The sequence below is a fragment of the Ranitomeya variabilis genome, chromosome 2 (genome assembly GCF_051348905.1).
Source record: "Ranitomeya variabilis isolate aRanVar5 chromosome 2, aRanVar5.hap1, whole genome shotgun sequence".
NCBI lineage: Eukaryota > Metazoa > Chordata > Amphibia > Anura > Dendrobatidae > Ranitomeya > Ranitomeya variabilis.
In genome coordinates, this window is record NC_135233.1 from 338,062,546 (window position 1) to 338,172,239 (window position 109,694).

Below are 109,694 nucleotides of genomic sequence, written 5' to 3' on the forward strand. Positions count from 1 at the left end.
TGGAGTACAGTTCACTTCAAGATTCTGGAAGGGGTTTTGCTCTGCACTCAATATTAATGTCTGTCTCTCTTTCGCTTACCATCCCCAGACAAATGGTCAGACTGAGCGTACCGACCAGACGCTGGAACAATATCTAAGATGCTATGTCAGCCATCTCCAAGATGATTGGTTGGAGTTACTGCCGTTAGCCGAATTTTCATACAACAATTCTCAGAGCGCCTCCACTAAGTTCACTCCTTTCTTTGCCAATCTGGGTTATCATCCATGTATCTTACCTAAGTCTCCAATTAATTCTCCGGTTCCAGCAGTTGAGGATAGACTGACTGAGTTGAGGCAAAATCTGGAGGTTCTGAAGGAATCCCTGACCACGGCTCAAGAACGTTATAACAGATCGGCTGATAGATTCCGTAAACCTGCACCCATGTTCAAGGTAGGAGATTCTGTGTGGTTATCAACTAAGAATCTGAAGTTAAACGTTCCTTCACAAAAACTTGGACAGAAATTCATTGGCCCTTTCAAGATCAACGGTATTGTGAGCTCTGTGGCCTGCCGTCTGAAGCTGCCTAGGACTATGAAAGTAAACCTAGTTTTTCATGTATCTTTACTAAAGCCTTAATCTCCTAATACCTTCCAGGGATGTGTTGTGCCACCTCCGCAGCCTGTGGTGATTGATGGGCAAGAACAATTTGTGATGGAGGAAATTATTGATTCCAGGATTCGCATGAATCGGCTCCAATATCTTATAATATGGCAGGGATATCCCCCTGAGAAAGACTCTTGGGAACCTGTGGAAAACATCAATGCCCAACAGAAGATCTCTCATTTTCATCAAAGATTCCCTGAGAAACCAGGTCCAGGATCGTCGTAAGGCCGCTTCTAAGGAGGGAGTAATGTCAGGACTTTGAACATTTTGATTACCTTTTGTGCGTTTTTGGTCTCGTGCACTTCCTGCTATATAACTCCACCCCAGCCTTTAGTCTGTGCTAGAGTATTCTGCCTTGCATCCAGCTTCTTACCCTGGCGACTCCCTGGCTTCTGGCTTTGCACCTGCACCTGCACCTGCTCCTGTGAACCTATGTGGTGATCCTGCTACTCAGCTCTGAGTTTCTGTTGCATACATCGGTTTCCAGTAATCCTCCTTCATCTGCTGCTTGTGTTTTCTTCTATCTGCATTTGCTGGACATGTAAGCTGTTGCTGCTCTGCTTAAACCTGAGATTATCACCCAGGCCTTCCTGGTTGAGCTAAGACATTGCTTGAACTGCCTTATAAGCATATCTATCTGTGTTTGGACTAACAAGGACTTATTCGTGTCAAGTTTCCTCAACTACAACTGTGCTTCATAGACTTTCTGCTTGATTGCGTTTTTCCTCTAAAATTCCTATAGACTGTTAAGCTGCATTTTATATTTACACCAAGTGTTGTGGACTTGAGCTTTGCTCTGCACCTGTTTGAATCACCGTGTGATAATATAGACTTTACCACTTATAAAACTGTGTCCTGTAGTAGTCTTGTTCCACGCAAATGCAGCGCCCCAGAGTCCTGGTCGTTGCAGTACGGATGCTCTGCCGCTAAGGGGGGCTATGGTACGCCTGATGGCACTGAAGGAGTTCACCTGACCAGGTATCACAGACACCAATGCACTTCACAGTCTGGCCTCCAGGGGGAGCTAAGGGTGCTATGTATTAGGCCACTCCTCACAATCTGGTAAAACTGGGGGTTAGATAGGAAGTTAGACAGAAGCTGACTGGGTTGGAACCAGGCAACATCCTGTGGCAGAGGGTGCTGCAGGGGAAGATTCAGGGGGGTCCCTGTCAGGGGTGGGATCCTGACAGAGGCCTAGCGAATAGAATGAACGTTACGGGACCGCGCCTGCACTTCATCGCGGCGGTACCCCAAGAAAGGACAAGAAGCGAGGTTTATTGTGCTGAGTGAGAAACGAGATCAACGCAACAAGGAGAAACACCAGTAGGAGTCGTGCTGTAAGTCGAGGCAACATCCTACTGAGGCGCGTAGCCGGTGGCCGGAAACGCCGAGGAAGTATTGAGCTCCAGGCCTTACTTCAAACCTACGGCAGGACAGTCAGTTATAGGCAGGCTGTCTCCCTCAAATCAACTAAGAAGACATAGGGGGCAACATTTGGAGACGGGCGACACTAGGGTCCCGGAAGAGCTCCGAGCCTACCCGTCATACGGCTGCGTCCTAGCCATATCATCTGGGGGGACGAAGAAGAACATCATAATCGAGTTGTGAGGGAACTTCAGAAACAGACACAACAGTTGTGGGGACTATCCCGTAAGCACAGCAGGGGAGGACCACAACACACAAGCGCTAGAAGGTAGGCACAGATTTCCACCTGCAAAGGGAACTCTGGAGGTGCCATCGGACCAGCCAGACTCAGGTAGCCTGGTTAACCGTATTCCGGACTGAGGATCCTGAAGCCTTCAGTAAAGAGGTAAAGAGACTGCAACCTGGTGTCCTCGTTATTCACCTCGACTTGCACCGCACCACAACATCGTCGCACCCTCCACCTTCATTGGATGCCCCTCAGCAGGGTCACGGGCCGGGTCTAGCCACCGTGACAACCCCAGAACTGATACGTAGAGGCCCGGTACCGGGTACCCCTCAGCCCTGCGGCAGTGGGGGCGCTCCAACTTGGCGTCACGAACAGGATCTACTTAAGCCTGAAGAATCAGGTCATGTGTGCCTTGGAACTGTGATTTGTTGTACTTGGACTGTGACTTATTTCAAAGACTGTGTATTGCCACTTGCCGCCAAAAGTTCCCGCCAGAAACCGCCGCCATTATAGCGCCACAGGAAGCGCAGAGGAAGAAGAAGGGAGTGCCATGGGAGGAGACTACCAAAGCGGTGCCAAAAGCAGCGACCACCCCCTCTGACTTCTGCTGCGAGATGACGACTTGCCCAGCAGTGGAGGAGAACCGCCCACTGAGTTTCAACGGCAGGAACGAGGTGAAGAGGGAGCTCGACCTCGGAGAAATGGTGGAGTCAGGTGCATGCACGGCTGCCGATCTCAAGACAGCGAAGATGACCAACAGGTGCCCGAGCGACGGCGAAGTGATTCTGGCTTGCCCTCACCCACCAGAGGCGGGCCCGCATCCACTGCAGCTGGAGGATCTGAACTCCTTGGAGCCGCCGGCGAAGGAGTCGAGCCTACCTATCCTGACCACGGAGCCAGCAGGTGCGGAGCCATGGAGAGCGGAGCCACATCGAGAGGCCACCTTGGAGGAGCTGCGGTTCTGGCTGCAGCCGATTCCAGTGTCCTTGTCAGCGGAACGGATCGACATCGGTGGAATCACATCAGGCACAGGTATGGAAGGCGCCCCTACTCCCCCGGCCGATTCTGCTCCCCCGACCGATCCTGCTCCCCTGACCGATCCCGCCCCCGCGACCGCTCCTCACCCCAACAATAACCGTTTCCTCTCGGTGGAGCGGGTGATCCTCACCCCTGACACGATGGGGAAGCTGGTACCTCCACTACCGACCAAGATGGGAGAACCCATAGATGTGAGCTCAGAAGTGGTGATCCTCCAGTGGGACACCCCCTGGATCGGGCCAGATGGGACTCGGGAGGAAGGCCTCACCCTTGCTGTGCTCACTTGGGAACAATATAAACAATGCCTGATCTTACACTGGGAAAACCGAAAAAAGACAGAACAAACTGACGCGCCGAAAGTGAAACACCCAAAGCCTGCGCACGGCAGGAAAGACGTAGTAAAGTGGGGAACTGTGCTGGCCTTTCACCCAAAGCGGGGTTGGGGCTCCATACAGGAACCGGGACTACCGACTGATGTGTTCGTTACCAGTTGCAACGTGAAGACTCCTTTCCGCAACCGATATGGTGACCCACTATTGCAAAGGGGGATCAGGTGACCTACACCCGCCACCCGAGTGCACAAGGATGGTGCGCTCGGAACGTCCAACGATGTTGGCCTGAGGGGGTGTCACCTGTTGCCTCGACCATGATTGAACCAGACTTGACAGATCTTGCTACTATCGCCACCGTATGCCTTGTTGCGGCTACTGAGCTTGCAGCTAGGGTTAGCCTTCGAATCCAGACACCGGGTGACCTGACTGCACCCGAGAGACCAACCACCGATACTGACATCGCATCAGCTGGAGACCAGGGACCAAAGCCGCCACGGTCAGGAGATGTCCACTACCGGCTGATGTCTTGTAATTTACTGTGAAGCTTTAAAGTGCTTTGCAAACTGTATATAGTTAACTGTCTGTCTTTCTATGTGTCTTCTTGCTGCTACAACCCGACTAGGGTTAACTCTTAAAGGGATCCCTTAGTTTACCCGGGATCCCTATTTTGCCTTTTTGCTTTTGTTTTTGTTTCTTGTTCATCATTGTTGAAAAGAACTGCTGGATCATGAACACTGCATGATTACAAACTTATTGTAAATAGTTTGCACCTTCTTTAAAGGTGCCCTCTACTGGTTTTACAAAGAAAAGGACTCTTTGCGAAGAAACTGTTCTTGGAAACAGCACCGGAGTCCTTGCTGTATACGAACTTGCAGCTTGAGAAGTTGCACTACCTCCGAGAGACTTGGTCCCTTCTTAAAGGGGACGTTCACCAATAGCACTTAAAGTCGAATAATGCTTACATGTCAAAGTTATGTGTAGACAGCTAGTTAATTGTAAGAAATGTTTAATAATGTGTTAGAGAATGAGGACAGGAAGTGAACCCATACGGGGTTAGTCGGTGAGCCCTCCTAGGAGCCATACAGAGATGGCTCAGTGATCTTGAACTGAGAGAAGGTTGATAAGTTCTATACTGTGTATAGTAGCAGAAAGGCAGTAGGCCCGGGCGAGGAGGGGTGGTCCTGCAACAGAACGAGAGGTAGTAGGCCTGGGGCAGATAGACAGGCGGTCCTGCAGATGTAAAGGTGCAAAATGAAGAAAAGTTGATTAGTCTTATAGTGTTTTATAAGAAGGTCTTTAGTGGATTCAGCGTATACGTCCTTAAAGGCAACGTTAAATTATTGTTCAGAAATTGCACTAAGTAGAATACCCGGTTGGGTAAGAGAAGTTATTTATAGTATGTTATTTAAAATATTTAACCATGTTTGTAATGTTCAAGTGTCCTCACCTCCCATAAAGGGAAGCTCTGTTCACGTTTACTTGTTATTGCATTTCAAAATTGTATGTCTTTTTGCTGACATGTATTGTTGTTTTCTTCCCAGTCCAGGAGTACTGGGTTTAACCGGGGGGGAGTGCAGCGCCCCAGAGTTCTGGTCGTTGCAGTACTGATGCTCCGCCGCTAAGGGGGGCTATGGTACGTCTGATGGCACTGAAGGAGTTCACCTGACCAGGTATCACAGACACCAATACACTTCACAGTCTGGCCTCCAGGGGGAGCTAAGGGTGCTATGTATTAGGCCACTCCTCACAATCTGGTAAAACTGGGGGTTAGATAGGAAGTTAGACAGAAGCTGACTGGGTTGGAACCAGGCAACATCCTGTGGCAGAGGGTGCTGCAGGGGAAGATTCAGGGGGGTCCCTGTCAGGGGTGGGATCCTGACAGAGGCCTAGCGAATAGAATGAACGTTACGGGACCGCGCCTGCACTTCATCGCGGCGGTACCCCAAGAAAGGACAAGAAGCGAGGTTTATTGTGCTGAGTGAGAAACGAGATCAACGCAACAAGGAGAAACACCAGTAGGAGTCGTGCTGTAAGTCGAGGCAACATCCTACTGAGGCGCGTAGCCGGTGGCCGGAAACGCCGAGGAAGTATTGAGCTCCAGGCCTTACTTCAAACCTACGGCAGGACAGTCAGTTATAGGCGGGCTGTCTCCCTCAAATCAACTAAGAAGACATAGGGGGCAACATTTGAAGACGGGCGACACTAGGGTCCCGGAAGAGCTCCGAGCCTACCCGTCATACGGCTGCGTCCTAGCCATATCATCTGGGGGGACGAAGAAGAACATCATAATCGAGTTGTGAGGGAACTTCAGAAACAGACACAACAGTTGTGGGGACGATCCCGTAAGCACAGCAGGGGAGGACCACAACACACAAGCGCTAGAAGGTAGGCACAGATTTCCACCTGCAAAGGGAACTCTGGAGGTGCCATCGGACCGGCCGGACTTAGGTAGCCTGGTTAACCATATTCCGGACTGAGGATCCTGAAGCCTTCAGTAAAGAGGTAAAGAGACTGCATCCTGGTGTCCTCGTTATTCACCGCGACTTGCACCGCACCACAACATCGTCGCACCCTCCACCTTCATTGGATGCCCCTCAGCAGGGTCACGGGCCGGGTCTAGCCACCGTGACAACCCCAGAACTGAGACGTAGAGGCCGGTACCCCTCGGCCCTGCGGCAGTGGGGGCGCACCACAAAGAGTCTCCTGAGTTATCCCCTATAATGATTACACCGACATCAGATGTGAATGCGCAGAAAAATCTGGCCTTTTTCTTGGTACTATATTATTTTTTGGATTGTCTTACAACATTTTTGGACACCATTTTGCTGCCCCAAAAATCTGTAGCTGGCCCCAAAATATTTAGCTACATTTCTTATATTTATCACTGTGATTTATACGCCACACACATCACATATCATTTCGCTAAATATTTAACAATTTTAGTACTCAAATTTTTTTTTAGTGTCATAGCCTACTTATTGACACAATTTTTTTTGGGCCCAGAAAAATCAAGACCACATTTTGATCAGTCTGTTATCTCCATCTGATGCATGATGTATCTGTATTTTGTTGTTTAAAAAATTTTAAAACAAAAAAAGGCCACATAGTGAAACAATCTGTTATCTCCGTCTGACGCCTGGTGTATCTGTGGTGTCAAAATCCTCACTTTGCAGGCATACATTGCATTTTTTGGTCTGCTTGCCTTGGTCTACTTAGTATTTTGTGGTTTAAAAAAAAGGCCACATATTGAAACAGTCTGTTATCTCCGTCTGACGCCTTGTTTATCTGTGGTCTCCAAATTCTTGCTTTTCAGGCATACATTCCACTTTTTTGTCTGTCTGCTACCCTTGTTCTATACAGTATTTTGTGGCTAAAAAAAACCCCGCCACATATTGAAACAGTCTGTTATGTCCATTAGACGCACGGTGTACCTGTGGTGTCAAAATCCTTGCTTTGCAGGCATACATTGCATTTTTTTAGTCTGCTAGCCTTGGTCTATACAGTATTTTGTGGTTCAAATAATTTAAAAAAAAAAAATTCAGGCCATATATTGAAACAGTCTGTTATCTCCGTCAGATGCCTGGTGTATCTGTGGTGTCCAAATCCTCGCTTTGCAGGCATACATTCCACTTTTTGATCTGCTAGCCTTGTTCTATACAGTATTTGGTGGATAAAACAATTTAGCAAACTCCAGGCCACAGATAGAAACAGTCTGTTATCTCAGTCAGACGCCCGGTCTATCTGTGGTATCCAAATACTTGCTTTTCAGGCATACCGTGCCTTGCGAGTATTCGGCCCCCTGGAACTTTTCAACCTTTTCCCACATATCATGCTTCAAACATAAAGATACCAAATGTAAATTTCTGGTGAAGAATCATCAACAAGTAGAACACAATTGTGAAGTTGAACAAAATTTATTGGTTATTTAAAATTTTTGTGGAAAATCAAAAACTGAAAAGTGGGGCGTGCAATATTATTCAGCACCTTTTCTTTCAGTGCAGCAAACTCACTCCAGAAGTTCATTGTGGATCTCTGAATGATCATCTCTGAATGATCCAATGTTGTCCTAAATGCCTAATGATGATAAATAAAATCCACCTGTGTGTAATTAAGTCTTCGTATAAAAGCACCTGCTCTGTGATAGTGTCACGGTTCTGTTTGAAGCACAGAGAGCATCATGAAGACCAAGGAACACAACAGGCAGGTCAGTGATACTGTTTTAGAGAAGTTTAAAGCCACATTTGGATACAAAATGATTTCCAAAACTTTAATCATCCCAAGGAGCACTGTGCAAGCGATCATATTGAAATGGAAGGAGTATCATACCACTGCAAATCTACCAAGACCCAGCCGTCCCTCTAAACTTTCATCTCAAACAAGGAGATGCAGCCAAGAGGCCCATGATCACTCCGGATGAACTGCAGAGATCTACAGCTGAGGTGGGACAGTCTGTCCATAGGACAACAAACAGTCGTACACTGCACAAATCTGGCCTTTATGGAAGAGTGGCAAGAAGAAAGCCATTTCTCAAAGATACCCATAAAAAGTGTTGTTTAACCCCTTAACGACCGCCGATACGCCTTTTAACGGCGGCCGCTAAGGGTACTTAAACCACAGCGCCGTTAATTAACGGCGCTGTGGAAAAAGTGAATAGCGCCCCCCAGAGTCGGATTTTCTCTGGGGTCTCGGTTACCGGGGGTAGCCGAGACCCCAGAGAACATGATTCGGGGTTTTTTTACCGACCCCCGAGTTGCGATCGCCGGTAATTAACCGTTTACCGGCGATCGCAAAAAAAACCCAAAAAACGCGATTTCCCATTTAATTTCTCTGTCCTCCGATGTGATCGCACATCGGAGGACAGAGAAATGGGGTCCCCGGTCTCCCCCGATGCCCCACCGATACTCACCTGTCTCCCCCGGTGCTCCTCGTGGCTCCCCATGGGCGCCGCCATCTTAAAAATGGTGGGCGCACGCGCAGTGCGCCCGCCGGCCGGCACCTGGGAGTTCTTTGGGGTCTCGGCTGCTGGGGGTAGCCGAGACCCCAAAGAACATGATCGGGGTCGGTTTTTACCGACCCCTGTTTTGCGATCGCCGGTAATTAACTGTTTACCGGCGACCGCAAAAAAAAAAAAAGTGATGTGTAATTCTCTGTCCTCTGATGTGATCGCACATCAGAGGACAGAGAAATAGGGGGATTTGAGGACCCTATCATACTTACCGGTGTCCCTGGGTCCTCCTGTGTCTTCCCCTGGCCGCTGGCTTCTTCCTATGAAAAGAAAATGGAGGGCGCATGCGCAGTGCGCCCGCTCTCTGCTGCCATCTGCCGGCCGGCAGGAGAGAAGAGTTGGGGCTAAAATTAGGGTTAGGGTTAGGGTTAGGGCTAGGGCTAGGGCTAGGGTTAGGGTTAGGGCTAGGGTTAGGGCTAGGGCTAGGGTTAGGGTTAGGGTTAGGGTTAGGGCTAGGGTTAGGGCTAGGGTTGGGGCTAAATTTAGGGTTAGGGTTGGGGCTAAATTTAGGGTTAGGGTTGGGGCTAAATTTAGGGTTAGGGCTGGGGCTAAATTTAGGGTTAGGGTTAGGGTTGGGGCTAAAGTTAGGGCTATAGTTAGAGTTGGGGCTAAAGTTAGGACTAGGGTTGCGGCTTAAGTTAGGGTTAGGGTTGGGATTAGGGTTTGGATTAGGGTTGGCATTAGGGTTACGTTTGGCATTATGGTTAGGTTTGGGATTAGGGTTAAGGGTAGGGTTGGGATTAGGGGTGTATTGGGATTAGGGTTAGGTTTGAGGTTAGGGTTGAGATTAGGATTAGGGGTGTGTTGGATTTAGGGTTCTGATTAGGGTTATGGTTGTTTTGAGGTTAGGGTTGCGATTATCCTTAGGGTTGTGATTAGGATTATGGATCGGGTTGGCATTAGGGTTAGGCCTCTTTCACACTTCAGTCTTTTGGCGTCAGTCTGAAACCGCCATTTTCATCAAATAGCGGATCCGCCATTTTTTTGGCGGTTCCGCTATTTTCCCATAGACATGCATTAGCGACAGATTGTGGTGGATGGTCGTCCGTTCCATCCGCCATTTAACGGATCCGTCGAGATTTGGCGGACGTCATCTATACATTGACGGCCATTGTAACGTTTTTTGTCTGCGCCGAAATGGCGGTTCGCGACGGATCCGTCGCGTTCGTCATTCCATAGAATGGCCGCCTATGGGCGACGGATCCGTCGTTACCGTCATTTCGGCAGATCCGTCGCCCCAATCCGCTTTTTCAATTGCGCATGCTCCAAAAAGTAGATACTTTTCCCAGACAACCCCCAAGTAACGGATCCGTCAAAAAAACGGATCCGTTAGAACCGTTTTCTCAACAATTGTGACGGATCCGTCACTATGTTGGAGCTGACTGACGCCAAACAACTGAAGTGTGAAAGAAGCCTTAGGGGTGTGTTGGGGTTAGGGTTGGAGTTAGATTTGGGGGGTTTCCACTGTTTAGGTACATCAGGGGGTCTCTAAACGCCACAGCCAATTTTGCGCTCAAAAAGTCAAATGGTGCTCCCTCCCTTCCGAGCTCTGCCGTGCACCCAACCAGTGGTTTACCCCCACATATGGGGCATCAGCGTACTCGGGATAAATTGAACAACAACTTTTGGGGTCCAATTTCTCCTGTTACCCTTGTGAAAATAAAAACTTGGGGGCTAAAAAATCTTTTTTGTGGAAAAAAAAAAAAAATTTTATTTTCACAACTCTGCATTATAAACGTCTGTGAAGCACTTGGGCATTCAAAGTTCTCACCACACATCTAGATAAGTTCCTTGGGGGCTCTAGTTTCCAAAATGGGGTCACTTGTGGGGGGTTTCTACTGTTTAGGTACATCAGGGTCTCTGCAAACGCAACATAATGCCCGCAGACCATTCTATCAAAGTCTGCATTCCAAAATGGGGTTCCTTCCCTTCCAAGCTCTGCCATGCGCTCAAACAGTGGTCCCCACCACACATGGGGTATCAGTGTACTCAGCACAAATTGGACAACAACTTTTGGGGTCCAATTTCTCTTGTTACCCTTGTCAAAATAAAAATTTGGGGGCTCAAAATCTTTTTTGTGGAAAAAAAAATTTATTTTTATTTTCACAACTCTGCATTATAAACTTCTGTGAAGCACTTGGGCATTCAAAGTTCTCACCACACATCTAGATAAGTTCCCTGGGGGGTCTAGTTTCCAAAATGGGGTCACTTGTGGGGGGTTTCTACTGTTTAGGCACATCAGGGGCTCTGCAAATGCAACATAACGCCCGCAGACCATTCTATCAAAGTCTGCATTCCAAAACGGCGCTCCTTCCATTCCGAGCTCTGCCGTGCACCCAAACAGTAGTGCCCCCCCACACATGGGGTATCAGTGTACTCAGGACAAATTGGACAACAACTCTTGGGGTCTAATTTCTCTTGTTCCCTTGTGAAAATAAAAACTTGGGGGCTAAAAAATCTTTTTTGTGGAAAAAAAAAATATTTTTTATTTTCACGACTCTGCATTATAAACTTCTGTGAAGCAGTTGGGCATTCAAAGTTCTCACCACACATCTAGTTAAGTTCCTTGGGGGGTCTAGTTTCCAAAATGGGGTCACTTGTGGGGGGTTTCTACTGTTTAGGTACATCAAGGGCTCTGCAAACGCAACATAACGCCCGCAGACCATTCTATCAAAGTCTGCATTCCAAAACGGCGCTCCTTCCCTTCCGAGCTCTGCCATGCACCCAAACAGTGGTTTACCCCAACATATGGGGTATCAGCCTACTCAGCATAAATTGCACAATAAATTTTGGGGTCCAATTTATCCTGTTACCCTTGAGAAAATAAAAAATTGCAGGCTAAAAAATCATTTTTGAGGAAAAAAAAAAGGATTTTTTATTTTCACGGCTCTACTTTATAAATTTCTGTGAAGAACTTGGGGGTTGAAAGTGCTCACCACACATCTAGATAAGTTTCTTAAGTGGTCTAGTTTCCAAAATGGGGTCATTTGTGGGGGGTTTCTACTGTTTAGGCACATCAGGGGCTCTCCAAACGCGACATGGTGTCCGATCTCAATTCCAGCCAATTCTACATTGAAAAAGTAAAATGGCACTCCTTCTCTTCCAAGCTCTGCGGTGCGCCCAAACAGTGGTTTACCCCCACATATGGGGTATCGCCATACTCAGGAGAAATTGCACAACAACTTTTGTGGTCTAATTTCTCCTGTTACCCTTGTGAAAATAAAAATTTTGGGGCAAAAAATCATTTTTGTAGAAAAAATGTGATTTTTTATTTTCACGGCTCTACGTTATAAACTTCTGAGAAGCACCTGGGGGTTTAAAGTGATCAACACTCATCTAGATAAGTTCCTTAAGGGGTCTAGTTTCCAAAATGGGGTCACTTGTGGGGGGTTTCCACTGTTTAGGCACATCATGGGCTCTCTAAACGTGACATAGCATCCGATCTCAATTCCAGCCAATTCTGCATTGAAAAAGTCAAACGGCGCTCCTTCTATTCCAAGTACCAAATTGGCTCTGTCACTAAGGGGTTAAAGTTTGCAACAAGCCATCTGGGAGACACACTAAACATGTGGAAGAAGGTGCTCTGGTCAGATGAAACCAAAATCGAACTTTTTGGCAACAATGCCAAACGATATGTTTGGCGTAAAGGCAATGCATCTCATCACCCTGAGTACACCATCCCCACTGTCAAACATGGCAGTGGCAGCATCATGGTTTGGGCCTGCTTTTCTTCAGCAGGGACAGGGAAGATGGTTAACATTGATGGGAAAATGGATGGAGCCAAATACAGGACCATTCTTGAAGAAAACCTGTTGGAGTCTGCGAAACACCTGAGACTGGGACGGAGATTTGTCTGCCAACAAGACAATGATCCCAAACATAAAGGAAAATCTACAATGGAATGGTTCACAAATAAACGTATCCAAGAATGGCCAAGTCAAAGTCCAGACCTCAATCCAATCGAGAATCTGTGGATAGAGCTGAAAACTGCTGTTCACAAAAGATCTAAATCAAACCTCATTGAGCTCGAGCTGTTTGCCAAGGAAGAATGGGCAAGAGTTTCAGTCTCTCAATGTACAAAACTGATAGAGACATACCCCAAGCGACTTGCAGCTGTAATCGCAACAAAAGGTGGCGCACCAAAGTATTAAGTTAAAGGGGCTGAATAAAATTGCACGCCCCACTTTTCAGTTTTTGAATTTCCACAAAAATTTAAAATAACCAATAAATTTCGTTCAACTTCACAATTGTGTTCCACTAGTTTATGATTCTTCACCAAAAATTTACATTTGGTATCTTTATGTTTGAAGCATGATATGTGGGAAAAGGTTGAAGTTCCATTTGGCCGAATACTTTCGCAAGGCACTGTATTGATCACATATACGTTTTCTCAAAATGAATCCATTTGTATTGAACTTTTTAAATATTTCAGTAGTCCATTTAAAGTGCGCATGGCAAGGGGCAAGGGACGGGGAAGTGGACATGATGCTGATGGTGCATGCAGAGGACGAGGACGTGGGCAAGCTGAAAGTGTTCCACAACAAAGACCCATATCTTCTCGCTCAACCTTCCTGTCTCAGTTTTTAGGGGACCGCAGCACACCACTATTGAAGCCAGATCAGTGTGAAACGTTTGTTGGTTGGATAGCGGATAATGCTTCCAGTCACTTAGCCATCACCACCACCACGTCTTCCACATGGTCAAGTCTGAGTAGCTGTAAGTTTGTACCGCATATTACTCACTCTGATTCTCCTTCCTCCTACCATGCCGAGTGCCCTGAGACAACTGATCCCACATCTGGACACTCCGAAGAGCTGTTCAGTTTTCCCTTTAAAGATTCCGGACTCTCGGACGGTCAACTTGAAGTGGGGCCAGATGAGATCGTATGTAGCAATGCCCAAAGATTTGAACAGCCACGGTCACATGAAGGCGATGGTGGGAAAGTGTCACAAGAGGTGGACGATGATGAGACACAATTGCCAGAAAGTCAGGAGGAGGAGCAGGGTGTGGATGTGGAAGACGAGGTGGTGGATGACAAATTAACTGACCCAACCTGGCAGGAGGACATGCAGAGCGAGGACAGCAGCACAAATGGGGAAGGAGGCATAGCACCCCAACAGACAGAAAGAAGCAGTGTGGTGGTCGCATACAGAAGGCGTGCATCCATTCCCCATAACTCCAACATGATGGAAGTTGCCATTCCAACTGTTAGATCTTCCCATGTCTGGTTATTTTTTAAAGACTCTGACAATATCTCCAAACAGGCCATTTGCAGCACCTGCCATGCCCGCATCAGCAGGGGTAGCAAAACTACCAGCCTGACCACCACCAGCATGATCAGGCACATGGCAGCAAAGCACCAAACTTTGTGGGCCAAACCCCATGCTTCAGGAACACTGTCTACAGCTCACACAACTGTTTCTTCCACTGCTTTGCATAGAAGCCAATCCCCAGTCCATGGTGCATGTGAAGATGCCTCTTGCACTGCACCTGTTGTTGCCCACAGTCAACCAGCACCATCATCAAGCCCGTCCACAGCGCAGCACAGCCTTTAGTTGTCTATGCCCCAGTCATTGGAACGTAAGCGGAAATACCCAGCCAACGCCCCACAGGCCACAGTACTAAATTCTAACATTTCTCATCTGCTTTTGCTCGAAATGTTGCCTTTTAGGCTCATTGAGATGGAAGCTTTCCGCAACCTGATGGCGGCGGCCGTCCCAAGGGTCACCATTCAACACTATTTCTCTCGGTGTGCCGTAACGGCATTACACCAGCACGTGTCCCACAACATTACCCGTGCCCTCAACAATGTTGTTACTGGGAAAGTCCACCTAACCATGGACACATGGACAATTGCTTGTGGGCAGGGATGGTACATCTCACTGGCGGCACACTGGGTTAACATAGTGGATGCCGGGACCAAGTCAGATGTTGGGATGGAACACATCCTTCCCACGCCAAGGATTGCGGGCCCTACGTCAATCAGGGTTGCCCCCACAGTCTACAGATTCTGCACCTCCTCCTCTTCAGCCTTCATCTCTGAAATGAGCACGTCAGTCAGAAGCTGGAAGCACTGCAGCACTGCCTCAGCCAAGCGGCAACAGGCTGTGCTGAAGCTAATCTGCTTAGGTGACAAACTGCACAATGCTGAAGAGTTGTAGACAGCACTGAAAGAGTAGTCAGATATTTGGATGACACTGCTGAACCTACAGCCAGGCATGGTCATCTGTGACAATGGCCGGAACCTGGTAGTGGCTCCGAGGCAAGGTGAGCTCACACACGTACCTTGCCTGGCCAATGTGCTTAACCTCATTGTTCAACGTTTTTTGAAAAGCTACCTGGAGCTGCCGGATCTGCTAATGAAAGTACGCCACCTGTCTGCCCATTTTAGAATATCAGCTACAGCTTCAGTCTCCCTTGCCGTGCTTCAGCAGCATTTGCAGCTTCTGGCTCACCGACTGGTGTGTGATGTCCCCACGTGTTGTAACTCTACACTGCATATGTTGGAAAGGATTTGTGAGCAGAAGAGGGCAGTTGTTGACTACCAGCATCAACAAGGCCATCGTTATTCAGTTCAGACTCAACACGTAAGACCTCAGGAGTGGACATGGATGTCAGACATATATAGCATCCTCCAAAACTTTGAGGACTGCACCAAGATGGTGAGCGGCGATGACACCATAATTAGCGTCACCATCCAGCTTCACTGCATTCTGAAAACCTCTCTGCTCACAATTAAAGATGATGCATTGCAGGCGGAGCACGAGGACATGGAGCAAGGAATCATACAGTGTGATTACACTCAGCCCAGCCTCATGTCGTCCCAATATGGATTGGTAGACAATGAGGAAGAGGAGAAGGAGGAAGAACAGAAGCTACTTTCATGCGCTATATATACAAGCACAGCTGTCATACTGTCTGTTCAACGTGGATGGCCTGAGGACAGGAGGAGGATGAGGAGGAGGAGGATAGCATGGTCAGTCGTCCTGTTGGTGAGGACACTGAAGTCTTGCCTGTTAGCAGTCTGGCACGCATGGCTGACTTTATGTTGTGCTGCGTTTCACGTGACCCTCGCATTATAAAAATTTTCTGTGACAATACTGGTTGGTGACACTTCTAGACCCACGCTACAAGGGGTGTACTAAAATGCTGCAGTATCAGAGGGCCCTTGTAGCTGAATTACTAAAAATAATTCCCATCTGAGAACGCTGGCAGCAGACGTCAGAGTTTGTTGACAACCAAGGAGTCCAAGCGAGAGAGACAGAAGTACAATCCAACTCAGGCAGGGGAACATGCGAGGGGTGCTGACACAAGAAGTGCAATGTTTGGGAAGATGCTGAGGGAGTACCTTGCAGATTGTACAAACATCCTCCGTGATTCCTCTGTGCCTTTTAATTATTGGGTATCCAAGCTGGACACGTGGCATGAACTGGCTCTCTACGCCTTGGAGGTCCTGGCCTGCCCTGCTGCTAGCGTTCTGTCAGAGTGGGTCTTTAGTGCCGCTGGTGGAATTATAACAGATAAGCGCATCCGCCTGTTAACTGAAAATGCTGACAGGCTGACTCTTTTCAAATGAACAAGGGCTGGATTGGACAAGACTTCTGTACACCACCGAAAGAAAACAGCGAAACATAACCTCAAATACATTGTCTTTTTTTGTGGATGTGTATTCTCATGCACCTCTTCACAACCACACATGGGTATATGCTTCCTGATTTGGTCTGTTTGGTGATATCCTCCTCCTTATCCTTATCCTCATCATCCACAACCACTAAAACACCAGGGTGAATGTATTCCGTGATGCAAAGGTCACTCATTTTTTGTGCATGGATATTTTTATGATGCCTGTTAATAATTTTAAACCAAAAAAATGTTTGTCAGCCCATACACTTAGTGTATGGGCATTACAAGTCTAGGAGACCCGCTCCTTTACATTGGGCCTAGTTTTTAATGAGGCCTTCATCAACGTCTCAGCATTCTCCGCCACTAGATCACCAGGGTTAATGTGTTCCATGCTGCTACAGCCAATCCAATCTTTGGCAAGGGTCTCTATGATGCCCACAAAATATTTTTAAAAATGTATCCCCATGGGAAAATGTTTGTCAGCCCATACACTTAGTGTATGGGCATTACAAATCTAGTAGACCCGCTCCTTTACATTGGGCCTAGTTTTTAATGAGGCCTTCATCAACGTCTCAGCATTCACCGCCACTAGATCAACAGGGTTAATGTGTTCCTTTCTGCTACAGCCAGTCAATTTATGTGCAAGGGTGTCTATGATCCCCATAAAATATTTTTTTTTAAATTACCCCCATGGGGAAATGTTTGTCAGCCTATGCATTTAGTGTATGGGCATTACAAGTCTAGGAGACCCGCTCCTTTACATTGGGCCTAGTTTTTAATGAGGCCTTCATCAACGTCTCAGCATTCTCCACCACTAGATCATCAGGGTTAACGTGTTCCTTTCTGCTACAGCCAGTCAATTTTTGGGCAAGGGTGTCTATGATCCCCATAAAATATTTTAAAAAAATGTACCCCCATGGGGAAATGTTTGTCAGCCCATGCACTTAGTGTATATGCATTACGAGTCTAGGAGACCCGCTCCTTTGTAATGGGACAGTTTTTTTATGAGGCCCTCCTCCATGTTTCTTCCAAGAGGGATTGTGTTGCGTGCAAATTTGGGTCAAGGCGGCCCTTGCATTCAATGCATAAGGAAACAGTATGGCAGGACCAACTGAAGAATGTGAAGTGGGTTTTCCTGTGGCCATCCAGTACCTGGGTTCAAAAGCCTATTGGAGTACATATGACTTGGTAGCAGGGCAGGCCTTGCTGTTAATACATACGAAAACAGTATGGCAGGACCAACTGAATAATGTGAAGTGGGTTTTCCTGTGGCCATCCAGTACCTGGGTTCAAAGGCTTATTGGGGTCCATATGACTTGGTAGCAGGGCAGGCCTTGCTGTTTATACATAAGAAAAGAGTATGGCAAGACCAACTGAATAATGTGAAGTGGGTTTTCCTGTGGCCATCCAGTAGCTGGGTTCAAAGGCTTATTGGGGTGCATATGAGTTGGTAGCAGGGCAGGCCTTGCTGTTAATACATAAGAAAACAGTTTGGCAGGACCAACTGAATAATGTGAAGTGGGTTTTCCGGTGGCCATCCAGTACCTGGGTTCAAAGGCTTATTGGGGTGCATATCACTTGGTAGCAGGGCAGGCCTTGCATTTAATGAAACATTTTTTCAGGAAGCCCTCCTGTACCTCTCGTGATAGGTGTATTGGGGTGAGTAATAATTCTTGGCAGCCCTGCCACTCACTGCCTAGGCAATAACAGCATAGGAGACCCACTGTTTAATAATGGCCCTTTAAGAATATTAATGCTGCCTGATGCCTCTCTAAAAATAGGATTTGTGACTTTACGAGTCCCTCCTTCATGAATGAAACAAGATGTGTCTCCTTATGTGTCACACACCACATGGCCTGCTTGTTTTGTTAAATGTTACAATGACATTTACCAGTAAATGCATTTGTATTGGTTGATAGCAATGTTAAAGTTGAGAAACGCATCAAAAACACTGCGTGTGAACATAGCCCAAGTGGTGGAGGAACATTTTGGTCTGTGGTTAATTATTTTGCCTTATATACAAGTCATTACCCTAGAAAGTATGTACCTTAACATGTTTCCCAGCAAAATCCATTTTAGCTTTGTTTTTGTATGTTTTTTTTGGTGCACCTGTAAAAATGGCATGAAACTCTGACAACATTGCTTACCGCTGTGACCTATTGATGTCCCTGTGTCATTTGAGCACTGTTTCCATCATATTCAGATGTTTTTAGACCTTAAAAGGACCCTCGGGGGGGATCGCGGTAAAAATACTCGAGTTTCCCATAGACTTACATTGGGCTCGTTGCTCGGATCGAGTACCCGAGTATTCCAATCTGTTCGACTCGAGCAACGAGCACCCAAGCATTTTAGTGCTCGGCACTCGCCCATCTCTAATGCCGTAATGACAAAACCCAAAAAACTATGTCAGACTTGAGGGTTTTTTTCACAGTTTTGCTGCACTTGGATTTTTTTCAACATTTTTAGTACAATATATTGTAAAATGAATAGTGTTATTCAAGACTACAATTTCCTTCCCCCATAAAGCAAGCTCTCCTATGGCTATGTTGAAGGGAACAATTTAAAAAAAAATGTCTCTTGGAACACATGTGAAAAGTTTCTGAGTCATTAAAGGGGTAAAGAATGCTTAGAATGTAGCATTATTTCAATGAACCTTTATGAGGGCATTTTTTTAGGACTGGCGTTCAACAACATGGAAGACCTCCCTAGGGTAGTTGCAAAGGAAATAGAGTCAGCTTGGTACATTCAGGCGTCTGTGGGAATTTGAACAATTTGCACTTTGCTTTGCACAAATCTGCAAATATGGCCACAGCCATTTTACACTTTACACGTCATTGAATCAGCCAGAAAAAAGGCTTATATGGCCTTGGGAACACCTGGATGGGCCCTGCAGCTATTACATCACATGATATAGCACAGCCAATCAGGAAGGACTATCATAGCCTAAAGAAAAGCAGAAGCAGGGACTGAAGCAGCCCTTTTCAGAAAGGCTATGTATAGCGCAGAGGACATCAAAGTCCACAACTTAGCCACAGAGATAGGGAGAAGAAATACATGAACAAATTCTTCAGACAGTGTGTGTGACATCGCAGCAGTAAAAAAAAAACATTCCATCTGTTCATAGTCAAATATGTTGAGGTTACCTTGAGATTGCAAAAGCTGTGTTAGCATTAAAAAGCTTGAAAGGGGTTGGATACAGCAGGGTATTCCACACATCTTTCACAGCATTGGGAGAAACTGTGATTTTCTGGGGATCGAACATTTTGGATAAACTTTAATATTTAAAGGATTTTCTGATCTGTTTACAATACCATACACGGACTATACAGAATAGTGATGCTGCTTTATAAAAAGAAAACACTTGATATTTGTTACGAAAAATGGAGAACCACTTCTAACCCACAATGACACAACCTGGCACTTAACTATACTGTAATATCCTAATTGCACCAATACCTATTTTCAGAGGAGGACAAAGACTAAAAAGGGCACCTGAGCAAGAAAAGTATATGGGCCCCTTACAGTTCTTTAGATGTTGTCCTTGGTGGGATTTGAACCCAGGACTAGAGTTGAGTGAATTTGATCGGGTCAGGACTTATTCAGCAAGCTATAGCGCTTACCAAAAAATCTTCAGAGCAAACCCGGCTTCCTGGAATGCTCCTGATAATCAGCTGTTCGGCTCTGCAGCTGCATGTGTCATGACAGGGTGACAGGCATGACACATGCATGGACAGCCTGTTTGTTGAGGTCTCCATGCAAATGTCGTGACTGTAACACATGCAGCTGCGCCGCTGATCAGCTGATCAGCCGGAGCGATCCAGGAAGCCGGATTCCCTCTGCAGCTATAGCCCTTGCCAAATAAGCCCTGACCCAATCAAAAATCAAATTAGCTCATCTCTACCCAGGACCCCAGTGCTGCAAGTCTGTAGTGCTAACCACTGAGCCAGATTGAACCAATGGGATGTCTGCCACTGCCTTTATTAAGCTCATGGATGCCAAGAACGCTCAATGGCACCTAGAAAACTTTTCACACTGATGTGGTGATAGAGGGAGCTCTCTCCCTCTGTTTAACCATTTATTCACTGCAGGTAGCATCTCAGAGACAGGAGCATGTATCTTTAATACATTCGGCACTTGCAAGTGACCTATCACAGTTTGCAAGAACTATATAATATAGGCAGTAAGGGGACAAAGGTTAACCAAGACCTTCTGTCCAAGACAGTTGTGTTTTCATAAAAAGTCGCGTACCTACGAGGTCGTTTTGCTCAATCCTGAGCAGAATTCTTGGAAGCGCTGCAGGGAAATACAGCTAAGGATTCTAGGATGTCTTCAAAGGCTAACGAGAATTCAAAATTTACTAAAGTTTTTTGGTTAAAAAAAAATTTCTCAGAGTGTTTCTCCAGCCTTATTGTCTTTGTAATCTTTGGCCAGTCAAGCTCTCTACCGTCTTATACATCTGCATGACAATGAGAACCAGAGAGGTAATACCAGACCACAGACTGGGGAAGGTCTTGTAACTAACGCCAAAACTTCAATACCATAAAAAATCTTTAAAATTCTCACCAGATGACACAAGACCCCAGTTTGGTTGCATTCTGTTTTCCCAAACCGGGCAAATTGATTTTGGAAGGGCAATGATCCAATGGCGCCTATGATCAAACCCCTTTGTTGTAAAGTCTTTACTGCCCTTACTATCAATCATACCTAACCCCTTGCAAGTGACGAAACATTCAATTTTTATGTTATTTCCTTTCTGCCACCCTAATAATTTTTTCCAGAGCATATAAATTGGAACTTTCCCATTAAGAGCCCAGTGGTCCGCAGAACTGAACTCCATGAGAAGGTAAGACATAAAGAAGGCTAAGACAACTTTATCTTCCCACTCGTGCTTTATGACTTACTTATCTGTGCTACAAGATTATAAAATAATGTATGCAAAAATGCTTATCTATAATCGCCTCCTCTGTCTCCCCATATGTTTTCGAGTATTTCTTTATCTTGTGCCTTTTGACTTAGACCCGGTAAAGTTATGGAAAATTTATTTCCTCGAGGGTTTTTTTAAGCGACAATATACAACAGAGATAAGAAATTGTTAGGTAATTTATTAAACTACATCATTTCGCATGTCATATTTTTGGCTATCAGACCAGTATTTTTATTGCCAATAAAAGTTAATTTATTATTAAAAAAAAAGGATGATTATACAACACATTGGTATACATGAAACGGTTCCAGATTCCACAATTTCTTATATACTCTTAATATGATGGCACTATATAAGCATAATAATAATAATAATATTTTTAAATTGTTTTGTAGCAACATTTGTCAATATTTTATCACCGAGTTTACATGATTAGTTAATACAGAGCAAGACTGGGAATCACCTTTGGCATTTTAAATTTTTATTTTTACATCCACAAATATCATTATTTGTCTCTCTTGATATCTGCTAGTTGCCATGTAGGAAACGAGGCACAAAAATGAGCGTGGGTCAGATTGCATCAGATAGTCAAGTGGTTTATCCAAAGTAAATGATGCAGATTTTTTTATGTACAACTGTGTTTTATGGGAAAATTGTTTTTGTCTTAAAGGGGAGTTTCTACCTAAAAATGACATGTTATATTCAAATGAATGGGGTTGTGTTGGTTGTAGTTTTCTTCACAGTGATGGGAACATTGCCTGTAAAATCAGTAGGAATACCCATTTTTTTCGCACTCGAAAACCATAGAATTTCATCCTCCAACCTTTATACATATAGTAGGTGAAGTATTTTATCTTTAGTTAAAAGTATTTTTTATCATCCTGGTTTGACATATGACTATCAGGAAGTTGCTGATTGTCTATTTCAAAAACAAAGCTTAAAGGGGTGGGCCAAAACTAACACTAAATGTCTATCTATTTAAAGTAATAATCCAATTGCTTTTCTAGTAATGTACCTTAATTAAAAATCCCCTACAGTTAACTCACTATTCTATCTTAGTGCTTTATTTAAAAAAAAAAATCATCAGGGGGCCAGGAGCTGCGATCACTGTGGTCGCAGCTTTTGTCCACACCCTGAAACAAAGTGTCAGTAGAAACTAAGCATCAGAAGGGGCTTAGCTGGTCGCTGCTGTACTGAGCATGCATTGGTTGTCAATTCCGACATATGCTCAGTAGGGTCTTGTATTCTTTTTAATGCATAGTGACAGTGCGCTCCCTTGCCAGCTCTTATTGAGCAGTGATGAGCTGTTAAGTGAGCGCACTGTCAGTGTGGATTGTAAGGTGATAATCCAATGAGCAGGAGAAGCAAAGACCAGCCCTGACCCCGAAACTGACGTCACGTTAGCTATATTTTTATTTAGAACCTTTATATAAAACCTCTTTCATTCAGTCTCTTAAAGTTACCCACCGAATAGAAATGTGGCATAAACAATGGGCTAATAAAACAAATAGGACAGCATTAATTCCATAAATTATTCTTCTTTTATGTACCTACAGTGTAGTTCAATAGCTCAGATAAGGAGATGTTTATCTGTTCAGACCAGGACCTAATGCCAGGTCAAAATAGCAATTTTTTTTCATTGTATTGCTACTGCTCCCACTTTATTTCTTTTATATCCACCACACGGTTCCAGAGATATGAACCTTTTTATTTAGTGCTTATTTTTATGGTCTTTGCCAAAAGGGCGTGGCTTACAGGATTCTCTGGGCCGTGTCTTTAGGCTGCTCTGCATTATCATCCCATGAGACATGCCCCTTTCATAAGGACCATAATAAATAGCACTAAATAAAAAGACTCATATTTCTGGAACCCTATGGTGGATTTAAAAAAAACTGAATATTCAGTGGAGCAGCTAGAATAAGAAAAGAGCAAAAAGTGGACCCTTTTGACCAGGTAATCTTTAATGTGCAACACACCTGTAGGTTGAATGAACACTCAGCTATGACTCAACCTCTGCTCACATACGTGTTCTCAATGGGGAGAGGGGAGTAAACCGCTGCCAGACACCTCTGGGGGAAGCTGATTTCATGTGAGGGCAAAGGATTGGTGACGTCCGGAGACCCCCATACACATGTGATCAGTGTATTGGGAGATGACCACCAAATGTAGACACTGCTGATCGAATGTTCTCCTCTTTCCATTTGGAATACATCTGCACTTTCAGGTAAATTTTCTAATAAGCTGTCTTGTGTGTCGAGTACCTGAGATATAATGCAATTTTTAGTGGCTAAAAGCTGCAGCAGTCTGTAAATGGTTAAAACATTGTGGGGTATTTCAGGGTCTTAATTAAACTCACAACTATTCTATAAAATAGATAAATAAATAGATAAATAAATAAATACAAATAATGAAAAAAAGCTCACTCTCTTTACTCCACAGTTTCCAGCTCTGGGGTCTGTGCACACATTTTTGATGTTTGGTATTTGGTGCAGAAATTTCTGCATCTCTTGGCTGGAAAAACACAGTGTTATTAGGCTATGTGCACACGTTCCGGATTTTTCGCGTTTTTTGTGCTTTTTTGGCGGTTTTCCGCTGCAAAAACGCGTAAAAAATGCATACATTAAGCATCCCATTATTTTTAATGCATTCCGCAATTTTTGTGCACATGTTGCTTTTTTTTCCGCGATAAAAACGCATCGCGGAAAAATATGCAGCATGTTCATTAATTTTGCAGATTTTTTGCATTTTAAAGCTCCGGAAAAAAACGCAAAAAATCAGCACAAAAACCGCGAGAAAAATGCACGAAAAACGCATGCAGATTTCCTGTTCCTCCGGTTTTGTTCAGGAAATTTCTGCATAAAATCCTGAAGTGTGCACATAGCCTAAAATAGGCGCATTTTTTTTTGGTGGGTTTTTTTTGCATGCGTTTTTGGTGCAGATTTTTCCCCACTCATTAGTATTAGTGATATCTGCAGCAGAAATACTGAATACATTGACATACTGCAGATTTATATCTGCGCCAAATCTGTAAGTCAAAAATAAGCAACGTGTGCATGAGACTTGAGGAATATCATGCACTTTGCCAGCATCAAGAAACCCTTCAGATTTTGTTGCAAATCTGTGCAGAAAAAAACACGATAAAAACGTGACACATTTGCACAGGTCCTAAGACCACCCATCTGGAATTGCACTATTTAGAGGATCAATAACCAATACTCTGCCTCGACGCCATTACTGCCTCTTACCGCGTTTCTGCTCTTTCTCCGTCTCTGACACACTTTCATGTTGTTCTCTCTGTCTCACAGCAGGCGCAGCAGTTCTCCTTGAGCACCACACAGTTCCTTCTCTCTGTAAAAATCTTTTCTTGGAAATTTGTATCTTTCCAGTGCTGCCCCCTAGGGCAGATCACACACATAAGTCAGACCGTCCTACTAAAATCTACAGGTCCTAACAACTTTGCTTTCCTTCTCCCAATGAAAGCATGACTGCGATCTTCCACCTGCTCATGGTGTGTGACGGGTACTGCAATTCCGTTCCATTAAGTCACATTCACACTGTCAGAATTTGGTCAGTATTTTCCATCAGTATGTGTAAGCCAAAACCAGGAGTGGAACAATCAGAGGAAAAGTATCAAACAAAATCACTTCCGGATTTTTCACCCACTCCTGATTTTTGCTTACAAATACTAATGGAAAATACTGACCAAATACTAATAAGTATGAACGTAAGAATTGCAAAACCACATAAAATTTTGGATGACCCCTTTAAACTGGTCATATTGGATACGTTCGTAGTTTTTTTTTTCTCATTTTTTCAGAAATTGACGTATGTGAATTGCAGTTCCTTAATATTTCACATTACCATTCATTCCAATCTCAAAAAGTTTTTGTTCTCATTATCTTCTTCAGAAATTGTCCAAAACATCAATGAGGCGCCCCTCCGGCGATCGTGTGTACAAGTACAAAAAAAAACTAATTTTCACTTAAAAGTAGAAGTTTAAAAAAGTCTCACCCCCACCTACATTATACATACGGTCATCGTTGGGTTCTCCTGAATAAAAGAAATAAACGATCAACAACATCAATTATCTAAGTGGATAGAACATGGTGTGTTGTTTTGGGAGGTCTGTATTTAAACTCACATCTGTTCTTTAAAATATATAGATAACTAAATGAATATAAATATTGGGAAAAAAAAGCTCAGGCTCGTTACTCTCTGTTACACTATCAATGGGTAAGTTTTATCGTTTGAGATTGTGTAAAGTCTTCTTTATGAACAAGTGAAAGATATTGTATCTCTTTTGTTTTATCTACAGATTCATTCTCGGTTTATGCCTTCTTGCATCCGTTTAGCACTTGCTGTAATAAGTGATAACCAGGGGAGGTGCCGGTTACCAGTTACACACCTTAGAAAAGAAAAAAAAAACACTGGCGGCTATTTAAGACGTGAAAGCTTCGCATAGCTACACTTTGCACAGGTACAGCAGAAGAAACAAAAGAAGCATCCCAAACTTCCACAGGTGTCCTCACGACTCCTCAGTGCCAGACAAGGAAGCCTTGAATTCGGATCATCATGGGTATGAAAAAAGCTCTAAAACAAGTGAAAGGAAAATGCTGCAGTGAAAATAAGGTGAGTGCTCACAAAACTACTTAAGCTCCTAAAGTGTTTGCAAATTGGATGAAATCGGTAAATGAATAACTCACGATGGGGAATTCTACACTGGGTAAACAATGGAAACATCTACCGCATATATAACGTCGTTATTAGGATTAAATTGCATTTACGTCGGTCAAGATACATTTTATGGCTGAGATTGTGAGATTTGCCTTTTTGGATTGTTAATCATAGAGAAAGTATTATTTTTTTTTTTTTAATATTCAATATCTTTAAAAAGTTTATCTCCTTAAGAACACATTCTTACTTTTTACAATACATATTACACATTAAATTATCAAATTGGTTCTGGCACGCAAATATAGTTTAGGGGTACATGTCCACGATCAGGATGGCCGGCGGTATCGTCGGAGCGACAAAGCCGCTCGTCGCTAAGCCCCGCCCCCTTCTGGGACGCGATGATGCCGGATGTGTTCATTGTACACATCCGGGATCATCACACCCCTCGCATAGGGCCCTGTGATATACCTTGCGGCGCCGCAGCATCGCCGCAAGGAACACGGACATGCTGCGATCTGAAAAGATGCGCAGCATGTCCGGAGTCGCAGGGCCGCCGCGTGCGTGTTTCCACGCATAGTGGACACGGGATTTAAAAAAATCCCCTCCACTATGCTGGAACATCTGGACGCTGCGTGTTTGACGCTGCGGCCCCACGCAGCGTCAAACACGCAGCGTTTCCTGACCGTGGACACGTACCCTTAGAAGTAGGATCACTGTGATCCAAATTGCAACATAAATGTGAACACAAACATAAGATTGCTCAATAGCTTTTATTAATATGGTTTTGGATTGAATTGTAGAGATGTATATACTAACAGGATAAACTGACGATCCTTGAAAAAAAATCCTTTTGTTTATTATTGCATATACAATCAAGCTGTTATTTTTTAGGCGGAACCTCTCAAAGGTAGAATTATACATATACTATTAGTGACTCTGGTGAGTGTGCTGGGTATTTGTCATTTGCATAATTCCAGAAGAACATCTTTAGATTATAGATCTGTACTAAGAAATTCTTAATATTCAACTAAAATTACACCATCATAAGCATAGCTTCCAACTTTAAAAGACAGGAAAGAGGGACGCATACTACTTAGTGCTCAATGGCAATTTCTAATTTATACTAAGCTACTTCCCTTACCTTGGCCAGTCCATTATATGCACCCACATAGAATTATTTCTCCTATTAAATCCCACTATTGTTTCCCCACTGTACAGAACCACTTTCATGACCTCCTTCAGTACACAGTATACCCAGCACATAGTATGTTGTCCCAACAGTCCACCTTACACACAGTATGATGTCCCTCACAAGTTCCCCTATACGCTGTGATACCCCAGAGTTCCTCCACACATTGTATGTTGCTCCCATAGTCCCCCTTACATACAGTATGATGTCTCTCGCAGCTTTTCTACATAGTATGATACCCCCAGAATCCCTCCACACCCATTATAATGCCCCTACAGTCCCCCTTACACACAGTATGATGTCCCTCACAGTTCCCCTACACACTGTGATACCCCAGAGTCTCTCCACACATGATGCCCCCACAGTCACCCTAAGGCCGGGATCACACACAACGAGATACGGCCGAGTCTCGCAGGTTAAAAACAAGCTCTGGCACCGGCACTCCAGAGCGAAGCGTGCAGCTGCATAGCAATACATGGAGCCGCACGCTCTGCTCTGGAGTACAGGTGCCAGAGCTTGTTTTTAACCTGCGAGACGCGGCCGTATCTCGCGGTAGTGTGACTCCGGCCTTACACACAGTATGATGTCCCCACAGTCACCTTTACACACAGTATGATGTCCCTCACAGTTGCACAACACTGTGTGATACCCCCAGGGTCCCTCCACAAACAGTATGATGTCCCCTCAGTATCTTCTCTTGCACAATATTATGCCCCCACAGTCCCTACATACAGTATGATGTTCCCACCGTTCTCCCTCACACAAACAGTATGATGTCGCTCACAGGTTGCCCACACAGTATTATATTATATTATTGCCCCCAGAGTCCCTCCACACCCAGTATGATCCCCATCAGTACATTTCCTTACATGATATTATAACCCCACAGTCTCGCACACAGTATGCTGTTCCCAAGGCCATCCATACAAAGCATGTTGTGCTCAAATCTGTCTGACACACAGTATGATGACTCACAGCTCCCCCCACACAGAATGATGCCCCATAGTTCCCCCTCATTGTATGATATATACCACAGTGCGAACACTAATTGTATAATACCCCGAAAGACCCCCTCACACACAATTCAATGTCCCACACAGTTTTCACACAAATTATGATGCCCCATAGTACATTCTCCCACATACAGCATGGTGTCCTCACAGTACATTCCCCCACAGACAGTATGATACTTCCTGCAGTTCCACCACACTATTCAATGGCCCCTACAGTCTCTCTCACACAGTGTGATATCATCACGCAAGCATCAAACTCGCCTGTCACATTCCTGCTCGTGCGTTACTAATCTAATCTCTGCTGCTAGTCTAGGAAGTGTCTGAAAACCCACCGAGGTCCCAGTTATCTGTCATTCTCAGCTCATGTGATCGGATGGTCTTAGCCAGACCATCATACTCTACCCGGATAGATTGGTGAAGGAAGACTCCTTGCTCCACCATTATATTCACCTGTATCGGTGTTCTGAGGACACAGATGCAGTTGAAGTCTGGACACAAACCTGACCTCCTAGGATAGCAGAACAGCTATCAAACTAGGACTTTCCTGCCCGATTCAAGGCAGTTGTGAGGTATGGCAACTCACTTCACAGATATAGTAGTAATCTGCAGTTATATAGTGTTTAAATCCAGTCTGCCAGGCTTACTGGAGAAACAACCGCAGGGAGAATGTGAAGTTATTTTCTTCCTGCAGCCAGTTTCTTCCAGTCAGTGGGTGTCATGATCTCCATGGCCAGAGAACTAGCATAAGCCTCAATAGGAACAAGCTCTTGGAAGATGTAACTGTACTGACCATGAACTAAACCTACCGCATCATCTAGAAGTAGCCAGGTAGCATGTCCTACTTTTTATCCCTATATGCCCAGCGCCGGCCGGAGAACTAAATAATGCTAGCAGAGGGAAATATAAGACCTGACTCACCTCTAGAGAAATGCCCAAAAAGGAGACAGAAGCCCCCCACATATATTGGCGGTGATATGAGATGAAACAACAAGCGCAGCAGGAAAATAGTTTTAGCAAATTTGAGGTCCGCTTTCTAGATAGCAGAAGACAGAAAGCATACTTTCATGGTCAGTAGAAAACCCTAACAAAACACATCCAGAAATTACTTTAGGACTCTGGCATTAACTCATAATACCAGAGTGGCAATTCCTGATCAACAAGAGCTTTCCAGACACAGTAACGAAACTGCAGCTGTGAACTGGAACCAAAATACAAAAACAAAACATGGACGAATGTCCAACTTATCTAGTAGATGTCTGGGAGCAGGAACAAGCACAGAGAGGCTTCTGATAACATTGTTGACCGGCAAGCATCTAACAGAGAAGCCAGGTTATATAGCGACACCCAGATCTAATCAGAACAGGTGAACAGGGAAGATGATGTCACAAGTTCAATTCCACCAGTAGCCACCGGGGGAGCCCAGAATCCAAATTCACAACAGTACCCCCCCCTCAAGGAGGGGGCACCGAACCCTCACCAGAACCACCAGGGCGATCAGGATGGGCCCTATGAAAGGCACGAACCAGATCAGAGGCATGAACATCAGATGCAGTGACCCAAGAATTATCCTCCTGGCCGTATCCCTTCCACTTGACCAGATACTGGAGTCTCCGTCTGGAAACACGGGAGTCTAGGATTTTTTCCACAACGTACTCCAACTCACCCTCAACCAACACCGGAGCAGGAGGCTCAACGGAAGGCACAACCGGTGCCTCATACCTGCGCAATAACGACCGATGAAAAACGTTATGAATAGAAAAGGATGCAGGGAGGTCCAAACGGAAGGAAACAGGGTTAAGAATCTCCAATATTTTATACGGACCGATGAACCGAGGCTTAAACTTAGGAGATGAGACCCTCATAGGGACAAAACGAGAAGACAACCACACCAAATCTCCAACACAAAGCCGAGGACCAACACGACGGTGACGGTTGGCAAAAAGCTGAGTCTTCTCCTGGGACAACTTTAAATTGTCCATCACCTGCCCCCAGATATGATGCAATCTCTCCACCACCGCATCCACTCCAGGACAATCCGAGGATTCCATCTGACCGGAGGAAAATCGAGGGTGGAACCCCGAATTACAGAAAAACGGGGACACCAAAGAGGCAGAGCTGGCCCGATTATTGAGGGCGAACTCCGCCAATGGCAAAAAAGCAACCCAATCATCCTGGTCAGCAGACACAAAACACCTCAGATATGTCTCCAGGGTCTGATTAGTCCGCTCGGTCTGGCCATTAGTCTGAGGGTGAAAAGCAGACGAAAAAGACAAATCTATGCCCATCCTAGCACAGAATGCCCGCCAAAATCTAGACACAAATTGGGTTCCTCTGTCAGAAACGATATTCTCAGGAATACCATGCAAACGAACAACATTTTGAAAAAACAGGGGCACCAACTCGGAAGAAGAAGGCAATTTGGGCAGGGGAACCAAATGGACCATCTTAGAAAAACGGTCACACACCACCCAGATGACAGACATCTTCTGAGAAACAGGCAGATCTGAAATAAAATCCATCGAGATGTGTGTCCAAGGCCTCTTAGGAATAGGCAAGGGCAACAATAATCCACTAGCCCGAGAACAACAAGGCTTGGCCCGAGCACAAACGTCACAAGACTGCACAAAGCCTCGCACATCTCGTGACAGGGAAGGCCACCAGAAGGATCTTGCCACCAAATCCCTGGTACCAAAAATTCCAGGATGACCTGCCAATGCAGAAGAATGTACCTCAGAGATGACTCTACTGGTCCAATCATCAGGAACAAACAACCTATCAGGCGGACAACGATCCGGTCTATCCGCCTGAAACTCCTGCAAGGCCCGCCGCAGGTCTGGAGAAACGGCTGACAAGATAACTCCCTCCTTAAGAATACCTGTGGGGTCAGAGTTGCCGGGTGAATCAGGCTCAAAACTCCTAGAAAGGGCATCCGCCTTAACATTCTTAGAACCCGGTAGGTACGATACCACAAAATTAAACCGAGAGAAAAATAATGACCAGCGCGCCTGTCTAGGATTCAGGCGCCTGGCGGTCTCAAGATAGATCAAATTTTTGTGGTCAGTCAATACCACCACCTGATGTCTGGCCCCCTCGAGCCAATGGCGCCACTCCTCAAACGCCCACTTCATGGCCAAAAGCTCCCGATTCCCAACATCATAATTCCGCTCAGCGGGCGAAAATTTACGGGAAAAGAAGGCACAAGGCCTCATCACGGCGCAGTCAGAACTTTTCTGCGACAACACTGCCCCAGCCCCGATCTCAGAAGCGTCGACCTCAACCTGAAAAGGAAGAGTCACATCAGGCTGACGCAACACAGGGGCAGAAGAAAAACGGCGCTTAAGCTCCTGAAAGGCCTCCACAGCATCAGGGGACCAATTAGCAACATCAGCACTCTGTCTAGTCAAATCGGTCAATGGCTTAACGACATCCGAAAAACCAGAAATAAATCGACGATAAAAGTTGGCAAAGCCCAAAAATTTCTGAAGACTTTTAAGAGAAGAGGGCTGCGTCCAATCACAAATAGCTTGAACCTTGACAGGATCCATCTCAATGGAAGAGGGAGAAAAAATATATCCCAAAAAGGAAATTCTCTGAACCCCAAAAACGCACTTAGAACCCTTGACACACAGAGAATTAGACCGCAAAACCTGAAAAACCCTCTTAACTTGCCGGACATGAGAGTCCCAATCATCCGAAAAAATCAGAATATCATCCAGATACACTATCATAAATTTATCCAAAAAATCGCGGAAAATATCATGCATAAAGGACTGGAAGACTGAAGGGGCATTAGAAAGACCAAAAGGCATCACCAAATACTCAAAGTGGCCCTCGGGCGTATTAAATGCGGTTTTCCACTCATCCCCCTGCCTGATCCGCACCAAATTATACGCCCCACGGAGATCAATCTTAGAGAACCACTTGGCCCCCTTTATGCGAGCAAACAAATCAGTCAGCAACGGCAATGGGTATTGATATTTAACCGTGATTTTATTCAAAAGCCGATAATCAATACATGGTCTCAAAGAGCCGTCTTTTTTTGACACAAAGAAAAAACCGGCTCCTAAGGGAGATGACGATGGACGAATATGTCCCTTTTCCAAGGACTCCTTTATATATTCTCGCATAGCAGTATGTTCAGGCACAGACAGATTAAATAAACGACCCTTTGGGTATTTACTACCCGGAATTAAATCTATAGCACAATCGCACTCACGGTGCGGAGGTAGCGAACCCAGCTTGGGTTCTTCAAAGACGTCACGATAATCAGACAGGAACTCAGGGATTTCAGAGGGAATAGATGATGAAATGGACACCAAAGGTACGTCCCCATGAGTCCCCTTACATCCCCAGCTCAACACAGACATAGCTCTCCAGTCAAGGACTGGGTTGTGAGACTGCAGCCATGGCAATCCTAGCACCAAATCATCATGTAGATTATACAGCACCAGAAAACGAATAGTCTCCTGGTGATCCGGATTAATACACATAGTCACTTGTGTCCAGTATTGTGGTTTATTATTAGCCAATGGGGTGGAGTCAATCCCCTTCAGAGGAATAAGAGTCTCCAAAGGCTCTAAATCATACCCACAACGATTGGCAAAGGACCAATCCATAAGACTCAAAGCGGCGCCAGAGTCGATATAGGCGTCCGTAGTAATAGATGACAAAGAGCAAATCAGGGTCACAGACAAAATAAATTTAGACTGTAAAGTGCCAATGGGAACGGATTTATCAAGCTTTTTAGTACGCTTAGAGCATGCTGATATAACATGAGTAGAATCCCCACAATAGAAACACAACCCATTTTTCCGTCTAAAATTCTGCCGCTCGCTTCTGGACAGAATTCTATCACACTGCATGTTTTCTGGCGTCTTCTCAGTGGACACCGCCAGATGGTGCACTGGTTTGCGCTCCCGCAGACGCCTATCGATCTGAATGGCCATTGTCATGGACTCATTCAGACTTGCAGGCACAGGGAACCCCACCATAACATCCTTAATGGCATCAGAAAGACCCTCTCTGAAAGTAGCCGCCAAGGCACACTCATTCCACTGAGTAAGCACAGACCATTTACGGAATCTTTGGCAGTAAATTTCAGCTTCATCTTGCCCCTGCGATAGGGACATCAAAGTTTTTTCTGCCTGAAGTTCCAAATGAGGTTCCTCATAAAGCAAGCCCAAGGCCAGAAAAAACGCATCCACATTGCGCAACGCAGGATCCCCTGGTGCCAATGCAAAAGCCCAATCTTGAGGGTCGCCGCGGAGCAAGGAAATCACAATCCCAACCTGCTGTGCAGGGTCTCCAGCAGAACGAGATTTCAGGGACAAAAATAACTTACAATTATTTCTAAAATTCTGAAAGCTAGATCTATTCCCTGAGAAGAATTCCGGCAAAGGAATTCTCGGCTCTGATACCGGAGCATGAACAACAAAATCTTGCAAACTTTGTACTTTCGTGGCGAGATTATTCAAACCTGCAGTTACACTCTGTAGATCCATTATAGACAGGTGAACATAGAGCCATTCAAAGATTAGAAGGAGAGAGAAAAAAAAGAAAGACTGCAGCATAGACAGACTGGCAAGTGATCCAATTAAGAGCACACTAACTACTAGAGAAAAAAAAAAAAAAAAAAAAAATTTTCAGCAGACTTCTTATTTCTCTCCTTTCTCAGCCAAGGATTTTAACCCTTTAGTGGGCCGGTCAAACTGTCATGATCTCCATGGCCAGAGAACTAGCATAAGCCTCAATAGGAACAAGCTCTTGGAAGATGTAACTGTACTGACCATGAACTAAACCTACCGCATCATCTAGAAGTAGCCAGGTAGCATGTCCTACTTTTTATCCCTATATGCCCAGCGCCGGCCGGAGAACTAAATAATGCTAGCAGAGGGAAATATAAGACCTGACTCACCTCTAGAGAAATGCCCAAAAAGGAGACAGAAGCCCCCCACATATATTGGCGGTGATATGAGATGAAACAACAAGCGCAGCAGGAAAATAGTTTTAGCAAATTTGAGGTCCGCTTTCTAGATAGCAGAAGACAGAAAGCATACTTTCATGGTCAGTAGAAAACCCTAACAAAACACATCCAGAAATTACTTTAGGACTCTGGCATTAACTCATAATACCAGAGTGGCAATTCCTGATCAACAAGAGCTTTCCAGACACAGTAACGAAACTGCAGCTGTGAACTGGAACCAAAATACAAAAACAAAACATGGACGAATGTCCAACTTATCTAGTAGATGTCTGGGAGCAGGAACAAGCACAGAGAGGCTTCTGATAACATTGTTGACCGGCAAGCATCTAACAGAGAAGCCAGGTTATATAGCGACACCCAGATCTAATCAGAACAGGTGAACAGGGAAGATGATGTCACAAGTTCAATTCCACCAGTAGCCACCGGGGGAGCCCAGAATCCAAATTCACAACAGTGGGGCAGTGCAGGAAGGGGTTACAGTCACCACTCGCTAATTGCTGAAATCATTACCTGGTACATCGCATGACAGCCTGCTCTGCAGTGTGTGCAGCGCGTGTGTGGAGGGTAACTGTCAGTCAATGTGCTGGGGCGTGATTATAGCGGTTAATGAGTGGTGACTGCATAGGGAATATAACTTCATTCTTTACCTGTAGCCTCAGCTCTGTAAAGAAGGCAAGCAAGATGAAAAATGCTATTTATCTGCAGATTATCTCAATTGTATCGGGACACCTCCACGGGTGATTTTATGAAATCCCATTCTACATAAATAGACATTAAAGCAAACCTGTCACAAGGTTTTCCCAATATAAATAACAACATATACAGTACAGACTAAAAGTTTGGACACACCTTCTCATTTAAAGATTTTTCTGTATTTTCATGACTATGAAAATTGTACATTCACACTGAAGGCATCAAAACTATGAATTAACACGTCGAATTATATACTTAACAAAAAAGTGTGAAACAACTGAAATTATGTCTTATATTCTAGGTTCTTCAAAGTAGCCACCTTTTGCTTTGATGACTGCTTTGCACACTTTTGGCATTCTCTTGATGAGCTTCTAGATGTAGTAACCGGAAATGCTCTTCCAACAATCTTGAAGGAGTTCCCAGAGATACTTAGCACTTGTTGGCCCTTTTGCCTTCACTCTGCGGTCCAGCTCACCCCAAACCATCTCGATTGGGTTCAGGTCTGGTGTAGCACCCCATCACTCTCCTTTTTGGTCAAATAGCCCTTACACAGCCTGGAGGTGTGTTTGGGGTCATTGTCCTGTTGAAAAATAAATGATGGTCCAACTAAACGCAAACCGGATGGAATGGCATGCCGCTGCAAGATGCTGTGGTAGCCATGCTGGTTCAGTATGCCTTCAATTTTGAATAAATCCCCAACAGTTTCACCAGCAAAGCACCCCCACACCATCACACCTCCTCCTCCGTGCTTCATGGTGGGAACCAGGCATGTAGAGTCCATCCGTTCACTTTTCCTGCGTCGCACAAAGACACGGTGGTTGGAACCAAAGATCTCAAATATGGACTTATCAGACCAAAGCACAGATTTCCACTGGTCTAATGTCCATTCCTTGTGTTCTTTAGCCCAAACAAGTCTCTTCTGCTTGTTGCCTGTCCTTAGCAGTGGTTTCCTAGCAGCTATTTTACCATGAAGGCCTGCTGCACAAAGTCTCCTCTTAACAGTTGTTGTAGAGATGTGTCTGCTGCAAGAACTCTGTGTGGCATTGACCTGGTCTCTAATCTGAGCTGCTGTTAACCTGCGATTTCTGAGGCTGGTGACTCGGATAAACTTATCCTCAGAAGCAGAGGTGACTCTTGGTCTTCCTTTCCTGGGGCGGTCCTCATGTGAGCCAGTTTCTTTGTAGCGCTTGATGGTTTTTGCAACTGCACTTGGGGACACTCAAAGTTTTCCCAATTTTTCAGACTGACTGACCTTCATTTCTTAAAGTAATGATGGCCACTCGTTTTTCTTTACTTAGCTGCTTTTTTCTTGCCATAATACAAAAAACAAATTCTAACAGTCTATTCAGTAGGACTATCAGCTGTGTATCCACCAGACTTCTGCACAACACAACTGATGGTCCCAACCCCATTAATGAGGCAAGAAATCCCACTTATTAAACCTGACAGGGCACACCTGTGAAGTGAAAACCATTCCCGGTGACTACCTCTTGGAGCTCATCAAGAGAATGGCAAGAGTGTGCAAAGCAGTCATCAAAGCAAAAGGTGGCTACTTTGAAGAACCTAGAATATAAGTCTTATTTTCAGTTGTTTCTCACTTTTTTGTTAAGTATATAATTCCACATGTGTTAAATCATAGTTTTGATGCCTTCAGTGTGAATTTACAATTTTCATAGTCATGAAAATACAGAAAAATCTTTAAATGAGAAGGTGTGTCCAAACTTTTGGTCTGTACTGTAATATATATATACAGTATATATGTGTGTGTGTTCCAAACCCCCTTTGCACATCCAAGTGTACTTCTCTCGGCGCTGCTGAATGCAGAGCAAAGTCCTATAATGGGCAGTTATGAGCGAGTGTACTCATTGCTCTGGTTTTCCCGCACACGCTCGGGTGGTCTCCGAGTATTTGTAAGTGCTCGGAGATTTCGTTTTCATCGTCGCAGCTGAATGATTTACAGCTACTAGCCAGCTTGAATGCATGTGGGGATTCCCTAGCAACCAGGCAACTCCCACATGTACTCAGGCTGGCTAGTAGCTGTAAATCATTCAGCTGCGGCAATGAAAACTAAATCTACAAACACTAACAAATACTCGGAGACCACCTGAGCGTGCTCGGGAAAACCCGAGCAACGAGTATACTCGCTCATCACTAGTAATGGGCATACACCGGGAGAGAACAAAAAGTGCCAATGACCCATAGGTAAAACAGCTGCATGCACATTACAGTCATGACAGAAAAGTACGCCTGTGCAGAAGCAAGATTGGGGGCGCTGAGTGGATGATGTAGGTTGACTCATCCACATCTAACAGAGCATGAGGAAGGCAATTCCAGGGATATAGGAGGCAACAAGCAACACCAGTAACACCCACCGGGCCAGACTGTACCTTATGGGGAGATTATAAAAGTATTTTTTGGGGAATGCAGAGGGCTGTTGGGTGACCTATGTATAGGTGGCTAGACTCCTGTAAAAGAAGTGATAAAGGTGAGAGGACTGTATTTTCTATTAGGAAAACCTGGTGACAGGTTTCCTTTAATATTAATATGGAGTTCCCCCTTTTCACTAACACAACTTCCACTCTTCTGGGAAGGCTTTCTGCAGTCTTTGGAGAGAGTCTGGAAATGCTTGCCCATTCATCCAGAAGAGCATTTCTGAGGCAAGACACTGATGTTGGAGAAGAGACTGGAATCACAATTTCTCTTCCAGTTTATCTCAAGGGTGTTGGATGAGGTTGAAGTCAGGGTTCTGTGCGGCGGTAATGTTCCACACCAAACTCCCCCAACAATGTCTTGATGGACCTTGCTTTGTGAAATGGTCATAGTTATGCTGCATGAAGCTCCCAGTGCAGTTTTTATGCTGATGTTAATACCATAGGATAATAAGTTATGTATTTATGGGTTCATAGCATTGGTGACTTTTTTGCCCTCTGCTCCTCAGCACTCGGTAACCTCCTTTGTAGCTTTACGTGGTCTCCATTTCATGGCTGAGTGGTTGCGGTTCCTTCCACTTCTCAGTAATATCACTCACAGGTGATTGGGGAACATTTAGGAGACCGATGACCTCCCATTGTGGAACCACACTGGTATCAGTGAGCTAGTTAGAACAACCTTTATTTCACAAATATTAGCAAAGTGAGACTGCAGGGCACAAGGCTGGATTTTATGCATTGGGGGCCATGAAATTAAATGAAAAGTTGAGTTTTGCCCCAATACTTTTCTCCAGATAGGGCATATATAATGTAGGTATATTATCTACTAACAATTCAAATGACCTTAATGCCTTTCAAATTCCATGGTCCATTTACAAGGAATTTTTGCTTTCTGTTCTGTGTGTAAGATGTATGTTAATAGTTAACTTCTCGTATATTAAAGGGAACCTGTCACCCCCTCCAGGCGTTTGAAACTAAAAGAGCCACCTTGTGCAGCTGTAATGCTGCATTCTGACAAGGTGGCTCTTTTAGTTCTGAGTGCTGTAACTGCAGAAATAATCTGTTTTGTAATTTGTCAGAAAATACCTTTCTTCAGTCCTGGAGGCAGGCCTTTCCCCCCCTGCTGCAGATGCCACACAGCCGTCACTCAAATCTTCTTGGCGCCAGGCGCCGCCTCCTCTGCGCTGTTTTGAAATGAGCCGGCGCCTGCGCCTGCGCTCTTTTCTCCTGCCTTGGGCAGGCGCAGTGAGCGCTGCCCGTCCTCTGAACTCATATGCAGTCTAGATGACTGCGCCTGTGTGGCCGCCCTGCCTGTGAATCCCAGCCCCGCAATGTGAATAAATCAGAAGACACTGCGGGGCTGGGATTCACAGGCAGGGCGGCCGCACAGGTGCAGTCAGCTAGACTGCATATGAGGACAGACGGGCAGCGCTCACTGCGCCTGCCCAAGGCAGGAGAAAAGAGCGCAGGTGCCGGCTCATTTAAAAACAGCGCTGAAGAGGCGGCGCCCGGCGCCAAGAAGACTTGAGTGACGGCTGTGTGGCGTCTGCAGCGGGGGGGAAAGGCCTGCCTCCTTGACTGAAGAAAGGTATTTTCTGACAAATTACAAAACAGATTATTTCTGCAGTTGCAGCACACAGAACTAAAAGAGCCACCTTGTCAGAATGCAGCATTTCTGCTGCACAAGGTGGCTCTTTTAGTTTCACCTGGAGGGGGTGACAGGTTCCCTTTAAATGCTTCTGGAGCGCCCCCACACCGCCGCAGGGCCTAGGGGTACCCGGAGCCGGGCCTCTGGGTCTCAGTCCTGGGGTTGTCACGGTGGCTAGACCCGGTCCGTGGCCCTGTCTGTCAGTGGGGGACGTCCGGTAGAATAAGTGATGATGATGGTGCAGTAACGGTGGTGTAGCGGTGCAGTTGTGGGGTGCAGGTCGCGGTAAATAACGAGGACACCAGGTTGCAGTCTCTTTACCTCTTTACTGGAGATCTCTCAGTCCGCAGTCCAGAATACGGTTCACCAGGCTGCGCAAGTCCGGTCGGTCCGATGGCACTTCCAGAGTTCTCCTCACAGGTGGAAATCAGTGCCCTCCTTCTTAGCGCTATGTGTTGTAGTCCTTCCCTGCTGTGCTCACGGAAAGTACCCCACAACTGTCGTGTCTGTTTCTTAAGTTCCCTCACAACTCGATTCACTGATGTTCTTCTCGTATTCCATCCCTCCCTGTTATTCAGGTTGGAACGGCACCCGTTTGTCAGGTAGGCCTGGAGTTCTTCCGGGACCCTAGAGACGCCCCTCTCCCGCAATTGCCCCCCAAGACTTCATAGGTGATATGTGGTAGACAGCCCGCCTTAAACTGACTGCCCTGCCGCTGTTTGGAGTATGGCTTGAAGCTGTATGCTATTCCACTCCCTCGGCGTTCCGGCCACCGGTAATGCGCCTCAGTAGGATGTTGCTCCGGTCCTACAGCATGACCCCTACTGGTATTCTCCTTTTTGCTTGCTCTCGTTTCTCACTCAGCACAATCTATCTCGCTTCTAGTCCTTTCTTGGGCACCGCCGCTATGCTGAGCAGGCACGGTCCCGTTACGTTCTTTCTAATGCCAAGCCTCTGTCAGGATCCCACCCCTGACAGAGACCCTACTGTCTCTTCCTCCACAACACCCTCTGCCACCAGGTGTTGCTTCGTTCAATCCAGTCAGCTTTCTCCTCTAACTTCCTGCCTGACCCCCAGTTCACCCACTATGGTGGGGAGTGGCCTAATGAATAGAACCCTTAGCTCCCCCCGGAGGCCCTGCTGTGAAACATATTGGTGTCTGTGATACCTGGTCAGATGAACTCCTTCAGTGCCATCGAACGCACCATGGCTCCCCATAGTGGCGGATCCACAGTACTGCAACGACCAGGACTCTGGGGCGCTGCACTCCCCCCTGGTTAAACACAGTACTCCGGGACTGGGAAGAAAACAACAATACAGGTTAGCAAAAAGACATACAATTTTCGTTGAGTGCAAAACAATAAGTATACTTGAACAGGCTTCCCTTTATGGGAGGTGAGGACACTTTAACGTTACAAACATAATTAAATATCATAGCAACAGGCTACAATTAGCTCTCATTACCCAACCGGGTATTCTACTAGATGCAAACATTATTGACCAATAATTTAACTTTGCCTTTAAGGATATACACTCTTAATCCGCTAAAGACCTTCCTATAATCACATTATAAGGTATTTTAACTTTGCATTCGCCTTCTTTGGAATCTGCAGGACCGCCTGTCCTAACGGCACCAGACCTACTGCCTCTCCTTTCTATTACAGGACCGCCCCGTTCAGCCAGGGCCTTCTGCCTTTTCAACTACTATACACAGTATAGAACATAACTTTTCTTTCAGTTTGAGAACACTGAGCCGGCTCTACTTGGCTCCTAGAAGGACTCATTCACTAACCCCTACGGGTTCACTTTCTGTCCTTAGTAACACATTATTAACTTTCGATGGGGAACGCAGGGTCTACCTTCTATCCCCCCCTTCTTTTTCTTACCAACATTATTAACTATCTTCTTTTCATAACGTTAAACTTGCTCTCTACTATGCATGCTGGACACCACGTCTACCTCTACGGGTCCACTGCATCCTTCCATTACCTTTCACTTTCTTCTTTCCAAAAACATTATCAGCATTTCTTTACATTTAACTAATTGCATACACATAACTTTTACATGTAAACGTTATCATCACTTTTCTTTATCAGCATTATAGCTATTGGCCTTAAAGCATTATCAACAAATGAACATCCCCTTTAAGAGAGGATCAAGTCTTTCTGAGGTAGTTCGTCTTCTCAGACTACCAGTCCATGCTCAACAAAGGTTCCGGTACGGTATCTTCACAAAGAGTCTTTGTTTAAGTAAAACCAGTAGGAAGCTCCTTTAAGAAGGTGCAAACTATTTACAAGCAGTTTGTATCATGCACTGTTCATGATTCAGCAGTTTTTATAACATTGTGGAACAAAAAAAACAAAAATGAAAATGAAAGCAAAAATAAAAAGCAATAGGGATCCCGGGTAAACAAAGGGATCCCTTTAAGAGTTAACCCAGGACGGGTTTTAGCAGCAAAACAGCAAGGAAATAAACAGTTAACTATTTACAGTTTCAGGTTTCCGAGGCTTAGTTGGACGGCTTCCAGGGCTGCACCTGGCACTTAACCCTTCTCGGCCTGGGAAAAGTGAGGTCCAGGGTTACACCCAGTGCTGGACAAACGCCGTTAATCCGTCTTTCATGTATGGTTAAATCATGCGCAGCGATGGAGATCTGCGCAGCTTGAGTAGGGGCATTTGTTGCAGCAGAGGTAGAGGCTGCTGCAAGATCAGTCACTGGAACGGGGTCAGCAGCTGTGGCACCAGCAGTCACGGGAGTGGTGTCAGTTGTCAGGGCAGGGTCGTCCTTCATACCTGCTTCAGATGCGGTCCCTCCGGTGCCGGTCTGCTCCGTCTCCACTGGGGTCTGGAACGCTGGTTGCGGGACCTTGTGCTGCGGCGTTGTCATCTCTGCTCGCAGCATACCCCTTCCCGGCAGCGCCTTGCTTTCCAGCTTCGGAGCGCTGGGACTTCTTTCCTGCTCCGGACCAGATGAGGCTGCCGACAGATGTCCGGTGAGGCTCCTGATGATGGCCTTCTTCCACCCGGCCTCGGTGCTCAGCTGCGTCCGCCGGGGTCGGTCGCCGAGCTCGTCCACTCCGGCCTGCAGGAATTCAGCGTCAGCGGTGGAGGCCTGGTTGCGGTGCCCCTCCGGGTAGCTGGGGGAGTCCTCGGCTCCGACCCCACGCTCCGGCTCCGGGTGGCTCGCCATGGCGTCCTCCATGTCTCTGACTTCTTCTTCCTGGTCCTTTTCCCGCTCTCTCCTTCGTGGGCGGTTTCGTTTTCTCTGTCTCTGCCCACCGTTGAGGATCAGGAGGCAGATCTCGGCTGCTGACGGACACGTCCTCAAGGGGCCGAGATATTTAGACTGGGCGGCCATTGTCTTTTGCGCTCTTCAGCTTGTTCACGCCCACTTCCACGCCCTTCTTCTTCTCCTGCGCTCTCCTTAGCGCTGTAATGGCGGCGGTTTTGGCGGGAACTCCTGGCGGCAAGTGGCAACACACAGTCCTTGTAATAAAGCACAGTCCAAGCACGATAAATCACAGTTCCAAGGCACACATGACCTGATTCTTCAGGCTTAAGTAGATCCTGTTCGTGACGCCAAGTTGGAGCGCCCCCACACCGCCGCAGGGCCTAGGGGTACCCGGAGCCGGGCCTCTGGGTCTCAGTCCTGGGGTTGTCACGGTGGCTAGACCCGGTCCGTGGCCCTGTCTGTCAGTGGGGGACGTCCGGTAGAATAAGTGATGATGATGGTGCAGTAACGGTGATGTAGCGGTGCAGTTGTGGGGTGCAGGTCGCGGTAAATAACGAGGACACCAGGTTGCAGTCTCTTTACCTCTTTACTGGAGATCTCTCAGTCCGCAGTCCAGAATACGGTTCACCAGGCTGCGCAAGTCCGGTCAGTCCGATGGCACTTCCAGAGTTCTCCTCACAGGTGGAAATCAGTGCCCTCCTTCTTAGCGCTATGTGTTGTAGTCCTTCCCTGCTGTGCTCACGGAAAGTACCCCACAACTGTCGTGTCTGTTTCTTAAGTTCCCTCACAACTCGATTCACTGATGTTCTTCTCGTATTCCATCCCTCCCTGTTATTCAGGTTGGAACGGCACCCATTTGTCAGGTAGGCCTGGAGTTCTTCCGGGACCCTAGAGACGCCCCTCTCCCGCAATTGCCCCCCAAGACTTCATAGGTGATATGTGGTAGACAGCCCGCCTTAAACTGACTGCCCTGCCGCTGTTTGGAGTATGGCTTGAAGCTGTATGCTATTCCACTCCCTCGGCGTTCCGGCCACCGGTAATGCGCCTCAGTAGGATGTTGCTCCGGTCCTACAGCATGACCCCTACTGGTATTCTCCTTTTTGCTTGCTCTCGTTTCTCACTCAGCACAATCTATCTCGCTTCTAGTCCTTTCTTGGGCACCGCCGCTATGCTGAGCAGGCACGGTCCCGTTACGTTCTTTCTAATGCCAAGCCTCTGTCAGGATCCCACCCCTGACAGAGACCCTACTGTCTCTTCCTCCACAACACCCTCTGCCACCAGGTGTTGCTTCGTTCAATCCAGTCAGCTTTCTCCTCTAACTTCCTGCCTGACCCCCAGTTCACCCACTATGGTGGGGAGTGGCCTAATGAATAGAACCCTTAGCTCCCCCCGGAGGCCCTGCTGTGAAACATATTGGTGTCTGTGATACCTGGTCAGATGAACTCCTTCAGTGCCATCGAACGCACCATGGCTCCCCATAGTGGCGGATCCACAGTACTGCAACGACCAGGACTCTGGGGCGCTGCACTTCCATAAAAAAGGACATGGAATACTTGCATTTCCCATGAAATAACAACTTTTGAGCATCTCTTCTCATGCCTCTGTATTAGGCTTTTCCTCAGTTACTGTTTTGGTATTGATTAGTGATGAGCGAGTATATTCGTTGCTCGGGTTTTCCCAAGTACGCTCGGGTGATCTCCGAGTATTTGTGACTGCTCGGAGATTTCGTTTTTTTCACCGCAGCTGCATGATTTACAGCTGTTAGACCGCTTGAATACATGTGGGGATTCCCTAGCAACCAGGCAACCCCCACATTTACTCAGGCTGGCTAGCAGCTGTAAATCATGCAGCTGTGTCAACAAAAACTAAGACTTTCTCCTTAAATAACATAATGAATGTAGCAAACAGAACACAACCCTTGGACCTTATGTCTTAGTTGGCAAAGGGAATCTCCAGGCTTTTTTATTGTTATTTAAGAAGATAATGATGGCATTTTAATTACTTGTTTTAAAGTACATTCCCTATGAAAGAGAACCTGCCATACTGACCAAACCATGGGCAGCATGAATCAAAGCTTAGTTCCATAATTGCAGCCAGGTATAATTATCCCCGAAACGCTACGACATTTCAGAGAAAATATGACTGGGAGATTTGGCTGGGTTCCGCTCTAGATGCTTGACAGGTCTCTCACTTTGATAGATCAGATATCAATAAAAGCATAGCACTTGGGGTTGATAGGTACACAAGTAGGACCTTGTACGGAAGTGTGAAGGATATGAAACTTGGCACTCAAATACAATGAAAAAAAAGGATTTTTTTTAACTTAAAGTTAGTAGCGCTGTGGGCCCCACAGATATCCCACAGCCCTACTAACTTTAGGTTAAGCAGTTTCTCTTGGGCAATCTGTGAACTGATGAAGGTCTGATAGTTGGACCAAAATGTTTTTCTCATTCTAGTTTGTATTCATGAAATTAAAAAAAAAAATTCATCATATTTGAGTCCAATGTTTCATATCCTCATCTCGCTGTTGGAGAGATCTGTCAATCACGTGGTTCAGAACAGGTTGTAGGTGGCCGGGGTGGAGTCGGACTATTCTTGTCTCTGCCTATGGTCCCAGGCACGATCTTCTAACTTTATTTTCTCTGAAATGACAGAGCTATGCTCAAGTCTGTGCTTGGCTTTCCCGCCTGTACATTGTCTCTGCTGTGGCCATGTAATATGCTGACAGTGTGTGACATGGCCACAGTGCAATTTATGATTGTACTGAACATTGCACAGTAGTAAGGCAGGGAGCCATGAAGACACTGAACTTCCTAGGTCAATGGGTGCTGTACTGAGAGAGGACTTCTATTGATAGGATGAAAACCGGTTATTTGGCACCAACAACTTTAGAAATATTACCACAACATCAAAAATGTCAGATTAGATTTTCATAAAACATTTTTGTGTCTAGAAAAGTGTTACTTCTTGTGGCTCAGTCAGTTTTGTGTTGACTAGACTGTTGTGCAGCATGTAAGGGATTTCACACTTTTCACCGCCAATAAAGAGGAGAGGACTCATTACTACAAGGTCACAGTTATCAGAATGGGCACTAGTAGTAAAATGAACATAAAGGTGAAGACAGTACGGGAATATGGCCACATGACCAGATAGAAATGTGATGGTTATACAGAGCTGAATCAGAACCAGAAGGTCAGGACCAGAAGGACCCAGATCAGTATAAGGAGGTCAGATCTGAGCATAGTCAAATGGTGTCCTTATCAACAGGCCGGTCAATAAGGAACCAGGGAATCTTGGGAGCGAGACATAAGCAGAATATATATATATATATATATATATATATATATATATATATATATATACCAAATAACCATGAACAGGACCAGATGGAACTGGAACAGAAATTGATCTGTGCAGGAGGACAATCAGGCCTCAGGATTGAATGACAATCGGTAGATGTGATGACATATTGCCATCAACATAATCAGCATCTGTGATTTACCTAGTGAAAATTAGTGAGAGGGCAGGTCCACCTACGGCCAGGCAAATTTACTATAATTTATTTCAGAAATTGGCATAAATTATAGTGCATATCTGTCAACCTATTAAATATTTGCACCAACATATAGAAAAAAAATCTTGAGACCCAATAGGCAAGGCCAAAGATTACATTTTCCTAAAGAACATGTGGCATCACTGTAAATGATGCACCACATAGGAATAAAGAAAAATGACAAAGGGGCCCTGGTAAAATAAATTAATGATATAAAGTTTATTAACAATAAATTACCATACAATAATTAGTTGTACAAAAATAGATAGGGAGGGGTCAGGCTAAAAGACATATTTAGGCCTGTTTCACACGTCAGTGGCTCCGGTACGTGTTGACAGTTTTCTCACGTACCGGAGACACTGACTCACATAGACACATTAAAATCAATATGTCTCTGCACATGTCAGCGTGTTTTCACGGACCGTGTGTCCGTTTGAAAAACACGGAGACATGTCAGTGTTCGTGGGAGCGAACGGATCACACGGACCAATTAAAGTCAATGGGTGCGTGTCAACACGTACCGCACACGGATGCCATCCGTGTGCTGTCTGTGTGCCGACTGAGGACCACACGGACCGTGCAGGAGACTGCGCTAGAGTTAAGCGCTGTCCCCCCTGCGTGTGGTGCTGAAGCCGGCATTCTTTTTTATTTTTTTTGTGTTTAAAATAAAGTTCCTGGTCACCCACCCCCTGTGCGCCCACCCGCTTGCATTAAAATACTCACCCAGCTCCCGCTTAACTCTAGCGCTGTCTCCTGCACGGTCCGTGTGGTCCTCAGTCGGCACACAGGCGGCACATGGCTGCCGCACGTGTGCCACACTGATGTGCCACGTGAGCACACGGACACACGGACATGGATAACTCCGGTACCGGAATTATCTGGACGTGTGAGACTGGCCTTAGGGAAAGAGAGTGCAGATCTGATCTGAACTGATTTTCTGGAGCACATATGGCCAGAGAGTTGCTTCATTTATTTTTGTGATGATAGAACTATAGTAACTTCTCTATTACTACAGTAAATATCTATTGCATTGAGTTTGTCTACCCTAATTTAGAGCATCTGCTTCCAGTGACCCTTGGAAACGCACTTACTGTATACCATGACTGATTGTTATGACTTTTTTGTTAATGATATTGGACGTTGTGTGTGGAAAATTGTGGTGACAATTTTGGTAAAATTTTTTGCCCTTTTCGCTAAGCCGAGTGTATAACAGGTTTGTGTCTGACTGGTGTGAGGTCTCACTGTCAGACCTGAGATAATAATGTTAAATCTATAGTTTGCAGGAAAGATACCGCTAGGTCAAGAAATGCTTTTCAGGGTGTCACTGCATGGCTCATCAAGAGTCTGAGTTATTCACAGTAGAGGATGAATATTTTGCAATAAAAATTGCACTGAAATTCAGATGAGTACTACAGCCAGGTTATGAATATGTATGAGGCCAGCAAAAACTCCCTGCAGCATCTCAGAAAGCATAAAATGATGGGATCTTTCCATCAGTAGGGGTTAGATTCACAGATGGTGTAGACATGCATAAGAGTAAGTTGTAGTGAGAGAACACCATGTTTCACTAGCACTTGGAGAGTAACTACTTGGTGCATGACCATAGAATTTAGAAAGGGCAACAAAGAAGCCACGAAGCTCCATCTTGAGTTGCAGTTGTATGCAGTTTATCCCAGGTGGAGGAGAGAAGCCCTCCTGAGCTAGAGAATCAGCCATTAGATTCAAGGAGGCTAACTGCTGTGTATGGCAATGTTAATTATGCATAGACTGATATCAATATCTACATTTATCATCTACAAGTTATGAAAGAAAAAGTTGTGTTCATGATACTCTCTATTATGTGTTTAATTTTGATATTACTTTCTCAGGACTCTCATGCGAACTCCAATGATGAAAACCCAGAGCGTGGAAATTGGACCCGGAAATCAGACTACTTGCTGTCTATGATTGGCTATGCTGTAGGTTTGGGGAATGTCTGGAGATTTCCCTATCTTGCATACAAGAATGGAGGAGGTAAAGACAATGAACCAAACAGTTGTCATAGAAAAAACTGAAGCAATATATTTAATTAAGGCTAAGGTGAAATTGGCCATACACGTTAGATGGCTGTCGGCCAAATGAAGCTTTGGCCGATCGGTGGCCTACAGCCATCATAGCCAACTCTCCCATGTTGGCTGGCACCTTTCTCCTGGAGAGCAATGTGATCAGTTGTCTGAAATGGGAAATGCACGATTGACATCTCTCCTGGCCATCAGTCGGCTGCTCTCCCTTACACAATAGTCCATCAGCTGAACCCAATCATATAGTTGGGTTCGGCTGACATTACTCTAATGTTCATGAGGGGCCTTAAGTCCTTAATTATTTATCATTAACAAAAGGACCAAATGTTTGTACTAAGGGTGTACTGTCCACAACCTAGACAAGTCAATCCCAGATATGTCAAAGATAATTCAATCACAGATATGTTTTAATAGGTCAATCCTAAATGTCCTCAAGTCAATCCCAGATATGTCCTAAATAAGTCAGACCCAGAGATATGTCCTAGATAAGCAAATCCCAGATTAGTCCTAGATCAGTTAATCCCAGATACGTTCTGGATAAATCAATCCAATTTTTTTCTTACACAAATCAAAAATACAGCACAGAATCAGTCTTATGCGTCATTTACAATTTTCCCACCATTTTGAGCACAAAGGAAATTACATTTTTAAAGTGCAATTTGCTAAGAAAAACAGACACTTAACCAGAACCTATAATGAGAGAGCCACCATTAGCTTAACCATTAACACCTCACTTTATGTTGATTTTTCAATATGTTCTGAATATGTAAGTGAATTATTTCATTGTTGCTTGAGGAACCATTTAGGGAGCTGGTCTTATGTAGACATGACATCTATCTTAACTACTCAGACAACCCCTTCTTAAACCCTGTTTTCCCTTGTGAGATAATACTACTTATATTCACCTCATTGTCGGCATTGGCTCTACCGGGATCGTGTTACATTGTTGGCATTGGCTCTCCCAGGGATAGCATGACATAACAATGTCATGTGATCACTAGGAGAGCCATTGACAACATTGCAATGGCTCTGGCACTGTGGGTGAGTATAGGTTTTGAGAAGGGGTTTTTCAAGTAGTGGCTAAACCCTTAAAAGGTTCCATACAAACCTGACACATCCCCGATAGTGGATGTCAGGGAAGATAAGCATGGTCAATTTCAGGCAGCCATTCCTTTTGTTTGCATTGAGATAAACCGCTGGCAGTGGCTAACTCATGGAGAGCACAGAGGTTCTCGGTAGAGCGATCACTCCTGAATATGGAGGAGCCAGGAGACAACAGCTATGGATAGTGTATAGGGGTCCTAGGCTGATGTACTCAATGTAGACTACCAGATCATCTATAGGGGTCATAATCACATCATCGATTGTAAATGAATGAAAACTGCATTGCCTTCACAAGGAACATGTGGATCTTTGGTAAGGATAGTATGGGATAAATGTTTAAGATCATGTTGGTGGTCTTGATAATGTCCAATCTTGGTATGTACACTAGACTATGTACAGAATATTCAATATTGAAAGAGGTAGTATGTGGAGTATGTGTCATGCACTGCTTGAAGTATTTAATCCTGACAGATGTCCTGAAGCACTGGTCGATAGGTGATGTCTTCTCTTGTTTGTTCACTGCCCGGTTAATAAATGACGTTCTTTACATGTTTACTTTAAACTTTCACAATAAGCATAGGACATTAGATATACTGCAATACACTGATAATAGGCTACGGGACAGGTAGTGTAGATTTATTAGTCTAAGAATAATTAGCGCAACAGTCCGTAAATATTCAATACGGCCATTAATCCACTTTTAATATCCTGCTCATACCTCAAAGCCTGCAACAGACTTACAGAGTTATACCATGCATTCTTATGGCAGACAAAAGATTTCACCAATAGTTACAATGGTTGCCATTTAGGAAAATTTATACCAAGCTCACATTGTGTGCATTGGGATAACATTATTGGCTTCTGTATTATATTTACTTACCAACCACTTTGAATAAACTATAAAAATGTTTACACTTTTACACTTAAAGTGGTCACCCCATCTCATAAATGACTAGGGCAGTGTGTAAATTCATGATCAATGGGGGTATGACCTCTGGTAGATCCACCAGTCTTGCGAATGAAGGGGATGCAGTGCCCAATCAGTGCTTCGCCTCCTCCCCAGGCTTTGCCTGAGCAGACTGTCCCTGCTCATTTCCACCCCAGTGAATAGAGCAGAACTGCAGATCCCAGCAGAGCCAGGTGCCATCATTTTTTCAGAGACCTCTAACTTTCTTTTCCATTCATGGAGCTGGGTGAGGGCTTCTTTTTTGTGCATCGAAGTGATATTTTAGTGAGACCATTTTGAGGATCATATAATGATTTTTTGGGGGAGGAAATTTTGGCATTTTGATTTCTTATTTTGCCATTTAACTTACAGCTTAGATAAATTTACATTTTGATAAATTTGAGGGTTTTGGACACAAAGATACCAAACATTTATTCATAAATTATTTTTGAAAGGGGGAAAAGGGTGATTTGAACTATACATATATATATATTTTTTTTTTTTTACTTTTTTATTTTTGTAGTTGTCCTATATGGCTTGCACTTGTAGTCAAGTCCTTATTGCCTATACAATGTACTGTGCTAAAACAGTATTACCATATACAATGAAACTGTAGTTCCCCTCCATAAAGACTAAGATGGTAGTTACGTGTTCTTCAGCAGTTCTCCAGCTGCCGTGGTAAATGAACCCATCAACCTCTCACAATTGCATAGCGGTAGATCAATGGGAACCAGTCCATCATTTAAATGGTTGAACTACAGAGAACGGAGCAAGATCCGGTTACTGCCGCTACAAACAGATGCCGGCTATGTAACACATCCAGAATCTGCATGGTATGATGCAGGCTCAGCTACTTGGCCGGTTTCAAACAACCTTAATGATCTATAACTAACATGTAGGTCATACAGGTCATCATTTAAAAATATTTTTAATTAGTTTAACATGATGTAAACATAGTAAAAGTTTGATAATTCCTTTTCACAATTTTTCTCGCTCCTCTCTCCTCTTTCATGGGATAGGCTTTGGATTGGTGGATGAGGCATAAGGTTAAAATTATTGTTTTTATTAGGTAAAATTAAAAATATTTTCACATTTCTATGACAGCATAGGTAATATCATAGAACAAAAACATTACAAACATTAGTCAGCTTCATTGGGAGTAGGTTGAAAATATGAAGGCTTTATGGTCCTTTTTATCAGCCAACCATATAGAAACCTTAGCAATACAATACGCCAATATATGTGTATGTATTGTTTTTATTGTGAAGGAACAGATGATTGGCCTTGGGGAGACCAAAACATCCAACACCGCGGAGACACCATCACGTGTTTCTCAACGCAGTGATCCAGAACACTGCCCCCATCCCTTATGGGAAATATGCAAATGCACATAGGATAGCTGCGGAGACACCATGACGTGTTTCTCAACGCAAGCAGTGAATAGCCAGACCTTTCCCCGGGAAGGAGCAACCACGGGAAGGGCAGCATCCAATAAAGGAAAACATCCAATACAGGAAAACCACCTATGCCAAGCATGGTATCCATCCACAGACAGCTGTTTCGGGGTGTTTGCCCCTCATATTTCCCTTGCATATTTCCCATAAGGGATGGGGGCAGTGTTCTGGATCACTGCGTTGAGAAACACGTGATGGTGTCTCCGCGGTGTTGGATGTTTTGGTCTCCCCGAGGCCAATCATCTGTTCCTTCACAGCCTTTTACTAGGCACTGCTCCTAATAGCCAGATTCCTACTCCACACTGATGAGGGGCAAACACCCCGAAACAGCTGTCTGTGGATGGATACCATGCTTGGCATAGGTGGTTTTCCTGTATTGGATGTTTTCCTTTATTGGATGCTGCCCTTCCCGTGGTTGTTCCTTCCCGGGGAAAGGTCTGGCTATTCACTGCTTGCGTTGAGAAACACGTGATGGTGTCTCCGCAGCTATCCTATGTGTATTGTTTTTATTGTCATACATTAGTCTTACAATATATTATATTCTGCAGGGGCTTTTCTCATACCCTACACAATCATGTTGGCATTCACTGGCCTCCCGCTCTTCTTCTTGGAATGCTCCTTGGGACAGTTTTCCAGCTTGGGTCCAGTCAAAGTTTGGCGGATTGCACCAATCTTCCAAGGTATGTAAATATTTGGAGTATTACAGAACAATTGTCCTCGCTCTCTTTTTGGAGGTAGAACATGTATATCTGCGGGGGCTGTATGTAAACCAAAACCAAATTCCTATTGTAACAGCAGGTTGGGGTATATTATAAAACTTAACCTTTATTTCTCCTATAAAATTTCTTTCTAAAGTGCAAAAACTGTGCAGAAAAGTGCTAGTGCGAAAAAAAGTGCAAATAAAATTAATCAGTACCGCCACGATACCATTAAAGTATAAGCATTACCACAGAACGCGTTCTTATTTGCGGTTATTTTGCCTTTATACTTCAATATTCTCAAACAATTTTCAAATGTGATTGGTGGTCCCCATCTGCCAGGTGGGTCACCTCACTTTTGATACTATTGGACTCATAGCATTATGTCATGTCCTGTTGTTAGACGTATATACGTCTTATCATGTGGAGGTGCCTATTATATGCAGATGCTGATTGGCACTCACTCCAATAGTTAAATCTCTTGTTGTTTTATTGTAATCTAGCGAACTATTAAACAACAGCAAAACCAAAGTGGGCCCAGAGGGGTATTTTTCAAACTTCCCTCATAATTATATGACCGACATGATGTATATGCCGTTATTAAATATAAGTATGTAGGCACATCCACATGGTAAGACATATATACATCTAACAACAGGACATGACATAATGCTATGAGTCCAATAGTATAAAAAGTGAGGTGACCCACCTGGTAGATGGGGACCACCAATCACATTTGAAAATAGTTTGAGAAAATTGGACCCTAAAATAAAAATCAGAGTGGGTACTTACCCTGCCCAGGACCAGCACTGGCATCTGTCTCTGCTCAGAGTTTTTGCTGCAGTGGTAACGCCACGTCGACAGCGTGCATCACTGCTGCAGCCAATCACTGAGCTCAGCAGGTCGGGAGCTAGCGCTGGATTTAGGGAGGATGAGTACTACTCCTGAATTTGGAAAACCCCTTTAGTATATTGTTTATATAGGTGGAATTACAGTTTTTATTTTTTTCAAATATCCCCCCCAAAAAAATTAAAAGATGCCAATGAAGACTAAAACTTGCCCAGAAAAAAGCATGCCATCATACAACTTTGCTGAAAGTAAAATATTAGAAAAATTATAGCTGCTGAATAAAAAATGAAAATAAAAAATAAATAGTTTATGAATGGGAAATTAAAAAAAATTGGGCTTAAAATATTATAGCTAGAAAGATCCGATTCCACTTTTGGGGTACCCTCTGCGGCTACGCATTATATAGTTGTATCACATTGATAATCATTGCATTATGTATAAAAGATCTTCTCTTTACTCCTCACCTAATATTCTCTGCACACAACAACTTCAGTCCTTGTTATTACATCAATGGAATTTTTTATGAAAATTGTCGTATCGGTGTCTTGATGAGAACAATGGAGGATATTGACATTTCCCTTTAATTATTTGCTGTGTGAGTTATTTCTCGCTTCCTTGGTTTTTATTTTGAATAGAAGCATGAGGAAGTTGGCACAAACATGGTGGCACTGCCCATGGGCTTAATTTCTATAGTCACAATAATCCACTGAGCGCACAAAGCCGTTTCACAACTTGGGAAATAGTCTACAGATTAACCTTGAGGTTTAGCATTATGATGAATAATAAGGAAAGATTTCGTTCAATCATTGGGCTTCACTATCTACTCCAAGATCAGGCTGAGGGAAGCACCAGAAAAACAGAACTTCAAGTGAGGCTCCACCTTGTAGAGATCATTGGAATTGCTACTTATACAATGTTGGGTTGAAATAGCTTTTTTTTGTAATGAGGCATAATTATTTGGACAATAAAAAAGTTAAGTGTTATTTGCAACATTAAAAGGTATCACCTATTTAAAAGTTGTACCTTATTTAAAAAGGTTGTCCACTACTTTTTCATTGATGACCTATCCTAAGGTCATCAATGTCTGAACGGTTGGGGTCCGACATCCGGCACCCCCACAGATCAACTGTTATCGGTGTTGGTGGAAGTACTCACTTGCGGAGTTGATCGTCTTCTGACAGTGGCCGAGGCTTGGTACTACACATCCACCTCCTATTCAAATCAATAAGAAGCTGGTGTGTATTACCCTGCCACTGTCACTACCAGAAAACGGCCAGCTGAGCCAGTGAGTACTTCTGGCAGGCGCCCGCTGCCGCCGACACCGATAACAGTTGATCTTGGGGGTGCCGGGTCTCGTACCCTAACCGATCAGACATTTATGACCTTTCCTAAGGATAGGTCATCAATGAAAAAGTAGTGGACAACTTCTTTAATGTTGACAATTTGCAGTAATAAATTGCCGATTATTTAGGGGTTTCACTGCTCGAATGCCCACCCATAATAAGAATCAGGCTCTGAAATGATCATGTCGGAATAAAGCTGGCTATTTCCAGCTTTCCCATAGATGAGTAGAGACAAACATCACATCCACAGCTCCATTCTGCAGGATATCCACTAATCTTGTGTTAAATTTTAATTTTGCTAATTACTTAATTATATCAGAGTTCTATAGCAGTCAAAAGTGTAAATATAACAAAGTTTGGCAAAAAGTGATCTTGTACTAGCACCAAAAAATGACAGCAATATAATTTGCTTTTGTGCATTAGATTAGACAGGGACAATTTAATTTTTTTTTTTTTTCCAGGTGTCGGCATTATGATGGTGTGCATTACAACATTGGTATCGATATACTACAATGTGATCATTGCGTACTCTTTGTATTACATGTTTGCTTCCTTTCAAAGCGTTCTGCCCTGGTCAGATTGCTTCAGCTGGTCTGACGAAAAGTGCAGTAAGACGATACGCGGTAAGTGGCTAAACTGCTAATACCGTTTTGTTTTTAACGATATTATGTATAATACATTGTTGCATGATAACATTTTTCAAACTAATTATTGATGAACTTGAAAGGCACATATTCGCCAATCTTTCCTTTTTTGTAATATGATAGCAAGCGATACTTTTCCCATCTCCATAAATGTTGGATAGTGTTTTTAGATACAAGCAATTTTTCAATTTACAGCTTACTAAATTTTTCTGCCGGTTTTTAGTTATGAACACGTTTTTCTTTTCAGCTTGTTGCCTTGTAGACCGGCCATGTAGACCGGCCATGTAGGCCGGCCAATGCTGCTAAACAGCAGAACATGTGCAGCGCTTACACGCTTTTTTCCATTACAAAAGGTTGTTCCTTTTCGGGAAAATTTTCAGCCCCAACTGCAGTTTATTTAAAAATAACAAACCGGCTATACCCCCCTTTCCCAGGTCCACTGGTGAGTCTTTGTCACTGCTCCCGGTGTCTGACATTGGATGCTGTGCTGACATTACATCAAAAACTTGGCCAATTAAGGAGTTTACACTGGCAGAGGCGCTGAGCTCAATTACTGCGGCATTGTGGACAAATCATCAGCACCACCGCCAATGTCCTTAACAGCGGTGCCAAACATTATATGAAAGCAATCTGTTGTGAATTAGACTTTTTTGGCTCCCTCTTGTGGTCACTAGTGGTATGACTCTGAGATTGTCTTTTCCTAGTTTGGCACCCACCTGGGTCGTTAGTCCAGGGGTGTTGCTATATGAACTTCCTGAATTCTTAGTCTGGTGCCTGGCATCGTTGTAATCAGTCCTTTCTGTTTGCTCCTGTCTGCTGGTCCTGGTTCATGCAAAATTAAGCTAAGTCCTGCTTCCTTGTTTTTTGGTTATTTGTATTGCTCTTATTTTTTGTCCAGCTTGTACTAAATGTGATTCCTGATTTTTCTGGAAGCTCTAGGGGGCTGGTATTCTCCCCCCGGGCCGTTAGACGGTTCGGGGGTTCTTGAATATCCAGCGTGGATATTTTTAATAGGGTTTTTGCTGACCGTATAAGTCATCTTACTATATTCCGCTATTAGTCAGTGGGCCTCTCTTTGCTAAATTCCTAGTTCATACTTACGTTTGTCTTTTCTTCTTACCTCAACGTTATTATTTGTTGGGGGCTTGTATCCAACTTTTGGGGTCTTTTCTCTGGAGGCAAGAAAGGTCTATCTTTTCCCTTCTAGGGTTAGTTAGTTCTCCGGCTGGCGCGAGACGTCTAGAACCAACGTAGGCACGTTCCCCGGCTGCTGCTATTTGTGGTGCTAGGATTAGCTATATGGTCAGCCCAGTTACCACTGCCCTATGAGCTGGTTTTTTGTGTTTGCAGACTTGATATTTATTGCAGAGACCCTGTGCCATTGGGGTCATAACAGTATGCCAGGCCTAAGTTGAATGTTTAATGCATTGCAGAAGTGGGATAATAAGAAAGGAAATTCTGAGGTTTTTTTTTTTTCTTTTCCTCTCTTTCTTCCTCCCCTTTACCTCTGAGTGGCTTAAGCTTGCTGCAGACATGAATGTCCAGACTCTAATTACAAGTGTGGATCAGCTTGCTGCTCGTGTGCAGGGCATACAAGATTTTGTTACCAGTAGTCCTATGTCTGAACCTAAAATACCTATTCCTGAACTGTTCTCTGGAGATCGATTTAAGTTTAGGAATTTCAGGAATAATTGTAAATTGTTTCTTTCTCTGAGACCCCGTTACTCTGGAGACTCAGCTCAGCAAGTTAAAATTGTTATCTCTTTCTTGCGGGGTGACCCTCAGGATTGGGCTTTCTCGCTAGCGCCAGGAGATCCGGCATTGGCGAATATTGATGCGTTTTTTCTGGCGCTCGGATTGCTTTACGAGGAACCCAATCTTGAAATTCAGGCAGAAAAAGCCTTGCTGGCTATTTCTCAGGGCCAGGATGAAGCTGAAGTGTATTGCCAAAAATTTCGGAAATGGTCCGTGCTTACTCAGTGGAATGAGTGTGCTCTGGCCGCAAATTTCAGAAATGGCCTTTCTGAAGCCATTAAGAATGTGATGGTGGGTTTCTCCATTCCTACAAGTCTGAATGATTCCATGGCGCTGGCTATTCAAATTGACCGGCGTTTGCGGGAGCGCAAAACTGCTAATCCTCTGGTGGTGTTGTCTGAACAAACACCTGATTTAATGCAATGTGATAGAATTCAGACTAGAAATGAACGGAAAAATCATAGACGGCAGAATGGGTTGTGTTTTTACTGTGGTGATTCTACACATGTTATATCAGCATGCTCTAAACGCCTTACAAGGGTTGTTAGCCCTGTCGCCATTGGTAATTTGCAACCTAAATTTATTTTGTCTGTGACTTTAATTTGCTCATTGTCTTCCTACCCTGTTATGGCGTTTGTGGATTCAGGCGCTGCCCTGAGTCTTATGGATCTGTCATTTGCTAAGCGCTGTGGTTTTGTTCTTGAGCCATTGGTAAATCCTATCCCTCTTAGAGGTATTGATGCTACGCCATTGGCGGAAAATAAACCGCAGTTTTGGACGCAGGTAACCATGTGCATGACTCCTGAACATCGGGAGGTGATTCGTTTTCTTGTTCTGCATAAAATGCATGATTTGGTCGTTTTGGGTCTGCCATGGTTACAGACCCATAATCCAGTCTTGGATTGGAAGGCAATGTCTGTGTCAAGTTGGGGCTGTCAGGGAATTCATGGTGATTCCCCACCGGTGTCTATTGCTTCCTCTACTCCTTCGGAAGTTCCTGAGTATTTGTCTGATTATCAGGATGTATTCAGCGAGTCCAGGTCCAGTGCTCTTCCTCCTCATAGGGACTGTGACTGCGCTATAGATTTGATTCCGGGTAGTAAATTTCCTAAGGGAAGATTATTTAATCTGTCTGTACCTGAGCATACCGCAATGCGTTCGTATATCAAGGAATCTCTGGAGAAGGGGCATATCCATCCATCCTCTTCCCCTCTTGGTGCGGGATTCTTTTTTGTGGCCAAGAAGGACGGATCTTTGAGACCTTGTATTGACTATCGGCTTCTGAATAAAATCACTGTTAAATTTCAGTATCCTTTGCCTTTGTTGTCGGACTTGTTTGCCCGGATTAAAGGTGCCAAGTGGTTCACCAAGATAGATCTTCGTGGTGCGTACAACCTTGTGTGCATTAAGCAAGGAGATGAATGGAAAACTGCATTTAATACGCCCGAAGGTCATTTTGAGTACTTGGTGATGCCTTTTGGGCTCTCTAATGCTCCTTCAGTGTTTCAGTCCTTTATGCATGATATTTTCCGGAAGTATCTGGATAAATTTATGATTGTTTATCTGGATGATATTCTGGTTTTTTCTGATGATTGGGACTCGCATGTAGAGCAGGTCAGGATGGTGTTTCAGGTTTTGCGTGAGAATGCTTTGTTTGTTAAGGGCTCAAAGTGTCTCTTTGGAGTACAGAAGGTTCCCTTTCTGGGTTTTATTTTCTCCCCTTCTGCGGTGGAGATGGACCCAGTCAAGGTCCGAGCTATTCATGATTGGACTCAACCCACGTCAGTTAAGAGTCTTCAGAAGTTCTTGGGCTTTGCTAACTTCTACCGTCGTTTTATCGCTAATTTTTCTAGCGTTGTTAAACCTTTGACGGATATGACCAAGAAAGGTTCTGATGTTGCTAACTGGGCTCCTGCAGCCGTGGAGGCTTTCCAAGAGTTGAAGCGCCGGTTTACTTCAGCGCCTGTTTTGTGCCAGCCTGATGTCTCACTTCCCTTTCAGGTTGAGGTGGATGCTTCTGAGATTGGGGCAGGGGCCGTTTTGTCGCAGAGAGGCCCTGGTTGCTCTGTAATGAGACCATGTGCTTTTTTCTCTAGGAAGTTTTCGCCTGCTGAGCGGAATTATGATGTTGGCAATCGGGAGTTGCTGGCCATGAAGTGGGCATTTGAGGAGTGGCGTCATTGGCTCGAGGGTGCTAAGCATCGTGTGGTGGTCTTGACTGATCACAAAAATCTGATGTATCTCGAGTCTGCTAAACGCCTGAATCCTAGACAGGCCCGCTGGTCATTGTTTTTCTCCCGTTTTGACTTTGTGGTCTCGTATTTACCAGGTTCAAAGAATGTGAAGGCCGATGCTCTTTCAAGGAGCTTTGTGCCTGACTCTCCTGGAGTCGCAGAACCAGTTGGTATTCTTAAAGAGGGAGTAATCTTGTCAGCCATTTCTCCGGATTTGCGACGTGTGTTGCAGAGATTTCAGGCTGGTAGACCTGACTCTTGTCCACCTGACAGACTGTTTGTTCCTGTTAAATGGACCAGCAGAGTCATTTCCGAGGTTCATTCCTCGGTGTTGGCAGGGCATCCGGGAATTTTTGCCACCAGAGATTTGGTGGCTAGGTCCTTTTGGTGGCCTTCCTTGTCGCGGGATGTGCGGTCATTTGTGCAGTCCTGTGGGACTTGTGCTCGAGCTAAGCCTTGCTGTTCTCGTGCCAGCGGGTTGCTCTTGCCCTTGCCTGTCCCAAAGAGGCCTTGGACACACATTTCCATGGATTTCATTTCAGATCTTCCGGTGTCTCAGGGCTTGTCTGTCATCTGGGTGGTATGTGATCGCTTTTCCAAGATGGTCCATTTGGTATCTTTGCCTAAGCTGCCTTCCTCTTCCGATCTGGTTCCTTTGTTCTTTCAGAATGTGGTTCGTTTACACGGCATTCCTGAGAATATCGTGTCTGACAGAGGATCCCAGTTTGTTTCCAGGTTCTGGCGATCCTTTTGTGCTAAGATGGGCATTGATTTGTCGTTTTCGTCTGCCTTTCATCCTCAGACTAATGGACAAACGGAGCGAACTAATCAAACTTTGGAGGCTTATTTGAGGTGTTTTGTTTCTGCGGATCAGGATGATTGGGTGACCTTCTTGCCGTTGGCTGAGTTTGCCCTTAATAATCGGGCTAGTTCCGCTACTTTGGTCTCGCCATTTTTCTGCAACTCTGGTTTCCATCCTCGTTTTTCCTCAGGACATGTGAAGCCTTCTGACTGTCCTGGGGTAGATTCTGTGGTGGATAGGTTGCAGCAGATTTGGAATCATGTGGTGGACAACTTGAAGTTGTCACAGGAGAAGGCTCAGCGTTTTGCCAACCGCCGCCGCGGTGTGGGTCCCCGACTTCGTGTTGGGGATTTGGTGTGGCTGTCTTCTCGATTTGTTCCTATGAAGGTCTCCTCTCCTAAATTCAAGCCTCGCTTCATCGGTCCTTACAAGATATTGGAAATCCTTAATCCTGTGTCCTTTCGCTTGGATCTTCTGGTGTCGTTTGCCATTCACAACGTGTTCCATAGGTCTTTGTTGCGGCGGTACGTTGTACCTGTGGTTCCTTCTGTTGAGCCTCCTGCTCCGGTGTTGGTTGAGGGCGAGTTGGAGTATGTGGTGGAGAAAATCTTGGATTCTCGTCTCTCCAGACGGAGGCTTCAGTATCTGGTCAAGTGGAAGGGCTATGGTCAGGAGGATAATTCCTGGGCGGTTGCCTCTGATGTGCATGCGGCCGATTTAGTTCGTGCCTTTCACGCTGCTCATCCTGATCGCCCTGGTGGTCTTGGTGAGGGTTCAGTGACCCCTCCTTAAAGGGGGGGTACTGTTGTGAATTAGACTTTTTTGGCTCCCTCTTGTGGTCACTAGTGGTATGACTCTGAGATTGTCTTTTCCTAGTTTGGCACCCACCTGGGTCGTTAGTCCAGGGGTGTTGCTATATGAACTTCCTGAATTCTTAGTCTGGTGCCTGGCATTGTTGTAATCAGTCCTTTCTGTTTGCTCCTGTCTGCTGGTCCTGGTTCATGCAAAATTAAGCTAAGTCCTGCTTCCTTGTTTTTTGGTTATTTGTATTGCTCTTATTTTTTGTCCAGCTTGTACTAAATGTGATTCCTGATTTTTCTGGAAGCTCTAGGGGGCTGGTATTCTCCCCCCGGGCCGTTAGACGGTTCGGGGGTTCTTGAATATCCAGCGTGGATATTTTTAATAGGGTTTTTGCTGACCGTATAAGTCATCTTACTATATTCCGCTATTAGTCAGTGGGCCTCTCTTTGCTAAATTCCTAGTTCATACTTACGTTTGTCTTTTCTTCTTACCTCAACGTTATTATTTGTTGGGGGCTTGTATCCAACTTTTGGGGTCTTTTCTCTGGAGGCAAGAAAGGTCTATCTTTTCCCTTCTAGGGTTAGTTAGTTCTCCGGCTGGCGCGAGACGTCTAGAACCAACGTAGGCACGTTCCCCGGCTGCTGCTATTTGTGCTGCTAGGATTAGCTATACGGTCAGCCCAGTTACCACTGTCCTATGAGCTGTTTTTTTGTGTTTGCAGACTTGATATTTATTGCAGAGACCCTCTGCCATTGGGGTCATAACAGCAATCCACCCCTTTAAGCTTTTAACCACAGTTTTGAAGCTGGACAAGATCCCTGGAGCTCATTGTTACCTCCTAATCCTGGGCGGCTTCAGCGGCATGCTTACAAGCTGGAAAGCAGCGGTGGTCGGTCTCCTAGACAACAAGGTGTAAACAAAAGAAAAGTGTCAATATATCAAGAACAGCTGCAAATTGTAATAAGCAGTAAATTGCAAAAGTGTTTGTTCTATCTGACAATATCCACATAGTGAGCCCTCACGGGTAGGGTACTCTCTCCTCCTGTACCAGTCGGTCACTTGAATTGTTTAAGATCACTGTACTTGTTATTTATTATGTATACCCACATATTATATCCATGTATTCCTCACATCTAAAGCGCCATGGCGCTATATTAACAAATAATATTAATATGAAGATGGGAATAACCCTTTAACAATAAAATATAGCTTTTTTTATTTAAAAGTTTAAAGAAGTTGTCCTCTACTTGGACAACTTTTTCTCATACCCTTCACTTAGCCCCCATAAAACAAAACCTTATAATCACCTCCTGTGCCGGCACCATTCCAGCAGTGTCGGCACTTGCTCTCCCTGGGGCTCTCATGCGGTGTTCTGACACGTGACATTGGCACCCAATCAGCGCTGGTGTCACTGTCCCCAACTTCAGACAAATTGAACAGAAAGAGGAAGCCAGGGATCAGCTGCAACACCACACGAGAGCCCCGGGAAAGCGAGTGCTGACACCGCAGGAACGGCGCCAGCACGAGAGGTGAGTAAAAGTTTTATTATTTTATAGGGGGAGATGCTTACTTGCCTAGGCCTCAGAACAAATGCATTATCAGGATGCAGTGGACCCATGTGGTTAAGATGGTGGCTACACAGGTGCAGAAATACCAATAAGGCAGCCACTCACAACCTACCAAATTAATGGAGGGGGTGGCTGCTTGGCATATGACTGCACATTAGAGACTTGTATGTGGCAATGTTCACACAATGGGAATGCACAGCATCCAGGTTAACAGCCTATTAGTGATGCCCTTCTACTAGCTCAGGCGGGCTGCCCAGAGCTATTAAGATGCATCCCATGTGAACAGACCACAGTTTACAAGACAGAGTGGGCCCAACTGCACCCCGAAAAAATGCAAAAGACACATATAAAAAAATATGTGAGGTATTAGTTTATATTCTGGCCAAAATATGTAAGCTCGTAACCCAACGTCAAGGGTCCCCACGCTTACGAGTCCTACTCTCAACAATGCTAGCACACAAAAAAATGCTAGCATTGTTGAGAGTAGGACTCGTAAGCATGGGGACCCTTGACGTTGGGTTACGAGCTTACATATTTTGGCCAGAATATAAACTAATACCTCACATATTTTTTTATATGTGTTTTTTGCATTTTTTCGGGGTGCAGTTGGGCCCACTCTGTCTTGTAAACTGTGGTGTCTGTTCACATGGGATGCATCTTAATAGCGCTGGGCAGCCCGCCTGAGCTAATAGAAGGGCATCACTAATAGGCTGTTAACCTGGATGCTGTGCATTCCCATTGTGTGAACAGTGCCACATACAAGTCTCTAATGTGCAGTCATGTGCCAAGCAGCCACCCGCTCCCTTAATTTGGTAGGTTGTGAGTGGCTGTGTAATAATTATAGGGGATAACTCAGGAGACTCTTTGCGTGGAACAAGATAACTACAGGACACAGTTTTATAAGTGGTAAAGCCTATATTATCACACGGTGATTCAAACAGGTGCAGAGAGAAACTCAAGTCCACAACACTTGGTGCAAAAAATAAATGCAGCTTAGCAGTCTATAGGAAACTTCAGAGAAACAAGCAATCAAGCAGAAAGTCTATGAAATACAGTTATACTTGAGGAAACTTGACACAAATAAATCCTTGACTTAGTCCAGGCACAGATAGATAGGCTTATTAGGCAGTTCAAATCATATCTTAGCTCAACCAGGGAGGCCTGGTTAATAGTCTCAGGTTATTGCAGCAGCAGCAGCTTACATGTCCAGCAAATGCAGATGAAGTAAACACGAGCAGCAGATGAAGGAGGATTACTGGAGACTTGTGTATGCAGCAAAAACTCAGAGCAGAGTAGCAGGATCACCACACAGGTTCACAGGAGCAGGTGTGTAGCCAGGGAGTAATCAGAGGTCAGGAGCTGGATGCAAGGCAGAATAATCTAGCACAGACTGAAGGCTGGGGTGGAGTTTTATAGCAGGAAGAAAAGTTCACATGAGACCAAAGACGCCATGTTGGAAAAGGGCAGTGATGCACAAAAGGTAAAAAATGTTCAGAGTCCTGACAGGCTGCCTTATTGGTATTTCTGCACCTGTGTAGCCGCCATCTTAACCACATGGGTCCACTGCATACTGATAATGCATTTGTTCTGAGACCTAGGCAGGTAAGCATGTCTGCCCTTTTTTTGCTGTTTTTTGGAATTTTTGGAGGATCTTTGAATCCTTTTTGTGCTAGCATTATTTTATAGGGGGCCAAACATTTTGATCAAGAAGGGGTTGTCCTAGTAGTGGATGGACAACCCCTTCAAGTCTAAAAGTGAACCATCCGTGTACAAGTACTATAGGATCCTCAACTAGGTGCAGACTCTGACACAATAATTGGTCTTAGAGGTCGGGCAGAAAGGTGATATAATGGATTATCAATAATACATCTAAAATACATAAAATGGGTAGGGAAAATACAGAGCGCCACAAAAATGGATACAGAATTATCTTCAAATGTCCCCATGATATGCCGTTTAAATCCAGACACAATGATAAGGACAATCCCACTCTAGAACCTACAGTACTGGTCCCTAACACACGACACATCGATGATGTGGAAGAAGGTTCTGTGGTCAAATTAAACCAAAATAGAACTTTTTGTGCTAAATGCAAAATGCTGTGTGTGGCAGAGAACTAACACTGCACATCACCCTGAAAACACCATCCCCACCATAAACATGGTGGTGGCAGCATCATGCTGTGGGGAGACTTTACATCAGCAGGGACAGGGAAGCTGGTCAGAGTTGATGGGAAGAAGGATTGCGCTAAATACAGGGCAAACCTGCTAGAGGCTGCAAAAGACGCGAGACTGGGGTGTAGATTCACCTTCCAGCAAGACAACAACCCTAAACATACTGACAGAGCTACAATGGAGGGTTTAGATCAAAACAGATTAATGTGTGTGAACGGCTCAGTCACAGTCCAGACCTAAATCTCATTGAAAATATGAGTCATGACTTGAATATTTCTGTTCACAAACTCCTCCATCCAATTTCACTGAGCTAAAGTTATTTTTGCAAAGAAAAATGGTGGAAAGTTTCAGCCTCTGGATGTGGATCGCCCCCACGTTAAGGGCAATGGGGTACTCTGCACCGGGTCCTTCGGCTCGGGGGATGTCACGGTGGCCTGACCCGGTCAGTGGCCCTTTGAGGGGTGTCCAATTAAAGGTGTAGTTTGTATAGTGTTTGTGACGCCACCTGTGGTACTCGGTCAGGGTGACCGACGCTGCTTAGGGGTCCGCTGGGGTGATGTTATGGCTGCTAGATAGTATACCTTCCCACAGGTGAAGTGTATCCCCAGGGCTTCCCAGAAGTGTAGATGGTAATGGTGGACGATGTGAGGCGCAGGGAATAACGAGGACACAAGGTTGCAGTCTCTTTACCTTTTACTGGAAGCTTCAGCATCCATACGGACCACAGGGTAGGCAGAGTCCGGCCGGTCCGAAGGCAAATCCAGAGTCCCCCTTATCCAGGTGGAAATCAGTAGCCTTCCTCTAGCGCCTGTGTGTTGTAGTCCCTCCCTGCTGAGCAACTCGGTAAGGTCCTCACAACTTTCGTGGATGTTTCTGATGTCTTCTCTCTGTCCCCCAGATGATATGGATAGGACAAACCAGTATGACTGGGATGGCCTGAGGCTTGTTTATAGGGACCCTAGAAACACCCCTACCCCCACAATTTGCCACCGTGTCTTCTTAGGTATTAAGGTCGGGCAGCCAACTTGGAATTGACTGTCCTGCCGGTCTCTGAAGTAATGCATAGAGTCAATTACTCCCTCGGTGTTCTGACCACCGGCTACGCACCTCAGAAGGAGGCTGCCTATCTCAGGGCAGAACTCCCCCCGGTGTTTTCTCCTTGTGCTGTGACTTCGTTTCTTACTCTCTACAACACAGTTCTCTTTGTGTCCTTTCTTAGGAGGCTGCCGCACGTGGGGCAGGTGCAGCTCCGTAGCTTTCTATCCCGCTAGGCCTCTGTCAGGATCCCACCCCTGGCAGGGACCCTCTGTCTGCAGCTCAGATGTTCCTCCTTTTCCCCCTGTCTGCCTGACAGGTCCTCTCTGGTTCAAACCCAGGCAGCGACTCTCTAACTTTCTATCCAAACCACCAGTTTTACCCTTCTGTGAGGAGTGCCCTACTAGATAGGAGCATAGCTCCCCCTGGTGGATTGGAGTGTGAAGTGTGGTGTATGTTTGGTGATACCTGGAAGGATGAACTCCTTTATTACCTTCAGACGTAATATCACTCCCCCTGATGGAAGAATAATATTACTGCAGCAACCAGAACTCTGGAGCACTGTTGATGCGCAAAGCTGGTAGAGACATAGCCCAAAAGACTTGTAGCAGTATTTTTAATTGACAGGTGGTCCTACAAAGTATTGAATACTCAGGAGGATGAATATAAATGCACATCACAATTTTCAGATCCATAAATGTTTAAAAAAAGCATGCAATATTTCCATTACACTTCACAAATAATGGCTACTTTCTGTTGGTATATCATGTAAAATCCCTAAGAAAAACATTTGTTTGTGGATGTAGCATGAAAAAATGTGGAAAATTTAATCGGGTATAAATACTTTTTCTAGGCACTGCATTTTGTACTCTGTTTGCCTCAGTGATGTCAATGAGTCTGTAGGCGAAACATCTGATTACTGGATTTTGGGTATTCAGATGGAAACCCCAAATGAAGAGCTGAGCAGGAGCCCAGACATAGTGTGAAACAGCCGCAGGAGTAATTTCCCTGTAGGATGACCCTACGGTCCTGCACATCTGACTAACATGCATATCTACAAATTATCACCATCCAAAATGATTAAAGTGTTTGTCTCACTTTAGGCATCTGCAATGTGACCTTACCTAATAATCAGACAGTGACAGGAAATCTGACTTGGGTGAAAGACAATAATCACACGTGTGATGCAAACACCACTATGCTGGATGACGTGGACCTGCCAAGCAAACAGTACTGGGAGTAAGTGAAACTTTATTTTATGTTTGCTTATGGTCCATCATGATCATCTTACTATGTTACACTCATTTGTCTTAGTTGTATGCCCCATAGTCATAGCTCTTTATCTGAAATTTGGCCAATCCAGGTTGTCAGTGGAGCTAAAATGATGAGAATTATAGGCCCATGAAAAGCTTTGATTTAGTAGCACCAAAGTTTACATCAGATTATAGATCATTGTGGTTTGGTCCCGATGAAGAGGTTTGAAAACCTTGAAACGCATTGACATAATAAACTGCATTAATGCTTCACCTTTGTGTGTGATTGTATCTCGGCAGCGCAGATTCTGAACCACCGTATTCCTCATTTATTACATTATATCTAACCAAGGTCATAGACAAATCCAAGCAAACAAAACATTCTTGGGTCATATTGATTATAGAACTAGCTGAATAGCACTTGTTTAAAGACCCTTTTACCTGGGCTAGGAAATTATACAAATGACCCACCTATCGTAGTGAGCAGGCCTGAATTTCTGAGCAAGGGGCTACCGGCTTGCCTTGAGTCTTTCTATAAAAAGTTCACCCCACATACCTTCCCCCCTGGGAGACGAAGAGGGAGAGTCATCTCACTAGATACCAATGCACTTGTGTTCCTTAGCAGGGAATCATCACATGGAGCAGCCCAATCAAAATGAAGACAGCAGATCCTCCAGCGATGAACAGGTGAGTAAGTAAAAGTTCACATTTGTTTAGGTTAGTAAAAAATACTAGGTAGTAGATCCACCAAATCCACAAAGCCTGATTAACCTACGCATTTTGTCATATTACCTTGATCATGGTATACCATGAATAAGGCAGTATGCAGAAATCCAAAGGTTAATCAGTTTTTTTGTGGATTTGCTGGATATACTACCTCGAATTTTTAACAAACCTTAATAAATGTGAAGTTTTACTTACTCACCTGTTCATCGCTGGAGGATCTTTTCTCTTCATTTTACTCCTGGAGCACCCACCACTTGGCAAAACTTGTTACAATCCCTACTAGAGTGGAGCAACTGTTCACATGCTCTGTCGCTATTATAGTCATTCTCTATGGGGCTGCTGAACACATCCAGCAGCCACATAGAAAAAAATAGAGCGGCGATTGTACATCCTGTTGGGGATAAAAGTTCCCCATTTTGTTGATCTGTGTAGGTCCAAGCAGTTGGACAACCACCAATCAGTAAGTTATCACCTATCCCGTGTATAAATGATAATGTGATTTCTTTGGAGAACCCCTTTAATTGTTCTACATAACTTTCTTTTGGCTGAAAGATACCATGGCTCTATACTTTACATAGTTAGAGGAGTTGTGGGATGATGGATGGCATGCATGGAACATCTTGAGTTCAAGTCGGGTAATTTCTATAATATCTTTGTCCCCTATATTTTTAAAATATGTAAAAAATTATTTCATATTCTGGGTTCTAAAAGTTTGTTCAAATAAAACATCCAACGTGATCTGTCAAATTTCACTCTTCAACTTCAGGATGGAAATCTTAAGGCATCCAGGATTGCTAACCTGGTTATTTCTAATTTCTGGACAGCTCTGAAAAAAAAAATGGAGATTTAAAATTTTGTTTAAAAAAAAAATAATAATAATCAGCTTGCAATATATATTGATAGAAAGAGTGAAATGACTTTTAGCAGCAATCACTGTGAACTGTAGAATTACAAAAATCTGCAGAAATGGCTGTATAATTCCAAATTTATGTTACTTTGATCTGTGTTGCACATTTGCGCTAATGTTGTATTATATTTTCAATAAAAACTAATTTAAAAAAAAGAAACCTGCAGAAGAAAAACATACGGGCTGTTCGTACCTTATGTCCTACTTGTTCAGTGTCTGCATATAAAAAATAAGTAAAACAATAAATACAATTAAAAAAATGCAGATCTACCGTACGCCTACAGTGTCACATGTACCTAATGTACAAGGTACTAGGGAAGGCTATGGACTGGTGCATATGTTCAAAAACTATTTTTTGTTATGCTTTTTTTCTTTCCAGGAAAGTAACCCTCCGTCAGTCCAGTAGTATGGATGAGACCGGGGAAGTGGTTTGGTACTTGGCTTTGTGTCTGCTTTTAGCTTGGATAATTGTTGGAGCATCTTTATTTAAAGGAATCAAGTCATCTGGGAAGGTAAAAGCAGAAATTATGCCGTGCCCCTTTTTTGGTTTATACTTTTCATACCAAATGTTGATTTTCTTCGTCAGGATGAATCAACTTGATTGTCTTCTTCAGATAGAATCCATTTGATCTGTATTGTTTTCGGTATAAAAGGTTGGTCTGTGTTCCATCATCTCTGATTGGATCTTATTGTATATAATTCCAGGTGGTGTACTTTACAGCGACTTTCCCTTATTTAGTCCTCATCATCTTGTTAGTTCGAGGAGCAACTCTAGAAGGCGCATATAATGGAATTAATTATTACATTGGAACAGAGTCAAACATTACAAAGTTAATGGATGCGGAGGCAAGTGTAAAACTTAATTGCTTGATTCCTTCATTACCAACAAACCAAGATTTACTCATTTTAGAATCCCTACGATTTTGTGCTACTGAGCCGTAGCTAGTCATAGACTTCTATGTATGCCATATCCTAGCATTGAACATCTCAGATTACAAGAAAAAATGAATTAACACTCAATTATCATTTGCAAATTAGAAGAGGTTAATGTTACACAATCCAAGAAAATAGCACGTGACGTTGCGGTCATCTCACAAGACCTTCATCAAACAACAGATTGCGGATGGATTGGTAGTTCATTGGTCATAACGCACGTGGGACGGCAGGTATACCCCCCAGGAGTAATGGCGCTGTATACCTGCCATCTTATATATGCTAAAATCGACATACCACCAGTCCATCCAATATTTCATGAAGGTTACATAAGATGTCCGAAATGTCACACTTTAGATCCTCAGATAGTTATCACTTTTTAATAAGATAATTTTATTGTTACACAGAGTGCCAAGTTCTATGTATTAAATTATAAGTGATTCGGACCCTACTCGAGCACCAAAACCTTCTTTCTTGAGTGCCGTGTTCTACCTTAATGGCTGTACATATTGCTTCATACAGAAATGTTTTGTAACTGTGACTGAGACCGTATACGTATCCTGGCATTTTGTGCTTGAAGTGTAATGTAATAATATTTACTAATCCTGTCTAACAGTTAGTCTGGCCAAATTTAATACTCCATAATAATAATAATTTTATTTATATAGCGCCAACATATTCCGCAGCGCTTTACAAATTATAGAGGGGATTTGTACAGACAATAGACATTACAGCATAACAAAATTCACAGTTCAAAATAGATACCAATAGGAGTGAGGGCCCTGCTCGCAAGCTTCTCCATATACATTTGACTAATGTCAGCCAAACCTGAAAATATAGACAAGTTCGGCCGACGTCTAATGTGTATGTTGGATGCCAAATGTCTGATTGCCGAGGGAGATGTCAATCGCACATGTCCAATTTTGAACAGCCAAGCACATTGTTCCGCCAGAGACATGTTGACTGGCGGTATTCTCAGAGAGAACATATGGGCGCTTGGCCGAACGAGTGCTCCTGTGTATAGGAGAGTCAACGGAGAAGGCTGTGTAATGCATTTAGCGCAGGTTACTAGAAGTTAGAACACTTTCTCTTTCTTAGAACTCATTCAGAAGTCCGATTTTTGCGTACGAGTGTTACTCGTGTTTTTCACATATAGTGCTTGTGCCTATGTTAGTCTATGGGGCAATTCACGTGTTCAATTTGTTTCGCTTGATCAAGTGGTCGGCAGAAAATATCGAAGACATGTCCAATTCTGATCCAAGAGTCGGATCAAAATCAGCAATGCAAGTCAATGGAATAACATTCAAGTGCAGTCTGATTTGCATAAACTGTCAGAATGGAGAAGGTCGAGAAATTTTTTTTTCAACCCCTTTCTGACATCGAGCATAATAGTACTCTGATGTTGGACTCCCTCCCTTTGATTTGGGCTCCGTCGCTGAGCCCACATCTTTTCCAGCACATGTCATCTGTTTTAAACAGCTGACATGCACCTCTAACAGCCACGGGTGGAATCGAGATCCACCCATGGCTGTTAACTAGCTAAATACCACTGTAAATCTCTGACTGCAGCATTTAACACACGCTTCCGGCAAGCGCACCGGGAATCCCGCCCATCGGTGACCCATCACATGACCGCTGGTCACCTATGGGTCAACATGACAATCAGAGGTCTGCAGCAGACCTCTATGGTTGTCATAGCCAGATTGCTATGAGCGCCACCCGGTTGTTGGCACTCATAGCAAGTGAGCAATTCTACTACATACAGTCAATCTGATCATCACCTGTAAGTAGCAGAGCCGATTGGATTATGGCAGCTTCTAGTCTCCCATAGAGACTATTGAAGCATGTCAAAAGTAAAAAAAAAACCTTATGGGGTTGTGACACTCACAACTCCTGTTTTAGCTTGTGAGAGGTAGATGAAATGTAGACAAATGGAAAAATGGATCTGAAATCACACCAGACAATGAAAGGATAGTGAAGGGTAATTGGAAGCAGTTTTTATTTTCCAACGCGTTTCGAACACTTCATCATCAGGACAAACCGTTATCTGCCAATCTCCCACCAATCTCCGACTCATAATCTGGTGGGCGATTGGCAGAGCGATTTCAGATCCATCTTTCCATTTATCAACAATTAAAAGTGCATACTGTTGTATGATCCTCATTTGTTTGTATTTCATGATCCTCAACTTTCCCAGTATTGCAAAGAAAACTTTCCTGACAGTGTTTTAAACCGATTAAGTAATTTTCATGAAAGGTAAAACAGATATGTCACCACTACTAGAAATACAAATTAGCTGAAGAAAACTTTTACAGACCTGCGACACGTACCTATGTCGGACACAGTTTTTTAATCAGCACTCCTGAATATTGAGGTCATACTAAGACCTGACACATGCTTTTGTCTCATAGTATGCAGATTGCACCAATTATTAATTTGGCAGCTATCCATGTAATATAGAACATAGCCTGGGCGTGATAAAAATTCACTCTTGTATGACTCCAAATTCTTTCCTCTTGAATAATAATACAAAATAATTGCAAACATTAAAAATGACAGAATAAGAAACTAATCCAATAAGTCTTTGTATACTATTGAGGTCTACTTTACGTCAAAATTATGCTAAGATCTGGCATATCCTGTTATGCAAAACCACACCCGAGAAAGGACTGTATTGCACAATGAATGCCATAATGTCCGTACATCCAACATATTAAACCCCGGCTCTATTTTAAGAGAGAGTAGTTTATGTTACTGAAAAAAACAGCAATGGTTTTGTAATATTACATAATTACATAATTAAGAAAAGACAAATGTCTATCAAGTTCAACCGAGGGATGGGAAAGGTCAAAGTGAAGAGTCACATGCACAACCACAATCCATGATCCGGGGTGCCCCAAAAGAGCTAATCATTCCCGCCAGATCCCAATTGTTGACCCCATGGGAGAGGCATTCAGAAAAGAATGTTACCCATGTATATAAATATTTATTTTCTTCTATAAAATCAGCAAAGCACTTTTTGAAACCATCGATAGTTCCCTCTCTGACCATCTCCTGAGGTAGACCATTCTACAGATTAATAGTTCTAATGATAAAGAATTCTTGTCTCCTCTGGAGATTGAACCTATCTTTAACCAGACCCGCTCATGTCTTTTGGGAGGGTTTTACATAAAACAGCTTTTGATCATACTTTTTGTATGAGCCATTTATGTACTTGTACCAGTAAATCATGTCACCTTAGGACGTCTCCTCTCAAAACTAAATAAATTATTTTAATCTTTCCTGATCACCAAGATTCTCCATGGCCCTTATCAGTTTTGTGGTTTATATGTACCTTTTCTAGCTGTAGTTGATGCCCAGAACTGAAGTTCAAATGAGGTCGCACCAACACGTTGTAATGGAGTGATGGTCGTACATGCTCACTACTGCTCCAATTATACTGCGGACTTTGGGCCTACTAGCTTGTGGATAGGTGTTAAACATTATGTATGGGGCAATCCCTTTAAATTCCTTTGTAGCTGCTCTTAGGATGATTCATAGGTGTTAATTAACAGCTTTTAAACCAAGATATTGTGCTCTGTTATAAGTAATTTATTTCTAGATCAATATGCTAGGCTGTAGGTTGAATTTAAAGGGCCTTTGTCCTCTTTCATCCCTAAAACTATGAAACTTTGTCTTATCATTGGTGTTTCTAATGGATAAATACTTTATCGATTTTAGGTTTGGAAAGACGCTGCCACCCAGATATTTTTTTCCCTTTCCACGGCCTGGGGTGGACTTATTGCTCTATCCTCCTACAACAAATTTAATAACAATTGTTACTCAGATGCAATCATAGTCTGTGTGACCAACTGTGCCACAAGTGTGTTTGCCGGTTTTGCCATATTTTCCATTTTGGGTCACATGGCACATGTGGCTGAGAAATCTGTCTCAGAAGTAGTAGATTCAGGTACGTGACATTTAGGACAAATACATTTCCATAATATTATAATTATACACATTACGAGCTAAGTTCATCTACGGTATCATTCTGTAGATCCTATTGTTGGTGACTCATCTATTCTCAAACCATAAAATGTCAAAAAAATTGTTGAAAATGTTTTTCTTTTATAACATCTTCCAATCCATTACAACTTTTAGGCTCAGTAACATTTAGGCAATTGCAGTAATTGCTGTAATTTTCACTTCATAATTTTACCGTTTTATGTACCGATGGGACCAAAAGTTTTAAGAGTGACTCAAGTTTTGGTTTTCACAAAGGTAGCTTATTCATACTTTTTAGATCTTTTAGTCAGACATTTCTAGGGTCACTGAAGTACAATTACAAGCATTTCATAATTTTGGAAGCTTTTATTGAAAATTGCATCAAGTTTATGCAAAGACTCAATATTGACCGGGTTGACTTTATTTTTTAAAAACAAGAACCTGTGCAATTTATATTTTATTAAAAATCTAATTTGTTCTCAAGAACAGAAGAATTTTTTAATTCTATAGTGTGCACCTTATTGCGTGGGTTACCAGACTCCTAGTGGCCTCAGAGTGGCCAGTTACCTAGACACGGAGCCTTCACCGCTTGAAGGCTCTAAATTTTTGAGCCAGTTCACACCTAGCGAGCTAGATTGCTGCATCTGGGATTCAGTGCCCTTGTGTTTCTTTCATGCTACAGAGGCAAAGCTGCATGGTAGCATGATAGAGTGCTCAAATCCTTTAATGTAATATTCTAACAATTAAGTAATCCATATAAATATGCAAACAGCCTCTTTACTGAGGAATAAAGCAAAGTCTCTATTGTCAAGTATTTGAAGTAGCAATCCTAAAAGTCAAAATTGACCTTTTTACTTCATGTGCCAGGATATACAGTCAAACAGAACCTCCATTTGCAGACATGTGTTTCGAGGTTTTTGCCCCTCATCAGTGCAAAGTTAGCCCAGTACGTCTTCCTGTATCAGCTTGGCACTGAGCACAGGGAGAAACTTAACCTATTAAACTCCATGTAAATGGAGACTGAAAATAATTTTAGTTCAAATATTGCCATCTTTTATATCCTCACTGTAGAAGACTATATATTATATCACTCCCTAGCCGTAAGGCCTCATTCAGATGTCCGATTTTTTTCACGTATGAGAAAGGCTTTGATCAGAGTTTGTTGCAAGTGTCATCCGATTTTTTTATTTTTTTTTATTTTTTATTTCTTCACCTTCTCCTTTCTGACAGTCTGCACTCGGACGTCATCCGAAAGCTGTCTGATTTTTCCACAAACTCATTGACTTGCATTGCTGATTTTGATCTGACCCTCGGATCAAAGTTAGACATGTTTACAATATTTTTTGCAGTCTGAGGGAAAAGTGGACTACCACAGGTACAAGTGCTATCAATGAAAATCACGGCTCCCGCTCATACGCAAAAATTGGACTTCTGAATGAGACCTCATGCTGAATTAATTGTTTTTTTTTTTACTTTGGTTTTACATTATAAAATTATTTCTATTTGTCATGAGGTTGGGTTTATATTCTACAAATCTTTAAAGCTCCATCCAAAAGTCACCATCTGTTTTTTTTTTTAGACAAGTTATTACTTTGGTATTGAGTTGACTAAGAAATATTCACAACAGTGTTTGGCTAATAAGATACATTTTAGCTTTCAGATTAATTTAAAAGGATATTCCCATCTCCAAGATCCTATCCCAATATTTAGTAGGTGTAATATTAGCAAATACCTCCAATTAGATATGTAGGATAGTTTTTCTGATTTCCTATGTCTTATTTCTCTCATGTGCAGGCATTGCAGGACCTTAGGTATCCATGGTTACGACCACTGATATAGTGACAGTTAGCTAGTTGCTAATGGTCGTAATTGTGGATACCTATGGTCCTGCAATGCCTGAAGATGAGGAAAAAAAACAGCAAATCAGAAAAACTATATTACATTTCTAATTGGTAGCATTTGTTAATATTATTAGTGTATTATTACATCTAGTACATATTATGATAGGATCCCGGAGATGGGAATACCCTTTAATGTACGCTGGTAGCTTTTATGATCCGTTGATTACAAATCAGTAGTTGGTTTTACATGCTTGTAATTTTGGTCTATACAGTATATCATGACAACAATAACAGAACCTATTCTTCTATTTACTTCTATTTGGGTAACCATGAGGCACTGTGGTGATAAAATCTGTATATATGCAGTACATGCAGGATATGGGCACCTTTGGAGCATTTTTTCACCTAATTGAATACATTTGAGGCTAAAAATAATTTTTGTAATCAGGTTTCCTGAACAATTTTACAACATTTGAATTTTATGTCTGATTGTTTTCCTGCACATTTTTGTCTGCAGAATGAGATTAATCAGGTAGCGGTAAGAGAGCTCTTCCTGGCTGGGAATTTGTGACTCTTTTGTCTGCCTTTTTCTAAGCTCCTTTTGGCTGATTTATGAATACAGACCACATCAATGATGAGCTGAACATTCATATGGTCATTAGTCAACAAAGAAAAGTTCAGCAAAAGACGGATAAAATAAGTTACAAACTGAATTGCTGATTCTTAGTTAAAGCACCACTCCAACAATTTTTTTTTATTTCAGCCGTGAAGTGATGAAACTAATGTACGTTTCCTGCCCCTAGTCTTATATTTACCAGCCACCATCTTCAGTTCTTCCCAGCACCGCTCCGGTCCCAAGCGACCATCTTGTGACCACCACTTCTGACTGACCGGAAGTTAGAGGTAACGGTCACAAGCTCTCATTGTAAGACTATGATAGCCTCGTTCTGGTCTCGTTCTGGGTCTTATAGACGTACATTGAGTGGTGACTTCCGGCTCACCCAGCAAATACTGGAGCGAACCCGGAGGTCTCAAACTGCTGGAGACTGACTAGAGCAGCGTCGAGGTCAGAAGAAGATGGTGGCTGGTACGCATGATACTAGGTGCAGGAACTTAGATTAGTAGCACCACTCTAGCGGTAAAAAAATCACCGGAGTGGTGCTTTAACTTTTTGTGAAGACAGCAATGTGCAAAGAAACAAAGCCAATGGTGCAACATTTTTACCGAAGCAAAATTGCAAATAAATATATATTTTAGATCAAAATCCATGCATTTAAGTAAAAAACATTGCCCCTGAAGGTGTCCATACCATTTATGATTTCAAATGTCCAGAATTGGCCGATTTAGACTATTTTCTGCAGACTAAATGAGCCTTTTCATAAAGCGAACAAGAGTTACAAAGAAATGAATTTCTAGTGTAGAAGGAAAACCAATTCCTGAAAAATAGACTTTATTTCCTGCATTTTTGTAAGAGAATTTCCCCAGGTTGAAACATCCTTGAACTTTTGTAAATTATACAAGATAAAGTTTAACAAATCAGTGAACAAATCAGACATGAGATGTGCCGAGAATTCCAATGCATTAATGTCATTGTCCTGAGTGTAGGGGAAAGTCAAAATGTGAGTGTAGGAAAGGCTTCCAGAACATTCTGTCACTGTAATGTGACCAGCTCCATTCCTGCTGCTGTTTACTGATCACAAGCGTGACCACAGCGCTCTCAATCAAGCATTGTATTTTTTCATTTACAAAAAAAATGTTTAGAACAGAAACACTTTCTGTTTGTTGTGCTACATGTAACACAATAATTACAGATCCCACAGAGAAAGTCATAGAGCGTTTCCAGAGCATACAATGCCAGATATTAATAGTTATGCCATTTAGTCTACTGCGCACTATCAGGATTTTCCGTTACCAGTGCCGGGAGCAGGTGGTGCGTGACCGCAAGTATGTGATTGGCATACATGTGGTCACCTGCATGGCTATTGCTTTTGGTGGTACGGTTACATAGGCCTAAGACCACTTGATATATGATGTTTTCTGTCCCAAAGATTTTGTATTATATGCGGTCACCTGCCGACTAGACGTGCACAACTTTGTAATTGTAGGATCTTTGAGGTCCGACCATTTGGACCTCCACCAATCATGAGAATAGGTTTTGTATGTCGCCTGTGTGAATGGAATAGTAGAGAATGCATGTAACCACATTGACATTTACTGTCTATAAGAGTAGTAGTCACTCATGCACACAACCAATCCAATAGACCCATAAACAGTAAATTAAGTTGTGGTCTCCTATGTGCATTACGAAACACGAAAGTCTTGTTCTCAGGGTTAGTGGTGGTCCCAGTGGTCGGATCTCTGTCAATCATACATTTATCACCTATCTTGGGAATTTGAGATAAATGCCATTGGTTGGAAAACCAGTTTCACGAAGAAACATGTGAATTTAATTGGTAAAGTAATAATTTATTGAATTTTAATTTTCTCTATTTAAGTAAAGGCCTTTTCCAAAGAGTTTGTCCAGAACTGGACATCCCCTGCTTAATCAATTCAGAGCCCCACTGTAAATAAAAACAAAGTATAGTCACCCCCGCAGTGGCACCTGTTATGACCCCAATGGCGAGGGTCTCAGAGATATCAGCAAGTCTGCGAAGTACAAAAATCCAGCTCATAGGGCAGTGGTAACTGGGTTGACCATATATCTACTCCTAACGCCAACACTAGAAGTAGCCGGGGAACATGCCTACGTTGGTCGCTAGATGTCTCGCGCCAGCCGGAGGACTAACTACCCCTAGAAGAGGAAAACAAAGACCTCTCTTGCCTCCAGAGAATAGACCCCAAAAGTTGGATACAAGCCCCCCACAAATAATAACGGTGAGGTAAGAGGAAATGACAAACACAGAGATGAACTAGGTTTAGCAAAGAGAGGCCCACTCACTAATAGCAGAATGTAGTAAGATAACTTATATGGTCAACAAAAACCCTAACAAAAATCCACACTGGAGATTCAAGAACCCCCGAACCGTCTAACGGCCCGGGGGGAGAACTCCAGCCTCCCTAGAGCTTCCAGCAAGGATAGGATACAGATTATGTACAAGCTGGACAAAAATGCAAACAAAAACAATAGCAAAAAGCAAGAAAGCAGACTTAGCTTAATCAAGCAGGAACCAGGATCAGTAGACAAGAGCACTACAGATTAGCTCTGATATCAACGTTGCCAGGCATTGAACTGAAGGTCCAGGGAGCTAATATAGCAACACCCCTGACCTAACGACCCAGGTGAGCATGCAAGGGATGATAGACATACCCAGAGTAAAAACACTAGTAGCCACCAGAGGGAGCCAAAAGGTAAATTCACAACAGGCACCATTTCACTGATGACGGCGATGCTATGTCTTGTGACTGCTGCAGCCTATCGGCAGATGCTGACCGCTGTGTCACAATATTGATGAGCAGCAGTTGATCAGCCAATGTCAAGTTACCCACCAAAAATAGCAGCACTGACCTCGCTGAAACGGCGCCACTTTGGAAGGTGAGTATACATTGTTTTTATTTTCTGTGGGTCACTGAATTGATTAAGAAGGTGTTTTCCAGTAGTGGCAACCCCTTTCATGGACAACCCCTTTCTACATGTCCTATGGTAGCACGTGGTCTTAGCTGGGATCTACAAGGCAGATGTTCTGGTGGATCTAGAATGTCCAGGCTTTGCCCATTTTCTACCATTCCTATCAAACTTATTAACGGAGAAAACTTATAGTAAGTTTTCACAAACGTTTAAGATCGAAGCAGCAGGTTCTTAATCAATGCATTCTCAGGGATGAAAAAAGTATAGTGCGGTGGTGCACAAAATCATTCCACTTAAAGGAAAAGACAACATTGATACCAACCTAAAGATCCATTTTGTATGTTATTCTAATTCCGGGTACATCAATTCCAAATTCCATGCAAATTTATCAGTACTAATTTTAAATAAGTGTGTGGTTCTTTACTTATATGCATTCACTTTATACATTTCTTTCTATTGTGATTTAGGCTTTGGTTTGGCATTTATTGCATATCCAGAAGCTTTAAGTCAACTTCCAATTTCACCACTTTGGTCATTCCTATTCTTCGTCATGCTTCTTACTTTGGGTCTGGACTCTCAATTTGCAATGATAGGTGAGAACACTAAGCATTTTTACATGGTTGGCGCCAATTAATTTGTCAAATAGTCCTGAATTAGGATTAACAAGCAGGTGGAGTTTCTGTATTAGTTGTAACATCAGGTTAGTGTATCAAGACTTTGGGGAGCTACTAAAAATGTACTATACCTATTACCTTTATAAAATGTAATGTATATTATTCTGTTTTTGGCCTCAAATTCTGCTTTGTTTAAAGGGAGGTATCACACGAAGAACATTTATTATCTATTTACTGGGTAGGTGATGAATGAAGGTCGAGCCAATGAGAGCACTGGTCACTATAACCAGAGCTGTGTCCATCATGTGATTGGATCAGTAGTGAAATGCTTGGAGACCATTGCATTCATTGTCTAAGGCCTCCTTCTCATGTCCTGGTGATTCTGGTACTGAAAAATCCAGTACTGGTGAGATCAGTGGCCCGTGTCCTTCTGCTATTTGTATGTATGTATGGGATATGCGTGTAGTATCCGTTTGCTCTCTGTGTCCATGTGTCACATCCATGTGGCATCCGTGTGCCGTGCATATGCCATGTGACACGTACTGGTGCCTGGGAGAAGCAGTACAGTTAGCTGTTCCTAGGCACCGGATACTGAAGGCAGCTCTAATCATTGACGCCCGGTCTCCCTGAGATTACCATGAGCAGGCGACAATGATGGGAGTTATATTCAGCACACACTGTATACATTGTGTGTGAAATTAAGAATTAAATGAAAAAATGGCATGGGCTTCTGTGTAATTTTCATAACCAGCTGAGAGAAAGCCCACAGCTGGGAGCTGATGCTAATAATCTGGGACAGTGGACAATATCCCAAAAGGTTACTAGGCTATTAATAACAGCTCATAGCTGTTTGCTTAGCTTTTGCTGGTTAGTTTGTTTACGGGGAACCCCAGAAAAAAATGGCATAGAGTCCCCTGAAGATGGCCTAAGGTAGTGGTGATCACACAATTGCATTACTGTTCTTATAGACCTATCCAGGTCAAGCAAGCTCTGCTACTACTGCTCCATTCACACTGGGATATTGGACCCCGATTCTTAGGTTTAACAAGGGGGGGCAGTGTTCTGGTGAGATAGCCCTTTTACTTTCTTGATATATCTGTTTACATCAAATAGTTTGTAAACTCATAGTTAACTCAATAGGTGCCATGGGTGCCATATCAGCTTAATGTCTTGCCTGTACATGTGATCTTCTTACTTGTGTCCACGTTTTTTTTTCAATCTATTTATTTTGCTTTTTCTTTAAATAATGTGAAATTTTTACTACCCTGACCAGTATCATTATTACCTTGTCCTGTAGAAACTATCACAACATCCATACAAGACGCGTTTCCTGACCTCATGAGGAAACGTCGGATCCCTGTGACTATTGCCTGTTGCTGTGTTCTGTTTCTCATAGGACTGGTCTGTGTTACACAGGTATTGTTTCGCTTATCTGCTTTAGATTGTATATATACATTGAATATACTGTATATGTATATCAGATGCCTTAACTGCTGATTGAACAGATTCACTCTCTGACCAATCTGACAACTGGGTCAGAACGAACCTTGCTTGGAAGAGAGATTGGGACATTTGTAAGTAGGACATTTCCTACAGGTGTGTTTAACACCACTTAAAGGGAATCTGTCACCAGTTTTTTAACCACATCTGGGAGCAGCATAGCTTAGTGGCAGAGACCCTGATTCCAGCAATGTATCACTTGCTGAGCTGTTTGCTGTAGTTTTGATAAAATCCCCGTTTTCTCTGCTGCAGATTAAACAGTTTTCTGAATCCTGAGCTCTGTATAACCACACCCACACCACTGATTGGCAACATTCTCTGTACACTGTGCATATGCAGAAAGCTACCAATCAGTGGTGGGGGCGGGGTTATACAGAGCTGATGAATGAGGATGATTACATGGCAGCAGGTTTACTAGTCCTTTAGTCATATTCTCCTGCTTCTAAAACAGTGATTTTGTTGGATTTGTGGTCTGCCTCTGTCTCTACATTCTATACACAAACCTGTCACTGTAGCATATTACATACCGGCAGAGTAACAGCTAGGCTTTTCATCCTTAAGGGCCACATTCAGTCTGACGTCTCCCCTTCTAAAACATGCTATCCCCGCCACCAGTTAATGTAATACAACTTTATTTTTACATGTGGACCTAAACTATGCTATATACACCAGGGCTGAGTAAAATGCCTCATTAAAGGAATGCTAAATGGCAATTCTCCTGTACATGTACCAGGCTGGGAGACGGCAACATCAGCTGCTTTCTTAAATGACTGCAGCAGATAATCCCTAAATTGCCCCCCCCCCCCCCAAATTAAGCCATTCCCATCCCTACTGCTGCCCTGCCACAACCTGTCCACAGTCAGTATCACTTTTCTGTGCCAGCATTTACAGTTACCTGATACTATTCTACTTGTCAAAGGACTGTGTCCTGCACAATGACGTTGTCTGTTCATTGCGGTCAATATAAGATGGTGCAGGGTCTCCCAGTCTTCACTTAGTCCTGACGTACCCTGGGGCTTTTTGCATACGTATTGCTAGAATCCAAATATTTAATAACATGGTATGTCAGGAAAGTGAATTATTCCTCTATAAAGCAAGTAACGTACAGGTGACATATTCACTGATTGTAGAAGTTTTCTTGTTTTTTCTTCTCTATCTAGGCCATACCATCATGACAACTTCTCCAGGATCAGTTTGCTGCTGACACAGCTTTGACATCTCACTTCTGTAGCCATCACTACAATAAGTCAGACCTCAGACCAATCCACAAAATAAATAAAGACCCATGAATAAATACCCCAGACTAAACCTGCTGAACAAATACAAAGCCCAGATCTCCTAAACTAACACAATCCCCAGATCAAAGCCTCATAAACATATACAGACCCTGACCGTATCCCATACAGAACCCAAACTAGGCCCTGGAAACTCCAGACACCTTAACTATTACAGTGCAAAAACTCCCTTAACAAAAAGAGACCCCTTAACAGACCCAGACCCGATCACCTAAATAAACACAGATCTCAGACCAGACTCCACTAAAAAATACAGACCCTAGGTCTATCAAGCAGCAGCTAATACAAAACTTGAGACCAGACATCATAAATTAATAAAGACCTGAGACCAGACCCTCTAAATACAGACCCCAGATTCACTAAACTAATAGAGAATCAATAACAAACCTCATAAACTGATGTAGAACCCATACCAGAACCCCCACATAAATACAGTCCTCAGACTAGACTCTCTAAAATAATATGCCCTTAGGATCAGACTCCTAAACTAATACAGACCCCAGACTAGATGATAAATGATGGCTATTGGGAACATTTAGCATTTGGCCCCTCATGGATGAATATCTTCTCTACTCTACATAACATACCCTCTCTATAGCAGAAGCCACATTAGGTGACAAGCATAAGAACTTACATTGGACCTGTAGTATGTGGCACACCATTGACCTTGGAGGCCCTTCACCATTGCCTATAAAATCGGGCAGGCTTTGTCCTGTAAATTACATAATTACTAAAAGGTGTATTCAAAGGTCTTGTACTGAATGCAGTATATATTTTTGTTGTTTCCTATAGGCTGGAATTTATTGGGTAAACCTGATCGATTATTTCTGTGGTGGGTGGGCCATCCTGTGCGCTGCGGTACTCGAGTTAATTGCCGTATGCTGGATTTATGGTAAGGGTTTGGATTTGGCAATGTGGGATATGATGTACCAGAATAAGTCCCTTATAGCACATAGGCAGACGCTAGTACTAACCTTGGCACATGATAGGTGGAAGGTATGTTACCGATTGCACATTGTGGTCCACAAGCTTGAAGGTCCACCTTTGAAGAAGACCTCATAGCAATCAGTTAGATTCTATCTTTCTTTGGAAAATCAGAGCAACAATGTTATCATTGCTATGAGCTTCAGTTTGCATCAGCTTTAAAGGGGCTGTCCACTACTAGGACAACCCCTTCTTAAACTGAATGTTCGACCCTGATAAAATAATACTCCCCTCCCGTGACGGCGCTGTTCCCGCAGTGTCGGCACTCCCTCTACCCAGAGCCGTAATGAGGTGTGACATGTGACGCCAGCGTCCAATCAGCTCTGGCATCACTTTCTCCGCCTTCAGACAAACTGAACAAGAAGAGGGAGCCAGGGATCATCTGCAGTCCGGACTTCCTCTTCATGTTCAGTTTGTCTGAAGGCGGGGACAGTGACACCATTGGGCGCCGGGCATCATGTGTCATTCCACCGCATCACAACAACGGGACCGCGAGTGCCGACACCACTGGAACGGAGCTGGCACGGGAGGGAAGTATAGACTTTATTATTTTATCAGGGCCGAACATTTAGTTTACTAAGGGGTCGTCCTAGTAGTGGACAACCCTTTTAATGAATCATTCCCATGCGTTTCCATATTTTTTTATTATTTAAAAGAAAAAAACAATTGTGTCTGTCGACAGTGATTGGTATGAGGACAACTGAGAATTACGATTTTGTCATTCAAACAATTTGTGCTATCTGAATCTATGATTATGAATGCCCAAATAAACAGCACTTTGTTTTTCCCATTCTCGTAGAAAATATATATATATATTTTTTTATTTTAATCTTTGACATTAGTTGACATCATGGACTTTAATGTAATAAAAAAAATGGAAAGAAGTCTGATGCATTTTTTCAAATGTTTCAAAATAATTTAAATAAATTCAAAATATTAATGAAAAGCTAGGTATACAAAACAATATGTAAAATCAGGGAAAAGTTAAGAAAAGTTAAGAAAAAAAAGTACAAGCTAAAAGTAAGTTTCAATGTTTTTTTTAGCACTACCGGATACGAATGTATGTAGTAAAATACTTAATGGTGGCCTTCTTCTTCTGTTTCCAGCGCCGCTCCGGTTCCTCTCTGACATTTTGTGACCGCAGGTTTGATAGGACAGAAGTCACTGCTAAGGCTGCCGTCACACTAGCAGTATTTGGTCAGTATTTTACATCAGAATTTGTAAGCCAAAACCAGGCGTGGGTGATAAATACAGAAGTGGTGCATATGTTTCTGTTATACTTTTCCTCTGATTGTCCCACTCCTGGTTTTGGCTTACAACTACTGATGTAAAATCCTGACCAAATACTGCTAGTGTGACGGCAGCCTTATACTGAGTCTCCTAGACTTACACTGAGAAGTGACTTCCGGTCCGCTCAGCAAACATTGGGGTGATCCGGAAAGGTCAAGGTCACAACTCTGGTCAAGTGGTGCGGAAGCGGACTGGAGTGGCGCTGAGAACATCAGGATTGGCAACCACTAAGAATTTTACAACACACAGGGATTACACGTTACTGACACCTATCAGGTGGTGAAATAAAAAAAAAAAAAATCCCGGAGTGATACTTTCACAAATTAGTAAGTGGTATAAAGGAATGTTGGCTTTACATCGCCACCTGCTGGTGGAGCTGCTTACACCGTACAGTTTGACTTTTATTAATATGTACAATATGCTGAACAAAGACATTTATCTAATCTATATATCTATTTATCTACTAATATTTCTGTCCATATCTATCCATCTAAGCAATTTGAGGCAATATTCAAAGTGAAATCCTTCTTCATTTACTGGTGCAATGTTTCATCTGTGTAAGCCTTTTTCTAGCATAGTCAACAGTGCATTTATACAGTGAGAATTTGTTCACAATCAATAGCTTCAATAATCAGTTACAGTACAAAAAATTGTTAAATCTCTGTATATAAACACAATATATGACTCGTGATCACTATACTAAAGGACCGATGCATCAAAAAATCTGACGTAATGCACTTTGAATAGGACCATCATTTTGCACCAAAAAGCTTGTAACTTTTGATGTTCTCACATCAGTTTCAAGAAGCTCCACCAAAATAAATGGATCTGGGCAGGACAAGGTGTGGCAACGCCCACCCATCAAATTAATGGAAAGTAGAGGTGTTTCTTATGCCAGAAATGTTACTCCAGCTCTCGCCACTGATAATATGCACCGAATTTATTAAGAGGCATGGACCTCCTAATGAATTTGGGGCATCTTACTCTGCATGCACCTTATTAAGACGGTCTTAAAGAGAAAAAGTTATAGTTTTTTTCCACGGATTCTGTGAGCAGCATGATGTAGAGATAGAGACTCTGATTCCAGCGATGTGTCACTTGTTAGTCTGCTTGCTGTAGTACTGTTTTAGCAGCAGGAGATTATCACTAGGGGACTAGTCATCCTGCTTCCAGGTAGCCCTCCATACTCATAAGCTCTGTATAACTCCACCCCCGTCACTGATTGGCTGCTTTCTATGTATACGGTGTATAGCCAGAAAGCTGCCAGTCAGTTGTGTGGATGGGGTTATGCAGAACTTAGTATCTATAGAACTGCTAATTCTTCCAAATAATCTCCACAATTTTTCAGCTGCCTATATTTTTCGGAGTTTTATCTACAGGCTTTCAATGTTTGTTTGTTTTTCAAAAGGGCTTATGCAAATTCCTTTTCACTGAACTTTTCACCAATGTCATCCATCCTAGTCATGAAAATCTTAGGGTCTTGAACGATACGTTCCATCCTGAGCAACCGGCTACATGGTAGTGATTCAACCATATGACGAGGGTGGGCACTAACGGAGGGCAAACATTTATTGAATGCAATTCTTTGCACGTGAACGTGTTGGAAATTATTTTGGCCAAAAAGTATTTTCATTTTTTTTGTTCAAACAAGACGGACCAACATGACCCCTACATATTCAAACCTCATTATAGAGGCCCCTGGGGAACATTGTGTCTGTGTGGGACACCACTTCCTGCACGTGGGGGAATGATGGCAAGTACAGACTTTATTCTGGCTATTTGGCCAGGTACACAGACACAATTGGATGAAGTTTTCATTTTTCTTTATCAGGTTGATGATGACATTACATTTACAATAGTTACTTTGAAGAAATGTTACAATTTTTATACACCTTGGTATGTAAGGATGGTGATGAAGTAAATATCAACAATTGTAAAAAACCAACAGATTGTGGTTTGATAGTGCCCACCGAGACCACACGATTGCATTGTAATCGATTAATGAGATTGGTATTTTGAACATGTTTTCACTCTATATATGCAACATGAATGCACAGATGACTATGAAAGAAAAAGGCTTATCCTGCTGAAACAGTACGGAAAAATGAAGAATTTTATTTTTAATGCTGCCTCCAATTTCTTTATTTCCATTGGATTGTGTCCTGGAGGCTGGCATTTACTGTACGTATCTATCATCTATCTATCATCTATCTTTCTATCTATCTATCCATCCATCTATCATCATATATGTACCTGTATACAGTTTATGTGACATGATTTCATTTTATAGGAGGTAATAGGTTCATTAAGGACATTGAAATGATGATCGGAAAAAAGCACTGGAGCTTCTGGTTGTGGTGGAGAGCTTGTTGGATGTTTATTTCCCCAGCTTTATTACTGGTAAGTATTATTCCTTCTGAAATGATTATATTTAGTGCTTTTTGGACTGTTATAGAACACTATGAAAATGCGTTTCAATATTCTGTACAGTTTAGTATCATAGCAGTAATGGCACAGTAATAAAAAAAAGAAATCTTTCCCATCTTCTTCCCAAGTTGCTCTTTACCAGGGTTAAGATACATGAGATCTATCTTTGGTCCATCTGTGACAAAGTGGTTTTGTAATCAAATTTGAAAGTTTAAACTCAACCTTTACCCACCTAGCCCGATTTCCATTTCCTCAGTGACCCTCCTCCCTGCTGCTGCTCAGATCTCAGGATTAAAGAGTGTTTTATAGTGGATTTGAAGATACAAGACTAAATGGATTTTCACACAATGGCTAAATGAAAGAATATAATTTACTGAAATGATAAAAAAATGAAAGAAAATATAAAACAAATTCATACAACATAAGAAGATATACAATATGACAAAAGATATCAGTAACATCTTTATACAATACAATACAATAAACTTAAATGTGTGTTATGCTCAGCCTCCATATCTGGAGGAGACCTGCTATGGTCATGATTGACGCTATAAGTGTAGTCTTCCTTCTGCATCATGCACTGTCATTTGGATTCTTTGACTATTCCTAATTTCTATTTCTCACCCCTAGCCCTGCTGATTTTTCTAGGCAGAAAATTAAGATAGGCATAGACCTTGCTAAAATAATAAAGAGTGTCTTAAAGTAATTATTTAGGAATTTGGTTCCGTGTCCATCTGTGCAGGTTCTTCTGTGTAACTCCAAAAACTAAGTCAGAATTTAATAATCAGAACTAGGGATGAGCGAACTAGCTTGGTGATACTCGGATATCACTCAAGTGTTTGGATGCTCGGCACTCAGCGAGCATTGGCTGGTTCCTGGATTTGAAGCTCGAATCCCCACCCCGCCTGTTACACAACCCATATGCATGCGGGGATTGCCAGTGAGTCACTGTAATGCCGTAGCAATCTTGGTAGTGGCATTACTGTGATTGACTGGACGCATTACCTCATCAGAAGTTATAAAAGGATTGGCGCTGCCACACTCGGCTCGCTGATGCCATTGGACGTCTCAGTGACAGTTGCGATTGGAGGGTGAGAGCAGTTATCCTTTGTAGGGTCTGCCGGAAAAATGCTCTGGCTTCCCATTGACTCAAATTATAATCGTTACTCGAAACGAGAATCCGAGTATTAGGAATTGCTCAGTTCGAGTCATCTGAGCATTTTAGTGCTCGCTCACCCCTAATCAGAACCATAAATCTAACAAATTAACTATTTCCAATGCAAATAGAAAGTGGGTGATGCAGATAACATAGGTAAATAACTGCCTAGATACATGCATGTGTGACACCCCAGGGTCCTGGTTGTCACAGAGGCATTGCTTTCCTCACGGGGAGAGTGATGTCACGCTTGGAAGCAAAGGAAGATCTCTTTCACCAGGTAAACACAAAGCATACAACATGTTCAAACTTCAGGCCAGAAGGGGGAGCTCTAAACCTGGTTTAGGGGGAACTTCCCTATTGATACATTCTGGTCTGGAGGGAAAGTGAATTGGTTAGAGGACAGTGAAGCAGGAAGATGTGATAAGTGGGAGCTCCCTGTCAGAGGGGGCTAGAGAGAGATTGCCAGAAGGGAATTTGTCGAAGAACAACAGCTAGGCAGAGCTGGCTAAAAGGGAGTATAGCTGAGCAGACGTGGGAGTCTGCAGCTCCTGGCAGAAAGAGAGATAAAGGACTGTGCAGCCACGCGAAAGAGCTGCAGCTCCTGAACAGAGATAACCCAGAAAGAAGAACAGATTTATAGTGAGCGTGCAGGAGAGAGAAGCACAGGCGAGTGACAACTGGGGAGGACAGCAGCGATTGGGCTACCTCCCTGAAAAGCACAGATACCAGTAGCTGGAAGACCGAGGTTGTGAGGGACTCCAAGACTTACAGCAGAAACCGGCAGGACAGCTGAATTACACGTAACCTGTCCACCCTAATACCCAGACACAGTGGCACATAGAGCCCTGGTCATGATAGAGACCCTGTATAAAGGCTCGAGCCACCTGTCATAAGGGTTTGTGTCCCACCTTTATGGAAGACAGAGAGGACTGTGAGGACCTTGCCAGAAGCCATAGGCAGTAAGGGACTACAACACCACTGTGCTAGTAGGAAGGCTTCCTACTCCACCTGGTAAAGGGGACTCTGAACTAGCTTCCAAGACGGCCGGACCCTGCCTGTCCTGTGATCTGGTGTCCTGGACTGTGGCTGTCTGAAGCCTTCAGTAAACCAGGTAAAGGGACTGCAAACCTGTGTCCTCTGTTCTTTACTCCACCACTCACCATCCTCATCCATACATCGGGAGCCCTGGGGACATACTTCACCTGTGGGAAGTTATACCATCTAGCTGCCATAACATCACCCCAGCGGACCCCTTTAAGCAGCGTCGGGCCCCTCTGACCGAATACCACAGGTGGCGTTACGAACACAAACTTTATTCATAACTCCTTTAAAGACTTTTCCTTTTATATGGGCACCCAGGGCCATGGACCCGGTCGCAACCACCGTGACACATCCCCTTAAGTACCGGACCTGATACCGAGTACCCCACGGTCCTGGCGGGCGACTCACATGATTACCAGGTCATGCACCTTTTCCACACAGCAACCTTTCTAAGTTATACTTATGGTTGATGCCTCAACTGCCATATTGCCAACAGCTATCACCACCATTTCATTTTGGATCAGCAGCGAAGGACGGCACAGCAAATAAATGCAAAAGACAAATTTAGCCAATTTACTAAAAAGGATATTTCAGAACCCTATATCACCAGCGAAGAAAGCAGTGACATCTTCCATCATTTATTTATGATGTACTCAGACCTCGTTGACCTTGAGACTTAGCACACTGGAATAAATTAACAAGATGTACATCAAGATTACAAAAATATGTGATTACGGTGTCATACATAATATACACAGTAATTATGGTTATTTACATATCTATGTTCTATATTTGCAGGCTATCCTCCTATGGTCATTGATTACCTTTAAAGCTCCATCATATGGTAACATCCAGTATCCCACGTGGGGGACAGCTGTGGGCTGGTGTATGATCGTGTTGTGCATGATGTGGATTCCAATTCTAGCCATTATAAAGATTTACCGTGCCAGAGGAAACTTTTTTGCGGTAAGTGAATCATGTGTGTTAGAATTTTTATCTGGTAAAGCAAGGGATCCATGGGGTCCATCGGGCTCCAGTGGCGTCCTTCATATGGCAGACCTCACTCTATAACACCGCAAAAATAATAAAATGCTCTTTTCCATAAGGATGACAAAGAAACTGAAGTAGGCAAGAAGGGTTCTATGCTGCGCTAATTTTTCCCTGTTGTCATCAATTGATTACAGAAAACTTCTACAAGTGAATGTTAGAGATGAATGAACGTCCCGGAATTCATTTTGGGTAGATTCACCTGATTCTTAATTGAAAGTGCCCCAAATGTTGTTTAAAGATATTAACCCCATTCTGCCATCGGACGGAATAGTACATCCGATGACAGATCCCCTGGTTTGATGTGGGCTCCGGCGGTGAGCCTGCATCAAAGCCAAGACATGTCAGCTGTTTTGAACAGCTGACATGCGCCCGCAATAGGTGTGGGTGGAATCGCAATCCGCTCACTCCTATTAACTAGTTAAATGCCGCTGTCAAACTCTGACAGTGGCATTTAACAAGCACTTCCGGCCATTGGGCCACAGAAATGCACGCACCGGTAACCCCTGTCACGTGATTGGGGGTCATCAGCATGTTGGCATGACAACCAGAGGTCTCCTTGAGACCTCTATGATTGTTGATGCTGGATTGCTGTGAGCGCCACCCTGTGTAGCAAGCCTGTAATTCAGCTACATAGGGGCGATCTGAGCATCTCTCCTATGTAGCGGAGCCGATCAGGCTATGCCAGCTTCTAGCCTCCCATGGAGACTATTGAAGCATGCAAAAAGTAAAAAAAAAAATTGTTTTTGAAAATATGAAAAAAAATGAAAAAATATAAATATAAAAGTTCAAATCACCCCTCTTTCACCCCATTCAAAATAAAAAAAAAAAAAAATCAGCCCTACACATATTTGGTATCGCCGCGTTCAGAATCGCCCGATCTATCAATAAAATAAAAGCACTAACCTGATCGCTAAACGATGTAGCGAGAAAAAAATTAAAAATGCCAGAATTAAGTTTTTTTGGTCACTGCAACATTACATTCAAATTCAATAACGGGCGATCAAAAGATCGTATCTTCACCAAAATCATATCATTAAAAACGTCAGCCCAGCATGCAAAATATAAGCCATCACCCAACCCCAGATCACGAAAAATGAAGACGCTACGGGTCTTGAAAAATTGTGCAATATTTTTTTTTTTAGCAAAGTTTGGAATTTTTTTTCACCACTTAGATAAAAAAGAACCTAGACATGTTTGTTGTCTATGAACTCGTAATGACCTGGAGAATCATAATGGCAGGTCAGTTTTAGCATTTAGTGAACCTAGTAAAAAAGCCAACCAAAAAACAAGTGTTTTCTAGTACATGTTTTCTAGTACAAGACATGGTAAAACCAATGGTGTCATTCAAAAGTACAACTCGTCCCGCAAAAAAAGAAGCCTTCACATGGCCAAATTGACAGAAAAATAACAAAGTTATGGCTCTGAGAAGGAGGGGAGCGAAAAACAAAAACGCAAAACCGAAAAAAGCTTCAGGAGTTTTATGCCCGGAGGTCTCTGTACCAGGCCGTCACCTGTCATTATGCCGCCACAGCTCTCCAGTCTTCCACTCTTTGGATCTTCCAGGGATCCCTTTCCGCAGTAATGCCTGTGACTGGCCTCATGTTATCTTGTTTGGGGTGAATGACATATATCATACACGTTAATGATCTGTATCAACATCAAATGTGACTGTGAGCAGTGACGTAACTAGAGTCCGATGGGAACCAGTCAAAAATGTGGACCTGGGTCCCCCTCCGCAAACTAGCCAAAAAAAAGTACAAACGCAATAATGAACCTGACGCTAAAAGCAAAAAAAAATGGATTCATGTTCTTTTTTTGATCCAAGTCAGTCAGACTTTACTGCAGTGGGTGGGAAAACTCAGCACCATAACGGGGGTCCATTTTTATATTATACTGTGTAGACAACTGCCATGTATTAATGCAGAATATCATCTCTTTATAGACTTGCAGGGCGGCTGACAACTGGGGTCCTGCACTGGCCAAGCATCGAGGAGAACGTTACAGCCATATAACTGACGACAAGAAAGATAAGAAGGAGACAGACATTCCTACCGTGGCCTCCAGCATAGTATTCGAGAACGCTACGGCTTTCTGATATCACAGATACTGAGCTCGGAGGACACGTAAACTCTTATTTATATACAGCATTGTATGTATATATTGGACGCCTATACGTATGAAGAAAACTGCTCAAGATTAATCAACCTGACCATAAGAAAAAGCCTAAAGATTTGGTGAACGGGCATTTACTTGGCAACAGCAGAAAAAAAATTGAAAATTCCGCTTATTCGAAAGATCTCGAAAGGACAAGAAACGGGATTCCATCCAAGAAGTGACGCAAATGGAACGTATTCTGTAGTGACTGTCAATTGGAAAAGAGCATGTGACACTGTGGCCGTGACTAAGTTGCATTCTTTTCTGATTTTCAAAAAAATCTTGGCCAACACGTTGCGTTTCTATCGAAACTGCGGAAAAAACGACAATGTGGCCGCAACGTTTTCTGTAATCTCAACATTAACCTGATGATCAGCTGGATCCGGACCGGGAAACACCAGATAACCAGCGGTCGGTACCAGCCAGATATACGTTTCCTCTGCTGTCATCTATTATTAATATGTGCAATTTTTAATGCAATGTTTTAATGGAGTTTTTTTTTTTATTTACGTAGTTTTTGAAGCCAGTGTTAATGTTTTCAGGTTTTTTTTAATCCTCTCCATTAATACAGCACATGGATAAACACACCCCTAAAATTTTCAGGTCATGAATTTAAAGGGAGTTTCAGAGATTTAAAAAAAAAAAAAAAAATAGCCTAAGGCCATGTTCCCGCATAGTGTGAAAACTGTTGTTTTTTTTCTCCGTGGCTTTTGGTTTTGCTCAAAATCTGCTTTATTTAGCAAATCAAACATTTGACAAAGCTTTATTGAAACATTGATGTGCGGGTTACATGCTTTTTTATGCTTTTCCATAGCCGAAACACACTAAAAATGCATGTGCGCTTTTTACCTGTACATTTTCCCATTTTCCGCATCTAATGCAATTGTAAGGAGAAAATCAGTGCAGAAAACTAAGCGTTCCCGCAAGATTGACATATCGCAAATTCCAAACACGCACCGCAGATCAGTTTAGGCAACATTAAAAGAAGCAAAAAAATTCTATAAATATTATCCACTTTGCCAAAACTGTAAGACGTTGCCTTTTTGACACAGTGAAAATAGGTGGAAAACGCACCAAAAGCTCATCGTGGGCAGCTAACCTAAAAAAATGACATTTTTTCACATTTTATTTTAACCAGATTTTGTTTTTAATTACCAAGCCACCCCTAGTACTTTTTTTCTATGGAAACCTCTCAGTGTGGGTAAAAAAAAAAGAAAAAAAATATATGTGCTCATCGGCTAATCCCAAACTACACCGCTGTATAAAAAAGTTTTTCATTTTAGCTGATAAAATTTTCTAAGGACTGCGACCACTGCAGTCAATCGCTAGCCACAGTGGTAAAACATTGTTCATCGCTGTGGCCACTGATAGGCTGTAGCGGTCGCATGATGTCCCCACCAGAAGAGAGGTTCTGCAGACTCGGAATACTTTTTATTTATTTTTGAGCCATGCTCAGGCGGTTTATAATAAAAAAAAATAAGTACTGGTAAACACCTGTAATTGTACTGTACAGATATAACTAATAAATACATTACTATATAGAATATTATGATTACTGAGTTTTATCGTATTAAACGTCTATACATGTCGTATACTCTTCAAAGGCAGAAGAGAGAATTGCACTTAATATTTGCACTTAATCATTTTCACCACCAGAGGGAGCAGTGTGCCGGGTAGAAGGAGGACCGTATGTTTCCTGCTTCATAGAAGATATGACATGAAATTATATTATTCATTATTGGGATATATATTAAAAAAATTTAAGTTGTACTGCATTACCAGGACAGATGTCACATTTTTCTAAATCCGTGGTGCCTAACTCAATGCAGCACTTAATACCAGTCTGTATGCCCCCCCAAGTTTCAGGACACAGACATGTTCCTCTGTGTCCTGATAGTTATAAAGGTTGGGGGACACGGTTCACAATGGAGGGATACACAGGTAAAGTGGATCTGTCACTAGATCCCACAATACAAACTGCATACATTATTAAATTGATCTCTTCGACAGAATGTGGCCGGTGTACTTACTATGAAAAATCCTAACATTAAAATGAATATTTTGTCAGTCCGGTTTAAAAGTGAAATAACTCACGAGTCCAAGTATATTCAGTATCCTTCTACATAGCATGACTAACAACTGCAGCTTGTACTGAGCAGCGTGAGATCTCCGCAGCAGCAGTGCGCATGTGCCGGCTTTACCTGGAGCACTTTGGCCTATGTACAGTATTACAGTACACCTGGGCAGGAGCGCCATTGGGGGACACTGGATGACGTAGGATGCGTTATCCTCATGTAGTAAGGAAGAGAGGAGGCGCCAGATTGAGACCAGAGACGCCATATCGAGACCAGAGATGCCCATCGGACTGGACCGCGCCATCTGTGAGTAGAATAAAAGCTTATTTATGCCTTGGATAGGGGGATTGGGGTCATATATGCAGCATGTAACAGAGGGCTTACAGGTGGTGGCGTTACTTTCTACTGGGAAAATCTGGTATCAGGTTCCCTTTAAGTATTAAAGGCATTTCTAGTAGTTAGAGCAGGGTAATCCCATCAACTATTGGATGACGCAAAGATACAAGGAGTGAAACCTATTGTCCAGGCTTCAGGAGCCTCAGGAGATGCAGAAGAACCGAAGATAAAAACAATTCCTGCCACATCATAAACACAATACAAAAGAGGAAACAAATGTAACACAAACAGGGAACACAAAGCAACCAGAAACACAAACAGAAGGGGCATAGCAGAGAACAAGTCTGGAATCACACACAATGACCCCAGGGGGCCGAATTCTATGGAAACTGGGCAATTCATCTGCAATTCTTGGATTCCAACTCAAATGTTGAAGTCATCAAAGATATTAACGGGGATTATAAGTGAAGACATATGAAGTCTGATTGGTCTGTATAGCAGCTGAAGACATAGGGCTTTATTCATACAGTCAAAAACTGCACCGTGTGCGCAAAAAGGTGGAAGGAAGGAAGATACCGATAGGAGCCAAGAGATGGTAGTGAGGAAAATGGTGGTATGAATGAGCAAGCTCTGAGTTCTCAAGTCTCTGTGGACTCCACACTATGGAGGTAATTATGTTTATGGAGAATCTTGTCCCCCATCCATGGTAATAATCACCCACCTGAAGCCGACCGTCACACTGAAATATGGTAGGAAGACAGCTTTCCACCTTTTTAAATCGGTGGCATAAGTGACCAGTGGAGCATCTGTCCATCTTCTGGTGATCTGAAGCCCTGTCCAGCAAAAGACAAGCCCATGGATCTGACTTTGGAGTAAATCACTTGCCATTATGGGCTATTTTTCATGAGATAATTCACAAGTAAATTATTAGACCTTTCAGATGTTATCAAAAACAATCTGTCACCAGGTTTTTGCCACCAAATCTGAGAGGAGAATAATGTAGAGACAAGAGACCCTGATTCCAGTGATGTGTCACTTACTAGGCTGCTCGCTGTAGTTTTGATAGTATCACTGATTTATCAGCAGGAGATTATCACAAGAGGACTAGTAAGCCTGCTGCCATGTAGTCCTCCATATTTCTGAGCTTTGTAGAACCTCATTCCCTTTTATGATTGGCAGCTTTCTGCCTATGCAGAGTGTGCACTGAAAGCTGTCAATCAGTGGTGTGTGCGGGGTTATAGAGAGCTCAGCATTTAGAGGACTGGTACATCTGCAGCCGAAACAAACTGTGATTTTATCAAAACTGCAGCAATTAGACCAGTAAGGCATACATTGCTGGAATCAGGGTCTCTGCCTCTACATCATGCTGCTTTGAGATGAGGTGACAGATCCCCTTTAAGAATGTTTTATATAGATGAAAGGTGGGGAGCAGGAGCGTTATCTCTGTAGGGACCGAGGAACCCTATTCTAATGCTGAATAAGACCCATTTTAGGCATTCGGTACCAGAGTACATCTATCACCAGTAATCGCGAAATTACTTCTGTTTATAAAAGAATCAACAATCATCTCTGCCTGTGAGAGTTGCTGTATAGCATCAGTTACATTTCTTTGAATGAAAACTGTACTGATAACAAGCTTTGTGTAAATCAATAAATCAATAGGATGTAAAGTGTAAATCTTATTGGAGAATTTAGCTTCTTTCCCTTTATGAGACACTTCTTTACCTTCATTCTGCCTTCTGAGTTTTTCCACTTTGAAAAAGAGCTCAACTGTATCCTTCTCAAGCCAAGACAGACTGCCAGCTCAGTGAGGTGTCAGGTTACACCTCATATCATACTATATAGAGAGAGAATTTTGCTTTTTCTCCTTTATGAGCCACTTTTTTACCTTCTTTCTGCCTTTTGAGTTTTTGCACTTTAAAAAGAGCTCAACTCTATCTTTCTTAAACCAAGAAGGACTGCCATTTCAGTGAGGTGTCAGGTTACACCTCATATTATACTAAATATGTATTTTAGACAGTGAACCCTCACGGGCAGGGTTCTCTTTCCTCCTGTATCAGTCGATGACCTGTATTGTTTAACATTATTGTACTTGGTTTTTTTTATGTACACCCGTTTTCACATATAAGGCACCATGGTATAAATGGTGCAATAATAATAATAAATAACTAGATGGGCATTTCCCGAAGGAAAAACATGGTGCTTGAACAGCGCTGCCAGCTTTACAGCAGTGTATCAGGTGTCGACTGTAATAAAGTAAAGTTAGAATATGAAAGTTGTGTATAGTGATGGCACAACCTGGGATGGGTTGTATATGCAGCCAATGGGAGTGATGTCATCATCATATAATATTGGGTGCAGGCTAAAGGACCTGTGTGATGTCACCACCATTTGCTTCAAGGGGACACTGGGACCCACAATGATGAAATGAACGGGGTCCGGACACTTGTGAAGAACAGGCAGACTGTCCAAGGCAGAGTCTGTATGTAAGAAATAGTAGTCTATGTGTCCACTGTGTCACTGATTTTTGCAGTCATGCAGAGAACCCGTTCAGGTGGCATTTCAAAGCCCTCGGTGGGGGCAGGTGTGCTATGTATTTTTGGAGTCGATCCGATTTGTAGTTTTTTTTAAAAAAATCACATTTTAAGCAAAAATTTTCCCATAGGAATTAATGGCGATCTTTCCATGACCCCCAACTGACATGGACTGAAGCCACAGCACAGGTGCTTCTTGGTAGCCACTTAGGCACATCGGTAGCCACTTTGGCCACTTGGTAGCCATTTTGGCCACTTGGTAGCCACTTTAGCACATTCGGCACCTCGGTAGCTACTTTGGTCACTTGGTAGCCACTTTGGCACATTCGGCATCTCGGTAGCCATTTTGGCCACATGGTAGCCACTTTAGCACATTCGGCACCTCGGTAGCTACTTTGGTCACTTGGTAGCCACTTTGGCACATTCGGCATCTCGGTAGCCACTTTGGCCACTTGGTAGCCACTTTGGCACATTCGGCACCTCGGTAGCCACTTTGGCCACTTGGTAGCCACTTTGGCCACTTAATAACCACTTTGGCACATTCGGCACCTCTGCAGCCACTTTGGTCACTTGGTAGCCACTTTGGCCACTTGGTAGCCACTTTGGCACATTTGGCACCTCGGTAGCCACTTTGGCCACTTGATAGCCATTTTGGCCACTTGGTAGCCACTTTAGCACATTCGGCACCTCGGTAGCCACTTCGGCCACTTGGTAGCCACTTTGGCACATTCAGCACCTTGGTAGCCACTTTGGCCACTTGGTAGCCATTTTGCCCACTTGGTAGCCACATTGGCACATTCGGCACCTCGGTAGCCACTTTGGCCACTTAATAGCCACTTTGACACATTCGGCACCTCTGTAGCCACTTTGGCCACTTGGTAGCCACTTTGGCACATTCGGCACCTCGGTAGCCACTTCGGCCACTTGGTAGCCACTTTGGCACATTCGGCACCTTGGTAGCAACTTTGGCCACTTTGGCAGATTCGGCCCCTCGGTAGTCACGAGTCAGAGTCACGAGTCAGAGTCACGAGTCAGAATCACGAGTCAGAGTCACGAGTCAGAGTCACATTATTCTGATGTTTGACTTTGATAAATGATCATGTCCTAAAATGGACACCGTACATTTGCATAGCTGACATCTTTGTAAGGTCAGTGCACCTGCGCTAAGGCTTCAATCCATGTCAGTTGGGGGCCATGGAAAGATCGCCATTAATTCCTATGGGAAAATTTTTGCTTAACCCCTTTACCCCCAAGGGTAGTTTGCACGTTAATGACCAGGCCAATTTTTACAATTCTGACCACTGTCCCTTTATGAGGTTATAATTCTGGAACGCTTCAACGGATCTTGGCGATTCTGACATTGTTTTCTCTTGACATACTGTACTTCATGATAGTTGTAAAATTTATTTGATATAACTTGCGTTTATTTGTGAAAAAAATGGAAATTTGGCGAAAATTTTGAAAATTTCACAATTTTCCAACTTTGAATTTTTATGCCCTTAAATCACAGAGATATGTCACACAAAATACTTAATAAGTAACATTTCCCACATGTCTACTTTACATCAGCACAATTTTGGAACCAACATTTTTTTTTGTTAGGGAGTTATAAGGGTTAAAATTTGACCAGAAATTTCTCATTTTTACATCACCATTTTTTTTAGGGACCACATCTCATTTGAAGTCATTTTGAGGGGTCTATATGATAGAAAATACCCAAGTGTGACACCATTCTAAAAACTGCACCCCTCAAGGTGCTCAAAACCACATTCAAGAAGTTTATTAACCCTTTAGGTGTTTCATAGGAATTTTTGGAATGTTTAAACACAAAAAATTTACTTCAGCACCAATTTGTTTTATTTTACCAAGGGTAACAGGAGAAAATGGACCCCAAAAGATGTTGTACAATTTGTCCTGCGTACGCTGATACCCCATATGTGGGGGTAAACCACTGTTTGGGTGCATGACAGAGCTCGGAAGCAAAGGAGCGCCATTTGACTTTTCAAAGCAAAATTGACTGGAATTGAGATGGGACGCCATGTTGTGTTTGGAGAGTCCCTGATGTGCCTAAACATTGAAACCCCCCACAATTGACACCATTTTGGAAAGTAGACCCCCTAAGGAACTTATCTAGAGGTGTGGTGAGCACTTTGACCCACCAAGTGCTTCACAGAAGTTTATAATAGAGAACCGTAAAAATAAAAAATCGTATTTTTTCACAAAAATTATATTTTTGCCCCCAATTTTTTATTTTCCCAAGGGTAAGAGAAGAAATTGGACCCCAAAAGTTGTTGTAAATTTGTCCTGAGTACGCTGATACCCCATATGTGGGGGTAAACCACTGTTTGGGCGCATGGGAGAGCTCGGAAGGGAAGGAGCGCCGTTTGACTTTTCAATGCAAAATTGACAGGAATTGAGATGGGACGCCATGTTGCGTTTGGAGAGCCACTGATGTGCCTAAACATTGAAACCCCCCACAAGTGACACCATTTTGGAAAGTGGACCCCCTAAGGAACTTATCTAGAGGTGTTGTGAGCACTTTGACCCACCAAGTGCTTCACAGAAGTTTATAATGCAGAGCCGTAAAAATAAAACAAAAAATTTTTCCCACAAAAATTATTTTTTAGCCCCCAGTTTTGTATTTTCCCAAGGGTAACAGGAGAAATTGGACCCCAAAAGTTGTTGTCCAATTTGTCCTTAGTATGCTGATACCCCATGTGTGGGGGGAACCACCGTTTGGGAGCATGGGAGGGCTCAGAAGGGATGGAGCGCCATTTGGAATGCAGACTTAGATGGAATGGTCTGCCGGTGTCACATTGCGTTTGCAGAGCCCCTAATGTACCTAAACAGTAGAAACCCCCCACAATTGATACCATTTTGGAAAGTAGACCCCCTAAGTAACTCATCTAGATGTGTTGTGAGAGCTTTGAACTCCCAAGTGTTTCACTACAGTTTATAACGCAGAGCCGTGAAAATAAAAAATATTTTTTTTCCACAAAAATTATTTTTTAGCCCCCAGTTTTGTGTTTTTCCAAGGGTAGCAGGAGAAATTGGACCCTAAATATTGTTGTCCAATTTGTCCTTAGTACGCTGATACCTGATATGTGGGGGGGAACCACCGTTTGAGCACATGGCATTGCTCGGAAGGGAAGGAGCATCATTTGGAATGCAGACTTATATGGATTGGTCTGCAGGCGTCACATTGCGTTTGCAGAGCCCCTAATGTACCTAAACAGTAGAAACCCCCCACAAGTGACCCAATATTGGAAACTAGACCCCCCAAGGAACTTATCTAGTTGTGTTGTGAGAACTTTGAACCCCCAAGTGTTTCACTACAGTTTATAACGCAGAGCCGTGAAAATAAAAAATAAAAAAATTCCCCCAAAAATTATTTTTTAGCCCGCAGTTTTGTATTTTTCCAAGGGTAACAGGAGAAATTGGACCCCAAAAGTTGTTATCCAATTTGTCCTGAGTACGCTGATACCCCATATGTGGGGGAGAACCACCGTTTGGGCACATGGGAGGGCTCAGAAGGGAAGGAGCGCCATTTGGAATGCAGACTTAGATGGAATGGTCTGCAGGCGTCACATTGCGTTTGCAGAGCTCCTAATGTATCTAAACAGTAGAAACCCCCCACAAGTGACACCATTTTGGAAAGTAGACCCCCTAAGGAACTCATCTAGATGTGTTGTGAGAGCTTTGAACCCCCAAGTGTTTCACTACAGTTTATAACGGGAGATTTTTTGATCGCTTTTTATTCCGATTTTTGTGAGGCAGAATGACCAAAAACCAGCTATTCATGAATTTCTTTTGGGGGAGGCGTTTATACCGTTCCGCGTTTGGTAAAATTTCTAAAGCAGTTTTATTCTTAGGGTCAGTACGATTACAGCGATACCTCATTTATATCATTTTTTTATGTTTTGGCGTTTTTATACGATAAAAACTATTTTATAGAAAAAATAATTATTTTTGCATCTTTATTCTGAGGACTATAACTTTTTTATTTTTTTGCTGATGATGCTGTATGGCGGCTAGTTTTTTGCGGGACAAGATGACGTTTTCAGTGGTAGCATGGTTATTTTTATCCGTCTTTTTGATCGCGTGTTATTCCACTTTTTGTTTGGCGGTATGATAATAAAGCGTTGTTTTTTGTCTCATTTTTTTTTTTCCCCTACGGTGTTCACTGAAGGGGTTAACTAGTGATATAGTTTTATAGGTGTTGTCGTTATGGATGCAGCGATACTAAATATGTGTACTGTTATTGTTTGATTTTTTTTTATTTAGATAAAGAAATGTATTTATGGGAATAATATATATATATATTTTTTTCTTTATTTAGGATTTTTTTTTTTTTTCACACATGTGGAAATTTTTTTTTTTACTTTTTTACTTTGTCCCAGGGGGGGACATCACAGATCGGTGATCTGACAGTTTGCACAGCACTCTGTCAGATCACCGATCTGACTTACAGCACTGCAGGCTTACCAAGCGCTTGCTCTGAGCAGGCACTCGGTAAGCCACCTCCCTCCCTGCAGGACCCGGATGCCGCGGCCATCTTGGATCCGGGCACCTGCAGCGAGGAGGAGGTAAGAGACCCTCGCAGCAACGCGATCACATCGCGTTGCTCCGGGGGTCTCAGGGAAGCCCGCAGGGAGCCCCCTCCCTGCGCAATGCTTCCCTGTACTGCTGGCACACCGCGATCATGTTTGATCGCGGTGTGCCGGGGGTTAATGTGCCAGGGGCGGTCCGTGACCGCTCCTGGCACATAGTGCCGGATGTCAGCTGCGATAGGCATCACACAGGTCCTTTAGCCTGCACCCAATATTATATGATGGTGACATCACTACATCACTCCCATTGGCTGCATATACAACCCATCCCAGGTTGTGCCATCACTATACACAACTTTCATATTCTAACTTTACTTTATTACAGTCGACACCTGATACACTGCTGTAAAACTGGCAGCGCTGTTCAAGCACGGGGTCTCTGCGCCGAGTGGTTCGGGCCGCATTAATTGCGGAAAACGCGGAGAAGAAGTGGAATAATAATATAATATAAGAAATCGGATAACAATATGTTGCTTGAACCTAGAAGGTTCAAGCACCATAATAATATATGGAATAGGGAAGAAGAAATGTGAGGACCAGACGGGGAGAAAAAGCAGATATTGACAAAGGAAGATTGTGCTAAGCTTTCTTACAAATCTTTTAACTCACCCAAAAGATAGATTCACATCTACACTGCTCACCGAAGAGCAAGTGTAATAATTATAGGGGATAACTCAGGAGACTCTTTGCGTGGAACAAGACAACTACAGGACACAGTTTTATAAGTGGTAAAGTCTATATTATCACACGGTGATTCAAACAGGTGCAGAGAGAAACTCAAGTCCACAACACTTGGAGTAAATATTAAACGCAGCTTAGCAGTCTAAAGGAAACTTCAGAGGAAAATGCAATCACGCAGAAAGTCTATGAAGCACAGTTATTCTTGAGGATACTTGACACAAATAAGTCCTTGTTTTAGTCCAAACACAGATAGATATGCTTATAAGGCAGTTCAAATAATATCTTAGCTCAACCAGGGAGGCCTAGGTGAAAGTCTCAGGTTCTTGCAGAGCAGCAACAGCTTACATGTCCAGCAAATGCAGATGGAAGTAAACACGAGCAGCAGATGAAGGAGGATTACTGGAAACTGGTGTATGCAGCAGGAACTCAGAGCAGGGTAGCAGGATCACCACACAGGTTCACAGGAGCAGGTATATAGACAGGGAGTAATCAGAGGTCAGGAGCTGGATGCAAGGCAGAATAGTCTAGCACAGACTGAAGGCTGGGGTGGAGTTTTATAGCAGGAAGACACAGTGCACATGAGACCAAAGATGCCATCTTTTGAAAAAGGGCAATAATGCACAAAAGGTAATAAAAAATGTTCAGAGTCCTGACAGCAAGATTCACATCTACACTGCTCAGAATTGCTGTATAATATCTTCTATGCCTTACTTGCTTCTATTCACATACTAACTAAGGAATAAAGTGTTGGACAGTGAATAGTAGACATCATTGTATATACTCTTCTCCCACCAGCTCACAGTTAACTGCAAGTTAGAGTTAGGTCCTACAGAGGGAAAAGCTGGTGAAAATGAAGGATACAAGTCATACAATGGCCAGAAATAGTGTTATTCCTCATGTACACACAGGACAGCGTATTCTGAAAAGTTACCTCAATGTCTAGTAAGTTACAATTTAAATGTCGACTGACAAAGTTGAAGAACTTGTAAGACGACTTTAAGAAATTTAGGATTCAAGGAGGCTCTATGTATTAAATACATAATTGTTCCTTCGGCCAAAGGGAGTAACTCTTAATGTGCTGGAACCTGAAAGTACACCATATGGTATCAAGTAAGGAGATCCCATGCCACTTACTACCTGTGCTGGATCCTGAAAAACATTACTGATTGGGGAATTCGGAGAGTTCATTAATGATTAATTACAATAGAAAATTCTATAAAAATGATACACTGTCTCACGTTGCATGCAACACATGGAATGTTACACTATGTTCTACCATGTTGGATCATTGCAGCTTTGTGCACAATGAGATTTTAATAACAGACTATTAACACTAAGCTCTAGTTCCTCACTATTACATCCTTAATCCTTGAAAACCCTGCAAAGAATAAGCACCGTGATTGCTCCTGATCCCCAAGGTCACTGTTACATGCTTTCATTGACTGTCACCTGTCATATATAAACTCAATCCATTCATTTACCTAAATCCCAACAGACACCTGTGTTTAGAGTGACTATCTTCTCAGGAAACTCCTCAGATTGTGCATGATTAATAACACTATTTATGACTGTCATATGACTTGTATCTGCAATTTATCAGCCTTATTCCCCCCTTCAGGCTCCAGAACTGTCAGTTTTTCTCTAATGGAGAGAGGAAAAGACCAACCTCTATGAAGTCTCCTATACATAGCACATGGAGAAGAGGAGATCCTGCTCCCCTAACGCTACACACTTAGAGGCAGCAGCAGCATGGAGGACATCATGCAGCAGAAATGAGCAGTGTAGATGTGAATCCAGCACTGGGGTGATTTCACAGTATACATTCTAAAAGCAGCAACAACATGGAGGACAAAATACAGCAGCAGTGAGCAGTGCAAGCAAAAGGCCACTTACAGCTTACTGTACACACAGATGGCTCAGAGTGCAACAGTGCACACAAAACTGTGTTGACCCTTTCATTCTCAAGATTGTTGGAGGTCACATAGGTCAAACCTCACCATCATAAAATCATTGCATATCCTAGACATCTGCTATCACATTATGCAATGGGAATACTTCTTTAAATAGGTTATGTGGAACTTTTGTTTTTTTCCCCTATGAGGCTAAGAAGGGGTCACTCCTGCCAGCGATTCTTCTGCTTCCTGTGACATCACGTCGACTGAGCAGTTCCTTCTGTTATGCTCTGTCCACTGAGCATCGCTGCCAATGTCAAGCTAACTCAGAGCTGGCTCCCTGATGCCAAACTGCAGGGAGCCGTCTGTCAATCAGCATGATGTCGGCAATGGCGCCCCATCAACTAGAGCAGAGCAGAAGAGAAAGAGCTGTTTTGTCAATGTGAGGTCAAAGGAAGCAGGAGAATCACAACTGAGTTGAGAGAGATTGTTGCAGAGGAGAACAGGTGGGTAGTTAGCAATTACCTGTAGGTAAGTTCTTAGCCCCAAAAGAAAAAAAAAGTCCCCTATCACCCCTTTAATTATGACCTCAAGGTTGTGGTTGCTTTAAAAGTGTTGTCTAATCCATTAATGTTAACTAGACGTTGCACAATAGTGAGTCTCAATCTCAGGTAGTCACCATTCCTGTACGTGTGTAAATATAATAACTGTGATCTATTGCTGACACAGGGCGGTGTGCCATCCATATAAAGCATCACATTCATTGCTTCACTGCTTACCAATTCAGAAGTGTGTCACTCACAATGGTTATCGAGATCGGCACAGTAATATAAACAATGAAGTTATTACATAAGGTCAAAATGTTATATATATTTATAAAAGTTAGTTTTCATGCAAGCGTAAGTGCAGGGACAGTTTTAGACAAAGTGGGGTCCTAGGCAAAAGTTTAAAGTAGGGGTCTTAAATGCTAATATATTGCACCATCAAACACAAACATTTGGGCTGTATTTACATGCGCTGAGTTCAGGCCACGAACGACAATATTGAAGTCATCCGGGGCTAGTTTACCGGCCTTGTTACACAGACTAACAAAGAATGATGAGCACAGAACGATCACTATGAGATCAGTCTGTCCCCATGTCCTGTTATCAGCAGCACATCTGGAGCTTACACCGGGGGATGTGCTGCCGAGAAAAATAATTTTTGTTCCAGCTTAAAAAATCCATTCACCTGATAATTGAGCAGCATTTTGCTCATTCATTGGGTGATTTCCAACACACCTATGAACTCTCATCTGCGCTTGCATTTGTTAAAATATGCAATACAATATACCGTAGGTATATTTTAAAATTTTTTAAATGACCAGTACAAGGAACAAATACCATCGCACCATGACCAGATCACATATTACCACCACAGTGACCATATAATATCACATACAAGGGACAAATACCACCACACCATGTCCAGACCACATATTACCACCACATGGTGACCAATAATGCCACATACAAGGAACAAATACCACCACACCATGACCAGACCACATGTTACCACCACATAGTGATCAAATGATAGCACATACAAGGGATAAATACCACCACACCATGTCCAGACCACATATTACCACCACATGGTGACCAATAATGCCACATACAAGGAACAAATACCACCACACCATGACCAGAGCACATATTACCACCACATAGTGATCAAATGATAGCACATACAAGGGATAAATACCACCACACAATGACCAGACCACATATTACCACCACATGGTGACTGAATACTACAATACTGATCATTAATAAAAAATCACAATACTAATGTCACCATAAGTGCCATTATACATAGGAGATCTGTATTTAGTATGCAGTGTTTTGGTACAGGTACTACAGTGATTACCTGTGACATTATATACAGGAGCTCTGTATGCAGTATCAGTGTACAGGTTACACTGTGATCAATGACATTATACACAGGAGCACTGTATATAGTGTCAGTGTAAAGGTAATAGTGATCACCAGTGACATTGTACACAGGAGCTTTGTATATAGTATACATGAGTATCCATTCTGCACCATGTGATGTCCCATCCTGCCCCATCTGTCCCATGATCCTGCCCCATCTGTCCCATGATCCTGCACCATCTGCCCCATGATTCTGCCCCATCTGTCTCCATCATATCCATCCTGCCCCATAATCCTGCACTGTGTCTCCATCCTGCCATATGTCTCATCCTGCCCCATGATCCTGCAACATGTATCTCCATCCTGCCCCATCTGTCTCCATCCTATCCCACCTGTCTCCATTCTGCCCCATATTCCTGCCCCATCTGTCTCCATCCTGCCCCCGCGTTTCCATCCTGTCCCTGTTTCTCCATGCTGCACCCATGTCTCTATCCTGCCCCCATGTCTCCCATCCAGCCCCGTGTCTCCCATCCTGCCCCTTGTCTCCTTTCTGCCCCGGGCCGCTTTCGATAAAAATAAAACAACTTTCTCCTTACCTGGCCGCGCTCCAGCACCGACGTCCACCCCAGGCACTTCAAGCGCGTACAATGATGTCATACGCCAGTGACATGTGCTTGCGTCAGCTGCCAACCTCCGATTGGCTGGCAGCTTTTAACCTGCACGGCAATAGAGTTTAACCAAACCTGCATCTTGGACAACGGTTCAGTTACTGCTCCAGCAGAAGCCCCAGCGGGCCCCCTCTGTTCACCGGGCCCCATACGCCAGTCAGGGCAGTAATGCCCTTATAGTGGCCCTGTTCTGAAACTAAAATTGAACTTTTGGGGCTTAATGACCATCGTTACATTTGGAGGAAAAAGGGAAAAGCTTGGAAGCCTAAGAACACCATCTCAACTGTGAAACACGGGGGTGGCTGCATCATGTTGTGGGGTTGTTTTGCTGCAGGAGGGACTGGTGCACTTCACAAAATAGATGGCATCATGAGAAAAGAAGATTATGTGGCAATACTGAAGCAACATCTCAACACATCAGCCAGGAAGTTAAAGCTTGGGTGGAAATGGGTCTTCCAAATGGATAATGACCGAAGCATACTGCCAAAATGGTAACAAAGTGGCTTAAGGATAACAAAGTCGATGTTTTTGAGTGGCCATCACAATGCCCTGATCTCAATCCCATTGAAAATTTATGGGCAAAACTGAAAAGTCAGGTATGAGCAAGGCGACCTACAAACCTGGATCAGTTGCACCAGTTTTGTTAGGAGGAATGGGCCCAAATTCCGACCAACTATTTTGAAAAGCTTGTGGAAGGAGATCCCAATCGTTTGACCCAAGTCATTCAGTTTATGGGCGATGGTACCAAATACTAACGAAATGTATGTAAACTTTTGACTTTGCAGTAAGTAATAAAAATGCCTTAAAACATTCTCTCTCTCATTATTCTGGCATTTGGCAAATAGTAATAATTATGGTAATCCTAATTTACCTAAGACGGGAAAGGTTTATTCTGATTTCATGTCAGATATTGAGAAAAACATGAATATCTGTCTTTTTATATAGTGCATGTAAACTTCTGGTTTCAACTGTATATATATACTCTACAGCAGCCACTCCCTACACATAATCGAGAGGGTGCTGTGTAAGTCTATAACCCTGTATAAGGTCGGGAGGGTGAAAGCCAGTGTTCCTTTCTTTACAAACTTTCTTTACAATTTCAAAGCTGTACTCCTGTGCTTCAATGAGACTGATCAGTAATATTTATCAAACATAAATATTAATGTGCCTTTTTTTACTAGGGTCTTAAAAGTCTAGAGACATAATCCTCAAGACTCGTGTCCCTCCACCCCTTCCTGAAAATCAGTTCCATGAGGTGTTGAGCCTATGTCTATAGAATATATGCAAATCCAAATAATAAATCCTGTAGTAAAAGTGACACATAGACAGACAGGAGAATTCAAGATGTAGTACCAAAGCAGCAGATAGGAATATGGAAAGGTCGAGGCAGGGATAAGTGGGGGAAGGGCAGAGGTGATGAGGGGCAAAAGAAAAGAGAACAAGCTCAGGAACACAAATAGCAGACTAAGAACCAAAATTGACTTTATTTCTCAGGCATAAAATGATGTGGTAGGGATAGAGATGAGTGAATTTATTCGAAAGGAACTGAAGTTTCTGCAGATTTTACTAACATTCATATAACCAGAATATGTTTTTTTGCAATTTGCGCTGTGCAAATTTAGCAAAATTGCAGCCAACTGCGGATACCCTTTTGCTAAACCATAGAGGGCAAGGTAAACAATTTAAATGATGACAAAAATAATATTGATGTCAAGGCGCAGTTGCAGGTTATCCCGGGGCTTGAGGCTCTTTCCTTATGCCTAAAGCTAGGGGTGCCCTAGCTGTCCCTGCTCTCCAGATAACTTGTGATGATGAAGACGTGGGGGCCACAGTCCTTGTTTTTCCTCTCCTCCACCCAGGGAAGTGGAGAGTTGCAGTGTATAAGAATACACAAACCAGACCAACAAGGGAAGATGAACAGGGATAAATGAAAATATCAATCATCCAAATATACACTCTCAAACAACAGAGTGGAACAATGGGAAGTAAAGGAAGGGGAAAATAAATAGGAGAGGATGAGGATATGCACACAGACAAATCACCAAGCAACAGTTTTCTGAACAACACTCCAAACACCTCCTCAAACAACCAACACTTCCAACTCAAGAACCAGGCAGTATGAAACTAACACTGGAGATTCTAGATTTCCAGAGGCACGTATAAATATATATATATATATATATATATATATATATATATATACACTCACTGGCCACTTTATTAGGTACACCTGTCCAACTTCTTGTTAACACTTAATTTCTAATCAGCCAATCACATGGCGGCAACTCAGTGCATTTAGGCATGTAGACATGGTCAAGACAATCTCCTGCAGTTCAAACCGAGCATCAGTATGGGGAAGAAAAGTGATTTGAGTGCCTTTGAACGTGGCATGGTTGTTGGTGCCAGAAGGGCTGGTCTGAGTATTTCAGAAACTGCTGATCTACTGGGATTTTCACGCACAACCATCTCTAGGGTTTACAGAGAATGGTCCGAAAAAGAAAAAAAATCCAGTGAGCGGCAGTTCTGTGGGCGGAAATGCCTTGTTGATGCCAGAGGTCAGAGGAGAATGGGCAGACTGGTTCGAGCTGATAGAAAGGCAACAGTGACTCAAATCGCCACCCGTTACAACCAAGGTAGGCCTAAGAGCATCTCTGAACACACAGTGCGTCGAACTTTGAGGCAGATGGGCTACAGCAGCAGAAGACCACACCGGGTACCACTCCTTTCAGCTAAGAACAGGAAACTGAGGCTACAATTTGTACAAGCTCATCGAAATTGGACAGTAGAAGATTGGAAAAATGTTGCTTGGTCTGATGAGTCTCGATTTCTGCTGCGACATTCGGATGGTAGGGTCAGAATTTGGCGTAAACAACATGAAAGCATGGATCCATCCTGCCTTGTATGGAGCATCTTTGGGATGTGCAGCCGACAAATCTGCGGCAACTGTGTGATGCCATCATGTCAATATGGACCAAAATCTCTGAGGAATGCTTCCAGCACCTTGTTGAATCTATGCCACGAAGAATTGAGGCAGTTCTGAAGGCAAAAGGGGTCCAACCCGTTACTAGCATGGTGTACCTAATAAAGTGGCCGGTGAGTGTATATATATATATCTCAAAAAGGAGTGATCGGCTCCTAATGAACAACTGAGACGATCAAAGCAGTA

At 43.3% G+C, this 109,694-nt stretch overlaps 1 protein-coding gene across 2 annotated transcripts; it reads left to right on the forward strand.

Annotated features, from left to right (window-relative positions):
* Positions 1–23,037: 23,037 nt before the first annotated feature.
* On the forward strand, positions 23,038–93,363 carry LOC143805755 (sodium- and chloride-dependent neutral and basic amino acid transporter B(0+)-like). 2 transcript variants are annotated; one of them, XM_077285373.1, is made up of 15 exons: positions 23,038–23,169; positions 25,532–25,845; positions 47,498–47,642; positions 51,742–51,873; positions 54,545–54,706; positions 66,200–66,335; positions 68,362–68,494; positions 68,688–68,828; positions 72,636–72,864; positions 78,773–78,898; positions 80,217–80,335; positions 82,507–82,606; positions 86,279–86,388; positions 89,414–89,581; positions 91,608–93,363. In XM_077285373.1, exons 2-15 carry the CDS (start codon positions 25,789–25,791, stop codon positions 91,758–91,760), a joined length of 1,911 nt encoding a protein of 636 aa, XP_077141488.1. In that variant the 5' UTR covers positions 23,038–23,169; positions 25,532–25,788; the 3' UTR covers positions 91,761–93,363. The 2 variants fall into 2 exon arrangements, with proteins under 2 accessions (XP_077141488.1, XP_077141489.1); XM_077285374.1 differs by lacking the exon at positions 23,038–23,169 and adding an exon at positions 23,211–23,440.
* Positions 93,364–109,694: the final 16,331 nt, after the last annotated feature.

Coding starts and splice junctions, on each gene's coding strand:
- LOC143805755 (XM_077285373.1), top strand. CDS start 25,789: ATGGGTATGAAAAAAGCTCTAAAACAAGTGAAAGGAAAATGCTGCAGT. Junction 47,643..51,741: donor TGCATACAAGAATGGAGGAG/GTAAAGACAATG, acceptor TATATTCTGCAG/GGGCTTTTCTCATACCCTAC. Junction 80,336..82,506: donor GACTGGTCTGTGTTACACAG/GTATTGTTTCGC, acceptor TGTTTCCTATAG/GCTGGAATTTATTGGGTAAA.